This window comes from Somniosus microcephalus, chromosome 13 (assembly GCF_052327205.1).
Source record: "Somniosus microcephalus isolate GS21.2 chromosome 13, FLI_Smic_1.0, whole genome shotgun sequence".
NCBI lineage: Eukaryota > Metazoa > Chordata > Chondrichthyes > Squaliformes > Somniosidae > Somniosus > Somniosus microcephalus.
In genome coordinates, this window is record NC_140999.1 from 3,474,037 (window position 1) to 3,585,982 (window position 111,946).

General features: G+C 52.1%; 2 protein-coding genes across 2 annotated transcripts; both read right to left on the minus strand.

Annotated features, from left to right (window-relative positions):
* Window positions 1-16,696: 16,696 nt before the first annotated feature.
* Window positions 16,697-48,374, minus strand: LOC147107977 (kelch-like ECH-associated protein 1A). The gene is made up of 6 exons (XM_086004349.1): window positions 48,146-48,374; window positions 32,894-34,109; window positions 28,433-29,109; window positions 26,668-26,873; window positions 24,994-25,170; window positions 16,697-17,515 (listed from the first exon to the last, which is right to left on the minus strand). Exons 2-6 carry the CDS (start codon window positions 33,458-33,460, stop codon window positions 17,349-17,351), a joined length of 1,794 nt encoding a protein of 597 aa, XP_085860475.1. The 5' UTR covers window positions 33,461-34,109; window positions 48,146-48,374; the 3' UTR covers window positions 16,697-17,348.
* An 11,235-nt stretch (window positions 48,375-59,609) lies between these two features.
* Window positions 59,610-89,510, minus strand: tmem59l (transmembrane protein 59-like). The gene is made up of 8 exons (XM_086004350.1): window positions 89,316-89,510; window positions 87,315-87,420; window positions 81,028-81,122; window positions 78,227-78,379; window positions 73,580-73,721; window positions 62,980-63,097; window positions 61,230-61,347; window positions 59,610-59,890 (listed from the first exon to the last, which is right to left on the minus strand). Exons 1-8 carry the CDS (start codon window positions 89,472-89,474, stop codon window positions 59,741-59,743), a joined length of 1,041 nt encoding a protein of 346 aa, XP_085860476.1. The 5' UTR covers window positions 89,475-89,510; the 3' UTR covers window positions 59,610-59,740.
* Between the last annotated feature and the right edge of the window lie 22,436 nt (window positions 89,511-111,946).

The window sequence follows — 111,946 nt, forward strand, 5'->3', positions numbered from 1 at the left end:
TGACTCTCACTGGGGTACGGGTTCCACACACACTGACTCTCACTGGGGTACAGGTTCCACACACACTGACTCTCACTGGGGTACGGGTTCCACACACACTGACTCTCACTGGGGTACGGGTTCCACACACACTGACTCTCACTGGGGTACGGGTTCCACACACACTGACTCTCACTGGGGTATGAGTTCCACACACACTGACTCTCACTGGGGTACGGGTTCCACACACACTGACTCTCACTGGGGTACGGGTTCCACACACACTGACTCTCACTGGGGTACGGGTTCCACAGACACTGACCCTCACTGGGGTACGGGTTCCACACACACTGACTCTCACTGGGGTACGGGTTCCACACACACTGACTCTCACTGGGGTACGGGTTCCACACACACTGACTCTCACTGGGGTACGGGTTCCACACACACTGACTCTCACTGGGGTAAGGGTTCCACACACACTGACTCTCACTGGGGTACGGGTTCCACACACACTGACTCTCACTGGGGTACGGGTTCCACAGACACTGACTCTCACTGGGGTACGGGTTCCACACACACTGACTCTCACTGGGGTACGGGTTCCACACACACTGACTCTCACTGGGGTACGGGTTCCACACACACTGACTCTCACTGGGGTACGGGTTCCACACACACTGACTCTCACTGGGGTACGGGTTCCCCACACACTGACTCTCACTGGGGTACGGGTTCCACACACACTGACTCTCACTGGGGTACGGGTTCCACACACACTGACTCTCACTGGGGTACGGGTTCCACACACACTGACTCTCACTGGGGTACGGGTTCCACAGACACTCACGCTCACTGGGGTACGGGTTACACACACACTGACTCTCACTGGGGTACAGGTTCCACACACACTGACTCTCACTGGGGTACGGGTTCCACAGACACTGACTCTCACTGGGGTACAGGTTCCACAGACACTGACTCTCACTGGGGTACGGGTTCGACAGACACTGACTCTCACCGGGGTATGGGTTCCACAGACACTGACTCTCACTGGGGTACGGGTTCCACAGACACTGAATCTCACTGGGGTATGAGTATCCCGGGCACTGACTCTCACTGGGGTACGGGTTCCACACACACTGACGCTCACTGGGGTACGGGTTCCACAGACACTGACTCTCACTGGGGTACGGGTTCCACAGACACTGACTCTCACTGGGGTACGGGTTCCACACACACTGACTCTCACTGGGGTACGGGTTCCACACACACTGACTCTCACTGGGGTACGGGTTCCACACACACTGACTCTCACTGTGGTACGGGTTCCACACACACTGACTCTCACTGGGGTACGGGTTCCACACACACTGACTCTCACTGGAGTACAGGTTCCACACACACTGACTCTCACTGGGGTACGGGTTCCACACACACTGACTCTCACTGGGGTACGGGTCCCACACACACTGACTCTCACTGGGGTACGGGTTCCACACACACTGACTCTCACTGGGGTACGGGTTCCACACACACTGACTCTCACTGGGGTACGGGTTCCACACACACTGACTCTCACTGGGGTACGGGTTCCACACACACTGACTCTCACTGGGGTACGGGTTCCACATGCACTGACTCTCACTGGGGTACGGGTTCCACACGCACTGACTCTCACTGGGGTACGGGTTCCACACACACTGACTCTCACTGGGGTAGGAGTTCCACACACACTGACTGTCACTGGGGTACGGGTTCCACACACACTGACTCTCACTGGGGTACGGGTTCCACACACACTGACTCTCACTGGTGTACGGGTTCCACACACACTGACTCTCACTGGGGTACGGGTTCCACACACACTGACTCTCACTGGGGTACGGGTTCCACACACACTGACTCTCACTGGGGTAAGGGTTCCACACACACTGACTCTCACTGGGGTACGGGTTCCACACACACTGACTCTCACTGGGGTACGGGTTCCACACACACTGACTCTCACTGGGGTACGGGTTCCACACACACTGACTCTCACTGGGGTACGGGTTCCACACGCACTGACTCTCACTGGAGTACGGGTTCCACACACACTGACTCTCACTGGGGTACGGGTTCCACACGCACTGACTCTCACTGGGGTACGGGTTCCACACACACTGACTCTCACTGGGGTACGGGTTCCACACACACTAACTCTCGCTGGGGTACGGGTTCCACACACACTGACTCTCGCTGGGGTACGGGTTCCACACGCACTGACTCTCGCTGGGGTACGGGTTCCACACGCACTGACTCTCGCTGGGGTACGGGTTCCACACGCACTGACTCTCGCTGGGGTACGGGTTCCACACGCACTGACTCTCGCTGGGGTACGGGTTCCACATGCACTGACTCTCGCTGGGGTACGGGCTCCACGGGCACTGACTCTCGCTGGGGTAGGGGTTCCACACGCACTGACTCTCACTGGTGTAGGGGTTCCACACGCACCGACTCTCACTGGGGTAGGGGTTCCACACGCACTGACTCTCACTGGGGTACGGGTTCCACGGGCACTGACTCTCACTGGGGTACGGGTTCCACGGGCACTGACTCTCACTGGGGTACGGGTTCCACACGCACTGACTCTCACTGGGGTACAGGTTCCACACGCACTGACTCTCACTGGGGTACGGGCTCCACGGGCACTGACTCTCACTGGGGTACGGGTTCCACACGCACTGACTCTCACTGGGGTACGGGCTCCACGGGCACTGACTCTCACTGGGGTACGGGCTCCACGGGCACTGACTCTCACTGGGGTACGGGTTCCACGGACACTGACTCTCACTGGGGTATGGGTTCCACACGCACTGACTCTCACTGGGGTACGGGTTCCATGGGCACTGACTCTTACTGAGGTACGGGTTCCACGGGCACTGACTCTTACTGGGGTACGGGTTCCACACGCACTGACTCTCACTGGGGTACGGGCTCCACGGGCACTGACTCTCACTGGGGTGCGGGCTCCACGGGCACTGACTCTCACTGGGGTGCGGGCTCCACGGGCACTGACTCTCACTGGGGTACGGGTTCCACGGACACTGACTCTCACTGGGGTACGGGTTCCCCACACACTGACTGTCACAGGGGTACGGGTTCCACACACACTGACTCTCACAGGGGTACGGGTTCCATGGACACTGACTCTCACTGGGGTATGGGTTCCACGGACACTGACTCTCACTGGGGTACGGGTTCCACGGACACTGGCTCTCACTCGGGTACGGGTTCCACGGACACTGACTCTCACTGGGGTACGGGTTCCACGGGCACTGACTCTCACTGGGGTACGGGTTCCACGTGCACTGACTCTCACTGGGGTATGGGCTCCACTGGCACTTGACTCTCACTGGGGTACGGGCTCCACTGGCACTTGACTCTCACTTGGGTACGGGTTCCACGGGCACTGACTCTCACTGGGGTACGGATTCCAAGCGCACTGACTCTCACTGGGGTACGGGTTCCACGCACACTGACTCTCACTGGGGTACGTGCTCCACGGGCACTGACTCTCACTGGGGCACGGGTTCCACGGGCACTTGACTCTCACTGGGGTACGGGTTCCACAGGCACTTAACTCTCACTGGGGTACGGGTTCCACAGGCACTTGACTCTCACTGGGGTACGGGTTCCACAGGCACTTAACTCTCACTGGGTACGGGTTCCACAGGAACTGGGCTCTCACTGGGGTACGGGTTCCACAGGCACTGGGCTCTCACTGGGGTACGGGTTCTACAGGCACTTGGCTCTCACTGGGGTACGGGTTCCACAGGCACTTGGCTCTCTCTGGGGTACAGGTTCCACAAGCATTTGGCTCTCTCTGGGGTACGGGTTCCACAGGCACTTGGCTCTCTCTGGGGTACAGGTTCCACAGGCACTTGGCTCTCTCTGGGGTACTGGTTCCACAAGCATTTGGCTCTCTCTGGGGTACGGGTTCCACACGCACTTGGCTCTCTCTGGGGTACGGGTTCCACACGCACTTGGCTCTCTCTGGGGTACGGGTTCCACACGCATTTGGCTCTCTCAGGGTTACGGGGTCCACACGCACTTGGCTCTCTCTGGGGTACAGGTTCCACAAGCATTTGGCTCTCTCTGGGGTACGGGTTCCACACGCACTTGGCTCTCTCTGGGGTACGGGTTCCACAAGCACTTGGCTCTCTCTCGGGTACGGGTTCCACAGGCACTTGGCTCTCTCTGGGGTACGGGTTCTGTTGTGTATGTACCTTTAAGAGAATAACTGGTCTCAGACTGCAGTACCGGCAGTGACCACCCCTGTATATAAAGCGCCAGTGAGCCTCTGTAGTTTCAGTTTCCCGATTGACTTCATTCAGTAAAGACTTGTTTTGTTCAACTCCTGCTGTCCGTGTCTCAATCATTCATGGACATAATACTGGCGACGAGCAGATACGAACTTACCTACAGTCTGCACCACCTCCTGGGATCCATTCCTGCAGCGAAGTGAGCAGAGGTCAAGGCCAGGAGGAAGAAAGAAGCAGTAGAAACGGGCGTCGACCGTGGGCATCCGCCCTGTGTTAGCGGAGTTCAAGATTGCTGGAGAAGATGTCGAAAGCGGGGCCTGGTTCCTGTCGACGGTGCTTCAGCTAATCGGGCTGGTGGCAGGTAGTACACTGATCCTTCCTGGGCTGCGGCGGTCGTGAACTCGAGCGGGTGGCTTGCAACGGGGCCGAGCAACGTTGTCGGGAAGAGGAGAGAGAGAGGGTGGAGCACACAGGGCGCGGCCGGTGCTACGAAGCCGGTCTGCATATAGACCCGAGAAGAGGGAGGCAAGAGTCCCACAGGGTTGTTCCACGACGGGAAAATTAAAAAAAAAGAAATATTAAATGTGCAGGAAACCGCGAGGAGCTGCAGGTTGCAACGGAAACCACAGAAAGCAGCGCTAGCAACAGCGGGGAAGAAGGCAAAGCGCGGGAGGCGCCATTTTAGATTTTCAAGATGCCGAAGACTGGCTGTATCACTGCCTTTGATAATACAATAGAGGACTGGACCACGTATGTGGAAAGAGTCGAGGTATATTGCGAGGCAAACGAAATAGCCGATGAGAAAAAGGCATCGGTATTGCTAAACTTAATGGGCGCTAGAACGTACGGCCTATTGTGAGACCTGATTACTCCAGCCAAACCGAAGGCGAAGAGTTTTAACGAAATTGTTGCTGTCCTACAGGAACACCTAAACCCTGCACCGCTGTTGATAGCAGAAAGATTTAAATTCCACAGGAGAACTCAGCATAAAGATGAGAGCAATGCTGAGTACCTTACGGAACTACGCAAGCTATCAAAGCACTGCCAGTTCGGAGCAGGACTGGCAGATGCCCTACGGGACAAATTTGTCTGTGGACTCCTGAGTGAAGGAACACAGAAGAAGTTACTGTCAGAGAAACAGCTGACGCTAGATAAGGCTTTCAGCGTGGCAGTATCGTATGAAGCAGCAGCCAGGGGAGCTGCGGAAATTCAACAAAAGCCACAGGAATACGACACCCACGAAATGACACGGGGATTTGCAAAATGTTATCGCTGCGGCAGAACTAACCATGACCAGAAGGACTGCTGGTCCAAGGACAAAATATGCAGGCAATGCGGAAAGATGGGACACATTGCACGAGTTTGCAGGTCTGGGGAGAAGACCAGCGACAACAAAAAGGCTACTAAGGAACCGTACAAGAAAGTACAAAAGATGACGGACAGTAGCTCCGAAGACCAGATGAGCGATAGTGAATCCGGGAATAGGAGACTAAGCTGTCTCAAACTTCACAATGTAATCGCAAAAGAGGATCACCGAACCATTTGGGTCACCCTCACGATAGCAGGGTCCCAAGTTAAAATGGAATTGGATACAGGATCAGCACTAACCATCATGAATCGATGAGACTACGAGCGGCTATTCTCACACATACCCGTGAGAGAGACATCCATCGTCTTGACGACGTATACGGGGCAAAAAGTATACCCCAGAGGAAAAATAAGGGTGCCTGTCGAATACAACGGCAAGAAAATACGGAAATTGTATCTCTACATACTGCAAAATGGTGGACCACCGTTATTGGGACGTGAATGGATCAGGAAGATAAGCTTAGATTGGCACTCAATTCATGCAATGATGGTGGACGGTAAAAAAGATGAAGACGTCACTCCTGGACGATTGTCAACAATCTTAGCTAACGCCAAAGAGGTATTTCAACAAGAACTGGGCACTCTTAAAGGCATAACCGCCTCGATAAAAATAGAAGAGAATGCAATTCCCAAGTTTTTCAAAGCAAGACCGGTACCATATGCAATTCGCCCAGCCGTCGAGGTAGAGCTGGAGAATCTGGAGAAGGCAGGCGTGTTGTCTAAGGTCGACTGGAGCGAGTGGGCGACACCCATCATTCCTGTCATGAAGAAAACGTTAAGCAATAAGTCTGAGGAGCCAAGGAAGGTTCGCATCTGTGGGGATTTCAAGGTGACGGTGAACCCAGTCCTTCACACAGTACAATATCCTCTTCCAAGGATAGAAGACATCTTCGCCTCACTGTCTGGAGGGAAGCGTTTTACAAAAATTGACCTAGCACAAGCATATTTGCAGATGGAGGTTACATAGATACATAGATACATAGAAGATAGGAGCAGGAGTAGGCCATTCGGCCCTTCGTGCCTGCTCCGCCATTCGATGAGATCATGGCTGATCTTTTAATTCAGTATCCCGTCCCCGCCTTCTCTCCGTAACCCTTAACCCCTTTTGCCCGTAGAAATATATCTAATTCCCTCTTAAATATATTTAATGAGCTGGCGTACACTGCCCTCTGTGGCAATGAGTTCCACAGGTTCACCACTCTCTGAGTGAAGAAATTCCCCCTCATCTCTGTCCTAAATGGTTTAGCCCTTATCCTTAAATTATGTCCTCTAGTTCTGTTCTCACCCGCCAAGGGAAACATTCCTTCTGCATCCAGTCTGTCTAGACCTGTCAGAATTTTATACACTTCTATGAGGTCCCCTCTCAATCTTCTAAACTCCAGTGTGTACATCCCTAAACTACATAGTCTCTCCTCATAGGTCATTCCCGCCATTCCTGGTATCAGCCTGGTGAATCGCCGCTGCACCCCCTCCATGGCAAGAACATCCTTCCTCAGATGAGGCGACCAAAACTGTACACAGTACTCGAGGTGTGGTCTCACCAGTGCCCTGTACAGCTGCAGCAAGGTATCCCTGTTCCTGTATTCTAACCCTTTTGCTATGAAGGCCAGCATACCGTTTGCCTTCTTGACCGCCTGTTGCACCTGCATGCTCGCCTTCAGTGACTGGTGTACAAGAACACCCAGGTCTCTCTGTACTTCCCCCTCTCCCAATCTATTGCCATTTAAATAATAATTTGCCCTCCCGTTCCTGCACCCAAGGTGGATAACTTCGCACTTGTCCACATTATAGTGCATCTGCCATTTATCCGCCCAATCGCCCAGTCTGTCCAAATCGCTCTGGAGCTTCCTGGTCTCTTCCTCTGAGCCCACCCCCCCTCCTAGTTTAGTGTCGTCTGCAAATTTGGAAATGCTGCATCCGACTCCCTGATCCAGGTCATTAATGTAAATTGTGAACAGCTGGGGGCCCAGGACAGATCCCTGTGGTACCCCACTTGTTACTGCCTGCCATTCAGAAAATGAGCCGTTTATTCCAACTCTCTGTTTTCTATCTGACAGCCAGTTCCCTATCCACGCCAAAACTTTCCCCTTTATCCCATGAGCCTCAATTTTCCATGCTAATCTTTTATGTGGGACCTTATCGAAGGCCTTTTGGAAGTCCAGGTACACCACATCTACTGGCTCTCCCCCATCTATTCTACCAGTTACTCCCTCAAAAAATTCCAATAGATTAGTCAAGCACGATTTACCCTTTGTAAATCCATGTTGACTCTGTCCTATCCTGTCCCCATTTGCTAAGTGCTCCGCTATTTCATCCTTAATGATGGACTCCAGCATTTTGCCCACAACTGATGTAAGGCTTACAGGTCTGTAATTACCTGCTTTTTCCCTACCCCCCTTTTTGAATAGTGGGGTAACGTTAGCTACCCTCCAATCCATCGGCACTGTTCCCGAGTCTAATGAATTCTGAAAAATCATCCTTAGTGCATCCGCTATCTCTAGGGCCACCTCCTTCAGGTTGAAGAATCCTCTAGGAAGTATCTCACGATAAACACTCACAAAGGTCTTTACCAGTATCATCGATTGGTATTCGGAGTAGCATCGGCTCCGGCGATATGGCAAAGAGCGATGGAACAAGTCCTGCAAGGGATTCCGGGGACTCAGTGTTACTTGGACGACATCCTTGTGACAGGTGAAGATGACAGTGAACACCTTAACAAGCTAGAACAGGTGCTCACTAGACTACGGGAACATGGGCTACGAGCCAACCGCCCCAAGTGCGAGTTTTTTAAGAAACAGATATCGTATTTTGGCCACGTGATTGATGAAGAGGGGTTACATAAGTCCCCTGACAAAATTGAAGCGGTTGTTAAGGCCCCAGCGCCTGAAAATGTGTCGCAACTGAGGTCATTCCTCGGATTGGTGAATTACTACCATAAGTTTTTGCCGAATTTGTTGACAATTCTGCACCCACTGAATGCCCTGCTACGAACGGGAGTAGCATGGAAATGGAGCAATGACTGTAAGCGGGCTTTTCAGAAGAGTAAGGACTTAATCACTTCAAGAGAAGTATTGGCTCACTACAACCCAGCACTGCCGATCAGACTGGCGTGTGATGCGTCTCCCTACGGCATTGGGGCGGTACTGTCACATAAATTCCTTGATGGTTTAGAGAGGCCGATAGCTTTTGCGTCACGCTGGTTAACTTCTGCCGAGCGTAACTACACCCAGATTGACAGAGAGGCCCTCAGCCTAGTGTGGGGGGTGAAGAAGTTCAATCACTACCTGCACGGTCAAAAATTTACTCTACTAACTGATCATCAACCTCTTGTCTCCATTTTCAACCCTCAGAAGGGCGTACCGATAATGACAGCACAACGGCTGCAGAGATGGTCCCTTTTCCTAGGGGCACACCAATATGACATCGAGTACAAAGGAACTAAACAGCATGGGAATGCTGATGGATTGTCACGCCTACCGTTGCCGACGGTGGAAGAAGAAGACCTTGCAGTGGATCCAATGGAGTTATTCCACTCGGCCATAGTCGAATGTCTCCCTGTGACGAATGCAAACATAGAAAAGGAAACACGGAATGACCCGACACTATCACGGGTCTATGATTTAACGGTGAAGGGATGGCCAGCACATGGCGAACCACTGCTGCCAGCATTCTCGCCGAGAAGAGAACAGCTGTCAGTGTGCAGAGGAACCTTGATGTGTGGATCCAGAGTAGTAATTCCACCTAAGTTGACGGATAGAGTGCTCAATGAGCTTCATGAGGGTCATCTGGGTGGGGTAAAAATGAAGAACTTAGCCAGAGCGTTTGTGTGGTGGCCGGGAATCGATAGAGAAATCGAAGAGATGACCAAGAGCTGTGCAGGATGCCAGAAGGTCCAAAACGCCCCACCACAAGCTCCTCTACATCCATGGGAGTGGCCCTCATCTCCATGGCAAAGGGTGCACATTGATTTTGCTGGTCCCTTCATGGACTCGATGTTTTTAATTGCGGTGGATGCACATTCAAAGTGGCCAGAGGTAATAAAAATGTCCTCAACCACCACGGAAAAAACTATCACAGTTTTACGAACCATATTCGCCAGGAATGGGCTGCCTGAACAGATTTGCTCTGACAATGGACCACAGTTTGTGTCTGAAGAGTTCTGGAGGTTCTTAAAGAACAATGGTGTTAAGCATTACACATCTGCCCCATATCATCCAACCACTAATGGATTGGCCGAGAGGTTTGTTCAAACATTCAAGAAGGCTATCAAGGCAATGTGTAATGAAGATATACCCCTACAACACAAGGTGGACAACTTCTTGTTTGCCTACCGGAATGCGACACATGCGGTTACCAACCAAACTCCAGCCATGATGTTCTTCAATCGAAGACTACGATGCCGCTTGGATTTGGTTAAGCCAAACGTCTGAAGAGATGTGGAGAACAGGCAGTTTCAGAATATGAATGAAAGGCCGACCAGGAGTTTTAAGATAGGTCAACCAGTTTTGGCCCGGGACTACTGCACTGAGAAATGGCAGCCAGGAACGATTTGTACACGGCAAGGACCTCTCATGTATACCGTGGACGTTGGAGAGAGCATTGTAAGACGCCATGCTGACCAGATTCTAGAGTCACTGGAAAACGTCAACTCCACACCACGATCTGATACACCTGGCAATGAAATCGACGTACCAATTGCAGCTACCGCAGAATCGGTGATATTGGAAGCAGATGAACCAAACGACATTAATCCCGACTCAACCTTGCCAGAAGAACCTGATACCCCAAAGAGGCGTTATCCAGACAGAATCAGGAAGCCTCCTCAAAGACTGAACTTATAATTGCTTAAACTTAACCAATGTATCTAGCAACCGTAATTGTGATTGTAATTAGTTATCATTTAGTTGTTAAATGAATGTTATGTACTGTTTAGCTAAAAGGGGAGGAATTGTTGTGTATGTACCTTTAAGAGAATAACTGGTCTCAGACTGCAGTACCGGCAGTGACCACCCCTGTATAAAAGGCGCTAGTGAGCCTCTGTAGTTTCAGTTTCCCGATTGACTTCATTCAGTAAAGACTTGTTTTGTTCAACTCCTGCTGTCCGTGTCTCAATCATTCACGGACATAATAGATTCCACACGCACTTGACGCTCACTGGGGGACGGGCTCCACACGCACTTGACGCTCACTGGGGGATGGGCTCCACACGCACTTGACGCTTGATACGCTTCTCAATTAATCCATAAAAAGCGATGAATTAGGATGGTAATGAAAAGGTTTTTATTAACTAAAGAACAGAGCATGCCTCTCGTGGATGACTGGTTCCAGGAAGGAAGTGGATTGCCGAGCAGTCACCTTTATACCAGGTCATGTAGGCGGAGCCATGGGTGGAGCCAGCTGAGGCATGCATTGGTACACAGTGAGTAGCAAGAGGTAACAATGTGTAATAACGATAACAGTAGTGAACAACAGTGAACAACAATGAAAACGATAACAGTGGTTTACCACAGTCACCCCTTGTTTAAAATTGAGTCCGGCGGGGTGAAGTGTACTAAAAGTTCGTGTAGGTAAGTCTATCAGGAGGCCTTGTATGCCATCCTGATCATCGTAGCAGCGGCGGCGGTGGTGCAGTATCCAACGTCGAATCTGGTGTCTGAGTGGTCAACGAAGGGTCCTGGGGCTCCGGCATGCCGTCTACAGGGGTTAGGTTGGGAGTAGTGGTGGAGAATAACGGTGGTGATTCAGGGGCACCCGAGGGTGCGAGGTCTCGTATGGAGACCGTGTCCTCCCACCCGTCTGGGTATGCCACGTAGGCATACTGGGTGTTGGCGTGTAGGAGGTTCACCCTCTCGACCAGGGGGTCCATTTTATGGGTCCTCACGTGCCTCCGCAGTAGGACGGGCCCAGGAGAAGTCAGCCATGTCGGTAGCGAGGTTCCCGATGTGGACTTCCTGGGGAAAATGAACATTTGCTCATGAGGGGTGGCATTAGTGGCAGTACAAAGCAGTGACCGGATGGAGTGGAGCGCCGCAGGGAGGACCTCCTGCCAGCGAGAGGTCGGAAGGCCCTTAGATTTTAAGGCTAAGAGGACGGCCTTCCAAAGCGTCGCGTTCTCTCTTTCCACCTGGCCGTTCCCCCAGGGGTTGTAGCTGGTGGTCCTGCTCGTAGCAATACCTCTCGCGAGCAGGTACTGATGAAGTTCGTCGCTCATGAAAGGTGAGCCCCGGTCGCTAGGTATATAGCTAGGGAACCCAAACAAGGCGAAGAGGTCATTCAGACATTTGATGACCGTGGTACTGGTCATGTCTGGGCAAGGGATGGCAAAAGGGAAACGGGAGTACTCATCAACTATGTTGAGGAAGTACATGTTGCGGTCAGAGGAAGGGAGAGGCCCCTTAAAGTCGATGCTCAAGCGCTCGAAGGGGCGAGTGGCCTTGATCAGGCGTGCTCTGTCTGGCCTATAAAAATGCGGTTTGCATTCGGCACAGATTTGGCAGTTCCTGGTCATAGTCCTGACCTCCTCGATGGAGTAGGGCAGGTTGCGGGCCTTAATGAAATGGCAGAATCTGGTGACCCCGGGGTGGCAGAGGTCATTGTGGAGGGTCTGCAGTCTATCAACTTGCGCGTTGGCGCATGTACCTCGTGATAGAGCATCTGGGGGCTCATTGAGTTTCCCGGGCCGGTACAAGATATCGTACTTGTAGGTGGAGAGTTCAATTCTCCACCTCAAGATCTTGTCGTTCTTGATTTTGCCCCTCTGCTTATTATTGAACATAAAAGCAACTGAACGCTGGTCAGTGAGAAGGGTAAATCGTTTTCCGGCCAGGTAATGCCTCCACTGTCGCACTGCTTCCACAATAGCCTGGGCCTCCTTTTCGACAGAGGAGTGTCGAATCTCGGGGCCCTGGAGGGTCCTTGAGAAAAAGGCCACGGGTCTCCCCGCCTGGTTAAGGGTTACAGCTAGGGCGAAGTCGGATGCATCGCTCTCCACTTGGAAAGGGATGGACTCATCCACTGCGTGCATTGTGGCCTTCGCAATATCACTCTTAATAAGAGTGAAGGCTGCACACGCCTCAGATGTCAGGGGGAAGGAGGTGGACTTGATGAGGGGTCTGGCTTTGTCCGCATAGTTGGGCACCCACTGAGCATAGTAAGAGAAAAACCCCAGGCATCTCTTCAGTGCTTTTTGGCAGTGGGGGAGGGGGAGCTTCATAAGGGGGCGCATTCTGTCGGGGTCGGGCCGATGACTCCGTTCTCCACTACGCAGCCGAGAATGGCAAGGCGCGTGGTGCGAAACATACATTTGTCCTTATTGTATGTTAAATTCAGCCGCTGGGCCGTACGGAGGAATTTCTCTAGATTAATGTCATGGTCCTGCTGGTCGTGGCCGCAGATGGTGACGTTATCCAGATAGGGAAAGGTGGCCTGCAGCGCGTTCTGGTCAACCATCCGGTCCATCTCCCTTTGGAAGACCGAAACCCCGTTGGTGACGCCGAAGGGAACCCTAAGGAAGTGGTAGAGGCGGCCGTTTGCCTCGAAGGCAGTATACTGGCGGTCCTCAGGGCGGATAGGGAGTTGGTGGTATGCTGACTTAAGGTCAATGGTGGAGAATACCCTGTATTGCGCAATCTGATTGACCATATCAGATATGCGGGGAAGGGGGTACGCGTCCAGCTGAGTGTACCGGTTTATGGTTTGGCTGTAGTCAATGACCAGGCGGTTTTTATTGCCGGTCTTAACGACTACAACCTGGGCTCGCCAGGGGCTGGTGCTCCCTTCGATAATGCCCTCCTTCAGGAGCCGCTCCACCTCAGAGCTAATAAAAGCTCTGTCCCTGGCGCTGTACCACCTGCTCTTGGTAGCGATGGGTTTACAGTCGCGGGTGAGGTTAGCGAACAAGGGAGGGGGGGAGACTTTGAGTGTGGAAAGACTGCAAATGGTGCGCGGCGGGCGATTTAAAAGCTGTTGGTTGCAGACTGTGAGTGGGGGGAGGGGTCCACCGTATGCCAATGTGACACTTTTAAGGTGGCACTGAAAATCCAACCCTAGCAGAACGGCAGCGCAAAGACGGGGCAGGACAAGAAGTTTAAAATTTTTATATACCGTGCCCCTAACCGAAAGGGTCACCACACAGTAGCCGCCGACGTCCGTTGAATGGGACTTGGACGCCATAGAAATCCGGTGGCGCGTTGGCAGGACCGTGAGGGAGTGGCTACGCACCGTGTCGGGGTGAATAAAACTCTCCGTGCTCCCGCTGGCAAACAGGCAAGTAGTGGCGCGGCCGTTTACCGTAATGTCCATCATGGACCTGGACAGATGATGAGGGAGAGCTTGATCCAGCGTAACGGAGGCCAGTGTATGGCTGAGTGAGCCGATGTGGTCGTCAGACGAGATGGTGGTCGAGTCCGGAGACAAAATGGCGGTTGAGTGCGGTGGGCAAAATGACGGCGGCCATGATTCCGATCCCCACGCGGCCGGAGGTGCACAAAATGGCGGATAAGATGGCTGCCCCCACGGTTCACACGCGGCGCTGCTGGCGTTCGCGGGTTTCCCTCTGCAGGCGTTGGCGTAATGGCCTTTCTTCCCGCAGCCAGAGCAGGTAGCGGTCTTCGCCGGGCAGCGCGCTCTAGGGTGTTTTAACTGGCCACAGAAATAGCATTTTTGGGCCTGGTTACGGGACATCGCTGCAGTAGTTGGTACCGGGGGCGGCGGTCCCAGTTGATTTCGGGACATCGCTGCAGTAGTTGGTACCGGGGGCGGCGGTCCCATGTCCCAAGGTCGCGATGACCATGGCGCGGCACCGTTACGTGAGTATGCTTCGAGGTTTCGGTGGGCCGCATCTAATGAGAGTGCGAGGGCTACGGCCGTCTTCAGGTCGAGCTCCTTGCTTTCGAGCAGTCTCTGCCGGGAGTAGTCGGACTGGAGGCCCTTAACGAAGGCATCACAGATAAGTCCCTCCGCGTGCGCCGCAGCCGATACCGCCTTACAGTCGCAGTCCCTGCAGAGTGTCTGTAACGCCCGTAAAAATGCCTCTACCGATTCCCCCGGTTGCTGCCTGCGGGATCCCAGGAGGTGTCTGGCGTAAATCGTATTCACTGGGCCCGTGTATTGCCCTTTTAGCAGGTCGAGAGCCGCCGTGTACGTAGTAGCGTCCCGGATGAGTGTATATACTTGAGGGCTCACCTGGGCGGTCAGAACTTTTAATTTGTTCTCCTCTGATATCACGGCGGAGGCTTCTAGGAAGGATTCAAAACAGCTCAGCCAGTGTTCAAAATTGGTAGCTGAACCCGCCGCTTGAGGGTCGAGGTCCAGGCATGCTGGTCGAAGGGCTCGCAGCAACGCCTGCTGTTGTTGCTGTTGCTGCTGTTCAGGTCCCGACATTTTAATTTAGTTAATAAAATTGATACGCTTATCAATTAATCCATAAAAAGCGATGAATTAGGATAGTAATGAAAAGGTTTTTATTAACTAAAGAACAGAGCATGCCTCTCGTGGATGACTGGTTCCAGGAAGGAAGTGGGTTGCCGAGCAGCCACCTTTATACCAGGTCATGTAGGCGGAGCCATGGGTGGAGCCAGCTGAGGCATGCATTGGTACACAGTGAGTAGCAAGAGGTAACAATGTGTAATAACGATAACAGTAGTGAACAACAATGAAAACGATAACAGTGGTTTACCACAACGCTCACTGGGGGACGAGCTCCACACGCACTGACTCTCGCTGCGGTATGGGTTCTACAGACACTGACTCTCGCTGGGGTACGGGCTCCACAGACAGTGACTCTCGCTGGGGTACGTGTTCCACAGACAGTGACTCTCGCTGGGGTACGGGTTCCACAGACACTGACTCTCGCTGGGGTACGGGTTCCATAGAGTGACTCTCGCTGGGGTACGGGTTCCACAGACACTGACTCTCACTGGGGTACGAGTTCCATACACACTGACTCTCAATGGAGTACAGGTTCCACAGGGACTCACTCGGGTAATGGTTCCACGGGGTCAGAGCCCGTGGAACACGTACCCCATTGAGAGTCAATGTCTGTGGAACCCGTACCCCACTGAGAGTCAGTGTGTGTGGAACCCGTGCCCCAGTGAGAGTCCGTGTGTGTGGAACCCGTACCCCAGTGAGAGTCAGTGTCTGTGGAACCCGTACCTCAGTGGGAGTCAGTGTCTGTGGAACCCGTACCCCAGTGAGAGTCAGAGCCTGTGGAACCCGTACCCCAGTGAGAGTCAGTGTAGAGGGAACCCGTACCCCAGTGAGAGTCAGTGTAGAGGGAACCCGTACCCCAGTGAGAGCCAGTGCATCTGGAACCTATACCCCAGTGAGAGTCAGTGTCTGTGGAACCCGTACTCCAGTGAAAGTCACTGTCTGTGGAACCCGTACCCCAGTGAGAGTCAGTGCCTGTGTAGCCCGTACCCCAGTGAGAGTCAGTGCCAGTAGAACCCTTACCCCAGTGAGAGTCAGTGCCAGTAGAACCCTTACCCGAGTGAGAGTCAGTGCCCATGGAATCCGTACCCCAGTGAGAGAGTCACTGCCTGTGGAACCCATACCCCAATGAGATTCAGTGTCTGTGGAACCCGTACCCCAGTGAGAATAAGAATCTGTGGAACCCATACCCCAGTGAGAATCAAAGTCTGTGACACCTGTACCCAAGTGAGAGGCAGTGTTTGTGGAACCCGTACCCCAGTGAGAGTCAGTGTTTGTGGAACCCGTACCCCAGTGAGAGTCAGTGTTTGTGGAACCCGTACCCCAGTGAGAGTCAGTGTTTGTGGAACCCGTACCCCAGTGAGAGTCAGTGCCTGTGGAACCCGTACCCCAGTGAGAGTCAGTGTGTGAGGAACCCATACCCCAGTGAGAGTCAGTATGTGAGGAACCCGTACCCCAGTGAGAGTCAGTGTGTGAGGAACCCATACCCCAGTGAGAGTCAGTATGTGAGGAACCCGTACCCCAGTGAGAGTCAGTGCGTGAGGAACCCATACCCCAGTGAGAGTCAGTGCCATCGTGAAAGTAGGACAAAAGATTGACATGAATGGTATCAGAGGCTAGTTTTGTGTGACACAGTTTAATTTCATACCATTACATCTGAGAATTTTCAAAAACATAATTTATATCTGTAACTATGTACAATTATTGACAGTATTTACACTCGAGATCTTCAGCAGGTAAGACTCACCCAACCCCCACATCTGCTCCGACTGTCTGCCGACCAGCCCCTCTCCCCGGCCTCGAACCCACCACTTCACTCGCCCGACACTTCCCTGTGTCTTCGCTATTAAGGGGTGTGGTTGTCAGGTTGTGGAGGCTGTCAGTGCGACAGTGTGAAAGAAAAGATCAACAAATCTGCTGTTTCGCTTCGAGTCAGTTCCACATCCAGATTCACGGCTTTAAACCGGCGTGCTTCGTTCTACACTGGGAGTCGGATTTGAACGTCCTGCTTCTGTTTATACGGCAGTGTCAGAGGCCTGGATCATGTCTCCTTCCATCTTCACTTCTCTCTCGCTCGGTTCTCTGCAGAACTTCCGGCACATTCCGTGCTGGAGCGACCAGCATCAACCGTTGGTCGTTTAGGAGCTGGGGAGTCTGAAATGCCATTCGGAGAATTATTTCTCACGGGTAGGAGCGGTGGAGGGAGGGGGACGGAGACAACGCTCTCCGGCCATTTTCTGCAATATGAAGGGCGAGTGTGCGCAGTGGTCAACTATCTCGGTCAGCAGGGGTCAGGTTCCTGGGACAAGGCTCCATGGTGACCGCAACTCCCACTCCACTGCGTCCAGTGGGCATGTTGGTTACCTCCCTCCACTCGTTCCTCTCTGGCTCGTAACATTCCACACTGTCGAGGAAACCCTTCTGATTAAAGCCTCCTACACATTTGGGGGAAGAAGAAATTATTCCAATTGTTAATGTTTAGAAGCTAAAGTTGTGGCAAGTCCAGTGGTTCGCTCCCAAAACACCATCCAAACTGGTACTGAGGTACGCGGACTGGGGTGGTAATGTTACTAGCAGAGGAAGAGGCCATTCGGCCCAATCCCAAGCTAATCCCACTGCCCCGCTCTCTCCATAACCCTGTATCAATCCCAAACTAATCCCACTGCCCCGCTCTCTCCATAACCCTGTATCAATCCCAAACTAATCCCACTGTCCTGCTCTCTCCATAGCCCTGTATCAATCCCAAACTAATCCCACTGCTCCGCTCTCTCCCCATAGCCCTGCATCAATCCCAAACTAATCCCACTGCCACACTCTCCCCATAGCCCTGTATCAATCCAAACTAATCCCACTGCCCCGCTCTCTCTCCATAGCCGTTATCAATCCCAAACTAATCCCACTGCCCCACTCTCTCTCCATAACCCTGCATCAATCCCAAACTAATCCCACTGCCCCGCTCTCTCCCCATAGCCCTGCATCAATCCCAAACTAATCCCACTGCCCTGCTCTCCCCATAGCCCTGTATCAATCCAAACTAATCCCACTGCCCCGCTCTCCCCATAACCCTGTATCAATCCCAAACTAATCCCACTGCCACACTCTCTCCCCATAGCCGTTATCAATCCCAAACTAATCCCACTGCCACGCTCTCTCTCCATAACCCTGCATCAATCCCAAACTAATCCCACTGCCCCGCTCTCTCCCCATAGCCCTGCATCAATCCCAAACTAATCCCACTGCCCCGCTCTCCCCATAGCCCTGCATCAATCCCAAACTAATCCCACTGCCCTACTCTCCCCATAGCCCTGCATCAATCCCAAACTAATCCCACTGCCCCGCTCTCTCCCCATAGCCCTGTATCAATCCCAAAACTAATCCCACTGCCCTGCTCTCTCCCCATAGCCCTGCATCAATCCCAAATTAATCCCACTGCCCCGCTCTCTCCCCATAGCCCTGTATCAATCCCAAACTAATCCCACTGTCCCGCTCTCTCCCCATAGCCCTGCATCAATCCCAAACTAATCCCACTGCCCCACTCACTCCCCATAGCCCTGTATCAATCCCAAACTAATCCCACTGTCCCGCTCTCTCCCCATAGCCCTGTATCAATCCCAAACTAATCCCACTGCCCCACTGTCCCGCTCTCTCCCCATAGCCCTGTATCAATCCCAAACTAATCCCACTGCCCCACTCTCTCTCCATAGCCCTGTATCAATCCCAAACTAATCCCACTGCCCCGCTCTCTCCCCATAACCCTGCATCAATCCCAAACTAATCCCACTGCCCCGCTCTTCCCATAGCCCTGTATCAATCCCAAACTAATCCCACTGCCCTGCTCACTCCCCATAGCCCTGTATCAATCCCAAACTAATCCCACTGCCCCGCTCTTCCCATAGCCCTGTATCAATCCCAAACTAATCCCACTGCCCTGCTCACTCCCCATAGCCCTGTATCAATCCCAAACTAATCCCACTGCCCTGCTCACTCCCCATAGCCCTGTATCAATCCCAAACTAATCCCACTGCCCCGCTCTCTCCCCATAGCCCTGTATCAATCCCAAACTATTCCCACTGTCCCACTCTCTCCCCATAGCCCTGTACCTTCCTCTGCCTCGTGTTAATCCACTTTACCCTCAATAGATGCGATGGTCTCGGCCTCAATCACTCCCTGTGGCAAAGCGTTCCAGGCTCCAACAACTCTGTGGGTAAAGAAATTTCTCCTAAACTTCCTCCTCTCGCTCAGCGACAATGTTAAACTGAAAATAACAACAGAAAACGCTGGAAAAACTCAGCAGGTCAGGCAGCATCCGTGGAGAGAGAAAGAGTATTAACATTTCAGGTCAAAGACCTTTCGTCAGAATGTTAAACTGATGTCCGCTCATCACCAAAAAGAGGTTTTTAAAATGTGATGGGTTTTAAAAAGCTCCATTAAATCTCGTCTCAGCGACAGTGAAAACACTCCCCGTATCTCAAGTCTCTCCTCATATCTACAGTGCCAATAACTGCAACTGTGGCTAATGGTTTGTGAAAGTTTATCATTCCTTCTTGTTTTTTAATCTGGCTTTATCGGCCTGTGTCAGCCGTGGCTCAGTGGGCAGCACTCTCGTCTGAGTCAGAAGGTCGTGGGTTCAAGTCCCACTCCAGAGACTTGAGCACAAAAATCTAAGGTGACACTCCAGTGCAGTGCTGAGGGGGCGCCGCACTGTCGGAGGTGCCGTCTTTCAGATGAGACGTTAAACCGAGGCCCCATCTGCTCTCTCATGTGGGCGTAAAAGTGTTGTGTATGTAATATGTGTGCTACTTTGAACCTATGGACAGGACTGCACTACTTGTTGGGCGTAGTGATACGCAGTACCACTCCTGGCCATAGGGGTATAAATAGTACTGTGGGTACTGATCCCCCTCAGTTCCCGCCTGTGGGCATGAAGTAAAGACCTACGTATAGTCCCTACCTCCAACCAGTAAAGACCTGTTTTATTGTTACTGATTAAGTCTGAGTATTAATTACTTGAACAACTCACAGACTTAACACTGGCGACGAATCAGGTTCTTACCCTGCGGCAGTTGAAGAGAGGTTTCAAACATCACCACCCCACTAGAAGCGACAGGCTTTAGGACTCTGAAGCCTCCATCAGCGACTGACAGCTTCCAGCGACTGACAGAAGTCTTTCTGCAGTTTCCTTGTTCAACCTAGGTGGTGGGGTAAGCCCTGCAGTGTTGGCTGCAAAGACAGGGCTGGGGAAGTTGGAGAAGATAAGGGCGATCGCAATCCCTGATAAGAGCCGCGGTGAAACGCGCGAGCGGGTAAGCCAGAGCCCGGGAGGGAGCGAGCAAGAGCCGCTTCGGTCGGGAGCCACTTCGCGATCCAGCGATCGCATCCGCTGATAAGGGCAGCACTCGGGCGATCGCGGCGAAGATAAGGGCCGCACTCGAGGGCTGAAGGGAGACGGCGTCGGGGGACGGGTGAAGACCGCCAAGCGCGGGAAAACCGCCATTTTGTGGGCGGAGGACGACGGCAAGAGCGGGAAGCCGCCATCTTTGATAACAAGTAAACAAAATAAAATCTGAGAAATTGCAAATCTACAATGCCTAAACACGGGAATATTAGCACCTTTGATAGTGACCTCGAAGATTGGGCCATATATGTTGAAAGAGTAAAAAATTATTGTAAGGCCAATAAAATTCATGACCAAGATAAAGCTCTAACATTATTAAATTTAATGGGTGCGAAGACATACGGGCAATTGAAACACCTGTTATCACCAGATGAACCGGCGGATAAGACGTTCGATGAGATTGTTACTGTCCTGAAAGATCATCTAAACCCCACGCCGCTGATGCTAGCGGAACGATTTAAATTTTACGACAGAAGGCAGCTACAGCATGAAAGCAATGCTTATTATTTGCTGGAATTGCGTAAATTAGCGAAATATTGCCAGTTTGGAACGGGACTGACAGAGGCACTTCGAGACAAATTTGTGTGTGGTTTATTTAAACAGGATACACAAAAGCGACTGCTCGAGGAGAATGAGCTGACGCTTGAGAAGGCGGTCACTATGGCAGCAGCACACGAAGCCGCAGCGAGAGGCACGGCAGTAATGCAGCTACGGTCACCGGAGCTCAGTGCACACAAATTGGGTGTGAGTTCTGGCAAATGTTATCGTTGTGGAAAGACAACGCATGATCAGAACCAGTGTTGGTTTAAAAACCAAGAATGTAGAACTTGTGGTAGGCTTGGACATATAGCTAGAGTATGCAGGTCAGGGAAGAAGACCAGCAACAAGAAGTCACCGCAAGGAAAATACGCAAAGGTACACAAGGTGACCGAACAGGAGTCCGATTCAGACGCTAGCAGTAATGAACTGGCTAGCTTAAGAGTACTCAACGCTGGTAAGGGTGCAGACCTCCAGACAATTTGGGTCACTCTTCAGATAGAAGGAGTCCAAGTAAAACTGGAATTGGACACTGGATCGGCATTGACGGTCATAAATAAGAAAGATTACGGAAAGTTATTCCAACATATTCCCCTACAGGATACGGGGATTATATTGAAAACATACACGGGGCAAAGAGTGTACCCCATCGGGAAAATAGAGGTTGCAGTGGTCCACAAGGGCGAAGACAGTCAAATAATGGACTTATATGTGATATCTGAAGGAGGTTCTCCACTACTAGGACGGGAGTGGATTAGGAAAATGAATATGGACTGGCATTTCCTACAAACAATAACGAGTGAGAACTCGGTGAAGATAGTCGGCCCAGACTCTGGAACGGATGATGGTAAGCCCAACTCAGGTGCAAAAGACAAAGTTTCAGCACAGAATTCCACTGAGCAACAACAACATAGTTTAACTGTGGATTCTGAGTCTGGCAAGTCTACTGATGTGCCCATTTCTGAGGGACACCGGGCTCGAACTCAACTCCATTTCAAACTACAACAGCAATTAGAACAAATGCTTCGCCGTTGTGAGCAAGAGTTGAATGCAACGAAAGAGTTCTTTGATATAGAGTTGGAGAATCTGGAAAGACAACAGAAGCAGCTGATGGAGAAAATGGAGCAGGAGCACACAAAACGTCTGATGTCAGAGGAGTTAACAGTCAGCCAACTCCTGCATATGCTGAAGGACAGGACTCTGAAATGGGAAAAACTTGAACACGAACTTCAATATTCAAACGAAAGGGGTTCGGAGCTCTCAAAGGTTATTGGAAGAGCTGAGGTGGCAACACAGACTGAGATGACTGCAACAGAGCAGCCCTTGGATGCCAAAAGTACGCTGACTCACGTCAACGTAGAACAACAGACCGCTGAAACAGCTGCTCCGGTAGAGGGATTGAATAGTCCGATCAATCAATCTCCAAAAGAAGTTGAAGTAGTAAAATCTCAAATGAGGTCATTAGTAAACGACTTGCTGAAAGCCCAGAAAAAGCTGGATGAAGAGGTACGCATGAAGAAGTCTCTTCAGGAAAGATGTCTGGACTTGGAACAAAAGCTGGCTAACGCCCAGCTGGGTATGGAGGAAATAGAAGACCCTCTCGCTGGCCTAGATCAGGACGACACCGAATATTACTATGTCCTGTCCTGCCCAACTTGTAACTTCGACTCCCACCATACAGAAATCATGGAGGAGCACCGAAAGTCTACGGAACATCGGGAGAAGGTGGCTCTACTACGGAAAAAGGAGGGAGAGAAGGAGGAACTGCGCATGCAGCTGGCAGCTGACAGTGGAGCCCAGAGAGTCTCCAAGAAGCAGAAAAGGAAAAGTCGAAACAGAAGATGACCCATCTGAACCATTATTACCTCTACCAGATCACACACGTGGTCCCTCCGAACGGAGCCAATTCAGTTCGGAAGTTCAAACTGTTAAATCCATGGAAGGACTATTGAATGAGTCACTCCAGCAACGTGAACCGACTCCACCACAGAGATTGAATCTGTGAACTGTTTTCCGCAGAGACTGAATCTGTGATCTGTTTCGACATGAAGTTATCTATGTATCTATGTTATTCTGTTATGTAAACCTGAAGTTATATATGTATATATGTTATGTTAAATGGGGAGATGACTGTAAAGCTAGGAAGGGAGGAATGTTGTGTATGTAATATGTGTGCTACTTTGAACCTATGGACAGGACTGCACTACTTGTTGGGCGTAGTGATACGCAGTACCACTCCTGGCCATAGGGGTATAAATAGTACTGTGGGTACTGATCCCCCTCAGTTCCCGCCTGTGGGCATGAAGTAAAGACCTACGTATAGTCCCTACCTCCAACCAGTAAAGACCTGTTTTATTGTTACTGATTAAGTCTGAGTATTAATTACTTGAACAACTCACAGACTTAACAAAAAGATCCCGTGGTATTATTTTGAAGAGGAGCAGGGGGAGTCCTGGGGCCAATATTTATCCCTCAACCAACATCACTAAAGCAGATTATCTGGCCATTATCACATTGCTGTTTGTGGGAGCTTGCGGTGCGCAAATTGGCTGCCACGTTTCCTACATGTGACTACACTTCAAAAGTACTTCATTGGCTGTAAAGCGCTTTGGGATGTCCTGAGGTCGTGACAGGTGCTATAGAAATGCAAGTCTTTCTTTACCTGTGATCACACTCCCGAGGAATTGTGTAATTGACCCTCTAAGTCTCGTTGTGTACACCTCTATTCCTCGTGTTACCTCATGCTCATTCCCATTAAACTGCACTTCAGATTCCATCCCAGGTCTGTGCTGATTTCACCTATAACAAGCAGTAGAAGCTCTAAAATTAGATTATTACAACCCCCCCCCCCCCCACCACCCCCGAGATCTCTGCACTCCTCCAATTCTGGCCTCTTGAGCATCCCTGATTCCCAGCGTTCCACCATTGGCGGCCGTGCCTTCAGCTGCCTGGGCCCCATAGCTCTGGAATTCCCTCCCTAAACCTCTCCGCCTCTCTCCCCTCCTTTAAGATGCTTCTTAAAACCTACCTCTTTGACCCAGCTTTTGGTCACCTGTCCTAGTATCTCCTCAGTTCTGACGAAGGGTCACCGACCTGAAACGTTAACTCTGTTTCTCTCTCCACAGATGCTGCCTAACCTGCTGAGCATTTTCAGCATTTTCTGTTTTTATTTCAGATTTCCAGCATCCGCCATATTTTGCTTTTGTGCCAATATCTCCTTATGTGGCTCGGTGTCAAATTTTGTTTGATAACGCTCCCGTGAAGCGCCTTGGGATGTTTTACTAAGTTTATGAAGCTATAAAAATGAAAGTTGTTGTTGCTGCTACTGTAGAAAACCAGCCAGGGTTCCCGCTGCCGGTCACTGTCCCATTGCAAAGTGCCTGTTCCGAGCCCTCATGGGGAATATCTGCAGTAGAGTGCGTGCGATGCTATCACAATGTACGAGAGAGGTTGGGCAGGAGCAGCAATAAGGAGGGCAACTCCGATTGTGTTTCCCTCACTTGCCTTTCCCATCTGAAGGCAGCGACTCTAGCTGGGGTGAGGCTTCACTTCCCGCACCTTTCCAATGTGGGTCCAGAGTGTGAGTGGATTATTTCAGCAAAGGTGCATCGCAGCAGAGCCCGATCCCGATCTCACCTGACATTCGCACTCAGGCACTTCCCAGCCGAGGTCACTGGATAATGGGTAGGGGTGCGGCCTATATGGGAACGGGGTGCATTTACTAATGATGGGAGTGGGGCGATATTTGGTTGATTTGTTCCCCATTCAAACTCAGGGGGTGGGCACCGAGGACAAAAGTGTCCCTACTCCTGCACCGGGTGAGATCAGTAACACAGCACAGAGTAAGGATCGAAGCTGGGATCTTTCTGGGCAATCTGAGGCAGTGCATTTCCCAGCGGAGGAAGCGGGGCGTTCCTGGGACACCTACATTTACTAACGGAGTGAGCAGGGCGATCCTGGGACACCTCCCATGGCCCTTACCCAGTGCGTAGATTTTGCCCTGGTATGCAGTCATTCCCATCGCGCTGCGACTGTGCTTCAAACTGGCGACGCTGTCCCATTTATTGGCTTCGATGCTGTACCGCTCAACCGAGGAAAGCTGCTCCCTTCCATCGTAACCCCCGGCAACGTAGATATAATTGTCCAGCGCAGCGACGCCTGAGGAAAGACCGACACAGATCAGAGACAGTATATAACCCACACCCCGACCCTATATAACACACACCCATTACCCTATATAACCCACACCCCGACCCTATATAACCCACACCCATTACCCTATATAACCCACACCCCGACCCTATATAACCCACACCCATTACCCTATATAACCCACACCCATTACCCTATATAACCCACACCCTGACCCTATATAACACACACCCATTACCCTATATAACACACACCCATTACCCTATATAACACACACCCATTACCCTATATAACACACACCCATTACCCTATATAACCCACACCCATTACCCTATATAACCCACACCCCGACCCTATATAACACACACCCATTACCCTATATAACACACACCCATTACCCTATATAACCCACACCCATTACCCTATATAACCCACACCCATTACCCTATATAACCCACACCCCGACCCTATATAACACACACCCATTACCCTATATAACCCACACCCCGACCCTATATAACACACACCCATTACCCTATATAACCCACACCCCGACCCTATATAACCCACACCCATTACCCTATATAACACACACCCATTACCCTATATAACACACACCCATTACCCTATATAACACACACCCTAAATTTTGTTTGATAACACTCCTGTGAAGCGCCTTGGGACGTTTTACTATATTAAAGGCGCTATATAAATACAAGCTGTTGTTGTTGATTATGATAAAATTATGAAGAAACAGGACAGAGTAGATAGAAACAGACTTTTCAGTGATTCCAGAATAAGGGGATATCGATACAAGATTAAATGTACGTAGGAGCAGGAGGAGGCCGTTCAGCCCCTCGAGCCTGTTCCGCCATTCTATCAGTTCATGACTGATCCGCACCTGAACTCCATCTACCCGCCCTTGCTGCACACCCCTCGATACCCTCACCCAATAAAAATCTATCGATCTCAGTCTTCTAAATTTTCAATTGACTCCCAGCACCCACAGCCTTTTGGGGGGGGGTGGGGTGGAGGGGGGGGGGGGGGGTGGGGGGGGGGGGGGGGGGGGGGAGAAAAGTGTTCCAGATTCCCACTCCCCTTTGTGTGAAGAAGTGCTTCCTGACATCACCCCTGAACGGCCTGGCTCTGATTTTAAGGTTATGCCCCCTTGTTCTGGACTAGCCTAATCTGCCATCTGTCCTCATTGATCCCGGGATCATTCTGGTGAATCTGTGCTGCACCCCCGCCAAGGCCAATATATCCTTCCCGAGGTGCGGGGCTCCAGATGGGGTCTAACCCGAGCTCTGTACAGCTGCAATATAACTTCCACCCTTATGTATTCCAGCCCTCGAGATAAAGGCCAACATTTAATTATTTTTTGTACCTGTCCAAAAAGTCACCGCCTTCATGAAAGGAGGGGGGAGGGGTAACCAGAGGGGAGGGGTCGGAATCACAATAGAAGGTGTCCTTTAATTGCCCCAAATCCTCTGTCGGAGACCTCACCTGCTCCACTGCGAACGGTTCCCATCGGGGTGATGGTGCTCCACTCATCCTTCTCAGGACGGTAACACTCCGCGCTGTTCAAACGGTTCCTCCCATCGAATCCACCGACCGCGTACAAGAGTCCATTCCACACCGTTACCCCAGCGCCGATCCGACGCACCCCCATCGGCGCTACGATCGTCCACTGGTTCGTTTCAGGGTCATATCTACAAATGAAATGGCGAGGGAACGTAAACACGGCAGATAGCGGCATCTCGCCTCTAACCTTTGCCAATTCCCCCACACCTCACCTCCTCCCCCGTCAATTATCTCCCCTCCCCTCCAGAAAGTCCCACCCGGCGATGGAGTTCGGGATCCGGGGCAGAGAGAGACGACACTTGCCAGTGTCTCCATTCTCCAGGTGTGAAGTCTGGACGTCAAGTGTCGTCAGGCTAGCCAACTGTGTAGGCATCACCGGCACCATCTTCACCAGAGGCCCAGGCATGCGTATCTTACGGGCGAGGTAACGGGAACGGCCCACCCTCTCTGCTTGGTCTCTAGCCCAGCTCTCCCAGATCCTGGATAGAACCCAGAACTATCTGGTCTAGGAACAGAGGAACAGGAGGAGGCCATTCAGCCCCTCTAGCCTGTTCCGCCATTCAATGAGATCAGGGCTGATCTGTATTTTAACTCCATCTACCCGCTTTGGTTCCGTAACCTTTAAAACACTTACCTAATAAAAATCTATCAATCTCAGTTCTGAAATTTTCAATTGACCCCCAGCCTCGACAGCTTTTTGGGGGAGAGAGTTCCAGATTTCCACCACCCTTTGTGTGAAGAAGTGCTTCCTGACATCACCCCTGAACGGCCTGGCTCTAATTTTAAGGTTCTGCCCCCTTGTTCTGGACTCCCCCCACCAGAAGAAATAGTTTCTCTCGGTCGAGCCCATCAACTCCTTTAATCATCTTAAACACCTCGATCAGATCACCCCTTAATCTTCTAAACTCGAGGGAATACAAGCCCAGTCTGTGCAACCTGGCCTCGGAATTTAACCCTTTCAGCCCTGGTGTCAGTCTGGTGAATCTGCGCTGCTCCCCCTCCGAGGCCGAGATATCCTCCCGAGGGGCGGGGCCCAGAACGGAACCCAGTGTCCAGAGGGGGTCTGACCAGAGCTCGGTACAACAGAAGCTTCACTTCCTCCCCTTTGTATTCAGCCCCCTCGAGATAAAGACCAACATTCCATTCGCCTTTTTAATTATTTTTGTACCTGTCCACCAGCTTTTAGTGATTTCTGTACCTGGACCCCTAAATCTCTCGGCTCCTCCAGTTCCCAGCTTCGCACCATTTAGAGAATACTCTGATCTGTCTTTGCGAGGACCAAGTGGGTGACCTCACGCTTCCCCACATTGAACTCCATCTGCCACAGCTTTGCCCACTCACTGAATCAATCAATGTCCCTTTGTAACTTTCTGCTCCCGTCTACACTACATACTGTGCCACCAAACTAAGCCCCCCCAGCGGCTCACCCCCCCAGCGGCTCGCCCCCCCCAACTGTTCGCCCACCCCCCCAGCTGCTCGCCCCCCCCCCCCAAGCTGCTCGCCCACCCCAAGCGGCTCGCCCCCCCCCCCCCCCCCAGCGGCTCGCCCCCCCACAGCTGCTCGCCCCCCCCCCCCAGCTGCTCGCCCCCCCCCCCAGCCGCTCGCTTGGCCATTCGCTCTGTTAACACTGCCCTCCGTTCTGAGACGGTTAAACCCTGTTGCTCCCAATCCCTCCGTGGTCACTTACTTCTCGGCGCTTTGGTGATGTGAGGACCCCCAGGAGCCCCCAACAGCGTAAATGACTCCGTCGATCACCCCGACTCCCACCCGGTTCCTGGGTATGTTCATTGGTGCCCGTTGAGTCCACTGGTTGGTCATCGGGTTGTAGCAGTCCAGGGCGCCCGTGTCCACATTCTCGCCCTGTGAGTTATTCCTGCCACCCACCGTGTAAAAAAGCCCCAGCACCACGCAAGAGCCCGTCCCGCTGCGTGGCACCGGCATGTCCGCCAAGTGCAGCCAGTGCCCCGTCCTGGGGCTGAAGGCTTCCATGTGTGGCACGGAGCGGTGCAGATACCCACCGGCTACGTAGATGAGCTGGTTCCCCCGCTGTTTGACGGGGGGCAGTGGCTTGCGGAGGTACATCTCCTGGAAGATCTTGGAGAGGAAGTCGCGGCATGTGTTGGCCTTGTTGAGGATCGGGCACTCCTGCAGCTGGTGCTTAAGGAAGCGGAGAGGCAGAGCGTAGATGTGGAGAGCGTTGAGGAGCGCATGGAAGTACTGGGCTCGACCCTCCAGGTCCCAGCGCACCCACTCCATGCACGCCTTGTAGACCTCGGACTCGCACAGCACGTTCAATCCATCCTGACTGATGAGGTTCAGGAGCTGGCAGTGAGTCAGCTTAAAGAATTCCTCCTCCTTTGTCACCTGAGGGAGACAAACCACAGCTCAGGGACGGGTCTGGAACAGCAGCGGGGGAGGGCAGGGGCAAGGGGATGACGAGGGGCGAGGGAAGGGCGGTGTGTGGGGGCGGGAGCCAGGGGAGGCAAGGGAAGGGAGCGAGGGGAGGGCAAGGGAAGGGAGCGAGGGAGGCGAACGCGAGGGGAGGGCGGGGGCGAGGGCGAGGGCGAGGGTGGGAACCAGGTGAAAATGAGACAACTGCAAATAAGGAGAGATAGAGAGTGAGAGACCAGGGAGCGTGTGACAGAGAGAGGTTGATGTTGTTTCAAAAGGCGTTTGATAAAGTACCACATAATAGACTTGTTAGCAAAATTGAAGCTCATGGAATTAAAGGGACAGTGGCAGCGTGGATACAAAATTGGCTAAAGGAAAGAAAGCAGAGAGTAGTGGTGAACGGTTGTTTTTCAGACTGGAGGAAAGTGTACAGTGCTGTCCCCCTGGGGTCGGTATTAGGACCACTGCTCTTTTTGATATATATTAAAGACCTGTACTTGCGTCTACAGGGGCATCATTTCAAAGCTTGCACATGACATGAAACTGAGAAATGTGGTAACCAATGAGGACAACAAAAACAACTTGCATTTATATAGCGCCTTTAATGTAGTAAAACGTCCCAAGGCGCTTCACAGGATTCTGACACCGAGCCACATCAGGAGATATTAGGGCCGATGACCAAAAGCTTGGTCAAAGAGGTCGGTTTTAAGGAGCGTCTTAAAGGAGGAGAGAGGCGGAGAGGTTTAGGGAGGGAATTCCAGAGCTCGGGGCCCAGGCAGCTGAAGGCACGGCCGCCAATGGTGGAGCGATGGGAATCGGGGATGTGCAAGAGGTCAGAATTGGAGGAGCGCAGAGATCTCGGAGGGTTGTAGGGCTGGAGGAGGTTGCACAGATAGGGAGGGGTGAGGGCCAAGGAGGGATTTGAAAACAAGGATGAGAATTTTAAAATCGAGGTGTTGCTGGACCGGGAGCCAATGTAGGTCAGCGAGCACGGGGGGTGATGGGTGAACGGGACTGGGTGTGAGTTAGGACACGGGGCAGTGAGCACAGGGGGTGATGGGTGAACGGGACTGGGTGTGAGTTAGGACACGGGGCAGTGAGCACAGGGGGTGATGGGTGAACGGGACTGGGTGTGAGTTAGGACACGGGGCAGTGAGCACAGGGGGTGATGGGTGAACGGGACTGGGTGCGAGTTAGGACACGGGGCAGTGAGCACAGAGGGTGATGGGTGAACGGGACTGGGTGTGAGTTAGGACATGGGGCAGTGAGCACAGGGGGTGATGGGTGAACGGGACTGGGTGTGAGTTAGGACACGGGGCAGTGAGCACAGGGGGTGATGGGCGAACGGGACTGGGTGTGAGAGTTAGGGCACGGGGCAGTGAGCACAGGGGGTGATGGGCGAACGGGACTGGGTGTGAGAGTTAGGACACGGGGCAGTGAGCACAGGGGGTGATGGGCAAACGGGACTGGGTGTGAGTTAGGACACGGGGCAGTGAGCACAGAGGGTGATGGGTGAACGGGACTGGGTGTGAGTTAGGACACGGGGCAGTGAGCACAGGGGGTGATGGGTGAACGGGACTGGGTGTGAGTTAGGACACGGGGCAGTGAGCACAGGGGGTGATGGGTGAACGGGACTGGGTGTGAGTTAGGACACGGGGCAGTGAGCACAGGGGGTGATGGGCGAACGGGACTGGGTGTGAGTTAGGACACGGGGCAGTGAGCACAGGGGGTGATGGGCGAACGGGACTGGGTGTGAGTTAGGACACGGGGCAGTGAGCACAGAGGGTGATGGGCGAACGGGACTGGGTGTGAGTTAGGACACGGGGCAGTGAGCACAGAGGGTGATGGGTGAACGGGACTGGGTGTGAGTTAGGACACGGGGCAGTGAGCACAGGGGGTGATGGGCAAACGGGACTGGGTGTGAGTTAGGACACGGGGCAGTGAGCACAGGGGGTGATGGGCGAACGGGACTGGGTGTGAGTTAGGACACGGGGCAGTGAGCACAGGGGGTGATGGGTGAACGGGACTCGGTGTGAGTTAGGACACGGGGCAGTGAGCACAGGGGGTGATGGGTGAACGGGACTCGGTGTGAGTTAGGACACGGGGCAGTGAGCACAGGGGGTGATGGGTGAACGGGACTGGGTGTGAGTTAGGACATGGGGCAGTGAGCACAGGGGGTGATGGGTGAACGGGACTGGGTGTGAGTTAGGACACGGGGCAGTGAGCACAGGGGGGCGATGGGTGAACGGGACTTGGTGTGAGTTAGGACACGGGGCAGTGAGCACAGGGGGTGATGGGTGAACGGGACTCGGTGTGAGTTAGGACACGGGGCAGTGAGCACAGGGGGTGATGGGTGAACGGGACTGGGTGAGAGTTAGGACACGGGGCAGTGAGCACAGGGGGTGATGGGTGAACGGGACTGGGTGAGAGTTAGGACACGGGGCAGTGAGCACAGGGGGTGATGGGTGAACGGGACTTGGTGCGAGTTAGGACACGGGGCAGTGAGCACGGGGGGTGATGGGTGAACGGGACTCGGTGTGAGTTAGGACACGGGGCAGTGAGCACAGGGGGTGATGGGTGAACGGGACTGTGTGTGAGTTAGGACACGGGGCAGTGAGCACAGGGGGTGATGGGTGAACGGGACTGGGTGTGAGTTAGGACACGGGGCAGTGAGCACAGGGGGTGATGGGTGAACGGGACTGGGTGTGAGTTAGGACACGGGGCAGTGAGCACAGGGGGTGATGGGTGAACGGGACTCGGTGCGTGTTAGGACACGGGGCAGTGAGCACAGGGGGTGATGGGTGAACGGGACTGGGTGTGAGTTAGGACACGGGGCAGTGAGCACAGGGGGTGATGGGTGAACGGGACCGGGTGTGAGTTAGGACACGGGGCAGTGAGCACAGGGGGTGATGGGTGAACGGGACCGGGTGTGAGTTAGGACACGGGGGCAGTGAGCACAGGGGGTGATGGGTGAACGGGACTCGGTGTGAGTTAGGACACGGGGCAGTGAGCACAGCGGGTGATGGGTGAACGGGACTGGGTGTGAGTTAGGACACGGGGCAGTGAGCACAGGGGGTGATGGGTGAACGGGACTCGGTGTGAGTTAGGACACGGGGCAGTGAGCACAGGGGGTGATGGGTGAACGGGACTGGGTGTGAGTTAGGACACGGGGCAGTGAGCACAGGGGGTGATGGGTGAACGGGACTCGGTGTGAGTTAGGACACGGGGCAGCAGAGTTTTGGATGAGCTGAAGTTTACGGAGGGTGGAATGTGGGAGGCCGGCCCGGAGAGCGTTGGAATAGTCGAGTCTGGAGGTAACAGAGGCATGGATGAGGGTTTCAGCAGCAGATGAGCTGAGGCAGGGGCGGAGACAGGTGGTGTTAGAAGTGGAAGTAGGCGGTCTTGGTGATGGAGCGGATACGGGGTCGGAAGCTCAGCTCGGGGTCAAATGGAATGTCAAGGTTGCCAACAGTCTGGTTCAGCCTCAGACAGTCGCCAGGGAGAGGGATGGAGTCGGTGTCCCGGGAACCTCAGGAGGATGTAGACAGGCTGGTGAAATGGGCAGACGCATCGCGGATGAGAAATTAACGCAGAGAAGTGTGAAGTGAAGTGGGGCTGAATTCTCTGGGGCGGGGCTGGAACCCATAGCACCAACTGGTGGAAGGGGTGAGGGTGCGAATGCCCCACCCATGCCGGGCCGACGCGTTCCCCATTGAGCCGCGGGAAGTAGGGCTCGGCACGGATTTGTCGCGGTTACCTCGGTGAAGTGCATGTTGATGAATTCCTTGCCTCTCTGCCGGAGCTCGGTGCAGCCGACCTGCTCGGCGAAGTGGCAGATGCCGATGGCGTTGCTGGAGTCCAGGTTCTTGACCAGGAAGTCGGAGCAGGCGCTGGTCACGCCCTCCACCTGGTACATGGTGCTGGCCAGGAGCAGCTGCAGCACGCACTGCTCGCCCACCGAGACCCGCGAGGTGTAGGCAAAGTCGATGAGCCGCTCCATCGCCTTGGGGTGGATGCCCTGGAGCCTGACCTCGGGCGACTGGCGCTCCCGTAGGTTGCTCGTGAACATGGCCCTGAAGACGGGGCTGCAGGCGGCCAGCACCACCCGGTGAGCCGCAAACACCTGCTCCTTGCCGCCGTGGACCACTCGCAACGTCACGTCGCACAGCTGCTTGTCCCTCCTCAGTTCCTGCATGATGCCCAAGGCCCGGGACGGGTGGCTCTCAATGGTATAATCCAAGGAGCCCTGGCACTTCAATGGCGGGGCAACAACTGCTGTGAAGTTAACCGACCCATTGGCGTCTCTTCTCTTGGAGCAGAACATTGCTTTTTTCGGGGTTTTCTACTCCCCGCTTCTTTCGGAGCGGCTGCTTGTGGGGTTTTTTTGGGGTGTGGAGGGGGCGGTTTCTGTTGCCACGTGACTGGGCACAGTCTCAGATCACTGTCCCGTTGATGAACCCACTCGTGTCGGCTCCATCCTCGTCCCTCTCAGGCTTAACCTCGCAGTCAGCTGCTCTTCCCTCTCTGTTTCTGGGAGCGAGATTCTTCCTCACGGGTACAGCAGTGTCTCTGCCCTGAGACCGAGGGGGGAGTGGGGGGAGAAAGGATTAAAGATGTCGCTCAGTGACTGGGAATCGACTGACGAGGCACCAAACCGCAGCGACACGCTCCAATCCCGATCAGAGACCAGAGTTACATTCCAGACTCGTACTCTCTCTCCCTGCTGACCAGACAGCAGGAGAGTCTGTGGAATGTTCCGGATTGTTAAAATGACGGCAGCGTTTGGTGTGAGGCACAGTAGATGGTACTGAAGAGAGATCCTGGGCAGACTGCCCTCCCACCCCGTTTCTGTTCCCCCTTGGCTGCGAATCTGATGGCAATGGGCTGGAGGCAGGAGACGATCTGGCCAACCGAGGTCACAGCAACCCGTGCACCAGTACCACAGAATCCAACACAGGAAACCGCAGCCAGCACTGCGGATAGAGGCAAGGAAATCGGCATCAGTCTATCACTGGCAACACAGCATTAGTAAACTTTAAATACACACAGTCCGTGCTGGGACACTCAGTCCTGTTACACACACAGTCAGTGCTGGGACACTCAGTCCTGTTACACACACACACAGTCAGTGCTGGGACACTCAGTCCTGTTACACACACACAGTCAGTGCTGGGACACTCGGTCCTGTTTAGGGTTGCGAAGGGGTGGAACGTTTCCGGTAAATTTCCGGAAATTTTCCACGGGAAGTTTAGCTTGGGAATTTGGGGAATTTTGCCCAAAAAAGCATATGCTAGCATAATATTGTTTTTTTTTTGTATTTCTTTCATTTTTTCCCCCCCACAGGTCCTCTCTTAAAATTACTAACAGAGATGGAATCTTAATTATTAAGGAATTACTTAATCAATATATGTTTATCTTCTTACTTGGCTTGTTTTAATAATTACAAGTTTTGTGTGTGATTGTGAACAAATGTGTCCTGATTGGTTGGATGAGCAATTAGCTCCCTCTATTGGTGATGTAGCGTTGTGCGTGCCCAGGTCATGCTTCCATCACATGGAGCATCAGGAAAAATGTACTCACCCTGTTGCAATCCTGCTGATCGGCCGCAGTTTGACACAGAGACGAATGCCCTTTATTTCTCTGCATAGAACAATGCCACGTTTACCGTCTGATGTGTGGAAGCATTTTACCCCAGGCATTAAAGATGGAAAGACTGTGCACATGTGCAAACACTGTACAAAGCCATATGTAAAGAATGCCACAAAGATGCAGCAGCTTTTATCCAAATGCAACGACTTTACTCAAAGCTCACAGCAGTCAGCCCAGAGTTCCTCTGCTTCCATTCAAGAAGATGATGGTTCACATTCAGCATCAGGCTCCTTATCATCAGCAATTCCTAGCCCACTTGGAAGGTTCTTTGATACAATGGATAACCATAGCCAGAAGAATGCAGATGAGTGCCTTGCTTGAGCTGTATATGCAACAGGCTCACCCCTCATGCTCACAGCCAATGTGTACTGGAAGAGATTTTTCAATGTTATTCGCCCTGCATACTGTCCTCCCACCAGACATGCTTTGTCTACTTATTTGCTGGAGGCTGAGTATAACAGAGTCCAAGGAAAGCTCAAAGAAACGATAGCGATGGCAGACTGTGGTGCAGTTATCTCAGATGGGTGGTCGAATGTACAAGGGGAGGGCATCATAAACTACATCGTCTCCACTCCTCTCCCAGTGTTCTTCAAGAGCACAGACACGAAGGACAACAGACACACAGGCACATACATTGCTGATGAGCTGAAAGCGGTCATCAACGATCTTGGATCACAAAAGGTCTTTGCAGTAGTTACTGACAATGCTGCAAATATGAAGGCTCAAGTGGAAGAGGCCTACCCTCATATTATGTCTATTGGGTGCACAGCTCATGGGCTCAACCTGCTCCTCAAGGACATCATGGGTTTGAGAACCATGGAAATACTGTACAAGAGAGCCAAGCAAGTTGTTAAGTATGTCAGGGGAAAACAGGTAGTTGCAGCAACCTACAACTCCAAGCAAATGACAAAGAACAAGAACACCACACTGAAGCTGCCCAGCAACACTAGATGGGGTGGCGTTGTCATAATGTACAACAGCCTACTGGAGGGTAAGGAGTCGCTGCAAGAAATGGCAATATCCCAGTCTGGGGATATGGAAACCACCATCAAGAAAATACTGCTGGATGATGTGTTTTGGGAGAGAGTGGTTAGCAGCCTTAAACTACTCTCACCAGTAGCATCTGCAATTGCTCAGATTGAAGGAGATGACGCTGTCTTGTCAGATGTTCTCAGGCTTTTTGCTGATTTAAAAGAACAAATCAGCATTGCCCTCCCCACATCCCTGCTGCTCAAAGCAGAGGAGAAGGCAATTGTTCAATTCATAGACGTGTCAAGAATTTTGTGTCAAGCCGATTCATGCTGCAGCATACATGCTGGACCCAAAGCATGTTGGGAAACCAATATTTTCTGGAGAACAGATCAACAGTGTGATTTCTACCCTCTCACGCCACCTCAATCTGGACATGGGCAAAGTTCTGGGAAGTCTGGCAAAGTTCTCTTCAAGCAAAGTCTTTGGAATGGGGACGGGATATGGGAATCATGCAAGCATATCAGTGCACATACCTGGTGGAAGGGACTTTGTGCATCTGAGGCCCTGTCACCCATTGCATCGGTGATACTCCAAATCCCACCTTCATCAGCGGCCTCTGAACGAAACTGGTCACTTTTTGGGAATACGCATACAAAGGTGCGCAACAGGCTGACTAACAAGAGAGTGGAGAAACTGGTGGCTATCCGGGCGAACCTACAACTTATTGAGCCAGATACAGAAGTGTCCACCACACAGCTAGACAGTGACACAGAGGAGGAAATGGACACGTCAGAGCCAGAGTCAGAGAATCAGGAGGAGCAATGACGAGTAGAAGACTCAAAGGGACAAAATAAGGACAAATTAAAGGCTAAATAAGCTGACGCTCTTTTTATTTTATTTTAGATGGGTCTTTTTTGTGGGGGTTCAATAAAGTTCAAAATTATAACCTAAATAAAGTTTTGAAAGCCTGTTTTTATTTGTATGGAACAGTATGTCTATTTTGATGACAAAGATAACATAAGGATCAGAGACAAAAACCATCAGTGTGCAAAAAAACTCAAAATTCCCATAAATTCCCATGGAAAGTCTCCTCTTTTAAAAATTCCTGGAATTTTGCAACCTGTTACACACAGTCAGTGCTGGGACACTCAGTCCTGTTACACACACACAGTCAGTGCTGATAAATCCATGATCAAGGACTCGAAGAGGCGAGGTAGTAGAATTAACACGAGTACTTTATTAACAACTGGGAAACACATACAGACAGGCCTGCATCCAGCATCCTGGCATTCCACCTTTTCTGACCTAACAGGAAGCAAACCCCTGACCTTAGCAGCAGCATTGGCTACAGCACCACCTGGTGGATAACCTTAATCATAACATCCCAGATTACTATATCCCTCCCCCCTTAAGATTTCAGTATGAATTTCTTAACCAACAACCATTCCCAAGGGTCACATAAGAAGTCTCCATTCACCATGTTCCATATTTGACAAATCTCTTTGGTGGCTTACGAGACCTTTGTGAACGTCTGACAGTAAAGTCCCTGCTTGTTTGTGGTGAAGCCACCAGCTGCTCCTGAGCAGTGCTCGGAGTATCTGACTCTGCAATGATGGTTTCCTTTTGATGAATGGGTTCCTGTGGAATTGTCTCTGTCCCTGGTGGTGGCACCACAGATGCACTTGGATAACTGGGGGCAACCCTGTCTTCAGTCATTGCATCTGGAACCTTCATTTCAATTTCCCCTTGTCTGGTAAGTATCTGATCTACATGTCTGCGTACTACCCTACCATCACCCAACATGACCTTGTATGATACGGGACCGGTCATTGAGTCTATGAAGCCAGGAATCCACTTGGGTCCATAACTGAAATTCCTGGTAAGGACCGCATCTCCTTCTCCAAAACTTCGGCTCTTTGTTCTTTTGTCATGGTTCTCTTTTTGTTTGTTTTGTCTGTTTTCCATTTTCCTTTTTAGGTCTGGGTGGACAAGGTCAAGAGTGGAGCGTAGTCTATGACCTAATAACATCTCAGCAGGAGAGAGTCCTGTGGTGGATTGAGGTGTTATTCTGTAGCTGAACAGAACCCGTGACACTTTGGCTGCTAAACTCCCTTCTGCACTTTTTTTCATCATCTCTTTAAATGTTTGTACGGCTCTCTCCGCAAGTCCATTTGAGGACGGATGATATGGAGCCGAGGTCACCTGCACTATGCCATTTTTTCCTCAAGAACTCTTTTGTCTCTGTACTCACAAAACAAGTGGCATTGTCACTCACCACGATCTCCGGTAGCCCTTGATTACTGAAGCTCCAACGCAGGCAGTCTATAGTAGTAGTGGTGGAAGCAGAATGTACAGGATAAACATCCATCCATTTGGAATGTGCATCAATGATTATGAGGAACATCGTCCCCATGAATGGACCTGCATAATCTAAGTGCAATCTTCTCCATGGTTTATCCGGCCACTCCCAGGGGTGGAGAGGAGCCACTGCTGGTGCCTTCCAGTGTTCCTGACAAGTGCTGCATGTCTTGACTAGATTTTCTATCTCCTCATCTAGCTTTGGCCACCACAAGTTAACTCCTAGCCAAGGCTTCCATACGCGAGACCCCAGGATGACACTGATGTAGTTGCTCTAGGATAGACTGTCGTGCTGGCTGTGGAATAATCACTCGTGCTCCCCACAACACGCAACCATCCTGTACACTCAGCTCTGTTTTCCTGACACTGTAGGGTGTGAAGTCAGCCCCTTCCGGATACTGTGGCCATCCCCTCACCACATATTCTCGAACTCTAGACAGTACTGGATCTTTACCTGTCCATGTTCTTACTTGCTCTGCAGTCACAAGTGCCGTGTCAGTGTCCTCCAACATCAACACTCTGTCCTCTGGAGCTGCATGGATAGGTGTGCCTGGCAGTGGAAGATGGCTCAAGGCATCTGCATTCCCATGGTACTTGCCCGCCTTGTAGACAATGACATACTCATATGGCCTCAACGTCAGGGCCCACCTCTGGATCCGGGGTGACACCATCTGTGGAACTGCTTTCATTTCATTGAAAAGAGAGAGAAGAGGTTTATGATCGGTGCATATGGTGAACTTCCTGCCATATATGTACTTGTGGAACCTCTGTAACCCAAACATTACTGCTAACCCCTCTTTGTCTAACTGGGAATAGTTTTTTTCCGCTGGTTAGAGTTTGGGACATAAACCCCATTGGTCTTTCAGTTCCATCTTCCATGCGGTGTGAAAGAACTGCCCCCACCCCGTAAGGTGAAGTGTCACAAGAGAGAATGATGTCTTTCTCTGCATTGTAGTGAACCAGCACATCCGACGACAGCATCAGTTTCTTGGACTGTTCAAATGGAACCCCCTGCTCCTCTCCCCACTGCGTCTCCTTGCACAGTAGTTTGTGAAGAGGTGCTAACACAGTTGACAAGTTTGGTAAAAACCTGTTATAATAGTTCAGCAGTCCCAGGTAAGCTTTTAACTCAGCCACATTTGTAGGAGCAGGGGCGTCCTGCAGTGCTTGTACCTTCTCCTCGAGTGGATGGAGCCCAGTGGCGTCCACTCTGTGTCCCAGGAACACTGCCTCATTCCCCAGGAAAGTGCACTTACTCCTCTTGAGCCGGAACCCTGCCCTCTCCAATCTCTGTAGCACCTCTCTGAGTGCTCAGATGCTCCTGGTTGGTTCTTCCCATCACCAGAATGTCATCCAGATAGATGGAAACATGTGGAATCCCTTACAGTACACCTTCAATTGTCCTCTGGAAGATAGCTGGACTAGATGAGACACCAAACGGTAAGTGGTTATATGTAAACAAGCCGTTGTGTGTATTTATGGTGACATACTTCTTGGATTAATCATCCAGTGTAATCTGCAAGTAAGCATGACTCATATCCAACTTTGTGAATTTCTTTCCTCCAGCCAGGTTTGCAAAGAGATCCTCTGTTTTAGGAATAGGATACTGCTCTAGTTTGGACACCCGATTGACTGTCAATTTATAGACTCCACAGAGTCTTACCGAATTGTCCGGTTTTAAAACAGGTACTATGGGAGCTGCCCATTCCAAACATTTCACTGGCTCCAGTATGTTCTCTCTCAATAGACGGTCAAGCTCAGCCTCTACCTTTGGCTTCATGGCATAAGGCACAGGTCGTTGTTTAAAAAACCTTGGCGGTGCCTCCTTGTCGACATAAATCTTAGCTGGGGGGCCATTAAATGTGCCAAGTTCCTCCTTGAACACATTCGCATGTTCACTCAACACTTCTTGCAAAGTCAACTGTTTGCCCGTGTCTATTTGATTTACTGCTCCCCAGTCTAATATAAGTTCTTTTATCCAGCCACGACCTAACAGGTTTGGTCCGGTACCCAATACTATAACTACAGGTAGCTGTTCCACTGTGTCCCTGTGTTGCACAGTTACATTAGCTGTACCTAATGTCACTACTCGTTCGCCTGTATATGTTTTAAGATGCAGGGAGCAAGACTTTAACTCTGGAACTTTTGCATGGTTCCACAATTTTGAGTACTCTGCCTTGCTCATTATGGTCACACCGCACCCTGTATCCACTTCAAAGTTCACCTTAGAGCCATTTACTATCAGTTGCAATGTGATAGGAGCCACTTTTGGAACGTTCGCTAACATGCTATACATTATGAACATGTCCTCTTCTTCCTCAGCTTCCCCGCTGATGTGGTGTGCTCCATGTTTTTTCACTTCTCTTCCTTGGTTTTGCTTTCCTCCCCCTTTTGGTTTGGATTCCTCCACAGGTGATTTTGCCCTGCATGCTCGTTTTATGTGTCCTTGTTTCCCACACTTGTAGCACTTTTCCTCCAGAAACCGGCATTCACTCGCCAGGTGATCACCCTTGCATCTATAACATGCCTTCCCATGCTCACGTTGTGGTTTCTGATGCATGTTTAACTTGTGCACAACAACCTGACCTGCAACTTGCTTAGCATTAGCCCTGTATTTCTTTTACATCTCGGTTCGCTGTCTCTATGGCTTGAGCAAGTTTCAATGCTTTTTCATAAGTAAGCCCAGTCTCGGATAATAATCTGCGCTGCATTCGGTCATCCTTTATTCCGCAAACTAGCCTCTCAGCATTTCCTTCAGGTTGTTCCCATAATTGCAATCTTGTGTTAATTTACGCAACACCGCTACATAGTCCATTATGCTCTCTTCCTCTTTTCTGTTCCTTGAAATTAAACTTGAACCGCTGTACAATCTCACTAGGCTTAGGGTTGAAATGTTCTTTTAGCAAGGCCACTAATTCAACAAATGATTTGTCTCCAGGCTTTTCAGGACTGAGCAGATTCTTCATCAAACTGTAGGTTTGGCTTCCCACTGAACTAAGCAGAATGGCTTTCCTTTTTCCGGCATCATTTATTTCATTTGCTTCGAAAAAATAACCCAACACTTCACAGTATTCCTTCCAGGTTTGTGCTTGAATATCAAAAGCGGAGACCGTTCCTACCGTGGCAGCTATGCTCTCTTCCAACTGGTAGCTAACCGTAGCTCGTGATTTTGTTGTTTAAACGTCCCGGCAGACTTTTCTTCTTTATTCAAGGTCCTTTTGTTACCTCATCGCCAAATGTGATAAATCCATGAAGTGGAACAAGGACTTGAAGGGGCGAGGTAGTAGAATTAACACGAGTACTTTATTAACAACTGGGAAACACATACAGACAGGCCTGCATCCAGCATCCTGGCATTCCACCTTTTCTGTCCTAACAGAAAGCAAACCCCTGACCTTAGCAGCAGCATTGGCTATAGCACCACCTAGTGGATAACCTTAGTCATAACACCCCAGATTACTATAGACACTCAGTCCCGTTACACACACACACAGTCAGTACTGGGACACTCAGTCCTGTTATACACACAGTCAGTGCTGGGACAGTCAGTCCTGTTACACATACAGTCAGTGCTGGGACACTCATTCCTGTTATACACACAGTCAGTGCTGGGACACTCAGTCCTGTTACACACACACGGTCAGTGCTGGGACACTCAGTCCTGTTACACACACGCAGTCAGTGCTGGGACACTCAGTCCTGTTACACACACGCAGTCAGTGCTGGGACACTCATTCCTGTTACACACACACGGTCAGTGCTGGGACACTCAGTCCTGTTACACATACAGTCAGTGCTGGGACACTCAGTCCTGTTACACACACACACACACACACACACACACAGTCAGTACTGGGATGGTGTTCAATGTACAGCTGACCCACTGTTGGGCTGTGGACTGCTCCCCTCTGTAGTGACACCTTGTATGGTTAATCTGTGGCTTTAGCGGACTCATGGCTTCATGTGTAGCACCCTCGCCTCGGAGTCAGAAGGTTTAAAGTTCAAGACCCACTCCAGGGACTTGAGCCCATAATCCAGGCCGATACTCCAGTGCAGTACTGAGGGAGTGCTGCATTGTCGGAGGTGCCATCTTTCGGATGAGATGTTAAACTGAGGCCCCATCTGCTCTCTCGGGTGGATGTAAAAGATCCCATGGCACTATTTCGAAGAAGAGCAGGGGAGTTCTCTCCTGGGGCCAATATTTATCCCTCAACCAACACCTAAAAACAGAATGCTGAGTATTTCCAGCATTTTCTGCTATTATTTCGGATTTCCAGCATCCGCAGTATTTTGCTTTAGTCACTGAAAACAGATGATCTGGTCACGATCACATTGCGGATTGTGGGAGCTTGCTGTGCGCAATTTGGCTGCCACGTTTCCTACATTACAACAGTGACTACACTCCTAAAGTACTTCATTGGCTGTGAAGCACTTTGGGATGTCTGGTGGCCGTGAAAGGCGCTGGAGAAATGCAAGTCTTTTCTTCCCCTCTGTCTGGTGGCTGGAATTAACCGACTGGGAGCCCGTTTTATATTTACACAACGAGGGCCGAAACATTAAAGTAACAAAGTTTTTATGCGCGCATATACATCTCAACTCAGGGTATCCCACGATGAATAATGCATATTCTCTTTGTTTTTCACCACAGGCCCCTCCCTCTCCCATTTATCGGTTCACACCGCTAAAGTCACATGATCAGTGCAACAAAAGCGAGTGACTGTTTTTTTGATTAGTCACTGCCTGTCAGCGACAATGGATCTCAGACAGCAGTTAACACTTTCAACTCTGCCTCGTGAGTGTCTGCAAAACCTGACAGAGACTAAGACTTGAGAGGATGGGACTATTCTCACTGGGGCTGTTTAGTCCAGTAGGAACTGCCACTGTTCCCTGGGGTACATGTTCCACAGACACTGACTCTCACTGGGGTACGGGTTCCACAGACACTGACTCTCACTGGGGTACGGGTTCCACAGACACTGACTCTCACTGGGGTACGGGTTCCACAGACACTGACTCTCACTGGGGTACGGGTTCCACAGACACTGACTCTCACTGGGGTACGGGTTCCACAGACACTGACTCTCACTGGGGTACGGGTTCCACAGACACTGACTCTCACTGGGGTACGGGTTCCACAGACACTGACTCTCACTGGGGTACGGGTTCCACAGACACTGACTCTCACTGGGGTACGGGTTCCACAGACACTGACTCTCACTGGGGTACGGGTTCCACAGACACTGACTCTCGCTGGGTACGGGTTCCACACACACTGACTCTCACTGGGGTACAGGTTCCACAGACACTGACTCTCACTGGGGTACGGGTTCCACACACACTGACTCTCACTGGGGTACGGGTTTCCCACTCCAGATACTTGACCCCATAATCTAAGCTGACACTCCCAGTACTGAGCAAGCACTGCACTGTTGGAAGTGCCGTCTTTTGGATAAGACGTTACACTGAGGTACCTTCTACCCATTTGAGTAGATGTAAAAGACTCCACGGCCACTATTTCTAACAAGATTGGGGGTGTTCACCCTGGTGTCCAGGCCCAATATTTATCCCTCAACCAACATCACTAAAACAGATTATCTGGTTGTTATCACGCTGCTGTTTGTGGGATCTTGCTGTGCACATATTGGCTGCCTCATTTCCTACATTACACCAGTGACTACACTTCAGAAGTAATTTATTGACTGTAAAGGGGTTTGGGACGTCCTGAGGACATGAAAGGTGCTATGGAAATACAATTTTTCTTTCTTTCTTAAAGTAGCAAATAGTTAACAGTCAGTTGGTAAACATTCGGAACCGGTTAATGAAAGAGTCGAAGAAACAAACCCGTCATTTACCTTCCTTGGATTGGTTTTCATTTCAGATCTTTGGGGAGAAAGTGCTGGGCAAATGCTTCCCAGAAGGCAGAAAGCCTCCCACCAGCCCGAACAGTTACAGACCATCTCCCTGGCCCTGTCTAACTGAGCTGCATCTTCCCACCCACATCTCTTGTAACTAGTCCACAACTGGACACATCTGAGCTCATCAAAAGGGTCCAATTCTTATCTCCACCCCCATAAGAAAATGCTTTGAAATACAGTCATGCCTTTGAGAAGTCATTCTGCAAGTTAAGCACTTTACTCAAATCCGTGGGCATGTCGGGGAAATCCTATGTGTAAATCTAACAGCAATAAACAATGCTATCAATTACTAAGCAGTTGCAGAAACATGAGTCAACCTGGGCAAATCTGCTTGACCAACATAACAGGAGTTCTTGGAGGGCAAGGGTCATCTGAGTCAGAGTCACTCCAGTGCACATCCTCAGGATGTCCCATAAGAACATAAGAAATAGGAGCAGGAGTCGGCCATTCGGCCCCTCGAGCCTGCTCCACCATTCAATAAGATCATGGCTGATCTTCTACCTCAACTCCACTTTCCCACCCGATCCCCATATCTTTTGTCTATATCTAGAGTCCAAAAATCTATTGATCTCAGCCTTGAATATACTCAACGACTGAGCATCCACAGCCCTCTGGGGCAGAGAATTCCAAAGATTTACAACCCTCTGAATGAAGAAATTTCTCCTCCTCTCAGTCCTAAATGGCCAACCCCTTATCCTGAGACTGTGACTCCTGGTTCTAGACTCTCCAGCCAGGGGGAAACAGCCCCTCAGCATCTACCCTGTCAAGCCCTCTAAGAATTTTCTACCTTTCAATGACATCACCTTTCATTCTTCTAAACTCCAAAGGGTATCGGCCCATTCTACTCAATCTCTCCTCACAGGTCAACCCTCTCATCCCAGGAATCAAACAAGTGAACCTTTGTTGCGCTGCCTCTAAGGCAAGTATATCCTTCCTTAGGTAAGGTGACCAAAACTTAGAGCAGAGATGGCTGAGGGGGGACCTGATTGAGGTTTACAAAATTATGAGGGGCATAGATAGGATAGATAGAAAGGAACTTTTCCCCTTAGTAGAGGGGTCAATAACCAGGGGGCATAGTTTCAAGGTAAGGGGCAGGAGGTTTAGAGGGAAATCGAGGAAAAACGTTTTCACCCTGATGGTGGTTGGAATCTGCCTGAAAGGGTGGTAGAGGCAGGAACCCTCACAACATTCAAGAAGCATTTAGATGAGCACTTGAAGCACCATAGCATACAAGGCTACGGACCAAGTGCTGGAAAATGGGATTAGAATAGACAGGGCTTGATGGCCGGCGCGGACACGATGGGCCGAAGGGCCTCTTTCTGTGCTGTATAACTCTATGACTATGACTCTATGCCCAGTACTCCAGGTGTGGTCTGACCACAGTCCTGTACAATAGTAGCAAGACTTCCTTACTCTTATACTCCAACCCCCTTGCAATAAAGGCTAACATACCATTTGCCTTCCTAATTGCTTGCTGTACCTGCATGCTAACTCTCTGTGATGTGTACAAGGACCCCCAAATCCCTCTGAATATCAACATTTACTAGTCCCAAAGCGCTTTACAGCCAATGAAGTACTTTTTGAAGTGTAGTCACTGTTGTAATGTAGGAAACACGGCAGCCAATTTGCGCACAGCAAGATCCCACAAACAGCAATGTGATAATGACCAGATCATCTATTTTTAGTGATGTTGGTTGAGTGATAAATATTGGCCACGACACCGGGGAGAATTCCCCTGCTCTTCTTCAAATAGTGCCATGGGATCTTTTACATTCAACTGAGGGGGAAGACGGGGCCTCGGTTTAACATCTCATCCGAAAGACGACACCTCCGACAGTTCAGCACTCCCTCACTACTGTACTCGGAGTCAACACACACACACCCGCCCCCCCCCAATAGAACCCCCCCTCCACCCCCAATAGAACAACCCCCCACCCCCAATAGAACACACACACCCCCCCGACTCTCCTTCATTCCAATTCCCTGGGGCTCTCTCACTTCCTCGTTCTATTCCCGAGTCTCGCTCTCTCACTTACTCTAATTCCCTGGGAATCACTTTTTCTCTCTCATTCCATTGCTGGGTCCCCTCTCACATTCCAGGCTGTCTCTTTCCCTTTCTCGCATTCCCATTTCTGATCATTTCTCTCACTTGCTCTTTCTCAATCCCAAGTTTCTATGAAACACCAATAAATTGAAACCGGTTTCACGTTTTTCCTTTAGTTCCAAAACACCTGGACAGGTTTTAATTTAACCGTCGTGTTCCCAAAACTGTCCAATACATGAGGCCAGATTAGAGAGTGAACCCTCAGCGAACAGAGAGGATGAGGCACTGAGATTGGGGGCGAGTTTGGATACTGAGGCCGGGTTGTGGAGAGTGTTTTAGGGTTGGTCTGAGATCCGTTCACAGCCTCCGCTCCGCAGCAGTCAATGATCAGTTCGAGCACAGCCTGGTTTCTTAATTCGAGGCAACTACAATGGTCCAAAGCAATTTCCTAGTTTTTAAAAATACTTTAATTTTAGATTTGAATTTTTAAGTGTTTGCATCAGCACATTGGAGGAAGGAAGGACTTGCATTTCCACAGCGCCTTTCCCGACCACCGGACGTCCCAAAGCGCTTTACAGCCAATGAAGTACTTTTTGAAGTGTAGTCACTGTTGTAATGTAGGAAACGCGGCAGCCAATTTGCACACAGCAAGCTCCCACAAACAGCAATGTGATAATGACCAGATCATCTGTTTTTAGTGATGTTGGTTGAAGGATAAATATTGGCCCCAGGACACCGGGGAGAACCCCTGCTGTTCTTGAAATAGTGCCGTGGGATCTTTTACATCCACCCGAGAGAGCAGACGGGGCCTCGGTTTAACGCCTCAACCAAAGACGGAGGTGTGGGAAGAGGGAGGTGTCTCTGGGTAGATACACAACACTGTGGGGAAATCTGTGCCACACTGTTCTGCAGTCCAGGATCAGCACAAGACTCACTCAATCTCAGGTACTCCCTGGTATGATATGGAGCCCTGCTTCAACCCCTGGCCGGAGGTAGAAGATGGTAGGAACACTACAACTGCCGTGGGGCTAGCGACCAGGGAGAAATCACCCAGCGTTCCTGCATTAGGATGGTTAGTTAGGTGTCAGTCGTGGCTCAGTGGGTAGCACTCTTGCCTGAGTCAGAAGGTTGTGGGTTCAAGTCCCACTCCAGAGACTTGAGCTCCTAATCCAGGCCGACACTCCCAGTGCGGTACTGAGGGAGTGCTGCACTGCCGGAGGTGCCGTCTTTCGGATGGAACATTAAACCGAGGCCCCGCTGCCCTCTCAGATGGATGTAAAAGATCCCATGGCCACTATTTTGAAGAAGAGCAGGGGAGTTCTCCCCGGTGTCCTGGCCAATATTTATCCCTCAACCAACATCACTAAAACAGATTATCTGGTCAATGCTGTTCATGGGAGCTTGCTGTGCACAAATTGGCTGCCGCGTTTCCTACATTACAACAGTGACCACACTTCAAAAAGTACTTCATTGGCTGTGAAGCGCTTTGGGACATCCTGAGGTGGTGAAAGGGGCTGGAGAAATTGAAGTCCTTTCTTTCTTACCTGCAAAATTAGGAATGGAATGCCACAATTCCTCTTGTGTCTCGCTGACTCTCTGGGTCCAGTCCCAGGGCACCCTCCACTACCTCTCCCGGAGTGCCGGTTCTCCCCGGGTGAATCTAGACAGTGTGGCGGAGGCTATGCGGCCGTGGCGGGCGTCACAGCGAGCCCGGATCCTGCTCCCCGCCCAACAACCACCCAAACAGACACACACACAGGAGTCACTGCAGAGGCCCAGGAACGGGGAACCGGGGCTACATTTTACAACCAAACTTCAGTCCTCCGCCAGTTCCCTACCTGGGATTCTCCGGCTAGCCGGAGACCAGGTATCGAAGCTGGGACTCACTGACCTGGCCCCGGCCGGAGAGAGGGCATCTCCTCCCACCCCCCGGATCAATAATCTACCTGGAGTCTGTGGACTGGGTACGAAATTAAACAGAGAGCTCACCCAACACGGAGAGTCTTAACTCCATCAAACCACACAAGTGCGGAAACAAAGAAGCTGGGGAACGGATTGATTGATTACTCACTCATTCAACTCACCACCCGCTGTCCCGGGCCCCCGGGGGCTGCTACTCCTTTAAGACGCGGTCACTGTGCAGCCACACACGGCCGATCTGCCCAAGCTCTGCCTGTGAGCGGCAGGTAGGGGGCGTGGCTGCTGGTGTCCCGTCCAATCGGGAGTTCCTGAGCCCGCAGGACAGTTCCTGGAGCCTAATTGAATGTTCCGGCACTTTCACAGATATCAGCATGACTCTGCACTTTGTTGCATCTGTCGAGGTGACTGGCATTCCGAGAGAATGTCAGCACTGAAGATGAACCGGTCTTACTGGCACAGCCAAGCTCAATTCGGCATCTTCAAAAGCTTCCCTCCAACACTGGACTACAGTCAATCCACAGTGCATCTTTCAGGTGTCAGACCTGATTCGTGGGTAGCACTCTGAGTCAGAAGGTTGTGGGTTCAAGTCCCACTCCAGAGTCTTGAGCACATAATCCAGGCTGACCCTCCCAGTGCAGTACTGAGGGGGCGCCGCACTGTCGGAGGGGCAGTACTGAGGGGGCACCGCACTGTCGGAGGGGCAGTACTGAGGGGGCACCGCACTGTCGGAGGGGCAGTACTGAGGAGGCACCGCACTGTCGGAGGGGCAGTACTGAGGGAGCGCCGCACTGTCGGAGGGGCAGTACTGAGGGGGCACCGCACTGTCGGAGGGTCAGTACTGAGGGGGCACCGCACTGTCGGAGGGTCAGTACTGAGGGGGCACCGCACTGTCGGAGGGGCAGCACTGAGGGAGCGCCGCACTGTCGGAGGGGCAGCACTGAGGGAGCACCGCACTGTCGGAGGGGCAGTACTGAGGGAGCGCCGCACTGTCGGAGGGGCAGTACTGAGGGGGCACCGCACTGTCGGAGGTGCCATCTTTCAGATGAGACATTAAACCGAGGCGTCGTCTGCCCTCTCAGGTGGATGTAAAAGATTCCATGGCCACTATTTTGAAGAAGAGCAGGGGAGTTCTACCCGGTGTCCTGGGGCCAATATTTATCCCTCAACCAACATCACTAAAACAGATTATCTGCTCATTATCACATTGCTGTTTGTGGGATCTTGCTGTGCGCAAACTGGCTGCCGCGTTTCCTACATTACAACAGCGACGACACTTCAAAAGTATTTCATTGGCTGTGAAGGACTTTGGGATTCCTGAGGATGTGAAAGGCGCTATAGAAATGCAAGGCTTTCTTTAACCCTCACGAACTGAAACAGTACTGTGGAACTGAAACGATCCGACACATAGATTTGGTCCATGTAACTTTTATTTCAATCCTTTGATAACAATACAAGGTGCGGAGTGTGGTCTGATACTCCTTATCGAAACAACTGGCTTATTCAAATCACACACAAATATACATGCTCCTTGGGTCACGCACAAAGGCCCAGAGCTCTCACGGGGTTATGGTATCGTGCTCAAGTTCCACTCCAGGGACTTGAGCACAAAAATCCAGGCCGACACTCCCAGTGTGGTACTGAGGGAGCGCTGCACTGTCAGAGGTGCCGTCTTTCAGATGAGACGTTAAACCGAGGCCCCGTCTGCTCTCTCAGGTGGACATAAAAGATCCCACCGCCACTATTTCAAAGAAGAGCAGGGGAGTTTTCCCCAGTATCCTGGCCAATATTTATTCCTCAGTCAACATAACAGAAACAGATTATCTGGTCACCATCATGTTTGTGGGAGCTTGCTGTGCGCAAATTTGCTGCCGCATTTGCTACATTACAACAGTGACTACATTTCAAAACGTACTTCATTGGCTGTAAAGCACTTTGGGACGTCCAGTGGTCGTGAAAGGCGCTATAGAAATGCAAGTCTTTTTGTTCTTTCTTTTCACAGTAGTACGAAGTGAGAGGATGCAGGTTTTACCCGCCCAAGTTCCACAGTAACTAATCTGAGCCTTGCTGAGCAGGTAGGCAGGTCAGTGTCGTTTCTTCAGAATAAGGGTCACTCACTGTGTAACTGTAGAGTCACTGTTTATTCAGGGTAAGGGCCACTCACTGTAATTGTACAGAGTCACTGTTTATTCAGGATAAGGGTCACTCACGGTGTAACTGTACAGAGTCACTATTTATTCAGAGTAAGGGTCACTCATGGTGTAACTGTACAGAGTCACTGTTTATTCAGGGTAAGGGTCACTCACGGTGTAACTGTACAGTCACTGTTTATTCAGGGTAAGGGTCACTCACTGTGTAACTGTACAGAGTCACTGTTTATTCAGGGTAAGGACCACTCACTGTAACTGTACAGAGTCACTGTTTATTCAGGGTAAGGACCACTCACTGTGTAACTGTACAGAGTCGCTGTTTATTCAGGGTAAGGGTCACTCACTGTAACTGTACAGAGTCACTGTTTATTCAGGGTAAGGGTCTCTCACGGTGTAACTGTACAGAGTCACTGTTTATTCAGGGTAAGGGTCTCTCACGGTGTAACTGTACAGTCACTGTTTATTCAGGGTAAGGGCCACTCACTGTAACTGTACAGAGTCACTGTTTATTCAGGGTAAGGACCACTCACTGTAACTGTACAGAGTCGCTGTTTATTCAGGGTAAGGGTCACTCACTGTGTAACTGTACAGAGTCACTGTTTATTCAGGGTAAGGGTCACTCACGGTGTAACTGTACTGAATCACTGTTTATTCAGGGTAAGGGTCACTCACTGTGTAACTGTACAGAGTCACTGTTTATTCAGGGTAAGGGTCACTCACTGTAACTGTACTGAATCACTGTTTATTCAGGGTAAGGGTCACTCACGGTGTAACTGTACAGAGTCACTGTTTATTCAGGGTAAGGGTCACTCACTGTGTAACTGTACAGAGTCACTGTTTATTCAGGGTAAGGGTCACTCACGGTGTAACTGTACTGAATCACTGTTTATTCAGGGTAAGGGTCACTCACTGTGTAACTGTACAGAGTCACTGTTTATTCAGGGTAAGGGTCACTCACTGTAACTGTACTGAATCACTGTTTATTCAGGGTAAGGGTCACTCACGGTGTAACTGTACTGAATCACTGTTTATTCAGGGTAAGGGTCACTCACTGTGTAACTGTACAGAGTCACTGTTTATTCAGGGTAAGGGTCACTCACTGTAACTGTACAGAGTCACTGTTTATTCAGGGTAAGGGTCACTCACTGTAACTGTACAAAGTCACTGTTTATTCAGGGTAAGGGTCACTCACGGTGTAACTGTACAGAGTCACTGTTTATTCAGGGTAAGGGTCTCTCACTGTGTAACTGTACAGAGTCACTGTTTATTCAGGGTAAGGGTCACTCACTGTGTAACTGTACAGAGTCACTGTTTATTCAGTGTAAGGGTCACTCACTAACTGTACAGAGTCACTGTTTATTCAGGGTAAGGGTCACTCACGGTGTAACTGTACAGAGTCACTGTTTATTCAGGGTAAGGGTCACTCACTGTAACTGTACAGAGTCACTGTTTATTCAGGGTAAGGGTCTCTCACTGTGTAACTGTACAGAGTCACTGTTTATTCAGGGTAAGGGTCTCTCACGGTGTAACTGTACAGTCACTGTTTATTCAGGGTAAGGGTCACTCACTGTAACTGTACAGAGTCACTGTTTATTCAGGGTAAGGGTCACTCACTGTGTAACTGTACAGAGTCACTGTTTATTCAGGGTAAGGGTCACTCACTGTAACTGTACAGAGTCACTGTTTATTCAGGGTAAGGGTCACTCACGGTGTAACTGTACAGAATCACTGTTTATTCAGGGTAAGGGTCACTCACTGTAACTGTACAGAGTCACTGTTTGTTCAGAGTAAGGGTCACTCACTGTAACTGTACAGTCACTGTTTATTCAGGGTAAGGGTCACTCACTGTAACTGTACAGAGTCACTGTTTATTCAGGGTGAGGGTCACTCACTGTAACTGTACAGTCACTGTTTATTCAGGGTAAGGGTCACTCACTGTAACTGTACAGAGTCACTGTTTATTCAGGGTAAGGGGGTCACTCACTGTAACTGTACAGTCACTGTTTATTCAGGGTAAGGGTCACTCACGGTGTAACTGTACAGAGTCACTGTTTATTCAGTGTGAGGGTCACTCACTGTAACTGTACAGAGTCACTGTTTATTCAGGGTAAGGGTCACTCACTGTGTAACTGTACAGAGTCACTGTTTATTCAGGGTGAGGGTCACTCACTGTAACTGTACAGAGTCACTGTTTATTCAGGGTAAGGGTCACTCACGGTGTAACTGTACAGAGTCACTGTTTATTCAGGGTAAGGGTCACTCACTGTAACTGTACAGAGTCACTGTTTATTCAGGGTAAGGGTCACTCACTGTAACTGTACAGAGTCACTGTTTATTCAGGGTAAGGGTCACTCACGGTGTAACTGTACAGAGTCACTGTTTATTCAGGGTGAGGGTCACTCACTGTAACTGTACAGAGTCACTGTTTATTCAGGGTAAGGGGGTCACTCACTGTGTAACTGTACAGTCACTGTTTATTCAGGGTAAGGGTCACTCACGGTGTAACTGTACAGAGTCATTGTTTATTCAGGGTAAGGGTCACTCACTGTAACTGTACAGAGTCACTGTTTATTCAGGGTAAGGGTCACTCACTGTAACTGTACAGAGTCACTGTTTATTCAGGGTAAGGGTCACTCACTGTAACTGTACAGAGTCACTGTTTATTCAGTGTGAGGGTCACTCACTGTAACTGTACAGAGTCACTGTTTATTCAGGGTGAGGGTCACTCACTGTAACTGTACAGAGTCACTGTTTATTCAGGGTAAGGGTCACTCACTGTAACTGTACAGAGTCACTGTTTATTCAGGGTAAGGGTCACTCACTGTAACTGTACAGAGTCACTGTTTATTCAGGGTAAGGGTCACTCACGGTGTAACTGTACAGAGTCACTGTTTATTCAGGGTAAGGGTCACTCACTGTAACTGTACAGAGTCACTGTTTATTCAGGGTAAGGGTCACTCACGGTGTAACTGTACAGAGTCACTGTTTATTCAGGGTAAGGGTCACTCACTGTAACTGTACAGAGTCACTGTTTATTCAGGGTAAGGGTCACTCACGGTGTAACTGTACAGAGTCATTGTTTATTCAGGGTAAGGGTCACTCACTGTAACTGTACAGAGTCACTGTTTATTCAGAGTAAGGGTCACTCACTGTAACTGTACAGAGTCACTGTTTATTCAGGGTAAGGGTCACTCACTGTGTAACTGTACAGAGTCACTGTTTATTCAGGGTAAGGGTCACTCACTGTAACTGTACAGAGTCACTGTTTATTCAGGGTAAGGGTCACTCACTGTAACTGTACAGAGTCACTGTTTATTCAGGGTAAGGGTCACTCACTGTAACTGTACAGAGTCACTGTTTATTCAGGGTAAGGGTCACTCACTGTAACTGTACAGAGTCACTGTTTATTCAGGGTAAGGGTCACTCACTGTAACTGTACAGAGTCACTGTTTATTCAGGGTAAGGGTCTCTCACGGTGTAACTGTACAGAGTCACTGTTTATTCAGGGTAAGGGTCACTCACTGTGTAACTGTACAGAGTCATTGTTTATTCAGGGTAAGGGTCACTCACTGTAACTGTACAGAGTCACTGTTTATTCAGGGTAAGGGTCACTCACTGTAACTGTACAGAGTCACTGTTTATTCAGGGTAAGGGTCACTCACGGTGTAACTGTACAGAGTCACTGTTTATTCAGGGTGAGGGTCACTCACTGTAACTGTACAGAGTCACTGTTTATTCAGGGTAAGGGTCACTCACTGTAACTGTACAGAGTCACTGTTTATTCAGGGTAAGGGTCACTCACTGTGTAACTGTACAGAGTCACTGTTTATTCAGGGTAAGGGTCACTCACTGTGTAACTGTACAGAGTCACTGTTTATTCAGGGTAAGGGTCACTCACTGTAACTGTACACAGTCACTGTTTATTCAGGGTAAGGGTCACTCACTGTAACTGTACAGAGTCACTGTTTATTCAGGGTAAGGGTCACTCACTGTAACTGTACAGAGTCACTGTTTATTCAGGGTAAGGGTCACTCACTGTAACTGTACAGAGTCACTGTTTATTCAGGGTAAGGGTCACTCACTGTAACTGTACAGAGTCACTGTTTATTCAGGGTAAGGTCACTCACTGTAACTGTACAGAGTCACTGTTTATTCAGGGTAAGGGTCACTCACTGTAACTGTACAGAGTCACTGTTTATTCAGGGTAAGGGTCACTCACTGTAACTGTACAGAGTCACTGTTTATTCAGGGTAAGGGTCACTCAATGTAACTGTACAGAGTCACTGTTTATTCAGGGTAAGGGTCACTCACTGTAACTGTACAGTCACTGTTTATTCAGGGTAAGGGTCACTCGCTGTGTAACTGTACAGAGTCACTGTTTATTCAGGGTAAGGGTCACTCACTGTGTAACTGTACAGAGTCACTGTTTATTCAGGGTAAGGGTCACTCACTGTAACTGTACAGAGTCACTGTTTATTCAGCAGGTTAAGGACTTAAGAAACACAAGGGTGGCTGGCACCCGTGGAACCCCCCGCCCCCCCTCCCCGTGCAGTGAGCGTCAGGAGGGGAGGGGGGAAATTTGAAAAGAGAAAAGCGGAATGCACTGACTTCACTCAGCCAAAGAATCTTCCACTTTGATGGCAGGGGGTGAAGGAAGGTGAAGTGACTGAACGATGTCGGTCAGCATTCACAGCAAGAGCCCAGCGCTGTCCGAGTTTAAACCTGGTGCCTCCATTCCCTCAGCTCGAACCTTCAGGCAGAGAGCCCACAGGATGATCTACTCTGTTTAATGTTGTGTTACCCGGGCCAGAATCCAGCAGAGTCTGGCTGTACTCAGTAGCATGAACCTCTCTACACACAGATTAACACGTCTGTTCACACAAGCACACTAGGAAGCGTTAAAAACAAAATGAAACGTGAGGATTTTCTTCTGCGCACATCACCAGCATGGTCTAGACACAGAAACCGCTGGAAATATCCATCAGGTCGGGCTGCGTCTCTCTCCACCCCTGCTGAGTATTTCCAGCATTTTCGGTTTCTATTTCAGATTTCCAGCATCCGCAGTATTTTGCTTTTGTATGAGCATGCGGTGTTTCATTCGTGTCTGAAAATCGTGTAAAAAGAAAATTAAAATAAAACCTCTGGACAGGACCAAGCCTCTCCCGTCTCCCTCGGCAGGCTGCGGCCACTGACTCGAAGGCAGATCAAACATGTCGAATTCAGCAAAGACCCAGTTCTGTTCCCATTAAACCCTCTCCCTGACCCGATGAACAATCACCTCCATAAAGACATGTGTGCAGCTCCTCCCACTGATGAACATGAGAGTCCCCCAGACCTTCCAACAATGGGGTTAAACACAGAGCATTTCAGTTTTCTTAAAGAGAACTTTGGGTGTTAATGTGATAGCAAAATACTGCAGATGCTGGAAATCCGAAATAACAACAGAAAATGCTGGAAAAACTCAGCAGGCCAGGCAACATCCGTGGAGAGAGAAATAGAGTCGACGTTTCGGGTCAAAACCTTTATCAAAACTGGAAAGGAAATGAAATAGATCGAAGGCCGGGCTGGGAGAGAACAAAAGAAGTGAAGAGACATTAAGAGGTATTCAAAACCAGACGAGATCGTATACTGTATTCGCTGCTCACGATGTGGTCTCCTCTACATTGGGGAGACCAAACGCAGATTGGGTGACCGCTTTGCAGAACACCTCTGTTCGGTCCGTAAGGGGGACCCCGAGCTTCCGGTCGCCTGTCATTTTAATTCACCGCCCCATTCCCACTCGGACCTCACTGTACTCGGCCTCTTGCATTGTTCCACGGAAGCTCAGCGTAAGCTCGAGGAACAGCACCTCATCTTCCGATTAGGCACTTTACAGCCTTCCGGACTCAATGTCGAGTTCAACAATTTCAGATCATAACCTCGGCCCCCATTACATTTTTATATATTTTTTATCCACATCTTTCTTTTGGCCCTTTCCCCACCCCCCTCTTTTTCCTCTCTCCCACATGGCAGCTGTCTCCCATTCTGCCAGCACATTTCACACCTAATCTAGAGCCGTCTTTTGTCTCCACTAGTCCTATCACCATCTCGTCTGGTTTTGAATACCTCTTAATGTCTCTTCACTTCGTTTGTTCTCTCCCAGCCTGGCCTTTCGATCTATTTCATTTCCTGTCCAGTTTTGAGAAAGGGTTTTGACCCGAAACGTCGACTCTATTTTCTCTCCACGGATGTTGCCTGGCCTGCTGAGTTTTTCCAGCATTTTCTGTTGTTATTTTGGGTGTTAATGTGTCTGTTTTAAAGTATTCCTGCACTGGACTCTCCCGACGTGGCAATGAGTGGTACTGAGACCAGGGAGCTCCAGGGTCCCATCGCCGGTTTGTACAGAGCTTAGCCAAGCTCAGCCGGTCGGTGTCAGTGGCTCCCATCTGCTACCAGCCCGGGGGCGACCCACTCCTGAATAACACCCAGCAACACCCCCTGGAAAGTGTGCGTGAGTCAGTGCACGTCGAGTGAGGACGGGATCGAGCTTAGGTGTGAAGCCCCCACAGTCGAGCACCCTGCTGATACATAAAGAACGGCCTCTCGGGCAACGCAAGTGGCACCAGCGGAACTTGACCCAGTGAGAGTCGCAGCCTCCAGGGAGAGGAGGGCTTCGAAAAGGAAAAGGAATTCTCCTCGGCATGCCTCAAACTTTGCATGGACCGAGGTTGGGCCGTAGCCTAAAGGCAGCAAAGCCATAGCCTGCACAATGGCCACAGACCGCATGGGTCAAGCATGGTGGGGCGATGGGGAGCGGGGAAGAGTCTCCATCAAATAACAGGCATGGATTCTGTCCCTCGCATTGCCTGCTCCAAATCCCAGCATTGGTCCCTCGTGCCCCCCGCCGCCCCCCCCAACTTCTGGCTCCCTCACCCCCAGGAAGGAGTTCAAACACACGGTGCAGACCCTGCCTACAGTCAGACTCTGCTTGAGGCTGAGATTACAGGCGCTCGGCCCTATTTGAAATCTTCCCTCCCGCACAGGACTGCGATGTCAGAGCGACAGACAGACAGACAGACAGAGAGAGAGAGAGAGAGACAGAGAGAGAAAGACAGAGAGAGAAAGACAGAGAGAGAGAGAGAGAGAGCGAGACAGACAGACAGAGAGAGACACAGAGAGACACAGAGAGAGACAGAGAGAGAGAGACAGAGAGAGAGACACAGAGAGACAGAGAGAGAGAGACAGAGAGAGAGAGACAGAGAGAGAGACAGAGTGAGACAGAGAGAGAGTGAGAGAGAGAGAGTGACAGAGAGAGTGACAGAGAGAGAGTGAGACAGAGAGAGAGTGAGACAGAGAGAGAGTGAGACAGAGAGAGAGTGAGACAGAGAGAGAGTGAGACAGAGAAAGTGAGACAGAGTGGGACGGAGGGAGATTGAGAGAGAGAGAGAGCGTGTGTGTACAAGCTCCAACCAGCTCAGGAACATTCACAATAAATTAAATTAAAAGTTAAATGGGGAGAAGACCCGAGTGACCCAGCGAATGATGTGCCGCCTGACAGCTCATTTCTAAATACTGCACACCAGGAGCACCAAGATGGCTCAATGAGTGACAGCATGACAGGTGAGATACTGAGTCCCAGGTTCCCCACATCTGATCTCTGCTGAACTAGCCAGTCTCAGTTAGAGCACAGCTGGCCTGCGTGAGGAGGGGAGGGGGTAATCCGTCAGGGTTCTTACCCCCGATCATTACTCAGCGGGGACCTCAGGCGAGGCCACGGGAGCAGGAGGAGACCATTCAGCCCCTCGAGCCTGTTCCGCCATTCAATGAGATCGTGGCTGATCTGCCTCTTAACTCCATTTACTCGTAGGAACAGGCTTGGCGGCGATGCCCTTCACAGTCAAACAGCTCTCGGCCCCTTTGGTGAGGTGCCGGTAGGTTCCGGTGCCCATGGAACCCAAAAGGCAGCGACATCCCTGTCTTCCCAAGAAGTCGGGGAACGAGAGATGTCCCGTGCACTTGCCGTTTATCATTAAAGGCTCTTGGATAATTGGACCAGACTAGAGGCAACTCACCATTTATTTGAGGGGGTGAAAGACTTGATCAAATAAAATTGGTTCCCTCAAAGTCCTTGATGTCAAACTTAGGCGTTCCCGCTCAACTAACGCTGCCACCGCGCGCTGGACTGCCCAATCACAAGGTCCCATTTCATCTGGGGTTTCATTTCTCTCTCCCCCAGTTACAGCAAATCAAGTTGGAAACTCAATAGCCATACCATCCTCGCCATATACAAAAACACATCTGCAGAGGGTTTGCTTGTGGGGGGAGGGCAGGAAGCGATCAAACACATCCCCCGTCAGCAGGAAGGCCAATGGTTTGACCCTCGCCTTCTCGAGCTGGTCCAGGAATGGAGGGAAGGGGATTACCCACAATCTAATCCCAAAGGGAACTGGGGATTTTGCTCTTTTATGCACCTCACCCAAAATTGCCCCACCAACAAACAGCCCCTCCCAAAAGGCCATCAGACTATTTATTCTCCGGCCCTGTATTGAAATGACACACCCATCTCAAATCGTAATTCCACATCCATCCGTACAGCTCAAAATATTCCCGTCCACACGAGTCCAAACCCATCACCCAACACACGCAGCTCCAAACCTAATCAGACCCCCTCCCTCCCCCCCAACTAAGGATATGCAGGTTACAGCCTCCTGTGCCCAGTAGGCACAGACCTGGGATGATTGTTGCAATCTTTCCCTTCCCTATACAAGACCCCCCCTTCTGGACTAGGCTGTGTCCCGATGGACATCTGGTCAATTGAAAGGTCTTCTGTCTCTTGTCCAACCCTCCTCTCTGCCAGTCTGCGTGGACCACTCACCACTCCCTCCCACCCTCAACCGTGGCCAATTCTCCGCGGGCAGTGTTTGACATTTTAACACAGACACAGGATGGAATACACAAGCACTCGCTACAGAATCCCGCTGTGAAGCCCTCCCAGTGCTTGCTGGGACTGGCGGCCTCAAAGTAGGAACTGGAGAAAGCGTTTTGTGTTAGAGCAGGGCAAACACTTCGAATTGCTGCCAATTTGGTCAGGATCATTTGTCCCATCAGAACCCAATAGCCTCTAACCCAGGAAACCCATCACTGCCTCGGAGATAGAGAGACCTTACTCAGATCCCCCTCCCCCTAAACTCACTCCTTCACAGTCACAACGACCAAAGATCGAATGAGGGGCTCAGTAAAGGGGTCCCTTTCGGACCACATCACTGAGAACACGTAGTCAGGCCAGGTCAGGTCAGGTCACAATAAGATCCAGAGGGATCTGAAGTCATCCTAGAATCCTGCAAACTCCTCCTTTAGGACTCGAAATAAAGAATTAGGAATTTGGGATCCTGGGCAGTCAGATTTTAATTCTGCGTCTAGAGATTTTTAACGTTCTATTGATTACGTTAGATTCTAGAAGGTGTAATCCTGAGGAGTCCTTTCACTGGGTGACAGTGCCGGAATGATTTAATAAAGGGCTAAGTGGGGGAAATCCTGTTAATATTTCTCAATTTTGTTTTGGAAAAGTATCTCGAGCAAGCAAGACGGGACTGTCTCCTTAAATTGGGAAACAATAAGTTCTAGATGAGGGTTTTACTCAGATCCACTTTCACAGGCAGAGGCCCCACATCCTCCTCCTCCTGGTCCCCCAGTGTCACGGCGATGAGGGGAGTCAGTCCGTACGAGGGGATCTTCTCCACACCCTCCTGATCACCGTTAATGCTCAGAGGCTGCAAGTCAACAAGAGAGAGAGAGAGAGAGAGAGAGAGAGAGGGTGAGAGACAGAACACTCAGAGGGACAAGTGACACTATCCCATCAAACACTCCCAGAGCAGGTAGATCACAGGTTAGATACAGAGTAAAGCTCCCTCTACACTGTCCACATCAAACACTCCCAGGGCAGGTACAGCACAGGTTAGATACAGAGTAAAGCTCCCTCTACACTGTCCCATCAAACACTCCCAGGGCAGGTACAGCACGGGGTTAGATACAGAGTAAAGCTCCCTCTACACTGTCCCATCAAACACTCCCAGGGCAGGTACAGCACGGGTTAGATACAGAGTAAAGCTCCCTCTACACTGTCCCATCAAACACTCCCAGGGCAGGTACAGCACGGGTTAGATACAGAGTAAAGCTCCCTCTACACTGTCCCATCAAACACTCCCAGGGCAGGTACAGCACGGGTTAGATACAGAGTAAAGCTCCCTCTACACTGTCCCCATCGAACACTCCCAGGGCAGGTACAGCACGGGTTAGATACAGAGTAAAGCTCCCTCTACACTGTCCCATCAAACACTCCCAGGGCAGGTTTTGGCGTTGAGTATCTCTATCACTGTGTGGTATCAACTATCTCACAGACCTTCAATCCGTATTTCTATCGGTTTGTAAAGCTGCAAATAGATAGTTGTGTAATTCGGAAAATATATTCAGCGGCTCCCAGGACAGAAGGGATTGTGCCAGGTCAGTAATTACCTGCAATCCACAATCTCCCGCCTCAGTATAGAAATGCAAGTTCTTTTTTTTCCCTGTGTACAGTTCTGTCGCCATATTACAAAAAGGATATAGAGGACTGGAGAAGTGCAAAAAAAATATTTACAAGGATGATACCAGAACTGAGAGGCTATAACTATCGGGAAAGATTGAACAGGCGGGGGCTCTTTTCTCTAGAAAGGAGAAGGCTGAGGGGTGACCTGATCGAGGCCTTTAAAATTATGAAGGGTTCGATAGGGTAGACGTAGAGAAGATGTTTCCACCTGTAGGGGAGACCAGAACTAGGGGCCATCAATATAAGATCGTCACTAATAAATCCAATGGGGAATTCAGGAGAAACTTCTTCACCCAGAGAGTGGTGAGAATGTGGAACTCGCTCCCACAGGGAGTGGTTGAGGCGAATAGCAGGGATGCGTTTTAGGGGAAGCTAAATAAACACATGGGGGAGAAAGAAAGAGCAGGATATGGTGATGGGGTGAGATGAAGAGGGTGGGAGGAGGCTGGTGTGGAGCAGAAACACCGGCACGGAGCAGTCGGGCCGAATGGCCTGTTTCTGTGCTGTGAAATTATGCAACTCACCTGTGACTTCACATGTTGATCCGGGGCAGTCACTAAACTGGCACAACTCAGCCACAACATGACCACGATCGACAGCACCAGGCAGGCTGCCAGGATCCAGCGAGGCAGCCCCGAGCGCCTGAGGGTATCAAGATACAGGGCAGGTCACAAACTCTGTACCCACGGCATTTTACCTTCTTAACCCACAGCAATCCGCCATCATCCATACAGGTCAGCCGTGGCTCAGTGGGCAGCACGTCGCCTCTGAGCCAGAAGGTTGTGGGTTTAATCCCACTTCAGAGTCTTGAGCACAAAAATCTTGGCTGACGCTCACGGTGCAGTACTGAGGGAGCGCCGCACTGTCGGAGGGGCAGTACTGAGGGAGCGCTGCACTGTTGGAGGGGCAGTACTGAGGGAGTGCTGCACTGTTGGAGGGGCAGTACTGAGGGAGCGCTGCACTGTCGGAGGGGCAGTACTGAGGGAGCGCCGCACTGTCGGAGGGGCAGTACTGAAGGAGCGCTGCACTGTCGGAGGGGCAGTACTGAGGGAGCGCCGCACTGTCGGAGGGGCAGTACTGACAGAGCACCACACTGTCGGAGGGGCAGCATTGAGGGAGCGCTGCACTGTCGGAGAGGCAGTACTGAGGGAGCGCTGCACTGTCGGAGGGACAGTACTGAGGGAGCGCTGCACTGTCGGAGGGACAGTACTGAGGGAGCGCTGCACTGTTGGAGGGGCAGTACTGAGAGAGTGCTGCACAGTCGGAGGTGCCGTCTTTCAGATGAGATGCTGTCTTTCAGATGAGATGCTAAACCGAGGCCCTCATCTGGCACTATTTCAAAGAAGACCAGGAGAGTTGTCCCCGGTGTCCTGAGGCCAATATTTATCCCTCAATCAATATCACTAAAAACAGATTTTCTGGTCATTATCTTATTGCTGTTTGTGGGATAGTTTATTTAAGATGTTTCTGAGAGAATGCTAAGGTATTAAAGGGCAAATTTTACAAAATCTCCCTCACAATGAGAAGCTGCAGCTCCTGAGAACGTGTACCAGGAATTTCCCACCCATTTATTTGAAGGGAGCGGGAATCCCTTGGGGCTCACTGAACGTCAGAGGCTGAATTCCCGGCGCAAGTTCCAGCCGGTGACATTCCACGCCAGGAGCTCGCGGCTGTAAACTGTGAGACTTTCTCCCGCACGCACCCCAGGGCCTCTGACAATGCAGCTGCCCAGCAGCGGGGGGAGGAGACACTGTCTCCAGGCAGTCAGTTCACACACACACTGCGGGGGTGGGGGGCGGGAAGAGAGAGGGGGGGAAACTCCCAGAGCGGTCTGATGCCACAAGCCGAAAGCAAAGGCCGGTCTCACTCAATGGCGTGTCTCAGCACCGAGGGTCTGGCCCTAGAACCGTTAACAAAGGAGCTGGATAAACGATCTCCACCGCTTCCTCGAGTCCGAATCCTGCTTCTTTCCAGACGCTGGAATCTATGCCCCTCCCCCCATCGTTCAACCGGTTCGGTCCGGTCGCCCCTTTCCCTCCGAACGTCATTGCGTAATCTGTTGGCCTTCGTCCTGGGGAAGACGCAAGTGGGGCAACCGCAACAGATGGGTCGGTGTTACGATACTCCGGACCAGACGGGTTCTGGAGGGAGTGTGTGTGCTCCCCACATCGGGCAGACACTCTCCCCACGTGGGATTGTCAGTAGTGTGGTTACAACACCCTTAAACCTGGGTCAGGCTCCGGGCAACGTTGGACAAGCAGTAAGCTCTCATACCGTGACATGCAGCCCAGGAAGTCGTGTTGCGACTGAGACCCCTCTCGATGTGTAAACGCTTGTTTCAACACTGGGTCCGGTCTCGCTCTCGCGCTCTTCTCCACACCTTCATGCACAGCTACAAGGAATGAGGAAGACTGTGAGGTAGCAGCTACACTCCCGGGGACCAGACTGCCTGTGAGTTACAGAGAGTAACAGGGGGGCTGGAGAGTAGGTTGTAATAATCTATGTGCCCAGGTCAGGCATAGTTCAGCACGGACCAGAGGAAGGGCAGTGTGAGGTCTCAATCACGCCTAATTCTACCTCAGAAAAATGCCCAGCCCGGTCACACTCCGCTGTCCCATTTCACACATTGATCTTTCCTTCTGGTGTGCCAGAGTCCATTTAGTGCCAAATAATTAGTCTCCATATTATAAAAAGGGTATGGAGGCACTAGAGAAGGTGCAAAAAAGATTTACAAGGATGATACCAGAACATAGAAACATAGAAGATAGGAGCAGGAGTCGGCCATTCGGCCCCTCGAGCCTGCTCCGCCATTCAATAAGATCATGGCTGATTTTCTACCTCATCTCCACTTTCCTGCACGATCCCCATATCCCTCGATTCCCTTAATAACCAAAAATCTATCGATCTCTGTCTTGAATATACTCAACGACTGAGCCTCCACAGCCCTCTGGGGTAGAGAATTCCAAATATTCACCGCCCTCTGAGTGAAGAAACTCCTCCTCATCTCAGTTCTAAATGGCCGACCTCTTATTCTGAGACTGTGACTCCTGGTTCTACACACTCCAGCCAGGGGAAACATCCTCCCTGCATCTACCTTGTCAAGCCCTGTAAGAATTTTATATGTTTCAATGTGATCACCTCTCATTCTTCTAAACTCGAGAATATAAAGAAAGACTTGCTTTATATCGCGCCTTTCACGACCACCGGACGTCTCAAAGCGCTTTACAGCCAATGAAGTACTTTTGAAGTGGAGTCACTGTTGTAATGTGGGAAATATTATAACTAATAGGCCTAGTCTACTCAATCTCTCCTCATAGGACAATCCCCCATCCCCAGGAACCAGTCTGGTGAACCTTCGTTGCACTCCCTGTGTGGCAAGTATATCCTTCCTTAGGTAAGGAGACCAAAACTGTGCCCAATACTCCAGGTGTGGTCTCACCAGGGCCCTGTATAATTGCAGTAAGACGTCTTTACTCTTATACTCAAATCCTCTTGTAATAAAGGCCAACATACCATTTACCCCATCCTTTATTCTCAGGGCTACACCTCCTCCTTTTCCACTTTGCCTATCTCTTCTAAAAGTTAAGTATTCCTGGAATATTTAGTTCCCAACCTTGGTCACTTTGCAACCACGTCTCCATAATGGCTATTAGATCAAACCTGTTCATTTCTATCTGCGCTATTAATTCATCTATTTTGTTGCGAATACTTCGCACATTCAGGTATAGTGCCTTTAGCTTTGACTTATTTCTATTTTTCCCTGATGTCACCTCAGTCACTGATGCCCTATGACCTTTGTTACTCTCTCTGTCCCTTCCTGACCCACTCGGCTTATTTTTACCCCAAACTCTACTCTGCTCCAGAGCCTTGACATTTCTCTAGCTGCTTTTAAATTTACTCTTTCCTGAATCCTCCCACGCCCCCCTTCATTAGTTTAAAGCCCTGTCGACTGCCCTAGTTATTTGGATCGCCAGGACACTGGTCCCAGCCCAGTTTAAGTGGAGCCCGTCCCAACGGAACAGCTCCCTCTTTCCCCAGCGGTGCCAGTGCCCCATGAACTGAAACCCCTTCCTCCCACACCGCTCTTTGAGCCACGCATTTAAACCTCTAATCTGTTTGTCCCTATGCCAATTTGCACGTGGCTCAGGTAACAATCCAGAGATTATTACCTTTGAGGTTCTGCTTTTTAATTTGGATCCTAGCTCCTCAAACTCCCTCAGCGGAACCTCATTCCTAGTTCTACCTATGTCGTTGGTTCCTACGTGGACCACGACAACTGGATCCTCCCCCTCCCACTCCAAGTTCTCCTCCAGCCGCGAGGAGATGTCTTTAACCCTGGCACCGGGCAGGCAACACAGCCCTCAGAACTCCCGGTCGCGGCTGCAGAGAACAGGAGCTATCCCCCTGACTATACCGTCCCCTACCACAACTACATTTCCTTTCACTCCCCCCACTTGAATGGCCTCTTGCACCATGGTGCCATGGTCAGCCTGCTCATCCATCCTGCAGGCTTTTCCCTCATCCACACAGGCAGCAAGAACCTCATACCTGTTGGACAAGGGCACAGGCGGAGGCTCCTCCAGCACTGCACCTGGGGTTCCCTTACCTGCCTGAGTTGCAGTCACGCCCTCCTGTCCCTGACCACTAACCAGACCTGTACCACTACCTAACCTAAGGGTGTGACTGCCTCCTGGATCAGAGTGTCCAGGTAACTCTGCCCATCCCTGATGCCCCGCAATGTCTGCACCTCAGGTTCCAGCTCAAAAACTCTGAGCTGAAGTTTCTCAAGATGCAGGCACTTACTGCAAACGTGGTTGTCCAGGATCACAATGCTCTCCAAAACTCCCACATGCTGCAGTTGCAGCACACCACAAAACTAGGGGCCATAAATATAAGATAGTCATCAAGAAATCAAATAGGGAATTCAGGAGAAACTTCATTACCCAGAGAGTGGTGAGAATGTGGAACTCGCTGCCACAGGGAGTGGTTGAGGCGAATAGTATAGATGTATTTAAAGGGAAGCTGGATAAACACATGAGGGAGAAAGGAATAGAAGGATATGGTGATAGGGTGAGATGAAGAGGGGCGGGAGGAGGCTCGAGTGAAGCATGGACTGGTTGGGCCAAATGGCCTGTTTCTGTGCCGTATATTCTATGTAATTCTAGGTAATAATTGTGGGTTTGTGCCTCATTGACCACCTTCTCTCTGTGGCCGCAGTTGTTGTGTATGTACCTTTAAGAGAATAACTGGTCTCAGACTGCAGTACCGGCAGTGACCACCCCTGTATAAAAAGCGCCAGTGAGCCTCTGTAGTTTCAGTTTCCCGATTGACTTCATTCAGTAAAGACTTGTTTTGTTCAACTCCTGCTGTCCGTGTCTCAATTATACACGGACATAATACTGGCGACGAGCAGATACGAACTTACCTACAGCCTGCACCACCTCCTGGGATCCATTCCTGTAGCGAAGTGAGCAGAGGTCGAGGCCAGAAGGAAGAAAGAAGCAGTAGAAACGGGCGTCGACCGTGGGCATCCGCCCTGTGTTAGCGGAGTTGAAGGTTGCAGGAGAAGCTGTCGAGAGTGGGGCCTGGTTCCTGTCGACGGTGCTTCAGCTAATCAGGCTGGTGGCAGGTAGTACACTGATCCTTCCTGGGCTGCGGCGGTCGCGAACTCGAGCGGGTCGCTTGCAACAGGGCCGAGCAGCGTTGTCGGGAAGAGGAGAGTGAGAGAGGGTGGAGCAGACAGGGCGCGGCTGGTGCTACGAAGCCGGGCTGCGTACAGACCCGAGAAGAGGGAGGCAAGAGTCCCACAGGGTTGTTCCACGACGGGAAAAATAATAAAAAAAGAAATATTAAACGCGCAGGAAACCGCGAGGAGCTGCAGGTTGCAACGGAAACCGCAGAAAGCAGCGCTAGCAACAGCGGGGAAGAAGGCAAAGCGCGGGAGGCGCCATCTTAATCTGCGGGGAAGAAGGCAAAGCGCGGGAGGCGCCATTTTGTTAAATCGGGGAAGAAGGCAAAGTGCGGGAGGCGCCATTTTAGATTTTCAAGATGCCGAAGACTGGCTGTATCACTGCCTTTGATAATACAATAGAGGACTGGACCACGTATGTGGAAAGAGTCGAGGTATATTGCGAGGCAAACAAAATAGCCGATGAGAAAAAGGCATCGGTATTGCTAAACTTAATGGGCGCTAGAACGTACGGCCTATTGCGGGACCTGATTACTCCAGCCAAACCGAAGGCGAAGAGTTTTAACGAAATTGTTGCTGTCCTACAGGAACACCTAAACCCTGCACCGCTGCTGATAGCAGAAAGATTTAAATTCCACAGGAGAACTCAGCATAAAGATGAGAGCAATGCTGAGTACCTTACGGAACTACGCAAGCTATCAAAGCACTGCCAGTTCGGAGCAGGACTGGCAGATACCCTACGGGACAAATTTGTCTGTGGACTCCTGAGTGAAGGAACACAGAAGAAGTTACTCTCAGAGAAAGAGCTGACGCTACCCCTGGGGTACCACAGGGATCTGTCCTGGGCCCCCAGCTGTTCACAATTTACATTAATGACCTGGATCAGGGAGTCGGATGCAGCATTTCCAAATTTGCAGACGACACTAAACTAGGAGGTGGGGTGGGCTCAGAGGAAGAGACCAGGAAGCTCCAGAGCGATTTGGACAGACTGGGCGATTGGGCGGATAAATGGCAGATGCACTATAATGTGGACAAGTGCGAAGTTATCCACCTTGGGTGCAGGAACGGGAGGGCAAATTATTATTTAAATGGCAATAGATTGGGAGAGGGGGAAGTACAGAGAGACCTGGGTGTTCTTGTACACCAGTCACTGAAGGCGAGCATGCAGGTGCAACAGGCGGTCAAGAAGGCAAACGGTATGCTGGCCTTCATAGCAAAAGGGTTAGAATACAGGAACAGGGATACCTTGCTGCAGCTGTACAGGGCACTGGTGAGACCACACCTCGAGTACTGTGTACAGTTTTGGTCGCCTCATCTGAGGAAGGATGTTCTTGCCATGGAGGGGGTGCAGCGGCGATTCACCAGGCTGATACCAGGAATGGCGGGAATGACCTATGAGGAGAGACTATGTAGTTTAGGGATGTACACACTGGAGTTTAGAAGATTGAGAGGGGACCTCATAGAAGTGTATAAAATTCTGACAGGTCTAGACAGACTGGATGCAGAAGGAATGTTTCCCTTGGCGGGTGAGAACAGAACTAGAGGACATAATTTAAGGATAAGGGCTAAACCATTTAGGACAGAGATGAGGGGGAATTTCTTCACTCAGAGAGTGGTGAACCTGTGGAACTCATTGCCACAGAGGGCAGTGTACGCCAACTCATTAAATATATTTAAGAGGGAATTAGATATATTTCTACGGGCAAAAGGGGTTAAGGGTTACGGAGAGAAGGCGGGGACGGGATACTGAATTAAAGGATCAGCCATGATCTCATTAAATGGCGGAGCAGGCACGAAGGGCCGAATGGCCTACTCCTGCTCCTATCTTCTATGTATCTATGTATCTATAAGGCTTTCAGCGTGGCAGTATCGTCCGAAGCAGCAGCCAGGGGAGCTGCGGAAATACAACAAAAGCCACAGGAATACGGCACCCACGAAATGACACGGGGATTTGCAAAATGTTATCGCTGCGGCAGAACTAACCATGACCAGAAGGACTGCTGGTCCAAGGACAAAATATGCAGGCAATGCGGAAAGATGGGACACATTGCACGAGTTTGCAGGTCTGGGAAGAAGACCAACGACAACAAAAAGGCTACTAAGGAACCGTACAAGAAAGTACAAAAGATGACGGACAGTAGTTCCGAAGACCAGATGAGCGATAGTGAACCCGGGAACAAGAGACTAAGCTGTCTCAAACTTCACAATGTAATCGCAAAAGAGGATCACCGAACCATTTGGGTCACCCTCACGATAGCAGGGTCCCAAGTTAAAATGGAATTGGATACAGGATCAGTGCTAACCGTCATGAATCGACGAGACTACAAGCGGCTATTCTCACACATACCCTTGAGAGAGACATCCATCGTCTTGACGACGTATACGGGGCAAAAAGTATACCCCAGAGGAAAAATAAGGGTGCCTGTCGAATACAACGGCAAGAAAATACAGAAATTGTATCTCTACATACTGCAAAATGGTGGACCACCGTTATTGGGACGTGAATGGATCAGGAAGATAAGCTTAGATTGGCACTCCATTCATGTAATGACGGTGGATGATAAAAAAGATGAAGACGTCACTCCTGGACGATTGTCAACAATCTTAGCTAACGCCAAAGAGGTATTTCAACAAGAACTGGGCACTCTTAAAGGCGTAACCGCCTCGATAAAAATAGAAGAGAATGCAATTCCCAAGTTTTTCAAAGCAAGACCGGTACCATATGCAATTCGCCCAGCCGTCGAGGTAGAGCTGGAGAATCTGGAGAAGGCAGGCGTGTTGTCTAAGGTCGACTGGAGCGAGTGGGCGACACCCATCGTTCCTATCATGAAGAAAACGTTAAGCAATAAGTCTGAGGAGCCAAGGAAGGTTCGCATCTGTGGGGACTTCAAGGTGACGGTGAACCCAGTCCTTCACACAGTACAATATCCTCTTCCAAGGATAGAAGACATCTTCGCCTCACTATCTGGAGGAAAGCGTTTTACAAAAATTGACCTAGCACAAGCATATTTGCAGATGGAGGTTGAAGAATCCTCTAGGAAGTATCTCATGATAAACACTCACAAAGGTCTTCACCAGTATCATCAATTGGTATTCGGAGTGGCGTCGGCTCCAGCGATATGGCAAAGAGCGATGGAACAAGTCCTGCAAGGGCTTCTGGGGACTCAGTGTTACTTGGACGACATCCTTGTGACAGGTGAAGATGACAGTGAACACCTTAACAACCTAGAGCAGGTGCTCACTAGACTATGGGAACATGGGCTACGAGCCAACCGCCCCAAGTGCGAGTTTTTTAAGAAACAGATATCGTATTGTGGCCACGTGATTGATGAAGAGGGGTTACACAAGTCCCCTGACAAAATTGAAGCGGTTGTTAAGGCCCCAGCGCCTGAAAATGTGTCGCAACTGAGGTCATTCCTCGGATTGGTGAATTACTACCATAAGTTTTTACCGAATTTGTCCACAATTCTGCACCCACTGAACGCCCTACTACGAACGGGAGTAGCATGGAAATGGAGCAATGACTGTAAGCGGGCCTTTCAGAAGAGTAAGGACTTAATCACTTCAAGAGAAGTATTGGCTCACTACAACCCAGCACTGCCGATCAGACTGGTGTGTGATGCGTCTCCCTACGGCATTGGGGCGGTACTGTCACATAAATTCCTTGATGGTTTAGAGAGGCCGATAGGTTTTGTGTCACGCTCGTTAACTTCTGCCGAGCGTAACTACGCCCAGATTGACAGAGAGGCCCTCAGCCTAGTGTGGGGGGTGAAGAAGTTCAATCACTATCTGCACAGTCAAAAATTTACTCTACTAACTGATCATCAACCTCTTGTCTCCATTTTCAACCCTCAGAAAGGCGTACCAATAATGACAGCACAACGGCTGCAGAGGTGGTCCCTTTTCCTAGGGGCACACCAATATGACATCGAGTACAAAGGCACTAAACAGCATGGGAATGCTGATGGATTGTCGCGCCTACCGTTGCCGACGGTGGAAGAAGACCTTGCAGTAGATCCAATGGAGATATTCCACTCGACCATAGTCGAATGTCTCCCTGTGACGAATGCAAACATAGAAAAGGAAACACGAAATGACCCGACACTATCCCGGGTCTATGATTTAACGGTGAAGGGATGGCCAGCACATGGCGAACCACTGCTGCCAGCATTCTCGCCGAGAAGAGAACAGCTGTCAGTGTGCAGAGGAACCTTGATGTGTGGATCCAGAGTAGTAATTCCACCTAAGTTGACGGATAGAGTGCTCAATGAGCTTCATGAGGGTCATCTGGGTGGGGTAAAAATGAAGAACTTAGCCAGAGCGTTTGTGTGGTGGCCGGGAATCGATAGAGAAATCGAAGAGATGACCAAGAGCTGTGCAGGATGCCAGAAGGTCCAAAACGCCCCACCACAAGCTCCTCTACATCCATGGGAGTGGCCCTCATCTCCATGGCAAAGGGTGCACATTGATTTTGCTGGTCCCTTCATGGACTCGATGTTTTTAATTGCGGTGGATGCACATTCAAAGTGGCCAGAGGTAATAAAAATGTCCTCAACCACCACAGAAAAAACTATCACAGTTTTACGAACCATATTCGCCAGGAATGGGCTGCCTGAACAGATTTGCTCTGACAATGGACCACAGTTTGTGTCTGAAGAGTTCCGGAGGTTCGTAAAGAACAATGGTGTTAAGCATTACACATCTGCCCCATATCATCCAGCCACTAATGGATTGGCCGAGAGGTTTGTTCAAACATTCAAGAAGGCTATCAAGGCAACGTGTAATGAAGATATACCCCTACAACACAAGGTGGACAACTTCTTGTTTGCCTACCGGAATGCGACACATGAGGTTACCAACCAAACTCCAGCCATGATGTTCTTCAATCGAAGACTACGATGCCGCTTGGATTTGGTTAAGCCAAACGTCCGAAGAGACGTGGAGAACAGGCAGTTTCAGAATATGAATGAAAGGCCGACCAGGAGTTTTAAGATAGGTCAACTAGTTTTGGCCCGGGACTACCGCACTGAGAAATGGCAGCCAGGAACGATTTGTACACGGCAAGGACCTCTCATGTATACCGTGGACGTTGGAGAGAGCATTGTAAGACGCCATGCTGACCAGATTCTAGAGTCACTGGAAAACGTCAACTCCACACCACGATCTGATACACCTGGCAATGAAATCGACATACCAATTGCAGCTACCGCAGAATCGGTGATATTGGAAGCAGATGAACCAAACAACGACATTGATCCCGACTCAACCTTGCCAGAAGAACCTGATACCCCAAAGAGGCGTTATCCAGACAGAATCAGGAAGCCTCCTCAAAGACTGAACTTATAATTGCTTAAACTCAACCAATGTATCTAGCAACCGTAATTGTGATTGTAATTAGTTATCATTAGTTGTTAAATGAATGTTATGTACTGTTTATCTAAAAGGGGAGGAATTGTTGTGTATGTACCTTTAAGAGAATAACTGGTCTCAGACTGCAGTACCGGCAGTGACCACCCCTGACTCCATTCAGTAAAGACTTGTTTAAATCAACTCCTGCTGTCCGTGTCTCAATTATACATGGACATAATAGCAGTGGCCCACCGCCCCCACCCCTGTAAAAGCTTGGTTCTGTCTGAAGCACTCTCCCAACTATCAGAAGGTCGTGGGTTTGAGCCCCACTCTGGGATTTGAGCACATAATCCAGGCTGATATTCTCGGCGCAGCAGTGAGGGAGCGCCGCACTGTCGGAGGGGCAGTACTGAGGGCGCGCCGCACTGTCGGAAGGGCAGTACAGAGGGAGCGCTGCACTGTCGGAGGGGCAGTACTGAGGGGGTGCTGCACTGTCGGAGGGGCAGTACTGAGGGAGCGCCGCACTGTCGGAGGGGCAGTACTGAGGGAGTGCCGCACTGTCGGAGAGGCAGTACTGAGGGAGCGCCGCACTGTCGGAGGGGCAGTACTGAGGGAGCGCCGCACTGTCGGAGGGGCAGTACTGAGGGAGCGCCGCACTGTCGGAGGGGCAGTACTGAGGGAGCGCCGCACTGTCGGAGGGGCAGTACTGAGGGAGCGCCGCACTGTCGGAGGGGCAGTACTGAGGGAGTGCCGCACTGTCGGAGGGGCAGTACTGAGGGAGCGCCGCACTGTCGGAGGGTCAGTACTGAGGGAGCGCCACACTGTCGGAGGGTCAGTACTGAGGGAGCGTCACACGGTCGGAGGGTCAGTACTGAGGGAGCACCACACTGTCGGAGGGTCAGTACTGAGGGAGCGCCGCACTGTCGGAGGGTCAGTACTGAGGGAACGCCGCACTGTCGGAGGGCCAGTACTGAGGGAGTGCCACACTGTCGGAGGGCCAGTACTGAGGGAGCGCCGCACTGTCGGAGGGGCAGTACTGAGGGAGCGCCACACTGTCAGAGGGGCAGTATTGAGGGAGCGCTGCACTGTGAGATGAACAGTACTGAGGGAGCGCCGCACTGTTGGAGGGGCAGTACTGAGGGAGCGCTGCACTGTCGGAGGGGCAGTACTGAGGGAGTGCTGCACTGTTGGAGGGGCAGTACTGAGGGAGTGCTGCACTGTCGGAGGGGCAGTACTGAGGGAGCGCTGCACTGTCGGAGGGGGTAGTCCTGAGGGAGCGCTGCACTATCAGATGAACAGTACTGAGGGAGCGCTGCACTGTCGGAGGGGCAGTACTGAGGGAGCGCCGCACTGTCGGTGGGGCAGTACTGAGGGAGTGCTGTACTGTCAGAGGGGCAGTACTGAGGGAGCGCCGCACTGTCGGAGGTGCCGACTTTCGGATGAGACGTTAAACTGAGGCCCCGTCTGCCTATTTTGGTGGATGTAAAAGATCCCACAAACTCTATTCTATGAAGAACAGGGGTCCCCTGACCAACACAACCTTCCACTACCAAAAACAGACCATCTACCTCATGGCTACTTGTTGGATCTTGCTGTGCGTAGGTTGGCTGCTGCCTTTACCCATAAACCAACAGTGACTACACTTCAAAAGCATTTCCTTGGCCGTGAAGCTGTTTGGGACGTCCTGAGGCCGTGATGAGGTGCTGTGTAAATGGAAGCTCGTTCGATCTTTAACTGCATCTGAGCATTTACACCTGTTTGACAAGCGACGTGATTGGCTGCCGCTCGTGGGACAGGATGTTCCAGAACGCTGTCCCCATCGCCTCGCCAGCTCACCTGTGCGCGGTTTCAGCGTTCCGGGGACCATCTTTGACCACGCCTCCTTGCGGCTGCCGGGAATCCATTCCCGGGGAATCTCCGCCACATCGGATCGTGCGGCCTGCAACTCTGGAGCTGGGAACTCGATTTCCGGGTGCGCCTATTGGGGCGGAGAACAGACATTGAACGCAGGTGGGGGCGGGGGGGGGAGGAAAGAGTGAGTGGGGGAGTCCGAGGGGGAGGGGGTAAGGGGAGGAGAAGGAGACACACAGATAAAGAGACATATTGAGACAGAACAACAAACAGAGATATAGACATAGAGAAAAAGACAGACAGTGACAGAGAGGCAGAGAGTGTGAAAAGACTGAATCACAGTGCGAGGCCATGGGGGGATTTGAGAACAAGGATGAGAATTTTAAAATCGAGGCGTTGCCGGACCGGGAGCCAGTGTAGGTCAGTGAGCACAGGGGGTGATGGGTGAACGGGACTGGGTGTGAGTTAGGACACGGGGCAGTGAGCACAGGGGGTGATGGGTGAACGGGACTTGGTGTGAGTTAGGACACGGGGCAGTGAGCACAGGGGGTGATGGGTGAACGGGACTGGGTGTGAGTTAGGACACGGGGCAGTGAGCACAGGGGGTGATGGGTGAACGGGACTGGGTGTGAGTTAGGACACGGGGCAGCGAGCACAGGGGGTGATGGGTGAACGGGACTCGGTGTGAGTTAGGACACGGGGCAGTGAGCACTGGGGGTGATGGGTGAACGGGACTGGGTGTGAGTTAGGACACGGGGCAGTGAGCACAGGGGGTGATGGGTGAACGGGACTGGGTGTGAGTTAGGACACGGGGCAGTGAGCACAGGGGGTGATGGGTGAACGGGGCTCGGTGTGAGTTAGGACACGGGGCAGCGAGCACAGGGGGTGATGAGTGAACGGGACTGGGTGCGAGTTAGGACACGGGGCAGTGAGCACAGGGGGTGATGGGTGAACGGGACTGGGTGTGAGTTAGGACCCGGGGCAGTGAGCACAGGGGGTGATGGGTGAACGGGACTGGGTGTGAGTTAGGACACGGGGCAGTGAGCACAGGGGGTGATGGGTGAACGGGACTGGGTGTGAGTTAGGACACGGGGCAGTGAGCACAGGGGGTGATGGGTGAACGGGACTTGGTGCGAGTTAGGACACGGGACAGTGAGCACAGGAGGTGATGGGTGAACGGGACTGGGTGTGAGTTAGGACGCGGGGCAGTGAGCACAGGGGGTGATGAGTTAACGTGACTTGGTGTGAGTTAGGACACGGGGCAGTGAGCACAGGGGGCGATGGGTGAATGCGACTGGGTGTGAGTTAGGACACGAGGGCAGTGAGCTCAGGGGGTGATGGGTGAATGGGACTGGGTGTGAGTTAGGACACGGGGCAGTGAGCACAGCGGGGGATGGGTGAACGGGACTGGGTGTGAGTTAGGACACGGGGCAGTGAGCACAGGGGGTGATGGGTGAACGGGACTGGGTGCGAGTTAGGACACGGGGCAGTGAGCACAGCGGGTGATGGGTGAACAGGACTGGGTGTGAGTTAGGACACGAGGCAGTGAGCACAGGGGGTGATGGGTGAACGGGACTGGGTGTGAGTTAGGACACGGGGCAGTGAGCACAGGGGGTGATGGGTGAACGGGACTGGGTGTGAGTTAGGACACGGGGCAGTGAGCACAGGGGGTGATGGGTGAACGGGACTGGGTGTGAGTTAGGACACGGGGCAGTGAACACAGGGGGTGATGGGTGAACAGGACTGGGTGTGAGTTAGGACACGGGGCAGTGAGCACAGGGGGTGATGGGTGAACGGGTCTGGGTGAGAGTTAGGACACGGGGCAGTGAGCACAGGGGGTGATAGGTGAACGGGACTGTGTGTGAGTTAGGACACGGGGCAGTGAGCACAGGGGGTGATGGGTGAACGGGACTGGGTGTGAGTTGGGACACGGGGCAGTGAGCACAGGGGGTGATGGGTGAACGGGACTGGGTGTGAGTTAGGACACGGGGGCAGTGAGCACGGGGTGATGGGTGAACGGGACTCGGTGCGAGTTAGGACACGGGGGCAGTGAGCACAGGGGGTGATGGGTGAACGGGACTGGGTGCGAGTTAGGACACGGGGCAGTGAGCACAGGGGGTGATGGGTGAACGGGACTGGGTGTGAGTTAGGACACGGGGCAGTGAGCACAGGGGGTGATGGGTGAACGGGACTGGGTGTGAGTTAGGACACGGGGCAGTGAGCACAGGGGGTGATGGGTGAACGGGACAGGGTGTGAGTTAGGACACGGGGCAGTGAGCACAGGGGGTGATGGGTGAACGGGACTGGGTGTGAGTTAGGATACGGGGCAGTGAGCACAGGGGGTGATGGGTGAACGGGACTGGGTGCGAGTTAGGACACGGGGCAGTGAGCACAGGGGGTGATGGGTGAACGGGACTGGGTGTGAGTTAGGACACGGGGCAGTGAGCACAGGGGGTGATGGGTGAACGGGACTGGGTGTGAGTTAGGATACGGGGCAGTGAGCACAGGGGTGAGGGGTGAACGGGACTCGGTGCGAGTTAGGACACAGGGCAGTGAGCACAGGGGGTGAGGGGTGAACGGGACTCGGTGCGAGTTAGGACACGGGGCAGTGAGCACAGGGGGTGATGGGTGAACGGGACTGGGTGCGAGTTAGGACACGGGGCAGTGAGCACGGGGGTGATGGGTGAACGGGACTGGGTGAGAGTTAGGACACGGGGCAGTGAGCACAGGGGGTGATGGTTGAACGGGACTGGGTGTGAGTTAGGACACGGGGCAGTGAGCACAGGGGGTGATGGGTGAACGGGACTGGGTGTGAGTTAGGACACGGGGCATTGAGCACAGGGGGTGAGGGGTGAACGGGACTGGGTGTGAGTTAGGACACGGGGCAGTGAGCACAGGGGGTGATGGGTGAACGGGACTGGGTGTGAGTTAGGACACGGGGCAGTGAGCACAGGGGGTGATGGGTGAACGGGACTGGGTGTGAGTTAGGACACGGGGCAGTGAGCACAGGGGGTGATGGGTGAACAGGACTGGGTGCGAGTTAGGACACGGGGCAGTGAGCACAGCGGGTGATGGGTGAACAGGACTGGGTGTGAGTTAGGACACGAGGCAGTGAGCACAGGGGGTGATGGGTGAACGGGACTGGGTGTGAGTTAGGACACGGGGCAGTGAGCACAGGGGGTGATGGGTGAACGGGACTGGGTGTGAGTTAGGACACGGGGCAGTGAGCACAGGGGGTGATGGGTGAACGGGACTGGGTGTGAGTTAGGACACGGGGCAGTGAGCACAGGGGGTGATGGGTGAACGGGACTGGGTGTGAGTTAGGACACGGCGCAGTGAGCACAGGGGGTGATGGGTGAACGGGACTGGGTGTGAGTTAGGACACTGGGCAGTGAGCACAGCGGGTGATGGGTGAACGGGACTCGGTGTGAGTTAGGACACGGGGCAGTGAGCACAGGGGGTGATGGGTGAACGGGACTCGGTGTGAGTTAGGACACGGGGCAGTGGCCACAGGGGGTGATGGGTGAACGGGACTGGGTGTGAGTTAGGACACGGGGCAGTGAGCACAGGGGATGATGGGTGAACAGGACTGGGTGAGAGTTAGGACACGGGGCAGTGAGCACAGGGGGTGATGGGTGAGTGGGACTGGGTGTGAGTTAGGACACGGGGCAGTGAGCACAGGGGATGATGGGTGAACAGGACTGGGTGAGAGTTAGGACACGGGGCAGTGAGCACAGGGGGTGATGGGTGAGTGGGACTGGGTGTGAGTTAGGACACGGGGCAGTGAGCACAGGGGGTGATGGGTGAACGGGACTGGGTGTGAGTTAGGACACGGCGCAGTGAGCACAGGGGGTGATGGGTGAACGGGACTGGGTGTGAGTCAGGACACAGGGAGCAGATTTTGGATGAGCTGAAGTTTACGGAGGGTGTCATGTGGGAGGCCGGCCCGGAGTGTGTTGGAATAGTCGAATCTGGAGGTAACAAAGGCATGGATGAGGGTTTCAGCAGCGGATGAGCTGAGGCAGGGGCGGAGACGGTCGATGTTACGGAGGTGGAGGTAGGCAGTCTTGGTGATGGAGAGGATGCGGGGTCGGAATTTCGTTTCAGGGTCAAATATGACACCAAGCTTACGAACAGTGTGGTTCAGCCTCAGACAGATGTTCGGGAGAGGGATGGAGTCGGTGGCGGGGACCGAAGGCAATGGCTTCAGTCTTTAGTTGGAGGAAATTTCGGCTCATCCAGAACTGGATGTCGGACCAGCAGCGTGTCAATTTAGAGTCAGTGGAGGGATTGAGAGAGGTGGTGGGGAGGTAGAGCGGGTGAGGGCAGCGTACAGGTGGAACCTGACATTGTGTTTTCGGATGATGTCGCCGAGAGGCAGACAGGAGGGAGAGCGAAGATGAAAGAGAGAGACAACGACGCGAGGTGGTGGGGGTGCAGTGTTTGGGGTTTTTTGGGGGGGGTTTTGGGGTGCAGTTTTTGTGAGGGGTTTTGGGGTGCAGTGTGTGGGGTTTTAGGGGGTTGGGGTGCAGTTTTTGTGGGGGGTTTTAGGGGGTTGGGGTGCAGTGTGTGGGGTTTTGGGGGGTTGGGGTGCAGTGTTTGGGTTTTTTTGGGGTGCAGTGTCTGCGTTACCTGGAAGACGACGACCTTGCCATCCTCTGCCTGCAGATAGAAGGTCCAGGTAGAGGAGATGAAACTCTGGGCGGAGCTGACGATGTCACTGCACAGGTTGGTTACGTAGTCGAAGATGGAGAGTGAGGGGGCGTCAGGGGGTGTTGTCAGGGTCTGCGGGAGACACAGAGAGAGAGACTTACTCCACACAATCCATTCTGAATGGAACCTAATAACCCTGTTAGAGCAGCACTGTGGCTCAGCATGTCAGTGCACTCCCAGTACTGAGTTAGAGAGACTAGCAAGGACCCAGGCTGCATTCCCAGCCTGTGCTGAGTTCGCTGACCTGAATATCCCTCAGGCCAGGGTTCCCAATCAGGTCCGCATCGAGTCACCTTGCTGGGTAACGTATGTCTGTGGATGTCAGGTTAAGACACGAATGGACTCAGCAGTGATGCCACCTATAGTTGAACAGTCTGCCAATGCTAGCTGTCCAGCCTCGGATGTGAAGAATGGCCACCTGGGCGAGGCAGTGAATGGCAATCGTGGAACCCGTAGGAACAGGAGGAGGCCATTCAGCCCCTCGAGCCTGTTCTGCCATTCAGTTAGATTGTGGCTGATCTGTATCTTAACTCCATCCACCCGTCTTGGTTCCGTAACCATTAATACCCTCGCCCAACAAAAATCTATCAATCTCAGTTCTAAAATTTCAATTGACCCCCAGCCTCACAGCTTTTGGGGGGGGGGGGGGGGGGGGGAAAAGAGAGTTCCAGATTTCCACCACCCTTTGTGTGAAGAAGTGCTTCCTGACATCACCCCTGAACGGCCTGGCTCTAATTTTAAGGTTCTGCCCCCTTGTTCTGGACTCCCCCCACCAGAGGAAATAGTTTCTCTCTCTCGACCCGATCAACTCCTTTAATCATCTTAAACACCTCGATCAGATCACCCCTTAATCTTCTAAACTCGAGGGAATACAAGCCCAGTCTGTGCAACCTGTCCTTGGAATTTAACCCTTTTAGCCCCGGTATCAGTCTGGTGAATCTGCGCTGCCCCCCCTCCGAGGCCGATATACCGACCCCACAGGGAGAGTTTGCAGTTGATTTTACGCAGGTGAACCTCGAGTTAGCTATTCAGCTGTGGGGCATCGCCAATCCGGAACCCATTCAATGTCTAGACAGGCACTTGACAGTAAAGATCCCTGGATAAAGATCAGCAGCGGGACTCCTGGTTCATTTCCCCCTCATTCTGCAGAACTAAGGGAACTTGTGACACCTGTCCGACCTTGGCCAGAATCCGCACAGAAGCAGGACTGGACCCGAGACCCGAGACCCTCCTGAACTGTGCTGCTCAGTCAGAGGCCTTGGTTTAACGTCTCATCTGAAAGACGGCACTTCCAACAGTGCAGCTTTCCCTCAGTACTGCACTGGGGGTCTCAACAATAACTTGCATTTATATAGCGCCTTTAATGTAGAAAAATGTCCCAAGGCACTTCACAGGAGTGATTATTAAACAGAATTTGACACTGAGCCACATAAGGAGATATTAGGGCAGGTGACCAAAAGCTTGGTCAAAGAGGTCGGTTTTAAGGAGCGTCTTAAAGGAGGAGAGAGAGGCGGAGAGGTTTAGGGAGGGAATTCCAGAGCTCAGGGCCCCAGGCAGCTGAAGGCACGGCCACCAATGGTGGAGCGATTAAAATCGGGGGATGCGCAAGAGGCCAGAATTGGGGGAGCGCAGAGATCTCGGAGGGTTGTAGGACTGCAAGAGGTTACAGAGATAGGGAGGGAGCGAGGCTGTGGAGGGATTGTGTGTTCAAGTCTCTGGAGTGGGACTTGAACCCAGAACCTACAGACTCAGAGGTGAGAGTGCTACCCACTGAGCCACATCTGACACCCAATACCAGACCCTGGCATTACTTTTCAGGCAGGCGGGGGTGCGGGGTGGAGGGGACTGCCCAGGACCGCAGGCTTCATCAGATTCCCAGCGCCAGGCTGGCCCTGAGTCACCGGTAGCAGAGAGCTGGCCAAGGGCTCCAGGGGACGAGTCCAATTAACAGATCTGCATCTTTCACAAAACACAACTGATCTTTCTATTAAACAAGCCAACCGTCTCCCCAGGCTCTATTGACGCAGTCATTGCGGCTGATGGATGGCGATGTCTCGGAGTCTCGACAAGGTACAGAGTGCCAGAGAGCTGCCACAGCGACTCCCCACGCTGACACCACAACTCATTCGAGCGAATCGAAACAACGGGCCGGGGGTAAACGGGCCGTGACGTCCTCTTACAGGACAAGAGCACAGGGGCAGGAGTAAGAAAGGTCGTGGGTTCGCGTCCCACTCCAGAGACGTGAGCCAGGCTGACACTCCCAGTGCAGTACTGAGGGAGTGCTGCGCTGCCAGAGGTGCCGTCTTTCGGATGAGACGTTTAACTCAGGCCCCGTCTGCCCTCTCGGGTGGATGTAAAAGATCCCACGGCATTTACACATTGCTGTTTGTGGGAGCTTGCTGTGCGCAAAAGTAGCTGCTGCATTTCCTGCATTACAACAGTGACTACACTTCAAAAAGTACTTCATTGGCTGTAAAGCGCTTTGGGACGTCCACTGAAAGGCGCTATAGAAATGCAAATCTTTCTTTTATAGAAATGTGAGTTCTATCTTTCTTTCAAGTCAGACTAACAGGCGTCTCCCACAGTCCTCCATTTCGTGCGTGCATTTGCACGAGTCAGTCGCACGCTCGCGCCAGTGAACGTGGCCAAACGTGCTCTTTACTCGTAAAGCCCGTCTCGCGCTTGCCTGCGTGCCGATTGCTGCCTGTGAGTGCCGTTACCTGCTTCTGTCTCCTCTCCGTCTCTAGGAACTGCTCCCTGCAGCCAGTGTTGCAGCCGTACTGCTCCTCCATCTGGGTGTAAGCCTCCAGGCATGCTGTCAACACAAGTACACGCATCACAATCCCTTTCTTAAGAAGACTCCCCCCCAGCCCCTTCTTCCCCCCCCCCCACCACGCTTTGCTGGGCTCCCCCCACCCAAACGCCCTGGGCTTTATAAACAGAGGCACAGGGCAGGATTTTCATTGGGCCGTGGAGACGGGATTGGAGGCGTGTGGGGGGTTAAAAGCCCAAAATCGGGGGGGGGGGGGGCACAAACCCATCCCGCCTCCATGCTAGTTTCAAAGGAGGCGGGTACCCGCCCCGCACTGGGACCCGCCTCCCTGAGACGGGAAGGGGATTAGTGCCAATTACCTGCCTGTTAACAGGTAGTTCACAGGCAGTTTTTAGCCTAATCCCTATTTTCACTGGTGAAATGTGGGATTCCCGACGGCTCCAAACCACGCCAAGTTAGCGAGGCGGGCCGTCGGGATGAAGGGCTTGGAGGGGTCGAGATGTCCGGTGTTCAGGTGAGTGATGGGTGCATGAGTGCAGAGGTAAGTGTGTTTGGTGTGTGTAAAGTGTTTAAAGAAGTTTTACTTACTTGTACTTACCTTGACAGCCTTCCTTCCTTCAGGTCTCGGGAGTCCCTCATCTCACCGGCACAGAAAGCAGAATGGCCGCCAGCTGTCAAAAATTGCAGCATTCAGCTTTCTGTTCTGGAGAGATTTCTAAATCATCCTGAGAGGAAGGAATTAACTTGTAGTACAGATTGTCAGTGTTTGACAGCTTCAAACAGCTGTGAAACGCTGATATTTCATCTGTCAAAGGGTCTTGACAGATGAAATGTCAATCCCTGACGTCACCTGTTGCCGAGTGGCCCTTAATTGGCCTGCTGAGCCCGCTGGGCGAGCTCAACAAGGTCAATCAAGTCAAAATCAAGTGGGTCGGCCACAACTCGATGGAGGCAGGACTACAACCCCGAAAGTTGTAGTCCCGCCTCCTACTTGACTCCTCAAAGAAAATCCAGCTCAGAGTACAAAAGCAAGGATGTTATGCTAAACCTTTATAAAGCACTGAAATAAAGAGAGACAATGCTGGAAATACTCAGCAGGTCAGGCAGCATCTGTGGAGAGAGAAACCGAGTTAACGTTTCAGGTCGATGACCCTTCGTCAGAACTGGAAAAAGTTAGGGATGTAACCATTTTTTAGCGAGTGCAGAGGCAGGGAAAGGGGGGAGGGGAGGAAAGAACAAAAGGGAAGGTCTGTGATAGGCTGGAAGGCAGGAGAGATTAAATGACAAAAGGGACGATGGTGCGAGGCAAAAGGAGATGGTAATGGGGCAAGTAAAGAAACAAAAGGTGGGTCCAGAGGAGGTGTAAATAGGGACAGCAGAACCATTCCCAGCAGCTGCTGTCCGAGAAAATGGGAGCAGTGGTTATGGCCTGAAATTGTTGAGTTCCAGTTCTTTTGCCAGTTCTGATGGATAAGCTGGCAGTCAATTGGTGCACAGCAAGCTCCCACAAACAGCAATGTGATAATGACCAAATCATCTGTTTTTAGGGATAAATATTAGCCCCAGGACACCGGGGAGAACTCCCCCTGCTCTTCTTTGAAATAGTGGCCGTGGAATCTTTTATGTCCATCAGAGAGAGCAGACGGGGCCTCGGCTTAAAGTCTCATCTGAAAGACGGCACCTCTGACAGTGCGGCACTCCCTCAGTACTGTCCCTCCGACAGTGCTGCACTCCCTCAGTACTGCCCCTCCGACAGTGTAGCGCTCCCTCAGTACTGCCCCTCCAACAGTGCGGCACTCCCTCAGTACTGCCCCTCCGACAGTGCGGCGCTCCCTCAGTACTGCCCCTCCGAGAGTGCGGCACTCCCTCAGTACTGCCCCTCCGACAGTGCAGCGCTCCCTCAGTACTGTCCCTCCGACAGTGCTGCACTCCCTCAGTACTTCCCCTCCGACAGTGCAGCGCTCCCTCAGTACCGCCCCTCCGACAGTGCGGCACTCCCTCAGTACTGCCCCTCCGACAGTGCAGCGCTCCCTCAGTACTGACCCTCCGACAGTGCGGCGCTCCCTCAGTACCGCCCCTCCAACAGTGCAGCGCTCCCTCAGTACTGCCCCTCTGAGAGTGTGGCACTCCCTCAGTACTGCCCCTCTGACAGTGTGGCACTCCCTCAGTACTGCCCCTCCAACAGTGCAGCGCTCCCTCAGTACTGCCCCTCCGACAGTGCTGCACTCCCTCAGTACTTCCCCTCCGACAGTGCAGCGCTCCCTCAGTACTGCCCCTCCGACAGTGCAGCGCTCCCTCAGTACTGCCCCTCCGACAGTGCAGCGCTCCCTCAGTCTGCCCCTCCGACAGTGCAGCGCTCCCTCAGTACTGCCCTCTGAGAGTGTGGCACTCCCTCAGTACTGCCCCTCTGACAGTGTGGCACTCCCTCAGTACTGACCCTCCGACAGTGCAGCGCTCCCTCAGTACTGCCCCTCCGACAGTGTGGCACTCCCCAAGCACTGGAGTTTCAGCCTAGAATTTATGTTCAAGTCTCTGGAGTGGGACCTGAACCCACAACCTTCTGACTCAGAGACAAGAGTGCTATCCACTGAGCCTCGGCTGCTTCAGGTGGCATAGACTTTCCTTTGAGTTTAGATGGTTGAGGGGTGATCTAATCAAAGTCTTTAAAAGGTAATGGGAGTTGATGGGGTCGAGAGAGAGAAACTATTTCCTCTGGTGGGGGGAGTCCAGAACAAGGGGGCAGAACCTTAAAATTAGAGCCAGGCCGTTCAGGGGTGATGTCAGGAAGCACTTCTTCACACAAAGGGTGGTGGAAATCTGGAACACTCTCATTTTTTAAAAATTCGTTTATGGGATGTGGGCGTCGCTGGCAAGGCCGGCATTTATTGCCCAACCCTAATCGCCCCTGAGAAGGTGGTGGTGAGCCGCCTTCTTGAACCGCTGCAGTCCGTGTGGTGAAGGTGCTCCCACAGTGCTGTCAGGGAGGGAGTTCCAGGATTTTGACCCAGCGACGATGAAGGATTGGCGATATACTTCCAAGTCAGGATGGTGTGTGACTTGGAGGGGAACTTGGAGGGGGTGGTGTTCCCATGCGCCTGCTGCCCTTGTCCTTCTCGGTGGAAGAGGTTGCGGGTTTGGGAGGTGCTGCTGAAGAAGCCTTGGCGAGTTGCTGCAGTGCATCTTGTAGATGGTACACACTGCAGCCATGGTGCGCCGGTGGTGGAGGGAGTGAATGTTTAAGGTGGTGGATGGGGTGCCCATTAAGCAGGCTGCTTTGTCCTGGATGGTGTCGAGCTTCTTGGGCTGGATTTTCTCAATGGGAAGCTTTTGGAGGCGGGACTCCCACTTGCCGGCTCTCAATCCCGCCTCCATCAGCTTCTGGCCAACCAGCGGGATTTTCCCCTGATTGACCTTGTTAAGCCCGCCCAGCGGGCTCAGCAGGCCAATTAGGAGGAAGTCAGTGACTGAGCACATCAACATATGACGTGTCATCTGTCAAGAACTTTTGAAAGAAGAAATGTCATCGTTTGACAGCTCTGTGAAGCTGTCAAACACCGACAGTCTGTGTAGTTTGATGAGCCCTTGTGTTCAGGACTCATCAAACCTTTCAACTTTGCAGAAATCACCTGGCTGTTGGTTCGGAGGATCCTACAGCCAGTCTGTGAAATCTACAATGGAGATGTCGGGACTCTGGCTCCACAGCTGTAGGCAGAAACAAAGGTAAGTGAACATTCTCTAACACTTTACACTCACCTTACACACTTACCACTCCACACTTGCACCCATCACTCACCTCTACATCGCACATTCAGACCTCTCCGACCCCCGCAGATCTCCTTTTCGTCTCCTACACCCTGGCGGGGATCCCCGAGGTCGGGAAGCCTGCACTTCGGAGCGAAAAATGGGGATAATCCTATTTCCTGCCTGTTAACTACCTGTTAACAGGCACTTAATAGGCTTTAATCCCTTTCCCGCCTCGAGGAGACGGGACAGGACGGCTTCCCGCCTCCTGGCAAGAGGGCACGGAGGTGGGTTGGGGGCGGGTTTGCCACCTGCCCCCAAATTCTGCAACTTTACCGGCAGTCCCGCCTCTATACCCGCCTCCTCGGGGCTGAGAAACTCCAGCCCCTTGAGTGTTGTTGGAGCTGCACTCATCCAGGCAAGTGGAGAGTATTCCATCACACTCCTGACTTGTGCCTTGTAGATGGTGGAAAGGCTTTGGGGAGTCAGGAGGTGAGACACTCGCCGCAGAATACCCAGCCTCTGGCCCACTCTTGTTGGCTGGAATTTTTTGAGGATGTAACTGGTAAAATAGATAAGGGAGAACCAGTGGATGTGGTGTATTTGGACTTTCAGAAGGCTTTCGATAAGGTCCCGCATAAGAGATTACCGTGTAAAGCTAAAGCACATGGGATTGGGGGCAAGGTACTGACTTGGATAGAGAACTGGCTGGCAGACAGGAAGCAAAGAGTTGGAATAAACGGGTCTTTTTCCGAGTGGCAGGCAGTGACTAGTGGGGTACCGCAGGGATTGGTGCTAGGACCCCAGCTATTCACAATATATATTAATGATCTAGACGAGGAAACTAGATGTAATATCTCCAAGTTTGCAGACGACACAAAGCTGGGTGGGCGTGTGTGCTGTGAGGAGGATGCCGAGAAACTCCAGTATGATTTGGACAGGTTGGGTGATTGGGCAGATGTATGGCAGATGCAGTATAATGTGGATAAATGCGAGGTTATCCACTTTGGTGGCAAAAACAGGAAGGCAGATTATTATCTGAACGGCAATAGATTGGGAGAAGGGGAAGTGCAACGAGACCTGGGTGTCCTTATGCACCAGTCGCTGAAGGTAAGCATGCAGGTGCAGCAGGCGGTTAAGAAGGCAAATGGTATGTTGACCTTCGTAGCGAGAGGATTCGAGTACAAGAACAAGGATGTCTTGCTGCAGTTTTACAGGGCCTTGGTGAGACCACACCTTGAGTATTGTGTGCAGTTTTGGTCGCCTTACCTGAGGAAGGATGTTCTTGCCATGGAGGGAGTGCAGCGAAGATTCACCAGACTGATACCTAGGATGGCAGGAATGACGTATGAGGAGAGATTGGGTCGATTGGGCTTATACTCACTGGAGTTTAGAAGAATGAGAGGGGATCTCATTGAAACTTATAAAATTCTAATAGGACTGGACAGACTAGATGCAGGAAGGATGTTCCCGATGGCAGGGAGTCCAGAACCAGGGGTCACAGTCTAAAGATAAGGGGTAAGCCATTTAGGACTGAGATGAGGAGGAATTTCTTCACCCAGAGAGTGGTGAACCTGTGGAATTCTCTACCACAGAAGGCAGTTGAGGCCAATTCATTAAATATATTCAAGAAGGAGTTAGATATATTTCTTGAGGCTAAAGGGATCAAGGGATATGGGGAGAAGGCAGGGACAGGGTACTGAGTTTGGATGATCAGCCATGATCGCATTGAATGGCGGAGCAGGCTCGAGGGGCCGAATGGCCTACTCCTGCTCCTATCTTCTATGTTTCTATGCCACAGTATTTATGTGGCTGATCCAGTTAAGTTTCTGGTCAATGGTGACCTCCCAGGATGTTGATGGTGGGGGATTCGGCGATGGTAATGCTGTTGAATGTCAAGGGGAGGTGGTTAGACTCTAGCTTGTTGGAGATAATCATTGATGGCACTTCTGTGGCGCGAATGTTAGCTGCCACTTATCAGCCCAAGCCTGAATGTCGTCCAGGTCTTGTTGCGTGCGGGCATGGACTGCTTCGTTATCTGAGGAGTTGTGAATGGCGCTGAACACTGTGCAGTCATCAGCGAACATCCCCATTTCTGACCTTATGTTGAAGGGAAGGTCTTTGATGAAACAGCTGAAGATGGTTGGGCCTAGGACACTGCCCTGAGGAACTCCTGCAGTGATGTCCTGGGGCTGTGATGATTGACCTTCAACCACCACAACCATTTTCCTTTGTGCTAGGTATGACTCCAGCCAGTGGAGAGTTTCCCCCCCGATTCCTATTGACTTCAGTTTTACTAGGGCTCCTTGATACCAGACTCTGTCAAATGCTGCCATGATGGTAAGGGCAGTCACTCTCACCTCAGCTCTGGAATTCAGCTCCTTTGTCCATGTTTGGACCAAGGCTGTAATGAGGTGGGGAGCCGAGTGGTCTTGGTAGGTACCCGGGGCCCTGGAGCACGCAATGCCATCAGTCACTGATCTCAGTCCTCACCTGCCTCGCACTCGGCCCTGGTGCTGTTCAAACCACTGATCCCATCCACAAACTGACAGATCGAGAAGAGTCGGCACCCTCGCTGACAAGCGCTCAGTGGAGCCTCCTACAGGACAAACGAAAACAGACAGAAGGCAATGAACAGCTGACTGCGTGTGGGTGCCTCGCACACCATTTCCCATCTCTCTCCACAGTGTAAAGCCTCGGTCACAGCACAGGGTGATTGACTAGGCCGGGTGGCACAGGACGAGCATTTCATCACGATTAAATCACTCACAAGTGAGCGTTGATCTGATGCGCACCATTTATAAACTAAACTCTGGCAAAACACTCCTCCTTGACAATATCCCTTTTTTAAGCTTTTATTTTTTTCCCCTTTCTCTCGAAGGTACTGGGGTATGGATTCCACAGACACTGACTCTCACTAGGGTACGGGTTCCACAGGCAATGACTCTCACTGGGGTACAGGTTCCACACACACTGACTCTCACTGGGGTACAGGTTCCACACACACTGACTCTCACTGGGGTACGGGTTCCACACACACTGACTCTCACTGGGATACGGGTTCCACACACATTGACTCTCACTGGGGTACGGGTTCCACAGACACTGACTCTCACTGGGGTACGGGTTCCACAGGCACTGACTCTCACTGGGGTACGGGTTCCACAGGCACTGACTCTCACTTGGGTACGGGTTCCACAGACACTGACTCTCACTGGGGTACGGGTTCCAGAGACACTGACTCTCACTGGGGTACGGGTTCCACAGACACTGACTCTCACTGGGGTACGGGTTCCACAGACACTGACTCTCACTGGGGTACGGGTTCCACAGACACTGACTCTCACTGGGGTACGGGTGCCACGGGCACTGTCTCTCACTGGGGTAAGGGTTTCTCAGACACTGACTTGGGTATGGGTTCCACAGCCGCCTTCGATTACCTGACACGAACAGTCGTGCCTTGTGTGCGATCCTATACATTGCACGCTAACTGGATAGTGAACCATGGGAGGCAGCACCGCCTAGCCAATCCCCGAGCTCATCCGCCATCTACACACGGGTCATTTGCAGCAGGGGTCAGTGGGTAACGATGGACAGTGGGAAAGGCTGAGTTTCCCCCTCCACCGAGGTTAACATTAGCACCCCCGACTGTTGCCACAGCGGAGGGCAACTCACTCAGCACGGCCTGGGATTGAACCCGTGACTAACTGGTGCGTATAGCCCAGTACCACACCGCTGCCAGTGCATTCACCCACCCAGGGAGTACAGCGTTAACAACTGATGGAGAAAACACAATTAAACTGACATAGCGAAGGATTGAATACACGGCTTCACTCGAACAGAATTTATAAAATTCAACCCCCCAGTCTTGTAGCTGCATTATTGACTGGATTAACACGGTCCATGAATTCTCTTCTGTGAATTGCATAAGCCACACAGAGAGAATCAATGACGGCTCCTGCCTCATCTGCTGGCGTATCTAGGACCAGATGGGAAGCTGGTACCATGACACACACCTCCATCTGTCTCACACACACAAGATGGGATCTGCTCTGCTCTAACAGTTTCTTTGCAAAAACACCCAACGCAGTGTTTGCAAAGATTCATCGGAAAGCTGCCTCCCCCTTGCTCAGCAATAACTTGAAATCGTCTTGAAAACAGAAGAAACTGCTCGGAGGGTGATGGCAGAATCTAATGCTTTACCCATTCACCAACCATTACCCTCCCTCTGCTAAATATTTCCACCAAGATTCGCTGGGAAATAGGCTGCAGGAGATTTGCATTCAATTTGCTTCCTTTATTGCTGTTTGGTCGGTGAGCTGCCATTGCATTGTTGCAAAACACGGTCTATAACCCAGCGAAGCCCCCTCGCCCTCTCCCTCCTCCTCCCCATCCAACACTTCCCCATCTCCCTCCTCCCTCTCTCTCTCTCTCTCCCCCGGGTAGGGTTGCGGCGGAGCCCGAGGATGGAGCAGCGAGTGCCGACTGCCTTACCCTGGGCAGGCCGGCCTGCGGGAAGGTGCTGCGGCAGCGGCTCTGGCAGCGAGCCGGCTCCCCGAGGAGGCTGTCGAAGGGGTCGGGGGCGGCGGGGCTGCAGGTGGCGGCGGCCGAGAGCACCAGCAGCGCGGCGCAGATCCGAGCAGCGGCTGCCATTGTCCGGGAGAGAGTGAGAGTGAGAGAGATAGAGGGAGGGAGAGAGGGAGGAGAGGAGCCCGGGGATTGCTGCAGAGCCTGACGTCAGGGGGAGGGACAGCACGGGACAGACAGACAGCCCGGGACAGACAGACTGGGACAGCACGGGACAGACAGACAGCCCGGGACAGACAGACTGGGACAGCACGGGACAGACAGACAGACTGGGACAGCACGGGACAGACAGACAGACTGGGACAGCACGGGACAGACAGACAGACTGGGACAGCACGGGACAGACAGACAGACTGGGACAGCACGGGACAGAGAGACGGACTGGGACAGCACGGGACAGACAGACAGACTGAGACAGCACGGGACAAATAGACAGGCAGGGACAGCACGAGACAGACTGGGACAGCACGAGACAGACTGGGACAGCACGGGACAGACAGACAGACTGGGACAGCACGGGACAGACAGACAGACTGGGACAGCATGGGACAGACAGACTGGGACAGCATGGGACAGACAGACAGACTGGGACAGCACGGGACCGACAGACAGACTGGGACAGACAGACTGGGACAGCACGGGACAGACAGACAGACTAGGACAGCACGGGACAGACAGACTGGGACAGCACGGGACAGACAGACTGAGACAGCACGGGACAGACAGACTGAGACAGCACGGGACAGACAGACTGAGACAGCACAGGACAAACAGACAGACAGACAGACTGAGACAGCACGAGACAGACAGACAGACTGAGACAGCACGGGACAAACAGACAGGCAGGGACAGCGCGAGATAGGCAGGGACAGCGCGAGATAGACTGGGACAGCACGGGACAGACAGACTGGGACAGCACGGGACAGACAGACAGACTGGGACAGCACGGGACAGACAGACGGACTGGGACAGCACGGGACAGACAGACGGACTGGGACAGCACGGGACAGACAGACAGACTGAGACAGCACGGGACAAATAGACAGGCAGGGACAGCACGAGACAGACTGGGACAGCACGGGACAGACAGACAGACTGGGACAGCATGGGACAGACAGACTGGGACAGACAGACAGACTGGGACAGACAGACTGGGACAGCACGGGACCGACAGACAGACTGGGACAGACAGACTGGGACAGCACGGGACAGACAGACAGACTAGGACAGCACGGGACAGACAGACTGGGACAGCACGGGACAGACAGACTGAGACAGCACGGGACAGACAGACTGAGACAGCACGGGACAGACAGACTGAGACAGCACGGGACAAACAGACAGGCTGGGACAGCATGGGACAGACAGGGACAGCACGAGACAGACTGGGACAGCACGAGACAGACTGGGACAGCACGGGACAGACAGACAGACTGGGACAGCACAGGACAGACAGACAGACTGGGACAAACAGATTAAAAGGAACGCACAGGACAGACAGACAGACTGGGACAGCCCAGGACAGACAATCAGACAGACAGATTGGGACAGCACGGGACAGACAGACAGTCAGACTGGGACAGCACGGGACAGACAGACTGGGACAGCACGGGACAGACAGACGGGGACAGCCCAGGACAGACAGACTGGGACAGCATGGGACAGACAGATTAAGACAGCACTGGACAGCAAGAGACAGACTGGGACCACACAGAACAGACAGACAGACTGGGACAGCACAGGACAGACAGACATAGACTGTGACAGCACGGGACAGACAGAAAGGCTGGGACAACACGGGACAGACAGACAGGGACAGCATGGGGCAGACAGACAGCATGAGACAGACAGACTGGGACAGCCTGGGACAAACAGACAGACTGGGATAGCACGGGACAGACAGACAGACAGACTGGGAGAAGCAGACAGACTGAAACAGCATGAGACAGACAGACAGACAGGGACAGCACGGGACAGACCGACAGACTGGGACAGCATGGAAAGACAGACAGACTGGGACAGCAGAGGACAGCCCGGGACACACAGACAGACTGGGACAGCACGGGACAGACAGACTGGGACAGCCCGGGACGGACAGACAGACTGGGACAGCACAGGACGGACAGACAGACTGGGACAGCACAGGACAAACAGACAGACTGGGACAGCACAGGATAGATAGACTGGGAAAGCACAAGACAGACAAACAGGCTGGGACAGCACAGGATGGACAGACAGACTGAGACAGACAGACTGGGACAGCACAGGACAGACTGGGACAGCCCGGGTCAGACAGACTGGGACAGACAGATTGGGACAGCACAGGACAGACAAACTGGGACAGCACAGGACAGACAGACAGACTGGGATAGCAGGGTACGGACAGCATGGGACAGACAGACTGGGACAGCACAGGACAGACAGACAGACAGACTGGGACAGCACGGGACAAACAAACAGACAGACTGGGACAGCACGGAACAGACAGACTGGGAGAGCACGGGACAGACAGACTGGGACAGCACTGGACAGACAGGCTGCGACAGACAGCCAGACTGGGACAGCCAGACTGTGACAGCACATGACAGACAGACAGACTGGGACAGCCAGACATACTGGGACAGCACAGGTCAGACACACAGACTGAGACAGCACAGGACAGACAGTCTGGGACAGCACAGGACAGACAGACAGACTGGGACAGACAGACAGGTACAGCACGGGACAGACAGGCGGACTGGGACAGCCCGGGACAGGCAGACAGACTGAGACAGACAGGGACAGCACAGGACAGACAGACAGGCTGGGACAGCACAGGTCAGACAGACAGATTGGGACAGCCAGACTGGGACAGCATGGGACAGACGACAGACTGGGACAGCACGAGACAGACAGACAGACTGGGACAGCACGGGACAGACAGACAGACTGGGACAGCACGGGACAGACAGACTGTGACGGCACAGGACAGACAGACTGGGACAGACAGACAGACACAGACAGACTGGGACAGCACGAGACAGACAGGCAGATTGGGACAGACAGACTGGGACAAAGGAGACAGACAGACTGGGACAGCCTGGGACAAATAGAAAGGCTGGGACAGACAGGGACAGCACGGGACAGACAGACAGACTGGGACAGCCCAGGACAGACAGACTGGGACAGCACAGGACAGACAAACAGGCTGGGACAGAAAGACAGACGGACGGACTGGGACAGCACGGGACAGACAGACGGACTGGGACAGCACAGGACAGACAGACAGACAGGGACAGCATGGGACAGACAGACATTAGACTGGGATAGACAGACATTAGACTGGGACAGCACGGGACAGACAGACTGGGACAGCACGGGACAGACAGACAGACTTGGACAGCACGGGACAAACAGACAGACATTAGACTGGGACAGCACGGAACAGACAGACGGACTGGGACAGTATGGGACAGACACAGACAGAGACAGCACGGGACAGACAGGCTGACCAGGACAGCACAGAAAGACAGACAGACAGACTAGGACAGCCCAGGACAGACAGACTGGGACAAACAGACAGGCTGGGACAGCACGGGACAGACAGACAGGGACAGCACAGGACAGACATACAGACTGGGAGAGCACGGGACAGACAGACAGCAAGGGACAGCATGGGACAGACAGACTGGGACAGACAGACAGGCAGATAGACTGGGACTGCACGGGACAGACAGACAGACTGGGACAGCACGGGACAGACTGGGACAGCACGGGACAGACAGACAGACAGACTGGGACAAACTGACAGACTGGGACAGCACGGGACAGACAGACTAGGACAGCACGGGACAGACAGACTGGGACAGCACGAGACAGACAGACTAGGACAGCATGGGACAGACGGATAGCACGGGACAGACTGACAGACTGGGACAAACAGACAGCAAGGGACAGACTGGGACGGACAGACTGGGACAGACAGACTGGGACAGCACGGGACAGACGGATAGCACGGGACAGACTGACAGACTGGGACAAACAGACAGCAAGGGACAGACTGGGACGGACAGACTGGGACAGACAGACAGGGACAGCACGGGACAGACAGACTGGGACAGACAGACAGGCTGGGACAGCACGGAAAGACAGCCCGAGACAGACAGACTGGGACAGCACAGGACAGCCCGGGACAGACAGACAGACAGACTGGGACAGACAGACAGGCTGGGACAGCCCAGAACTGAGGGAGGGACAGCCTGGGACAGGGAGTCTGGGATAGCCCGGGACTGAGGGAGGAAAGCCTGGGACAGGGAGTCTGGGACAGCCCAGGACAGGGTTACAATGTTCCTGGGCAATATTACTAGTACACCATTACCAGTACATTATTAGTGGGTCAGTTTCACTGGGTCATTAATACTGAGACACTATTACCAGCCTACTGTTACTGGGAGACTATTATCAGCAACTATGACTAAGATGCTATTGTTCAGATATTATTTGTGGTTAATATAGAACATTGTCACTGTTGGACTATGACGGGAATACTATTACTAGCAATTAAAGCCCCTTTAAATTTGCTGCGTGGCCACTGCATGCGCGGCATCGCTTCCAGCGGCTGGAGCTGGTAAGCGGCCTGTGCAGGACCTGACGATCGATGCGTAGGACCTGACGATCGATGCGCAGGACCTGACGATCGATGCGCATTACCTGACGATCGATGCGTAGGACCTGACGATCGATGCGCAGGACCTGACGATCGATGCGCGGGACCTGACGATCGATGCGTAGGACCTGACGATCGATGCGCAGGACCTGACGATCGATGCGCATTACCTGACGATCGATGCGTAGGACCTGACGATCGATGCGCAGGACCTGACAATCGATGCGCGGGACCTGACGATCGATGCGTAGGACCTGACGATCGATGCGCAGGACCTGACGATCGATGCGCAGGACCTGACGATCGATGCGTAGGACCTGACGATCGATGCGCAGGACCTGACGATCGATGCGCAGGACCTGACGATCGATGCGCAGGACCTGACGATCGATGCGCATTACCTGACGATCGATGCGCATTACCTGACGATCGATGCGCGGGACCTGACGATCGATGCGCAGGACCTGACGATCGATGCGCGGGACCTGACGGTCGATGCGCAGGACCTGACGATCGATGCGCGGGACCTGACGATCGATGCGCGGGACCTGACGATCGATGCGCAGGAGCTGACGATCGATGCGCGGGACCTGACGGTCGATGCGCGGGACCTGACGGTCGATGCGCGGGACCTGACGATCGATGCGCAGGACCTGACGGTTGATGCGCATTACCTGACGATCGATGCGCAGGAACTGACGATCGATGCGCAGGACCTGACGGTCGATGCGCAGGACCTGACGATCGATGCGCAGGACCTGACGGTCGATGCGCGGGACCTGACGATCGATGCGCAGGACCTGACGATCGATGCGTAGGACCTGACGATCGATGCGCAGGACCTGACGATCGATGCGCATTACCTGACGATCGATGCGTAGGACCTGACGATCGATGCGCAGGACCTGACGATCGATGCGCGGGACCTGACGATCGATGCGCAGGACCTGACGATCGATGCGCAGGACCTGACGATCGATGCGCATTACCTGACGATCGATGCGTAGGACCTGACGATCGATGCGCAGGACCTGACGATCGATGCGCGGGACCTGACGATCGATGCGCAGGACCTGACGATCGATGCGCAGGACCTGACGATCGATGCGCAGGACCTGACGATCGATGCGTAGGACCTGACGATCGATGCGCAGGACCTGACGATCGATGCGCAGGACCTGACGATCGATGCGCAGGACCTGACGATCGATGCGCATTACCTGACGATCGATGCGCATTACCTGACGATCGATGCGCGGGACCTGACGATCGATGCGCAGGACCTGACGATCGATGCGCGGGACCTGACGGTCGATGCGCAGGACCTGACGATCGATGCGCAGGACCTGACGATCGATGCGCGGGACCTGACGATCGATGCGCAGGAGCTGACGATCGATGCGCAGGACCTGACGATCGATGCGCATTACCTGACGATCGATGCGCGGGACCTGACGGTCGATGCGCGGGACCTGACGATCGATGCGCAGGACCTGACGATCGATTCGCAGGACCTGACGATCGATGCGCGGGACCTGACGGTCGATGCGCGGGACCTGACGATCGATGCGCGGGACCTGACGATCGATGCGCAGGACCTGACGATCGATGCGCAGGACCTGACGAGGGGGAACATTGATTACTAGTACACTATTATTCAGAGACTATTACTGGTACACTATTGCTGTCACACCATTAATGGTAAACTATTACTAGTCCAGTAGTACTGTGACATTATTATCAATCACGGAACATTATTACTACTAGAAAGACAGACTTGCATTTCTATAGCGCCTTTCACAACCTCAGGACTTCCCAAAGCGCTTTACAGCCAATGAAGTACTTTTGAAGTGTAGTCACTGTTGTAATGTGGGAAACACGGCAGCCAATTTGTGCACAGCAAGATCCCACAAACAGCAATAAAATAATGATCATCTGTTTCAGTGATGTTGGTTAAGGGATAAACACTGGCCAGGACACCAGGGAGAACTCCCCCACTGTACCTTGAATAGCGGCTGTGGGATCTTTTACATCCACCTGAGAGAGCAGACGCAAATATAATGTCTTATCTGAAAGACAGCACTTCCGACAGTGCAGCGCTCCCTCAGTACTGCCCCTCCGACTGTGCAGCGCTCCCTCAGTACTGCCCCTCCGACAGTGCAGCGCTCCCTCAGTACTGCCCCTCCGACAGTGCGGCGCTCCCTCAGTACTGCCCCTCCGACAGTGCAGCGCTCCCTCAGTACTGCCCCTCCGACAGTGCAGCGCTCCCTCAGTACTGCCCCTCCGACAGTGCAGCGCTCCCTCAGTACCGCCCCTCCGACAGTGCGGCGCTCCCTCAGTACTGCCCCTCCGACAGTGCAGCGCTCCCTCAGTACTGCCCCTCCGACAGTGCAGCGCTCCCTCAGTACTGCCCCTCCGACTGCAGCGCTCCCTCAGTACTGCCCCTCCGACAGTGCAGCACTCCCTCAGTACTGCCCCTCCGACAGTAGATATTCTGGAGATTTGCTTGATATCATTTTAGGGAGCATGGAAACATTTTGCAGAACCTTTCTCAAAAGACCATCAATAAGAACCTTTTCATTTGCATGGTGCCTTATCACTCGCACCGTCTAAAGTGTAGCCCACAGTGAGTTCCTCTTGGAGTGAAGTGACTCTTGTTATGTGAAGTCCATGAGCGGGCAGATTGTACATGGTCTGTGGAAGAAATGGAATCCTTGGCTGAGTGGCCTTCTCCTCATTCCATGCGGTTATGCGCTCCTGTATTTTTCATTGGGCTGTACTTGGTGCCACCTGTAGTCAGTCACCTCTTCACCTCTGTCCAGTGACCTTCATTGCAGCACTTTTCACACCAAGTAGACCTGTAATGCTGGAGAATACCCATCTTACATGCCTGGAATAGTGTTCCAGTAATGATATATTACACAGAACTTACAGCGCAGAAATGGGCCATTCGGCCCAACTGGTCTATGCCGGTGTTAATGCTACACACGAGCCTCCTCCCACCCCTCTTCATCCATTAATAGTGCCACAGTAACACTGTCCCAGTATTAATGCCCCAGTAATGTGGGTTCAAGCCCCACTCCAGAGATTTGAGCATATAATCCAGGGTGACACTCCCAGTGCAGTATTGAGAGAGCGCTCCACTGTCAGAGGGACAGTACTGAGGGAGTGCCGCACTGTCGGAGGGGCAGTACAGAGGGAGTGCTGCACTGTCGGAGGGGCAGTACTGAGGGAGTGCCGCACTGTCGGAGGGGCAGTACTGAGGGAGTGCCGCACTGTCGGAGAGGCAGTACTGAGGGAGCACTGCACTGTCGGAGGGGCAGTACTGAGGGAGCGCTGTACTGTCGGAGGGGCAGTACAAAGGGAGCGCTGCACTGTCGGAGGGGCAGTACTGAGGGAGCGCTGCACTGTCGGAGGGGCAGTACTGAGGGAGCGCTGCACTGTCGGAGGGGCAGCACTGAGGGAGCGCTGCACTGTCGGAGGGGCAGTACTGAGGGAGCGCCGCACTGTCGGAGGGGCAGTACTGAGGGAGCTCTCCGCTGCACTGTCGGAGGGGCAGCACTGAGGGAGCGCCGCACTGTCGGAGGGGCAGTACTGAGGGAGTGCTGCACTGTCAGAGGGGCAGTACTGAGGGAGCGCTGCACTGTCGGAGGGGCAGTACTGAGGGAGCGCTGCACTGTCGGAGGGGCAGTACTGAGGGAGCGCTGCACTGTCGGAGGGGCAGTACTGAGGGAGCGCCACACTGTCGGAGGGGCAGTACTGAGGGAGCACTGCACTGTCGGAGGGACAGTACTGAGGGAGCTCTCCGCTGCACTGTCGGAGGGGCAGTACTGAGGGAGCTCTCCACTGCACTGTCGGAGGGGCAGTACTGAGGGAGCGCCGCACTGTCGGAGGAACAGTACTGAGGGAGCGTTGTACTGTCGGAGGAGCAGTACTGAGGGAGCGCCGCACTGTCGGAGGGGCAGTACTGAGGGAGCACCGCACTGTCGGAGGGGCAGTACTGAGGGAGCACCGCACTGTCGGAGGGGCAGTACTGAGGGAGCACCGCACTGTCGGAGGGGTGGTACTGAGGGAGCGCAGCACTGTCGGAGGGGCAGTACTGAGGGAGCGCCGCACTGTCGGAGGAGCAGTACTGAAGTCGTCATTGCCCAACTACCTTCCTTCTCTTGACATTCCCACGGGTGGAAGCAGCTCCACCTTAATAAGGAATTCTGGTTAAACAAAACCAGCTTCTAGCCTCCAGCTTCTCACTGTCAATCGCAACCTTCCCAGTCTCTAATTTACCAAAGATACAACACTCACTGCTCCTCAGAACCTTACTCTCTCCCTGTAAATTTCTTTCTTAGTCCTAGAAACCTCAATCAAATCACCTTTTAACCATCTAAATTCCAGGGATTATTAGGTGCCTTAATGTGTACCTGGAGGGTTGTCATTAACAGATTTTAATAATTCATTTCCAGCTTGAACAAGCAATTTCTGAAAAATGTCATAATTTTTTCCAAAGCATTTTAATTAAACAGGAAATTCTGTAATTCCAGTCTTGTGGTAGGTGAAGTCAATGTTTCTGGAAATAGAAACATCACCAGATTCCAGGAACGTCAGTGTGTGGGAGTCACCTCAGGAGCGGCAGTAATTGTAAATAATATAACGTGTGGCGATTATCAATTGAATCACTTTTGACTTTAGCTGATTTTTATAAATAAATGAGGGAAAGAGTCCCACTCCAGAGACTTGAGCACATAATCGAAGCTGACCCTCCCAGTGCAGTACTGAGGGAGCGCCGCACTGTCGGAGGGGCAGTACTGAGGGAGCCCCGCACTGTCGGAGGGGCAGTACTGAGGGAGCCCCGCACTGTCGGAGGGGCAGTACTGAGGGAGCGCCGCACTGTCGGAGGGGCAGTACTGAGGGAGCGCCGCACTGTCGGAGGGGCAGTACTGAGGGAGCGCCGCACTGTCGGAGGGGCAGTACTGAGGGAGCGCCGCACTGTCGGAGGGCCAGTACTGAGGGAGCGCCGCACTGTCGGAGGGGCAGTACTGAGGGAGCGCCGCACTGTCGGAGGGGCAGTACTGAGGGAGCGCCGCACTGTCGGAGGGGCAGTACTGAGGGAGCGCTGCACTGTCGGAGGGGCAGTGTAATGAAATCTGTTTGTCTTGATGCTGTATTCGTTTTGCACTCATGTATATTACCCTCCCCCACTGTGTATAGTTTCACTTTCTCTTTCCCGACTAACCTGGGAGGTTCCAGGTCTTGGCTCTTGGCTCCGCCCCTGACTTCTCTTACATAAAGATCCCAGGATCTGTATGACTCATTCCTGTGAACCAGTCGGCGTGTTGAGATGTTAGCTCTGATCTTAGTGATTAAAAGCCAACTTGTTTAAGTCTATAACTTCTAGTTTTTTGGTTACTGAAGGCCCATCAATTTTAATCACTAAAGAATACTAGGATGGATCGACTCCTAAAACCAGAGCGTCTGGACTTGGATCCACATTCTGCTGAAGCATCAAATCAATTTGGACACTGGCTCAAATGCTTCGAACTCTTCGCGGGGGCCTCATCCGCTAGCGAGGTAGATAAACTGAGTCTACTGACTACTCGCGTAAGTCATTGGATTTATTCGTTCATCCGGGACGCCACCTCTTACACGGAGGCCATCACTATCCTGAAGGCCCAATACCAGAGGCCGGTAAACGAAGTGTACGCCAGACATCTGCTGGCTACACGCAGGCAGCGACCAGAGGAATCAATGGACGATTTCTTACAGGGCCTAAAGGACCTGGTCCGGGACTGTAACTGCAAGGCCGTGACGGCCAACGCGTACTCTGACGAATTGGTCCGCGATTCCTTCATCACGGGCCTCAAATCGAATTATATCCGGCAGAGACTGCTGGAGAAGGAGGTCCTGGACTTAAAAAAGGCAGTGGCCACTGCGCGATCGCTGGACATGGCCCAGAGAAACTCTGACTCTTATTCTTCCGGCCATGCGGCCCTCACCGCCTCGTGTGCGCCGAGGGGGCCGCCATCTTGGAATCAGCCATCTTCCCCATCCAGGTCTCAGACCAGCTCTACGCCGCCAGAGTCCCCACACAGAAGTTCATCCAGGAGTCCTACTACAGCGGCAATGTCTCGAGGCCCGAAATGCTACTTCTGCGGCCAGGCCAAGCACCCCAGACAACGATGCCCAGCGAAGGACGCTACATGCTTCAAATGTAAGAAAAAGTGGCATTTTAGCAAAGTCTGCAGGGGGAATCCGATTTCCAACTCCGTCACCGCCTCGTGCGTGCTGTGCGGGCTGCCATCTTGGGATCCGCCATCTTTTCCCGACTCAACGGCCGCCCAGGGCCCAACAGTGGCTTCGATCACGGTGGATCAATCCAGGCCACACCCGTTGACAAAATCCATGATGGACATACAGGTAAACGGGAATTTAACGAAATGTTTAATTGACTGTGGGAGTACCGAGAGTTTTATCCACCCTAGCCTGGTACGGCGGCACTCATTAACGGTAACCCCTACACGGAGCAGAATTGCTATGGCTGCTAAGCCCCACACTTCGGACATTTTGGGCTACTGTGTGGTAACACTGACTGTAAAAGGCACGGACTACAAGGATTTTAAACTCCTCGTGATGCCAGAACTCTGTGTTAATGTAATCTTGGGCCTGGACTTCCAGTGCCACCACGAAAGTGTCACGCTAGCATATGGCAGGTCCCAGCCGCCACTCACAGTCTGTGGCCTATCAACCTTAAAAATCAGCCCGCCCTCTTTATTCGCTAATCTCGCTCCGAACTGTAGGCCCATAGCGACCAAAAGTAGACGGTACAGTCTGGAAGACAGACACTTTATCAAGGCGGAAGTGGACAGACTCCTGCGGGAAGGCATTATTGAATGCAGTACCAGCCCGTGGCGTGCCCAAGTAGTCATAGTTAAAAATAGCGAAAAGAAACGGATGGTAATTGACTACAGCCAGACTGTTAATATTTATACCCAGCTGGACGCCTACCCTTTACCCCGCATATCAGAAATGGTCAACCAGATTGCGCAATACCGAGTCTTCTCGACTATCGACCTCAAATCCGCGTATCACCAGCTCCCCATTAGAACGGAGGACCGCCCATACACCACCTTCGAGGCGAACGGGCGCCTCTACCATTTTCTCAGTGTGCCCTTCGGGGTAACAAATGGGGTCTCGGTCTTCCAACGTGAGATGGACCGCATGGTTGACGAGAATAAACTACAAGCTACCTACCCCTATCTGGACAATGTCACTATCTGCGGGCACAACCAGCAAGACCACGATCTAAATCTTGCGAGATTTTTAAAAACTGCCCTAAAGCTGAATCTAACCTACAACGAAGACAAATGTGTCTTCAACACAACCCGTCTCTGTATCCTCGGCTGTGTGGTGGAAGATGGGGTAATTGGACCGGACCCTGACCGATTACGCCCCCTAAAGGAACTGCCCCTGCCACACAATCCCAAAGCTTTAAAAAGGTGCCTGGGATTTTTTTCATATTATGCCCAATGGGTGCCCAATTACTCTGATAAGGCCCAACCCCTCATTAAATCGACGTCCTTCCCACTATCAGCTGAAGCTCGGGAGGCTTTCACCAGTATTAAACAGGACATTGAAAGGGCTGCAGTGTGTGCAGTGGACGAATGCATTCCCTTTCAAGTCGAAAGCGATGCGTCAGACTTTGCCTTAGCTGCGACCCTCAATCAGGCTGGGAGACCTGTGGCCTTCTTCTCCCGAACCCTTCAGGGACCTGAAATCAGGCACTCTTCTGTCGAGAAGGAGGCACAGGCTATAGTGGAGGCAGTGCGGCACTGGAGACACTACCTAGCCGGCAAACGTTTCACCCTGCTCATCGACCAGCGGTCGGTGGCTTTCATGTTTAATAACAAAGGGGGAAAATCAAGAATGACAAAATACTCAGGTGGAGGATCGAACCATCCACGTTCGACTATGATATTATGTACAGGCCGGGAGCCCTTAATGAACCCCCAGACGCCCTATCGCGGGGAATGTGTGCCAGCATTCATACGGACAAATTACAGGGTCTCCACAACGACCTCTGTCACCCAGGGGTCACTCGACTATACCATTTTATAAAGTCCCGCAATCTGCCCCACTCCATCGAGGAGGTCAGGGCAATGACCAGAGCCTGCCGCATCTGTGCGGAATGCAAGCCTCGTTTCTACAGGCCTGACCGTGCACACCTTATCAAAGCCACACGGCCATTCGAGCGCCTAAGTCTGGACTTCAAGGGACCCCTTCCCTCTGCCGACCGTAACGTATACTTCCTCAATATCATTGATGAATATTCCCGCTTCCCCTTCGCCATTCCCTGCCCAGACATGACCAGTGCCACGGTCATCAAGTGTCTCTGTAATCTATTCTGCATGTTTGGCATGCCGAACTACATACACAGCGATAGGGGGACGTCATTCATGAGTGACGAGCTGCACCAGTTCTTGCTCTCGAAGGGGATAGCCACTAGCAGAACCACTAGCTACAACCCCCGGGGTAATGGGCAAGTGGAAAGGGAGAATGCTACTGTTTGGAAGGCTGTCACGTTAGCCTTAAAGTCAAAAGGCCTTCCGGCCTCCCGCTGGCAGGAAGTCCTCCCAGACGTTCTCCACTCCATAAGGTCTCTATTATGTACTGCCACTAACGCTACCCCTCACGAAAAGATATTCGTTTTCCCCCAGAAATCCACCTCGGGCATATCTCTACCTGCGTGGCTGACATCTCCGGGGACAGTACTATTGCGGAAGCACGTGAGGGGCCATAAAACGGACCCCCTTGTGGAAAAGGTACAGCTCCTCCATGCAAACCCTCAGTACGCCTATATCGAATACTCTGACGGGCGAGAGGACACTGTTTCCATAAAAGACCTCGCTCCCTCGGGGAGCGGAGAGAACGATGGGAGACTACCCGATGAAGACCTACACTACAAAGAGACAGGACGCCCAGAGGTATCAATACCCAATTTTAACCTGGAGGACACTGCGGATAACCTGGAAGACACTGCGGAGGCCCGGACAGCGGAGGAACCAGAATCCACTCCCCTAGAGGCACCCCAACCGGCTTTGCGCCGATCACTGAGAACTGCAAAACCTCCTGACAGACTCACTTATACCAACTTTTAAGAAACATCACCCCGATGGACTAAATCTATAGAAGGGGTGAATGTAATGAAATCTGTTTGTCTTGATCCTGTATTCGTTTTGCACTCATGTATATTACCCTCCCCCACTGTGTATAGTTTCACTTCCTCTTTCCCGACTAACCTGGGAGGTTCCAGGTCTTGGCTCTTGGCTCCGCCCCTGACTTCTCTTACATAAAGATCCCAGGATCTGTATGTCTCATTCCTGTGAACCAGTCGGCGTGTTGAGATGTTAGCTCTGATCTTAGTGATTAAAAGCCAACTTGTTTAAGTCTATAACTTCTAGTTTTTTGGTTATTGAAGGCCCATCAGGCAGTACTGAGGGAGCGCTGCACTGTCGGAGGGGCAGTACTGAGGGAGCGCCGCACTGTCGGAGGGGCAGTACTGAGGGAGCGCCGCACTGTCGGAGGGGCAGTACTGAGGGAGCGCCGCACTGTCGGAGGGGCAGTACTGAGGGAGCGCCACAGTGTCGGAGGGGCAGTACTGAGGGAGCGCCGCACTGTCGGAGGGGCAGTACTGAGGGAGCGCCGCACTGTCGGAGGGGCAGTACTGAGGGAGCGCCGCACTGTCGGAGGGGCAGTACTGAGGGAGTGCCGCACTGTCGGAGGGGCAGTACTGAGGGAGCGCCGCACTGTCGGAGGGGCAGTACTGAGGGAGCGCCGCACTGTCGGAGGGGCAGTACCGAGGGAGCGCCGCACTCAGAGCAGGGGAGTTCTCCTCGGCTAATATTTATCCCTCAACCGTCATCACTAAAAACGAGACAAAAGCAAAATACTGCGGATGCTGGAAATCTGAAATAAAAACAGAAAATGCTGGAAATGCTCAGCAGGTCAGGCAGCATCTGTGGAGAGAGAGACCGAGTCAATGTTTCAGGTCTGCCGAATGTTCATCAAGTGTCTCTAGCATTTTCTGGTTTTATTTCACTGAAACAGATGATCTGGTCATTATCACATTGTTGTTTGTGGGAGCTTGCTGTGCGCAAATTGGCTGCCACGTTTCCCACATTACAACAGTGACTACACTTCAAAAGTACTTCATTGGCTGTAAAGCGCTTTGGGACGTCCTGAGGTTGCGAAAGGCGCTGGAGAAATGCAAGTTCTTTCTTCAACATAGTGAGAATGCAGAGAGGAGGAAGAGTGTGTAGGATGGGATATTTGAAAGAAAGAAAGAAAGACTTGCATTTATATGGCGCCTTTCACGACCACCGGATGTCTCAAAGCGCTTCACAGCCAATGAAGTACTTTTTTTTTTGAAGTGGGGTCACTGTTGTAATGTGAGTCACATATACCAGAAACGCTGTCTAAGGAGGTCACGGTCCATCATCAAAGACCCTACCCACCCCAGCCACAGTCTGTTCGCCCTCCTGCCATCTGGGAGACGCTACAGATGCATTCGCACTCGTACGACCAGATTTAGGAACAGCTTCTTTCCCAGGGCTGTCATCCTACTGAACTCCACAAATAAACTCTAAAGCCTGCACATCTGCCAATGCACTTTATTATGGTTATGTTTATGTTAATGTATTACAAGCCAAATGTATGTTGAATGTTTAAATGTCTTAATCTAAATGTACACTCTCGGGAGCCGCAAGCCTACATTTCGTTGTACTGCACTTGTGCACTAACAATGACAATAAAAGTTGATTTGATTTGATTTGATTTGTTGTAATGTGGGAAACACGGCAGCCAATTTGCGCACAGCAAGCTCCCACAAACAGCAATGTGATAATGACCAAATAATCTGTTTTTGTTATGTTGGTTGAGGGATAAATATTGGCCCAGGACACCGGGGAGAACTCCCCCGTTTTTATTCGAAATAGTGGCCGTGGGATCTTTTACATCCACCTGAGAGAGCAGACGGGGCCTCGGTTTAACGTCTCATCCGAAAGACGGATTTGAAGCTTAGAAGGGAGTAAATTTCTGAGCAGCAGTGAGTGTTGTAGAATTGATAAAATAGAGACAGGGAAGGTTGCGACAGACAGTGAGAAGCTGGAGGCTGCCGACTGCCTAATTGTTCAACCAGAATTTCTTATTAAGATGGAGCTGATTGGACCCATGGGAATGTCAACAACAACATCAACAACTTGTATTTAAAGAGCCCCTTTAAAGTATTAAAACATCCCAAGGTGCTTCACAGGAGTGTTAATAAACAGAATTTGACACCGAGCCACATAAGGAGATACAGGTTGAGCGTCCCAAATCCGGAGTTCCAGCATCCGGAATGGTCCAGACTCCGGGACGATTGGTGGCAGGGGTCCGGAATCCGTAAAATGTTCCGGAATCCGGACACCCTGAGGGAGGCTTAACAAAAACCGGAACCTGGGCCCAGGTATTTCTAGACTCGGCACATGTTTCCGATGTTCCGAAGTCCGGAAATATCGCAACCTGGGCTGGGGCGTTTCCGGACTTCGGACATCAGAAACACGTTCCGAAGTCCGGAAAAACCCGAAAACCAGCTCGGCCTCGGTCCCAAGGTTGCCGGATTCGGGATGTTCTACCTGTATTAGGAGAGGTGACCAGAAGCTTGGTCAAAGAGGTCGGTTTTAAGGAGTGTCTTAAAGGAGGAGAGAGAGGCGGAGAGGTTTAGGGAGGGAATTCCAAAGCTCGGGGCCCAGGCAGCTGAAGGCACGGCAGCCAAAGGTGCAGCAATTAAAATCGGCGGATGCTCAAGAGGCCAGAATTGGAGGAGTGGAGAGATCTCGGGGGGTTGTAGGGCTGGAGGAGGTTACAGAGATAGGGAGGGGGGCAAGGCCATGGGGGATTTGAATTTTAAAATCGAGGCATTGCCGGACCGGGAGCCAGTGTAGGTCAGCGAGCACAGGGGGTGATGGGTGAACGGGACTGGGTGTGAGTTAGGACACGTGGCAGTGAGCACAGGGGGTGATGGGTGAACGGGACTGGGTGTGAGTTAGGACACGGTGCAGTGAGCACAGGGGGTGATGGGTGAACGGGACTGGGTGTGAGTTAGGACACGGGGCAGTGAGCACAGGGGGTGATGGGTGAACGGGACTGGGTGTGAGTTAGGACACGGGGCAGTGAGCACAGGGGGTGATGGGTGAACGGGACTCGGTGTGAGTTAGGACACGGGGCAGTGAGCACAGGGGGTGATGGGTGAACGGGACTGGGTGTGAGTTAGGACACGGTGCAGTGAGCACAGGGGGTGATGGGTGAACGGGACTGGGTGTGAGTTAGGACACGGGGCAGTGAGCACAGGGGGTGATGGGTGAACGGGACTGGGTGTGAGTTAGGACACGGGGCAGTGAGCACAGGGGGTGATGGGTGAACGGGACTCGGTGTGAGTTAGGACACGGGGCAGTGAGCACAGGGGGTGATGGGTGAACGGGACTGGGTGTGAGTTAGGACACGGGGCAGTGAGCACAGGGGGTGATGGGTGAACAGGGCTGGGTGTGAGTTAGGACATGGGGCAGTGAGCACAGGGGGGCGATGGGTGAACGGGACTTGGTGCGAGTTAGGACACGGGGCAGTGAGCACAGGGGGTGATGGGTGAACGGGACTGGGTGCGAGTTAGGACACGGGGTAGTGAGCACGGGGTGATGGGTGAACGGGACTGGGTGCGAGTTAGGACACGGGGCAGTGAGCACGGGGTGATGGGTGAACGGGACTGGGTGCGAGTTAGGACACGGGGCAGTGAGCACAGGGGGTGATGGGTGAACGGGACTTGGTGCGAGTTAGGACACGGGGCAGTGAGCACAGGGGGTGATGGGTGAACGGGACTGGGTGCGAGTTAGGACACGGGGCAGCAGATTTTTGGATGAGCTGAAGTTTACAGAGGGTGGAATGTGGGAGGTCGGCCCGGAGAATGAGTCGGGTGAAGGAAGGCAGTTGGGCAATGACGCCTATGGTAGGGCTTAATATTCTGGGGTTTTCTTCAGAAAGTCCGATCTTTGGCACGGTTTAGAAATCAGTGCGATTTACTGCGCGGGCCCGCCTCTCTGAAACTGACCCACCCGCGCGGCGGAGCTGGGCCACATGCCTCGTGCGAGCAAGCAAGCCACAATGATGTCACGACTGACCTCACCGTAAACGCACTTTCTCGCTCGCCGAGGGGAACAATGCTGTCCTTTGTTCCCATCGATGTGTCAGCGCGCTGTGGGCCATGAGTTGTGCAGGAGCAGGTCTGTCTTCTGCCTCACACGCAGACGTGTCACAGAGAGACCAGCGCAGGCGGTGGAATGAGACTTCAGCTTGCCAGGAGGGTGAAAGGTCACCAGGCACAGTTAGCACTCTGTGCAATTCTGACCAAAGAATCTCAACTGGCCGGGTTCGATGTGCCTGTGTGTGTGTGACATAGAAACACAGAAACGTAGAAGATAGGAGCAGGAGTCGGCCATTCGGCCCTTCGAGCCTGCTCCGCCATTCAATGCGATCATGGCTGATCATTCAAATTCAGTACCCTGTCCCTGCTTTCTCCCCATATCCCTTGATCCCCTTAGTCTTAATATGTCTGTGTGTGTGTGTGTCTCTCTGTCTGTGTGTGTGATTGTGTCTGTGTGCATGTCTGTGTCTCTGTGTCTGTGTCTGTGTTGGGGGGGGGGCACGAGGGGCCTGGTTTATTAACCCTTGCAATGCTGCAGTTCCCCAATGACTCTGGGATGAGGCGGTCAGCGGTTGAGTCGAACAGACCCCAGCCTGTGCGGAGTCAACTATTCTCATCCAGGACAGCGTTAGAATTGGACTCAGTGCCCCAGGCTATGGAGGAGGGAAAAGATCAGCCAGGAATCAGAGACTTCATAGAATAGTACAGCACAGAAGGAGGCCATTCGGCCCATCGAGTCTGCGCCGGCTCTTTCGAAGAACAATCCAGTTAGTCCCCCTCCCCCGCTCTTTCCCCAGATCCCTGCAATGTTTTCTCTTTCAAATATTTATCCAGTTCCCTGTTGAAGGCTCCTATTGAATCTGTCTCCACCGCCCTATCAGGCAGCACAAGTTGAGAAAACTGTTAATAAGGCAGATGGGATCCTGGACTTTATTAATCGAGGCATCGAGTACAAAAGCAAGAAAGTGATGCTAAATCTTTACAAATCGCTGGTCAGCCCTCAGCTGCAGTATTGTGTTGAATTCTGGGCACCGCACTTTAGGAAGGATGTCCAGGCCTTGGAGAGGGTGCAGAGGAGATTTACTAGAATGGTTCCAGGGATGAGGGACTTCAGTTACGTGGAGAGACTGGAGAAGCTGGGATTGTTCTCCTTAGAGCAGAGAAGGGCAAGAGGAGATTTAATAGAGGCGTTCAAAATCATGAGGGGTTTTGATGGAGTAAATAAGGAGAAACTGTTTCCAGTGGCAGGAGGGTCGGTAACCAGAGGACACAGATTGAAGATAATTGGCAAAAGAACCAGAGGGGAGATGAGGAGAATGTTTTTACGCAGCGAGTTGTTGTGATCTGGAATGCATTGCCTGTAAGGGCGGTGGAAGCAGATTCAATAGTAACTGATAACAGTTAATAAACCAGACCACACTTGAAGAAAGGCCACTTGTGTGAGATACTTGAGCACGACTAGTGTCTATGGAACCCGTACCCCAGTGAGAGTCATTGTCTGTGGAACCCGTACCCCAGTGAGAGTCAGTGTGTGTGGAACCCATACCCCAGTGAGAGTCAGTGTCTGTGGAACCCGTACCCCAGTGAGAGTCAGTGTCTGTGGAACCCGTACCCCAGTGAGAGTCAGTGTCTGTGGAACCCGTACCCCAGTGAGAGTCAGTGCCTGTGGAACCCGTACCCCAGTGAGAGTCAGTGCCTGTGGAACCCATACCCCAGTGAGAGTCAGTGTCTGTGGAACCCATACCCCAGTGAGAGTCAGTGTCTGTGGAACCCATACCCCAGTGAGAGTCAGTGTCTGTGGAACCCGTACCCCAGTGAGAGTCAGTGTCTGTGGAACACGTACCCCAGTGAGAGTCAGTGTCTGTGGAACACGTACCCCAGTGAGAGTCAGTGTCTGTGGAACCCGTACCCCAGTGAAAGTCAGTGTCGGTGGAACCCGTACCCCAGTGAGAGTCAGTGTCTGTGGAACACGTACCCCAGTGAGAGTCAGTGTCTGTGGAACACGTACCCCAGTGAGAGTCAGTGTCTGTGGAACACGTATCCCCCAGTGAGAGTCAGTATCTGTGGAATCCGTACCCCAGTGAGAGTCATTGTCTGTGGAACCCGTACCCCAGTGAGAGTCAGTGTCTGTGGAACTCGTACCCCAGTGAGAGTCAGTGTGTGTGGAACCCGTACCCCAGTGAGAGTCAGTGTCTGTGGAACCCGTACCCCAGTGAGAGTCAGTGCCTGCGGAACCCATACCCCAGTGAGAGTCAGTGTCTATGGAACCCGTACCCCAGTGAGAGTCAGTGTCTATGGAACCCGTACCCCAGTGAGAGTCAGTGTGTGTGGAACCCGTACCCCAGTGAGAGTCAGTGTCTATGGAACACGTACCCCAGTGAGAGTCAGTGTCTGTGGTACCCGTACCCCAGTGAGAGTCAGTGTCTGTGGAACCCATACCCCAGTGAGAGTCAGTGTCTGTGGAACCCGTACCCCAGTGAGAGTCAGTGTCTGTGGAACCCGTACCCCAGTGAGAGTCAGTGTCTGTGGAACTCATACCCCAGTGAGAGTCAGTGTCTGGAGTGTGGCGTATATCAGAGTGTTACTGTGGGGGTTGTGGGGTATATCAGAGCGTTACAGTAAAGGGTGTGGGGTATATCAGAGTGTTACAGTGAGGGGTGTGGGGTATATCAGAGAGTGTTACAGTGAGGGGTGTGGGGTCATAGAGTCATAGAGTCATAGAGTAATACAGCACGGATAGAGGCCCTTCGGCCCATCGTGTCCGCGCCGGCCATCAAGCCCTGTCTAATCTAATCCCATATTCCAGCATTTGGCCCGTAGCCTTGTATGCTATGGCATTTCAAGTGCTCATCCAAATGCTTCTTAAATGTTGTGAGGGTTTCTGCCTCCACAACCCTTTCAGGCAGTGAGTTCCAGACTCCAACCACCCTCTGGGTGAAAAAGTTCTTTCTCAAATCCCCTCTAAACCTCCCGCCCTTTACCTTGAATCTATGCCCCCTAGTTATTGACCCCTCTACTAAGGGAAAAAGCTCCTCAGCATCCATCCTATCTATGCCCCTCATAATTTTGTACACCTCAATCATGTCCCCCCTCAGCCTCCTCTGCTCCAAGGAAAACAAACCCAATCTGCCCAGTCTCTCTTCATAGCTGAAGCGCTCCAGCCCTGGTAACATCCTGGTGAACCTCCTCTGCACCCTCTCTAACGCGATCACATCCTTCCTGTAGTGTGGCGACCAGAACTGCACACAGTATTCCAGCTGTGGCCTAACCAGTGTTTTATACAGCTCCATCATAACCTCCTTGCTCTTATATTCAATGCCTCGGCTAATGAAGGCAAGTATCCCATATGCCTTTTTTACCACCTTATCCACCTGTTCCGCCGCCTTCAGGGATCTGTGTACTTGCACACCCAGATCCCTCTGACCCTCCGTCTTGCCTAGGGTCTTTCCATTCATTGTGTATTCCCTTGCCTTGTTAGTCCCCCCAAAGTGCAGCACCTCGCACTTTTCCGGGTTAAATTCCATTTGCCACTGTTCCGCCCATCTGACCAACCCATCTATATCGTCCTGCAGACTGAGGCTACCCTCCTCGCTATTTACCACCCTACCAATTTTTGTATCATCCGCGAACTTACTGATCATACCTTTTACATTCATATCCAAGTCATTAATGTAGACCACAAACAGCAAGGGACCCAGCACCGATCCCTGTGGCACCCCACTGGCCACAGGCTTCCAGTCACAAAAACAACCTTCGACCATCACCCTCTGCCTTCTGCCACTAAGCCAGTTTTGTATCCAATGTGCCAAGGCACCCTGGATTCCATGGGCTCTTACCTTCTTGACCAGTCTCCTGTGCGGGACTTTATCGAAGGCCTTACTGAAATCCATGTATACCACATCCACTGCATTACCCTCACCCACACACCTAGTCACCCCCTCAAAAAATTCAATCAAATTAGTCAGACATGATCTTCCCTTGACAAAGCCATGTTGACTATCCCTGATTAATCCTTGCCTCTCCAAGTGGAGACAAATTTTGTCCCTCAGAATTTTTTCCAATAATTTTCCTACCACTGATGTTAGGCTCACTGGCCTGTAGTTCCCCGGTTTTTCCCTACTACCCTTCTTGAATAAGTATATCAGAGTGTTACAGTGAGGGGTGTTGGGTATATCAGAGTGTTACAGTGAGGGGTGTGGGGTATATCAGAGTGTTACAGTGAGGGGTGAGGGGTATATCAGTGTTACAGTGAGGGGTGTGGGGTATATCAAAGTGTTACAGTGAGGAGTGTGGGGTATATCAGAGAGTGTTACAGTGAGGGGTGTGGGTTATATCAGAGTGTTACAGTGAGGGGAGCGGGTTATATCAGAGAGTGTTACAGTGAGGGGTGCGGGTTATATCAGAGTGTTACAGTGAGGGGTGCGGGTTATATCAGAGAGTGTTACAGTGAGGGGTGCGGGTTATATCAGAGGGTTACAGTGAGGGGTGTGAGGTATATCAGAGAGTGTTACAGTGAGGGGTGCGGGTTATATCAGAGTGTTACAGTGAGGAGTGTGGGGTATATCAGAGAGTGTTACAGTGATGGGTGCGGGTTATATCAGAGAGTGTTACAGTGAGGGGTGCGGGTTATATCAGAGAGTGTTACAGTGAGGGGTGCGGGTTATATCAGAG

What these genes read in the sequence shown, in the direction of transcription:
- LOC147107977 (XM_086004349.1), bottom strand. Translation starts at nt 33,460, where the DNA reads ATGTTCTGCTCCAAGAGAAGAGACGCCAATGGGTCGGTTAACTTCACA. An exon ending in TCAACATGCACTTCACCGAG is followed by an intron (nt 29,110 to 32,893) that starts GTAACCGCGACA and finishes TGTCTCCCTCAG; the next exon opens with GTGACAAAGGAGGAGGAATT. An exon ending in AACCGTTCGCAGTGGAGCAG is followed by an intron (nt 25,171 to 26,667) that starts GTGAGGTCTCCG and finishes GTCTTTCCTCAG; the next exon opens with GCGTCGCTGCGCTGGACAAT.
- tmem59l (XM_086004350.1), bottom strand. Translation starts at nt 89,474, where the DNA reads ATGGCAGCCGCTGCTCGGATCTGCGCCGCGCTGCTGGTGCTCTCGGCC. An exon ending in CGGAGAGGAGACAGAAGCAG is followed by an intron (nt 78,380 to 81,027) that starts GTAACGGCACTC and finishes TGTCTCCCGCAG; the next exon opens with ACCCTGACAACACCCCCTGA. An exon ending in TTCCTGGGCTGCATGTCACG is followed by an intron (nt 61,348 to 62,979) that starts GTATGAGAGCTT and finishes TGATACCCTCAG; the next exon opens with GCGCTCGGGGCTGCCTCGCT.